Source organism: Oculina patagonica, chromosome 12 (genome assembly GCF_052425735.1).
Source record: "Oculina patagonica isolate OP01 chromosome 12, crgOcupat, whole genome shotgun sequence".
NCBI lineage: Eukaryota > Metazoa > Cnidaria > Anthozoa > Scleractinia > Oculinidae > Oculina > Oculina patagonica.
This window is the reverse complement of record NC_135769.1, coordinates 29318328-29427572: the sequence shown is the minus strand read 5'-3', so window position 1 is coordinate 29427572 and position 109245 is coordinate 29318328. Positions and strand designations below refer to the sequence as shown.

At 38.7% G+C, this 109245-nt stretch overlaps 9 protein-coding genes across 9 annotated transcripts; 2 read left to right on the top strand and 7 right to left on the bottom strand.

The window, feature by feature from the left end:
- Window positions 1-10831: 10831 nt before the first annotated feature.
- On the bottom strand, window positions 10832-61468 carry LOC144634050 (pyroglutamylated RF-amide peptide receptor-like). Its single transcript, XM_078492994.1, has 5 exons — window positions 61388-61468; window positions 14823-14966; window positions 13787-14060; window positions 12101-12358; window positions 10832-11252 (listed from the first exon to the last, which is right to left on the bottom strand). Exons 2-5 carry the CDS (start codon window positions 14933-14935, stop codon window positions 10896-10898), a joined length of 1002 nt encoding a protein of 333 aa, XP_078349120.1. The 5' UTR covers window positions 14936-14966; window positions 61388-61468; the 3' UTR covers window positions 10832-10895.
- LOC144632213 (pyroglutamylated RF-amide peptide receptor-like) lies at window positions 23158-25744 on the bottom strand. Its single transcript, XM_078490808.1, has 4 exons — window positions 25638-25744; window positions 24702-24969; window positions 24006-24266; window positions 23158-23511 (listed from the first exon to the last, which is right to left on the bottom strand). The coding sequence occupies exons 1-4, from the start codon at window positions 25742-25744 to the stop codon at window positions 23158-23160; spliced, it is 990 nt and encodes a 329-aa protein (XP_078346934.1).
- On the top strand, window positions 27631-28963 carry LOC144633091 (uncharacterized). The gene is made up of 2 exons (XM_078491873.1): window positions 27631-27819; window positions 27914-28963. Exons 1-2 carry the CDS (start codon window positions 27812-27814, stop codon window positions 28674-28676), a joined length of 771 nt encoding a protein of 256 aa, XP_078347999.1. The 5' UTR covers window positions 27631-27811; the 3' UTR covers window positions 28677-28963.
- Window positions 30171-31475, bottom strand: LOC144633599 (uncharacterized). Its single transcript, XM_078492443.1, has one exon. The coding sequence runs from the start codon at window positions 31396-31398 to the stop codon at window positions 30331-30333; it is 1068 nt and encodes a 355-aa protein (XP_078348569.1). The 5' UTR covers window positions 31399-31475; the 3' UTR covers window positions 30171-30330.
- LOC144633141 (uncharacterized) lies at window positions 37031-41482 on the bottom strand. The gene is made up of 3 exons (XM_078491941.1): window positions 41186-41482; window positions 39009-40998; window positions 37031-38722 (listed from the first exon to the last, which is right to left on the bottom strand). Exons 1-3 carry the CDS (start codon window positions 41415-41417, stop codon window positions 38290-38292), a joined length of 2655 nt encoding a protein of 884 aa, XP_078348067.1. The 5' UTR covers window positions 41418-41482; the 3' UTR covers window positions 37031-38289.
- LOC144632212 (pyroglutamylated RF-amide peptide receptor-like) lies at window positions 49397-52324 on the bottom strand. Its single transcript, XM_078490806.1, has 4 exons — window positions 52218-52324; window positions 51314-51581; window positions 50619-50879; window positions 49397-49750 (listed from the first exon to the last, which is right to left on the bottom strand). The coding sequence occupies exons 1-4, from the start codon at window positions 52322-52324 to the stop codon at window positions 49397-49399; spliced, it is 990 nt and encodes a 329-aa protein (XP_078346932.1).
- Window positions 55725-65705, bottom strand: LOC144632211 (pyroglutamylated RF-amide peptide receptor-like). The gene is made up of 5 exons (XM_078490805.1): window positions 65658-65705; window positions 59959-60096; window positions 57043-57316; window positions 56464-56724; window positions 55725-56042 (listed from the first exon to the last, which is right to left on the bottom strand). Exons 2-5 carry the CDS (start codon window positions 60069-60071, stop codon window positions 55725-55727), a joined length of 966 nt encoding a protein of 321 aa, XP_078346931.1. The 5' UTR covers window positions 60072-60096; window positions 65658-65705.
- On the bottom strand, window positions 65668-70300 carry LOC144632207 (pyroglutamylated RF-amide peptide receptor-like). Its single transcript, XM_078490802.1, has 4 exons — window positions 70188-70300; window positions 69388-69661; window positions 68583-68840; window positions 65668-66015 (listed from the first exon to the last, which is right to left on the bottom strand). The coding sequence occupies exons 1-4, from the start codon at window positions 70298-70300 to the stop codon at window positions 65695-65697; spliced, it is 966 nt and encodes a 321-aa protein (XP_078346928.1). The 3' UTR covers window positions 65668-65694.
- A 14752-nt stretch (window positions 70301-85052) lies between these two features.
- On the top strand, window positions 85053-86177 carry LOC144632205 (pyroglutamylated RF-amide peptide receptor-like). Its single transcript, XM_078490800.1, has 2 exons — window positions 85053-85249; window positions 85857-86177. The coding sequence occupies exons 1-2, from the start codon at window positions 85112-85114 to the stop codon at window positions 86175-86177; spliced, it is 459 nt and encodes a 152-aa protein (XP_078346926.1). The 5' UTR covers window positions 85053-85111.
- Window positions 86178-109245: the final 23068 nt, after the last annotated feature.

Here is a 109245-nt window from a genome sequence, read left to right as displayed (position 1 = left end):
ATCTAGGTCACGGGCGCCTCTGTTGTAATAATGAGCTTGCTGTTGCTGGCGCAGGCGAAGCTTGGTACGGGTTGTATCTTCATCAGCTACAGACGGCTTTAGTAGACCAGCAGACATGGGTAGAAGACTTCTTGTCCTTCTATTTAGAAGACGCTGAGCCGGGCTGATCTGAATTTGCGTAGGCGGTGTATTCCTGTGGTCAAGTAGAGCAAGAAACGCATCAGAACCAGCCTTCTTACATTTCACGAGGATCTTCTTTGCCTCCTTCACGGCACTTTCTGCTTTGCCATTGGACTGACTGTGACGCGGACTACTAGTGCGATGATCAAAATCCCATTCTTTTGAGAATTTCAAGAAATCGCGAGACGTAAACTGCGGTCCGTTGTCGGTGACCAGCTGTTCGGGTATACCGTGCCTTGCAAAACCACCAAGAGTTAGTTGGTGGCTATGTTCAAGCACGCAATCGGCGATGATGGTCTCAAGGTGATCAAAACCTTCAGTTATTCCGAAGCGGAGAATGCGAACGACTGGCGTGTGGTTATGGGCAAGATGGAAAAGCATTGCATCGGCGAAGTGAACGAGATTTATGAGAGATATTGTTTCAACAAGAGGGACAAGCTTCCGACGGAAACGGTCGATAATTTCGTCGCTGAGTTGAAAACCTTGGCGAAGACCTGCAACTTTTGTGATTGTTTACGCGATAGTCTCATACGCGATCGTATCGTACTGGGAATCAAGTGCGAGCAAACCACCAAAAAGCTTCTAAGGATGAGAGACCTCACCTTAAATAAATGCATTGATGTTTGTCGCAGTGAAGAGGTTACTGCAATGCAGATGAAGTCGCTCGCCGAGCCCGTTGACAGCGTTAATCAGGTCAAGTCGAAGAAAACAAAATCGGATAAATCTTCTGATGCAAAGTCAAACATGGAATCGAAGAAGATCTCCTGTAAGTTTTGTGGATATGAGCATATATTGGCGAAGAAGAAATGCCCAGCGTGGGGGAAGACGTGTAAAAAGTGCAAAGAAAAGAATCATTTTGCCAAGAAATGTACCAAGAGAGTGCCTGTTTACAATATTGAAAGCGAAGAAGAGCTTGAAGAGATCAGTGTCGTGAGAATACAAGCTGTGAAAGAGAGGGCTGTATTTGCTGAGATGTTGGTTAAACAGCGACCATTACGATTTCAAATAGATTGTGGTGCAAGCGCGAACATTTTACCTCTCAGATATGCCGAAGGCGAGGAACTCGCTCCGTGTTCGCAAACTTTGGTTATGCGGAATGATACCAAAGTGAAGCCCGTTGGCACCTGTGCTTTGTTGGTCGTGAATCCTAAGAACAATGACAAGTTCAAGGTCAGATTTGTGGTCGTTAAAGAAAATCTGACGCCTTTGCTTGGTTTAAACACGACGGAAAAGATGAAGCTGTTAACTATTCATAAAGAGAATTTCGTAAATGTTGTGGAGAATGTGAGCGGTGGCCTAGTAGATAAGTACCCGGATGTTTTTGATAAGGGTCTTGGAACGCTACCTGGTAAAGTGCACCTCCAGATTGACCCTGACTCTAAGCCTGTGATACTGCCAGCGAGGAAAGTTCCTGTGTCTATTCGTGATAAGTTCAAAGAGGAACTGCAAAGGCTGGAAAGTCTGAAAGTCATTGCTCCTGTTGATGTACCGACCCAGTGGGTTAGTCAGATTGTTGTTGCTGTTAAGAAGTCTGGTGAGCTGCGTGTTTGCATCGATCCGAAACCTCTCAATGCTGCTTTAAAGAGGGAACATTATCAAATTCCTGTTATTGATGATTTGTTGCCTGACCTCACAGATGCACGTGTGTTTACCAAGGCCGATTTAGCATCAGCCTTTTGGCACTTAGAGCTAGATCATGAATCTAGCATGCTCACAACCTTCTCTACACCGTATGGGCGATATCGTTGGCTTCGTTTACCCTTTGGTCTCAGCGTCTCAAGTGAAATATTTCAGAAGCGTCTCCACCAGTCTCTTCGGAGGCGTGGGTTCGTATCCCACCGCTGCCACCATGTAATAACAGCACTAAAACTCGAGGTCAACTCAAAGAAAGTACCTTTTAATCTAGAGATCCTAACCGAGTTCGTACAAGAATTCAACTGACGCTATCACAAGTTTCTTAGAATAGTAATTAACCTAGAATTTACATATATTACTTGAGAGCGTGAACTCGCAGGAATTTCACACATTATGACAGTTCCAACCCGGTTATTTGTGGTTCGATTTGCCGGTAATTCATTCACTATCGACGCTTTCGAGCTCCCGCTATTTCGAACTTTTTGTTCACCTGACGGTTCGAAATATAAACGCGTGTTGTTACAGCTGTAGAGCTGAGTAGCCCGCACGCTGGCTTCGGCTGTGTACAACACTCGAGAGTGCGGCCTGCTTGAGTAATTTATTTTCGAAGAATCATTCAAGCGACAAGCTCGTTATTTTTCTCGACTCGAGACTCGAATCTTGAAATTTTCGACTCGAGACTCGAGAGACAAAACTAGAATTTTTCGAGGTTCGAGGATCGCAATCAACGTTTGCAAGCGTTGTTTGTTGACTCGTTGCACGTGCTCACGCTTTGAGTTGTCATCATCACCCAATCATCGTTCACTTGCGTCATCATTTACCAATCACCGTACAGGGAATTTTATCACACCTCCCGATACCCACTTGCGTGCATTCAACTTCGTCGGCATTCTGCACAACTCCCGATACTATTTGCGCGCCCACTTTGGTCAAATCGAGAATTTTCCTGTATATGCTATATATATACTATATATATACGCGCGGATTACAATGATGCCTCCTCGGGTTTTTGGCCTCTGGGCCAAAACCCTGCGGGGGCAATTATTTATTTTTTAAGGGAGGGGGGGGGAGAGAGGGGGAGAGGGGAGGGGGGCTCGGTGGTTACGTGGTTCGGGATAATTTATCGCAAGGATAACTAGTGACAATTGACTGTTGCTGTTTTTCTTTTCTTGTTCTCTCCCTCGCCTTCGTGGAGGATTTGTTCTACACCTCCAACTTACCTCGAACAGTTTGATGAAGAAGTCAAATCAGAGATTTATGATATCTTCACATCTTGAAAAGACGTTTTTTTTTTTCGAATTTGGTCTTGCTACACCACAACTGTTACTGCGTCCAACTATTTACTTTTTAGCTTTATTAACCGGGCGGCGTGGCCCGTAATGTCGATGATTTACTCTGAACTCCTCGCCTCCAACAACATCATGAAAAGGCTGGGAAAGGACGGTGAGGAGTGGTCTTACCCAAGATAATGTAAAAAGATTGAGGGGAGGGATCGAATATGCAAGGGGAGGGATCGCTAGATTAAAGGCTTAGGGAAAGGAGGGTGATGAACACATTCACTTGTTGAATAACACAAGAAAATGTCTCAGTTATGAAATCATCATCATCATCATCATCGTGCCAGTAAGCGCATAAGGCCGTCACGTCGTCTAACCAACCGGCTCTCTGTTCTGTGCCACCGCCTTTGGCCACATCCCAACTCTTCCACCCTGCCTTGTTTCGCTCTTTCTCAACTGTCCTTCTCCAAGTAGTTTTTGGTCCTCGATCCTCTCCCCCTTCGACCTTCTGGCGTCCACCCTAATACTGTTAAACAGCCGTTCACACCCTGTCGCCTGAGAATGTGCCCTAACCAGTTCCACCTTCTTCGTCGTACCTCGCAGATTATGTCATTAATCTCTGCGATCTCAACCACTCTCTTATTTGTCATTCTTTGCTGCCATCAAATCCTCAGTATTCATCTCAGGTATTGACATTTGAAACTGTTCAGTTTTCGTTCATGAAGTAAGGGCTGTAAAATTGCGCTGGACTACTTGCACTATAAAGGACCACAAAGTGTAGCCACGAGCGTTCAATTTTTTCGTGTTTGCGTTTTTGTGTTGTAATTAGTTTTTAATTCTCGTCAGCATTTTGTTCGGTTTTTTGGCTTCTTTGTTTAGCGTAGCTCATTATTATGTATTTCTCTGCATGTTAGTTTCTCGGCGTAGTATTATGTAATCGTTTATTGTTAATTTTCGTAACTTCATTAGCGCTATTGTTTGTGTCAAATCAGTATAAAATCTGGTATGCTTTGGTTGTAAATTAGTTTTCGTTTATCCGGAGTTGCCGTACAGATCTTGTAAGTAATCGTTTTTCCTTTTATTTTCTCGATTCTTGTTCAATTGTTGTAGTCCGTTTTATAGTTAAGTTATAAGTTCTAGTTTATTTATTCTACGTTTTCTTTGTTTTACATGTATCCAAGTGAATCGAAAGTTTTACGCAAAGTGCAATTAAAGGCGAATTCAAAACCGTACAAGGAGTATTTGGTACACAAAGAGTACAGAGAAAATCTTTGATCCTACGATGCCAGGATCATGTCATCGTCGGTAGTATCAGTCGTTGTAATTTACATAGTGAATTCACAAAAAAAGATAAGCATAAGTACAGGTGAGTGGACCACTTAGCACTTCTAATAAGTTAAGAATTCAAATAACTGCTAGAAACTGAGCAATGCGTTCTATGATGGGAAAATGTGGTCGATTTGTCAAATAGCAGATATCGATGGAACAGAATTCAATATTCGAACCTTAAAACATCTGACTCAACAGCTCTTCTAATCTGTACTTCACTACCAGGGAAATCCATGGTCGTAGAAGACACACAGCCACCAAATAAGAAGAGAAAAATTCAGACTTGAAGTGCAAGAAGACTAACAGTGCTTTTTTGATGTGCATATAGAAAAAATATGCTAACTAAAAACTTTGTTGGCCCTTAAGCTCAATAAACAAGGCACCTGTAGAAACCTCTAGTACGTCAGTAATAATTGCTAATTAATGTGGCAAGGAAGTGGACTAGTTTCTAACGACAGAAACATCATCGAATGCCATAAAAAACTACATGTGACCTATTGCATTCGAAGACAAAATCATTTCTCAGTAACACTATATAGCTACTTGTAAAAACACCTGTGTTAGGTGACCCTTCATCAAAATAAATGTAAACACAATAGAATTAAGTCTTCACATTAAACTTTTATAGCCATATCATTTTAACAAACTGCAGCGCAAGGGATTCAGTTGCCAAAATGTACATGCAGTGGTTTATTGGGTAAGATATGTACAGCAATGTGCTGGAATGGAAAGGCGTAGTTTAATTTCTGGCGAGGAAGGTTGATTCTCGGATGGTCCAAGGCTGCTCACTCTTACTCCTTCTGTGAGTTGGCGACCTCTGACCCCATGACTGGGAAAAACCCTAAACTCTCGCACGTACAGTGCCTTTCTCTACTGAAGAGTAGAAATGAGTCCAGGTAAATTGTTATGGAAAACTGATAAAACACAACATCCATGTGCACTCTCTCTAACCCTTCCACTTGCTAAATCAGTGTACCTTAAAAGGGGTGGAAAGGTGCCAGTGAGGGGAGAAGTGAAGATCGGAAGATGCAAAGTTAAAAGGAGCCCTTTGTTACTCCGAAAAGAGAGGGGGATGACATTTTTCTGTCCTTTATTTGTTTTATTCATAAGAGGGAGGGATTCAACAAACGTGTCAAAGACAGTTCTCTACTGGTTTACAGTCACGTCTCTTCATTTGTATGTTGTTATACTTTTCTTTCGGTTAGTAACATTGATTTTAAAATGATGTTATATTGAACAACGAAAATCGCACATTTCTGTGGGGGTTAAGCCTTTCAGCCGTTTTATTCAAAACATTCAGATGGAGAGAAATTTGTGTGCTGCAGGCGCCTGCAGCCGGTGCACTCGAACACATTTTCTTTGTAAGTTTGTGAATGCTAAACAAACTGGTCAACGATACTTTTTTGTCCTGTACAGTTGTCTTCTTGAAGGTTCCGTTAAACCAAATATGCCCGGTCGCCAGCCCGATTCAACTCTCGCCCCGCATGACACTGTAATTAACATAAATATTAACATCAGTTTTTGCTTGCAAATTAATCAAGCACTCTACCAAGCACTACTGTGACTTACTGTACTATTTTCAAAGTTGAAATCCACTAATTTCTGGTTCCAACTAAATTCCGACGAGTGAGTACTTCCATTATAATATATTACTGCTGTCTCGAAACAGTAAAACGAATTATATTCTAATTCGCTCCCCGCTCAACCGAATATAAAACTTTTACATGTAATAGGTAACCACTTTAGGGGTGTGTCAACACAAGTCGTGTACGATTAGTAGATATTCAGCAAAAAAATACCCCGTAGGTGTCTTCCCCTATCTTCCTGCATACTAATAAGTGTCTTCCTGCATACTAATAAGTGTCTTCCTGCATACTAATAAGTGTCTTCCTGCATTCTAATAAGTATCTTCCTGCATACTAATAAGTGTCTTCCTGCATACTGATAAGTGTCTTCCTCCATACTAATGAGTGCCTTCCTCCATACTAATGAAGTGTCTAGTCGCTTCTCTTTATATGATAATAAACTGTCTTCCGAGGTTTCTCTTACAATGGACTTGCTCTGACATGTTCCTTTGTTTACGTTCAATCTTCATTCCTGATTGGACGTTCACAGGTGTATTGTTCATTGGAATATAAACGCGCAAATTTGGTTAGCATTCACTCTACTTTTAATATCAAGCAAGAAAAATTTACGACAGTGCAAAGTATCTGCGTACTTTTACTTCAGTGTCAAGATGAGTTACTCAAAGTGTGGACTCTGCCTTAAAAACCTTGAAGTGATCAACCCGACCACGGGAATACGTTACATTCGATGTGTGGACTGGAAGCAATGTTCCTTCTTTTGCCGCGAGGATAGCGTACACGAATATCAACAGTGTCTTAGGGACTATGTTATATCTAACTACAAAGTATGTGAAGGTGGACAATCGCTTTACTGCAAGCATATGGATGTTGCAACATTGAAAGTCTCAAGATCTCAAAAGAATCTGCTCCGACCCTATTTTACCGGCAGAAGAAGTAAGGAAATGTGTAGATATTTCCAATGGGGCGACGAGATGCCTTTTATTGACGAGAGTCAAAGACTATCTCCATTGTACTGTCCTGAGGAAAAAAAGGTATCAGAAGAGAGCATAGCATCTTATACTCCCAGGCCCAAGCTGCAAAGACAGTTTGCAAGATTAGAGAGCCCAAAGTGGGTAAAAGAATGTCTACATTAGAACACAAATTCCAGTGAACACTTGTCACTATATTGACTGTATCAGTAAGCATTCAGTTGTGTAACATTATTTTTGTATTGTTCGCATATCAAAACCCTTCTCAAGAAACTAGCACTGTAGAAAATGAACACAATCAGTTGCACATACGATGTATTTTATTTTTGAGTTCGAATAAACAGTTGTTTCGTAAACCTTTATATTTTCACGTCTCTGTTTTTATCTTAATTTAAAGTAGAGAACGCTTATGAGCATTGAAGCGAATTACGGTATAAGTTTGGTGGAATTTGCATGAGAAAATTGCATCTATAAGCGTTTATATAGACAAGTTACGCACCGCGATACACAAGAAGGAATAACAAGCTTTTCTCTTTTAAAATACGTTTATTGATAATATAAACATTGAGGTGTTTCTAGAAAAGATGAACCGGCACAGTTCCCTTAGTCTTCGGGAACAATTTGTTTGACAAACAACCGATTGAGTAAAAATTTTCGCTTATCGATAGCGAGTTCTGTTGATTCCAGCCAATCATATCCCTCTGTATCTTTCAATTTATTTTTGGTCTCCATCACTTTACGGAAGGTGGAATCTTTCTTCATAGCATGCATTCACTGTAAATACTCCAAAAGGACTTTTCTCAGCTCCTTCCTGTATACTGGTAGCAGAGCATTTTCAGCTTTAACATGGGCCACTTCAGGCGAATCTCCATGTTGTTCATACTCGTTTATCAGAGCTTCGAGCTGGGCTTCGTGACGACTAGTAACTTCATCTTGAATGCGCGACCAGGGATCTATATGCTCCTCTTCTTCTTGGGAAGAGTCTATTTCTTCGCTCGATTGAGAATCTTGAGATGACTGTTCGCTTTCCTGTGAGCTCTCATCATCGCTATCATCTCCACTATCATCGGGCAATATGGTATTTCCATCACCCTCTTGAAAGAATTGATTATAATTGCTGTACATTGTGATCTGAACTGTGTTAACTCTGAGAATAGACTAAGCTACAAGCAGCGGCACGTTTCTTTTATAGCTATTGGTGAAGGCGGGGTTACCCAGTAAATTAGTATATATTTATTTCCATCCTCCTCCCCCTCTACTAAAATGTTGTATTATTTGTTTCTCTTGTACCCTTCCTGTACCCCCTTTGTACCCCTCTGTACCCCTATTGTACCCCCCTCTGTACCCCTATTGTACCCCCTCTGTACCCCTCCTGTACCCCCTCTGTACCCCTATTGTACCCTCTCTGTACCCCACCTGTACCCCCTCTGTACCCTTCTTGTACCCTCTCTGTACCCCTCCTGTACCCTTATTGTACCCTCTTTGTATCCCTCTCATGCACCTTTTTTTGCTCCAGAAAAAAAAAAAACATAAATTACATGAATCTGACGAAATTCATTCATTTGACACTAGCGGTCATGCCGAGAAGGTTTCCGCGGATCTGTCCGTTGTGCGAAAAGCCCGGTGTAATCAATTTGAGTTCTCATCTTGAAATTGTACATGATATAACCGGGCTCAGAAGGACACAATTCTTAAAAGTGGCCAGAGTTTCCTGGGAACCAAAGAGAGAGTATACTCCTACAAGCGTCTTACCTCGTTGTTCTTCTAGTTCCCAGAGAGAAATAACTGAACCAAGAAAAAGAACAATTCCAGTAAAGCAAACCACAGTCCCCGTACCTGCTGCCAAGAGGCAGAAGTTGACTACTAATGTTACCTTGACAACAGAAGCTTATCCAGATTTTAGGTTTCGTCAGAAGTTTTCGCTTCTTGTGGTTGGCCCAAGCCAGAGCGGAAAGACATTTTTCGTAGAACTGATGCTAACAAGTGATCGTATTCTCTACGAACTCAAGAAACCGAGGCGTATTTCCTGGTATTATAGTCAATGGCAAGATAGTTACGAAGCCCTGAAGACGAGACTCGTAAAAGAGATTCAGTTTTTCCGCGGGCTTCCAATGTTTCAAGACGACCTTCGAGAAATTGACCCAAAATATAACAACATTCTGATTTTTGACGATCTCATGTCAGAAGCAATCCAGAGTCCCATCGTTTCCCGCCTATTTACTCAAGGCCGTCATAGAAATGCCAGCGTCATACTCCTGCTCCAAAACATGTTCCCCAAAGGAAAATCCAACACCGATATCAGTCGGAACGCTCAATACATGGCTCTCTTTCGCAGCCCCAGTGATCGAAAACAAATCGGTATTATTGCCGAACGACTGCTTGACAAGAATCGCCAACGATTCATGGCAGCGTTTTATCAAGAGACGGAAAGGCCGTACGGATATTTGTTTGTGGATAACCAGTCAGCCACGCCAGGAAATAAACAGGTCTTGAGCGATATCTTTGGTTCGTGTCGCGTTTATCCGAGTATTAACAAATCCTCAAAACCAGAGGAAAGCATGCAAACCAGTCTTCCAACAAATCTTGAGGAAACTGCTGCATCTGCTGCTACTAAGTATTCTCGTCGAGAGCACAAATATTTTGATCTGACGTGGTCTGATGCAAGCTGGCCTGCTGTGCGAAATTTTATGCAAGGTGCGCCTTATATCAAAACTCTTCCAGAAGGGTTTGGTGGTGCCGAAATGTACACGAGTGCTCGAAATCAGTACAATCCTTATATTCCTACAGTCTCATTTGCACTTGAAAATTACTGGCCTGTCAAAATAAGGCATTATTCAAATGGCAAGACCAAGTGGATCTATATACACGAAGACGAACCAAGTGTCAAGAAATTTGTTGAAGAAACACGAGCCAGTGAAAAGAGCTAGAGATAGCGAAACCTAGGCTGTGAACATTATGATAAAGTTATTAAATTGTTAAAAAAAGGTTTATTATACACCTGTTTGTTAATTCTGTTTGTTTTATTAAATTGAGTTCAATCGGACTAAAGCATTGTTCTTGTCTGCGGTAAAAGAAATATTGCATAATTATCATTTGCATAGTGAAGCTTTATGAAGAGTAAAGAACGCTATATCGTGCGGCGAAATATAAAGATCACTTACCACGAAGACATAAAATTGGTTTACGAATCAACGGTTTATTAACAGTTAAAAGTTGTACATTGAATCAAATCGTTTTCACAAAACCGGTTCATAACCGGTCTCGTAACTGCTCGATAACTCCATATTGCCTTTGTGGTATGGCCGATTTATGGAATTTTGTATGGGAATAACTAATTTTAATAGTTTACACGCGGCTGTTCCTATAAAGAAGCCACTCGTTTTCGCTAAAATCCTTATGTTTATATCCGTGGTCAATCAAGCGCGTTCGCCGGCTTTGCATAACAATACTTTTGTTTTATTTTTGCTCGATCGTGAATAATTATTCGATCTATTTGAGCTTCAAACCCTAAAGAGTGAAAGGAAATAATTCGTCAGTGGAAGTACAGGCGTTCAAAAGAGCTTGAAGCTCAACCTCATCGGTACTGAAAGCCATGGTAATAAAAGTCAAAAAAGTTTTCTCAAAAGAACCAAACTTAAACAACTTTTTCCAGCAAAGTGTCTTGCAACAGGAACAGCGCTCATTAGTTTTTCGCGCCTTTATATTTCAATGAACAATACACCCGTGAACGTCCAATCAGGAATGAAGATTGAACGCAAACAAAGGAACATGTCTGAGCCAGCCCATTGTAAGAGAAACCTGGACAGTTTATTATCATATGAAAAGAAGCGACTAGACACTTGTATTGTGGCATTGTACATAATGCCACATAACACCCCCGAGACGGGGTTACTTAACCCATGATAAATCATATGAAACGATCACTCTGTGGAGCATGGTCCTGCTGCGTGGGTCGGCTGGGTGGTGCTGTCAGCTGGCTCTATGTCCTGAGCATCTGGCGTAGGATGAACCCTGAGCGCTGAGGAAACAGTAAAGCACAACATTCCTTTCATCTTCTCCCTGAATTGCTGGTTCAACAGAGCGTACACAAACGGGTTGATTGCGGAATTGAACAGGACCATTATGTTGACGATGGCCAGTGGTACTGGACCAATGTTTTGGAAATCGGCAACGTACTTTAAGATGTAGACAAGTGTGTTGGCACCCCAACAGATTCCAAATATGGCAGTGACAATTACGACCATAATCGTGACTCTTTTCCGCACTCTTACTACACCCTGTGTATGGAAAGATACGAAGTCCAATTATGATTACAAAGTTGGTATTACCAATGCCAATTCATAGTTAAATATTCGAAGGAGTTTTGCGTTTTTTAGATTGATTGGGAATGGATCCGGCTGTTTGTGAAAACGTTAAGGCATACAAAACAAAACTCAACAAACATATCAATATAAAACAGTAACCAATCTGTATAGTAGACAAATGAACAAACACACTCAAGAGACACTTAAACGGCATTAAAACTGCACATTTAAGTGTACAGCGCAGGAATCCAACAATGGAAAGAAAATATTTGTTCTTTTGTCCGATAGAAGCTCTTTAAACATATTCCATCTGATATTCCAGGACAGGCCTGAAGGGCCTTTTTTCGGTTGGGCAAAATATTATTGGAATGTTGTAGCAAATATTATCGAATTAACTGACATAACATGCAACTTTTCCTATTTTTATTTTCAGCAGAGCTATAAACCACAGGGTTTTCTCTCAGTTAAAAAGACCGTATGAGGAAAAGATACCAGGGGAGGCGAGGGGGCTAAGACTGCCCCAAAAATATTCGGCAGGTTTTCATATTTGAAGCAACTTTTTTGTTTTCGGAGCAATTTTTCGACCGAAGATTTCCGAACGATTTCAGAACGCTTTCGATTGTTTTGAAGCTTTTCCGATGATAAACGAAGTTTTCCAAAGACTTCCAAGGAAGTGTCGAAGATGTTTGAAATCACTCAAGAGACGGAATATCTTGAGAAACCAATTTTACGCTGCACTCGCGATATTGTTGGCAGCAAAACGTGCTCCGCCGTCTACGGAGACAGAAAAACTCTGTGTTGATTCTTTATGTAAGACTCACTTTTTGTTGGTTTGTGAGTTGATTGTCGTCATTACGTTTAAACCACAAAGTGTACACGGTTCTGGAGTACAAGCCAACCATCAGCAACAAGGAGAAATAAACCACGACCAGCCAAGCTACACTATAAGCCTTACCCATCCAGTCGTCAGGATAGATAAGCATGCAGAAGTTACCACTTTTTGTCTTCAATATGTCCCTGGCGAAGAACTCCGGCAAAGTGAACATTAGGGCGAAGATCCAACTGCCGGGAATAATCACCTGAAGTAAATAGAGGATATTACACGGCGGTGCGATGATATGAATTTTACCTTCGAATATTTTACATAAATGGCTTATTTTAAGTCGCTTGACGTTTTGAAGTAAAATTGTCCCAAATTTTATTATATGGCCAAAAACGGCTGGACTACATGAAATTTGGAGCAAAATGTGCGAACTAAAAATTTAAGAACCTATTTACGTGTAAATCTTTCAATGTTGTGTAACTTGAAAAAACAGTGCCTCCCATTGCTGCCTATTTCGCAACATTGTAACGGGGGAGAGGGCGTCTTTATTTCATAGCATTCGTAAGGAATTGTCACGTTATATATTAAAGGTGTCCTAGCCACCTTCTCTGGGATTGTAGAATCCATCTCGGCACTAAGATATAAGAAAAGTTGTCATAGCAGTTTGCAGTTTCATATGTGAAATTAGTATAATTTCCAGAGGTGAATTCAATTCTGATTGGTCGAGAAGCTCGGACTATGTCGCAATATTCACCGCGCTAGGCGGTGAATATAACATCTCAAGGTTTGGCTACTAAGCCATGCCACGTTTGCCATCCAAGCCGGTGAGCATGGCGGCATTTGCTGAATGAAAATTTCTCTCATTTGAAAGAAATCGCTCCAAGTCCTGGATATTTGAAACATTCTGAATTTTGCAAAGACTACCAAGGCTTTTGGACGGAAAATATTTTCAAGAGATGGTTTTCAAGGCATTAGAATTGATCGTAAACATGGTGGTTTTGGAGATCGCAGTCGGCCATGTACTCAGTCAAATCGACTGGCAAAACATAATTTAGTTCTCTTCTCGCCGCGCCGGAAATAGTAATTTCGAGAGGATTAACACAAATTGCTCAGAAGTCACCAACGATTAAACAAAGGTACCAGGTATCTATCGTTTTCGTAGTGTTTGTTTTGTTCCGTTTTATTGCTAAAACTCGAGTGTAAATTACGATTTTAATCGATGAATTAAACTGGTTTACACGTATGTAAAGGCTGGTTCTTATATGATCGCCCCGATCGTCTCTGTCGCTTCTGTCGTTTGCAAAGTCTGAGGTGATTGGAGCAAGCATACTTTTTGAAGCGACAGAAGCGATAAAGACGATCGGGACGATCATATGAGAACCAGGCTTAAGGGAGCACTTGTGTTTGTTGTTTCGTGTTTTCTATTGTTTTTTTGCAGTTTTTGATATTCACCTCTGAAAATTATACTAAAACAATTATTCGCCTCAGGCTCAGCGATAATTGTTGAATAATCCCCTCGACTTCGTCTCGGGGATTATTCAACAATAATCACTTCGCCTTCGGCGAATAATTGTTACTTATAAATTTCCGCTAAAATTTAGCGCCAAAAGGGAAAATGAGTTATTTGTATCACATGGTAACCAATAATAAACTTCACTAAACATTTCATTTATCAATCACACACCTTCAGTTTGCGCTTGGTAAGTTTCCATTTGTTACTGTGAGGATACACAACTGCATAATATCGTTCAATGGCGATTGCAACTAGTGTGATAAATGAGGAAACTGATCCCACCCACGCGAAAATTCCCCCTGTTAACAATTTGCATAAAATTGTACCAGTCGGTCCATCCGGATGATGGGTTAGAGTGAGCTTGAAGTAAATTCCTGGAACGATGAATGCCGCGTACGTGATATCCGCCACAGCCACGTTCACAAGAAGATAATTGATGGGTGTCCTGTGGTATTGAAAACCATTTAAAAATAAGATAAAATGATAGACACCAAAGGCATAGTACTGCAAGTAATTATGGAATTTAGATTATTTACAAAAGGACTAGACTTGCTCCAAGTCGACCTCTCATAAGTCTCTTAAGCGAGCGTTAATGAGGTAGGCAGTCTCTAAAGCGAGGGGAAAAGCGAGCGAAGTGAGCTTCAACGAGGTCGCACAGCGACCGAGCGAGTGACGGAGTATGGTCCAACCAACCAGAAAAAAGAAATTAAAAAGACTTTGGGAAAGTCTACAAGTGAACGATTTCTGATAATTATGAGGGCACATGACATGTTTTCGGTATCGTCAGTGGTGTTATCCGTCGGGGTAATTTTCTGCATCGAGTAAACTGATCAACTGCTTTAACCATAGTTAGTAGCTCTGCTTTAACTTTTTGATAATTTCTGTTTCGTTTAGTTTTAAATTTACAAAATGCGAAAGATCTTTGGCGTAACAAAGAATGATATGTTTACCAATCTAGCTTATTTGAACGCGGCGTGTTTTTTTCAATGAGAAAAGAAGCTACTCGCTGGCTATATCTACATCTACATTTAATTATATAATTTAGTCGGTAGATTTGTGGGACATCACACCAACTTTTCGAAAAAAAGACTTCAAATGTGAAGTTGAATAGGAATGGTTTACATGTAATATTTGTAAGCTTAATCTTAAAACGTCTTCAAATTAACATCTAGAAATACTTTTGTTCATTATTTCTTCCCCTGCATACCTCATATCTCGATTTCTCTTTATGATCGAACACACAACAGAGTTTCCCACGATATCTACAATGACGAGTATAGAGAGCACAGTTGTAATGGCAACACCAGCTGATTCGGACATGATCGAAGAGCGTCGATGTTAGTTCCGTGGCCTGAATAAAAGCAATATGATGTCTTGAAAAATTCAACCAACTGAAGTGAACTTTCTTAGATGTTAATGGTTTTTGTTTACTTGTTATAGGTAAAGCTTTTCTTACCAATTAAACAAGAATGTCACTTCTTTCAATTTTTGTATAAAAGAGGAACAGGTGTTTCGGTCAAATAATCTACAATATTGGGAAAAAATACAATTGCCATGTTGGCCAGAAATTCGGGGTTTATAAGAAAGCAAAAACATACCCACCCTATAATAATTTCTTTTCTTTCATCTGGTGTATACGTAGTATGGCGATTCCCAAGGCTTTAATAATAACAATAATAATAACATCTTTTATTTAGAAACGCATCGATTCTTCTTAAACAATACGAACTTGAAAAAATAAAATTAATAAGGACTTGTGTAAAGCAGATGCCAGCTGCAACGCCAAAGTTGAGGTAAAAACAAGCAATAAACTTTCTTATGCAAATTTCACTCGCACGTTCATTTACTGCCAGACATTTTTTAAGCGAAAAGACAAGGTGCTATCTTTAACGCGAGTAGATTCCATAAATATTTTTACCTCAAAAACACCGAGCCTCTCTATGGGTACCCACGGTCTTCGTTTTCTTCGCAATTCTTTTTGTAAATCTTCCTTTTATCTTTGTTCGTTTTTTCGTGAAATGTGGCCAAATGCCAAAATTCAGAAATAACAGATATGACATGTTTTCTGTAGTGTTAAAGGACTTTACAAGTTTTGACAGTTTTATATCTGAGTGTTCAATTTGACCACATGAATTTTGGTCAATTTCAGATCTTCGCTTCAATCTTGAGATCTTCGTTTTTTCCGCGGTGATCTTCGCGTCTTCGATTTCTTCAGAACTACCCATAGAGAGGCTCACATTTTTGGTAAAAACTAGATTTTGAAAATACGTTCAAATCTCAAAAGATTTTATTCCGACTATAAAACGAATGCCATTTTCCTTAACTTCGAACATTTTTCATTCAGGACGCAAAAACTGGAAGAAATCGGTAAAATCTTTCCTGCCAAAAAGCGCGATTCAAAAATGCAACCATCACGTAAACAAAGCTTATTGAAAGCTTATTGAATAAAGATTCTAAGTGTGGATTTTGTTTGCATCATATAGACCATAATAAGAAACGTCAGCATTTTGTTTGCAATTATGATGTTGCGCAACTTTAGGTTTATTTGAGAACACATTTACACGAGAGCCAATACTTTTATGTGGAATTTGATCTACATGTATTGGTCTAAAAAACGGTGTCTCAGATTTTTCATTTCTTGCTCCATTAATTTTTTATGAATTTTTAAACTTTAAAATGTGTTTTTAGGGCTTCTTTAAGATTAAAAATTCATAAAAAAATTAATGGAGCAAGAAAAGAAAAAACCTGAGATACCGTTTTTTAGACCAATACATGTAGATCAAATTCCACATAAAAGTATTGGCTCTCGTGTAAATGTGTTCTCAAATAAACCTAAAGTTGCGCAACATCATAATTGCAAACAAAATGCTGACGTTTCTTATTATGGTCTATATGATGCAAACAAAATCCACACTTAGAATCTTTATTCAATAAGCTTTCAGAAAATATATACTTTATTGGGTTTACCATTGATGGTTTGCACACAATTTGACTTGGAACGAAAAACGCCAATTTTCCTTCCGTGATACCTTAACAAATTCAAATTTCATCCGGAAGAGTGTTGAGCCTCTCTATGGGTAGTTCTGAAGAAATCGAAGACGCGAAGATCACCGCGGAAAAAACGAAGATCTCAAGATTGAAGCGAAGATCTGAAATTGACCAAAATTCATGTGGTCAAATTGAACACTCAGATATAAAACTGTCAAAACTTGTAAAGTCCTTTAACACTACAGAAAACATGTCATATCTGTTATTTCTGAATTTTGGCATTTGGCCACATTTCACGAAAAAACGAACAAAGATAAAAGGAAGATTTACAAAAAGAATTGCGAAGAAAACGAAGACCGTGGGTACCCATAGAGAGGCTCAAATGTCTATAAATTGAAAGTCCGACGACAGATTTCCTCTAAACTTTAGCAAATAAGCCTCAGAGCTCTCAAGTTTTGTATCAGGAAGTTTCAAGACAATCCTGGCCATGCAACTCGCTGCACAAAATGCTGGTCAAATTTTTTCTGAAAACGCTTCGCTAATGCATTCATGTCAACTGACGCACAAATAGCTCTGAGCTTAACTGTGCAGCCGGACTACCTGTCATTTGCAAGGATAACGATCCCCAAAACCTTTTTAAAAAGAAAGTGAGGAATCAAAAACCTAAAGCAAACATAAGCATCGCAACAAGAAGCACAATTTTATGACGCTTTCAAGGTAAAATCAGATAATTTATATTCAGCTCCCCTATCTTGTATTCGTTCCTTTATTTTCGAAAAAAATCTTAGCATGGCAAAAAAGGACATCTACGAAAAACCCTTACCAGTTTTCATCACAGTGGGTTCCTATTTTGGGGAGAAATAAGGCTGCCAAGTTCAGTACTTCTAACCATCCGCTTTTCGACTGCATCGAGAACCTTTGTGCGCAATAATATATTCATGACAGCTGACTTTGTTTTCGAATTCCTCACGGGCAGTTTGCCACTTGGGCATAGCGAGTGTTCAAATATGAAAATGGTTTTCTTATTAAAATGGTGTTTTAATGTTTCCCGAGACTTGTTATCCCCAAGTGGCAATCTGGCCGTAGGGAATGCAAAAACAAAGTCAGCTATCTTGAATATATTATCAGACACGGAGTTTTCATTGCAGTCGAAAAGCGAATGGTGGGAAGTACTCAACTTGGCGGTTTTATTTCTCCTTAGAATGGAACCTACTGTGACGAAAACTGGTAAGGGGTTTTCTTTGATGTTCATTTTTTTTTTATGCTAAGTTTTTTTTCGAAAATAAAAGACCGAATACGTGATAGGTGAGATGAATATAAAGTATTTAATTTTACCTTGCACGCGTCATAAAATTGTGCTACTTGTTTCGCTGTCTGTATTGCTGTAGGTTTCCGATTACTCACTTTCTTTTTGATTAGGATTTGGGCATCATTTTCCTTGCAGATGACCGATAGTTTGGCTTCACTGTTCCGCTATTTGTGCGTCAGTTGACATGAATGCATTTGCGTAGCATTTTTAGATATAATTTTACCAGTATTTTGTGCAGAGAATTGTATGGTCAGGATTGACATGAAACTTCCAGATAAAAGACTTGAGAGCTCCGAGGCCTAGTTGCTAAAGTTTAGAAGAAATCTGTCGTCGGGTTTTAAATTTATGGACATTTTTGGTAAAAACTAGATTTTGAAAATATGTTCAAATCTCAAAAGTTTTTATTCCGACTGAAAATCGAATGCCATTTTCCGTAAATTGGAACATTTTTCATTCAGGACGCAAAAATTCGAAGAAATCGGTGAAATCTTTCCTGCCAAAAAGCGCGATTCAAAACTGCAACAATCACTTAAACAAATAGGTTCGGGCCACCTTAAAATGGCAACCAACTATAAAATAAAATGGCATTTTTAGGGCTTCTTTAGGATTAAAAATTTATAACAAATTAATGGAGCAAGAAAAGAAAAATCTGAGACACAGTTTTTTAGACCAACATACGTAGAACAAATTCCACATAAAAGTTTTGGCTCTCATGTAAACGTGTTCTCAAATAAACCTAACGCTACGAAACATTATAATTGCAAACAAAATGCTGACGTTGCTTTTAATGGTCTATATGATGAAACAATATCCAAAATTACAATCTTTATTCAATTAGCTTTTAGAAAATATATACTTTATTGGGGTTATTACTTGGAACGAAAACGCCAATTTTCCTTCCGTGATACCTTAATTAAGACCCTGAGTGTGGGTCCGGTCTGGGAGTCTAACCCGAGACCTTCCGCACGATTGTCTGGCGCTCTACCAACTGAGCTAACCGGTGGTTTTGTTTGCATCTGTTGATAGGCGTCTGTTGGTACACAAACTTCGAACAGACGCCTATCAACAGGTGCATGTCAACAACTAACGGCACCTTACAGCCAATAACATCACGGCAACACTGATCAATCATCTTTAACGGACCACATCATCGACTGACAACAACATTTCACTTGACCCTGAAGATGGCTTCCGCTTTGTTTGTTAAAACGTCATCGCTAGTTTTTTTTTCACCCAGAAAAAGTACATGTAAATATCACAGACATGATGTTTTTCTTTTCCTGATGCACAACGCAGCGTTTTTAAGCACCGTAAACATAAAGTGGTAGGTGTAATTGCTATTTGAATTTTATACTTTTATTCAGAACCGTGAAATGGGTAATAAAATAAATTATTTGAATACAATATCAACCAACATTTAAAATAATTTCCGATGATCCAATCAAGCCAATTCGTGAAATCTTTTAATTAGAATCGAAAACTGACTAAGAACAAAGTAAACACTGAAGAATTATTACTTTAATCACTTACACTGGTGGTTTGTTGACCAGATATGAGAACAGCAAGCAGGCAAAGTCACAATGATGATAACAAAAAACAAAAAAACTGAAAAAAACAACAACAAAAAACTGAAGGACAAAAAGCTGATCGTTACCTTGAGAAACTGATGGTAAAATAATAATTCCAAGAACGGAACTTTAGGAAGTACACCAGTTGTCTGTTGATGATTGCATGTTTTCATTTGTTATGTAGCTGTTCCTTTTTTTTTAGGCGAAAGCGCGCGCGTTCATTGGATTAGTAATGGGCACATGACATCTAACAATAAAACTGTGTACGAGTGGACAACAATGCGAAAACTGACGTTGTTGGGTTAGGGATGGACAAGAAAAATTAAGGGGACAAAGACGGATACTTCTTTGGGAGAAATGTCAAGGTCGCTAAAGTTATTTTTAGCCGGCCCCCGAGGAACGGAAGTCTATTTACCGAGATGTCCGCATAACGCCAACCTCGATCTGATGTTTGAAGAACCATTCAAAATTTTGCTTGTAATGGCGGTCGAAGTGGGGTAAAAATAACCGGAAAAAGGGGGATTTTCGGTGCAGGATTTTTTAAAGTCCTAATTGTCTGTAGGATTTAATTTTCTCCGTTGCACGAAAATTTTTTTTAGGCACAACCGCTTGCAGGATTATTTTTAGACAAGGTTCCATTGCAGGATTTTTTTTTTGGGGGAGGGGGGAAGTTGCCCCTCCCCTCCGGTTATTTCTAATGGTCCGTCCCTTACAGTACACTGCTACCCGCAAATTGTTGCTGCTTTTGATCGTGAACAGAGCATGACTGGAGGTGGCATGATGACGTATAAGGTTCTCAGCGAAAAGAAAAAGCAATTTCAATAAATTCTTTCGTTTCGCTTATATATTTTTGGCAGCCGGACGTTGTTAATAAAACATTTGTTTTCCACTGATTCCCCGAAACCAGACATTACCTTTCTAGTATTCAATTAATATGTCAAAGGAATAGACTAACGAACAATTATAACCAAATTTAGAAATGGTAAAGCATACAACTATTGAGTTAAAGTACATGACCCAGTGGCTACCTCGCGACTGTCGTCGCTACGACGACAGTCGACTATGTGTGACCAGTGAAACAATATATAGGGTAAATTACTGTGAAGTATATTGACTACGAGAAAGAGGAATCGTTCAAATCAAGATGCTTTATTAAGGTCGCGCAGGACCCTTGCAATCATTAGTATGTATTTATTTAAAGAGTATGCACGAACTGCAGGACGACTGAAGCCGACAACAAACGAAATATTCATGAGAATGTTTGTTTTTAAACTCTTTTGTACAAGTAATTACTAGTAATTGTTCTCAGCTTTGTGCCACGTGCGCTGGAACATAGGGAATTATCATAATTAGATTCACAGCTTTGAAAATATCACACGTTGTTGTAAACATTGACTCGGAAGGTCTTCGGAAGCGGAAAATCCTGCAATGTTGTGTCCAAGTTTTCTCCGCCTATATAGAATTTCAAGAAGTGATTAGCGAGGAACATAAACTTGGTGTACTCTATTGTGCTCTGGCTAGAGCGAATTTTTAAATTTCCTTCTCAAAATGAAGATAGCATTTTAATTTGGTGCGCTGTGCTAGCTGAAAACTTGAACACAAAATCGCATTATCTTCAGTTAAACTTTTAAGGGCTTGTAACATCACAGACAACGGTCATCTCTCAGTAATTCCATCATCCCTGAGTATCCTTATTAAATTTTAGAGGAATCGATATTCAAAATGTAGTGAATTAAAGCTTTACAAGATAGCACTCCAACAGGAAATTTGGCTAATGAATATATTAATGAGCAAGGGTCCTGCGCGACCTTAAGAGGAAACCAATCACATGCCGAACGCAATTTGGACATTTTTGACAGGTATTAGAAATTTGACATCTTCATATTTGAAACGGTTGTGTTTGTCGGGCTTCCCCGACAGTAAGATGCGATAGGAAAAATGCGGGACGCACAAAACTTATATTTGGTGATCAAAATTTTTAAAAGTATCGTTCTTCTCTTTTCCTCTATTTGCCATTTTGCCTAATTGTTTCGTCTATTTGTTTTGAGTCCCCCGTTGATCTTTACACATTCAGGTGACTTATAACACGTTTCTTTTCTGTGGCCTACGCATACAGTTGCATTGTCAAATCATCTCTCTTCAAGCTTAAATTGGCTTGAAAAGAGGGTAATATGGCTTGAGACTAAGAGCTGCTGTACGCAGCAGCACGACAAGGCAAACACGATTTTGGGCCTTCTTTTGTCTTTCAGTCGTGTGGAAACAAGGGTATCTTCAGCATCACTGAATTTTTAAAAAACTTTTCAAACTCAAAGCAATGTAACAGTAGCAGAAAGCGTAGAAGATAAACTGCATAAAAAGGTCTTATGGGAGGAAAACAAACACGTGCAATGCAGACTTGTAGATTAGCTCTATATCATTTCAAAAATGCTGTGCTGTGGATGATGCAATGCCCAAAATGTACAAGCAATGGTTTTGTGGGTGAGACATGTACCATAATGTCCTGGACTGAAAGGCGTGGTTCAAGTTCAGTCCACTTAGACTGTCCGAAGTCACTCGCTCTCACTCACTTTGAAAATGAGTGACCTTGAATCATCTGCATGAGGATTTCCGTAAAAGCCTTCCCCCAATTCTCTAACACGGTTGCCCTCTTTTTTAATTTCTCTTCCAAGATGGTCAATCACGACAATTTTCGAACAAGGTTTTTAAGGTACTCATCGACCACATTTACTTATTATTGTTGCTATTTTGTGAAAATGTGTTACAAACAGCACAAAAAGTTAAAAAGTCCATTTTATGTTTCAAATGTTTGGAAGGGCTACAGCTTCCCCTGGAGCCTTCGCCGCCTGTGCGGTAAGCGTCGATCGATGATAACATGCAATGGCAAGAGAATAATACAAACAGATGCTAAGCAGACAATTACAGATAGAGGATTATAAATGATGGCGAGAAGATATGAATTTCGAGTGGCAAAACAATATTCTACAAGCGAGCGAAGCGAACGAGTGAGATGTCGTTTCTGGTACGAGAACATAAAATTCATTTCCTTAAGCAAACGTGTAATGTTCTTTTCAATTATTATGAAGACGCAATTTAGTGTCGAAAACACAAACTTTAAATATGTTAACTCTTGCACTTTGGCACTTTGGTCTACTTTGCAAGAAACGCCTTGGATTGTTTTGAGTATGTGAAGTTTCGTTTTTCATGTTTCTACTTTTGAATCCCAGTAACTCGAACTCTGAAGGGAAGTGAAAAATAGTTCGAAAAAGCGGGGTTTTCGAGTTAACCGAGTAAAAATGACTGAAAAGTGGGTCCAAGGGAAATAGAAGTTAGCTCGAGTTAGCGGGGTTGTTCGAGTTATCCGAGTGCGAGTTACCGGGGTTGTACTGTATTCCCCTGCTACGTAGTGAACGATTTTGTTTTGACTTTAGTGAACTTAACTTCCCTATCACACGCCATTTGGCAACGTTGGGTTGCCGTGCAATTGAGAGAAATGACGACAACGATATCTTCAGTGGCGAGAATATGAAAAATACGCCATTACGGTCCAGGATTTAATTTCGTATCAATTCTAACAGTAGTCTATTATGCAGTAAAACACTCTCGTGTCTGTATAATAATAGTAAGTTCTATATTATTGTAGACATTGATTTATTAACACTATTATTGAAATGAGCAATTCACTCTGTGGAGCTCGGTCCTGCTGCTTGGGTTGGGTGGGTGGTGTTGTCAGCAAGCTCTATGTCCTGAGTTTGCGGCATAGGTTGAACTCTGTGTGCTAAGGAATCAATGCAGCATATCATTTCCTTCATCTTCTCTCTGATTTGCTGGTTTAACAAAGCGTACAAAAACGGGTTGACGGCAGCATTGAACAAAACCATTGTGTCAACAATAGCGATTACGACTGGACTTATGTTAAGGGAAGGAAATTGCCTTAGGACGTATTCAACTGACTCTGCTCCCCAACAGATTCCAAATATGGCAGTAACAGCTAAGACCATCAATGTGACACGCTTTCGCACCCTCATGACACCCTGTGTATAGAAATTATAGATGCAAAGTCCGATTTATAAATCGTCTTACGGTTCATATTGTGTATATGCAGCTGTGAAAATTTACAAATTTATTGTTCTTACCACGGGTAAATATTACGATTATCCCCGTGAGGCTGTATTTGAACTGAACTTTAAAACTGTCTACGAAGTTATATGTGTTGCATGGTAACTAACAACCCTTTAAAAGTCAGTTTTTTGAAATTATCTTCCAAAGTAATGACATGACCAATCATTTTTAATTGCGTTTTTCAAAACTTCACTTTCTTAGTGAAGTGGAGAAAATTTAATATTATGGAGCTTAAGTCAGATTACAAAACTTCTACAATGTAGATTTTTTGTGCGATTTTGCGCACCATTTTCTATTGAGTTGTGATAAATTTGCACGTCTGCAACCTTCCACATGGCTATAAAAAACCACGTGACGGGAAGAGACAGAGAAATTATTGGTCGATCTCCTTTGGCTACACACTTACCCTTTGTCGTGAGCTGAGTTGATTTTCATCATTACCTTTGAACCACAAAGTGTACACTACTCTGGAATACAACACAGCCATCAGTGACAAGGGAAGAATTGTCTGTAAAACTAATAGTACCCAACTATCAGCTTTTCCCATCCACTCCTCTGGCCAGGTTTTCACGCATAAGTTGAGGTTTTTCTTCTTCTCAATGTCGGTGAAAAGGAATTCAGGGATATTGAGTATTACGGCAAAGAGCCAACTACCAGGAATAATCACCTGAATGAAATTGTAAATTGTAAAGCTCGTCAATGATGTTGATGCATGAGAATTCGGTTCCGAAAAAGATCAATTTCGGTTTTCCGACAATTTCAGTTCTTCAACAATTAATGTAGGAGCCGAGGTACTGACTAGTATTCAACATGAACTATAATAACCAAATATATCCATGATAGTCAGATTAATTCTGCAGTTGTTTTAGATGCCGATAACTTACATACGGATTTATATATTAAATGAGAACAAAATTGGCCCAGGAAATGTATACAAGGTCCTCAACGAACGAATTGCAACGAAACTCGGTTTTCACGACAAGAAAATATACCAGTGACGTCAGCATGCACCAATGGGCAACGACTTTTAATGACGTTTTTGATTAGTACGGAATTCAATAAACGTTCTATTTACCAATAACTTAATGTGTCAGCAACATACCTTCAGTTTACGCTTAGTAAGTTTCCATTTGTTACCATGAGGATACATTACTGCATAATATCGTTCAATGGCGATTACAACCAAAGTGATAATCGAGCAATGTCCTCCAACCCAAGCGACGTTTCCATCTATCACGAATTTGCATAAAATTGTACCGGCCACACCGTCAGGTTGGGTAAGAATGAACTTGAAAGATTTTGGGATGATAAACATCGCGAAGATGATATCCGCTGCAGCCAGGCTCACGAGTAAATAATTGATGGGAGTCCTGTCGAATTGAAAAGCGTTTGATAAATACAGATAAAATATCAGAAAAAGAAAGGCTCACGGTTATGTTACGTATTTGCACTGCATGTGGAAGAAAAGTCGTTATATGATATAACCCTGAGAATTAAAATGGAAAAGCTGACAATTTATGATACTCAAGCGTAGGTATGAAAAGTTTGAGTTTGGGCCTAGTGGCCTAGTGGCCCATCAGACCGGAGCTTATCCCGCTTTTCGAAGCGTTAAGTGACAATACAAGCAGTATTTCTCCACCCCATGGATGGGATGCTAGTCCATCGCAGGGCTATCCCCAGCATTAAATAATTCGCCACAACCCTTTTGTACACCTGGGTAGAGAGCTGCCTTAGAAAGCAACGCAATTGCCCAGGGTTTGGCCTGAGCCCGGAACACTCGTTCAGGAGTGCAGTCCGCTAATCATAAGGCCACTACGCCTTCCACTATTTCAGGAGAATTGCTATTTATTTCAATTGAGAAGCAGGTTATTGTTAAGGAAAAATAGCAGCAAGAAGCTTCAATAACGTTACATAAGGTTAAACTAAGGGGACTTGAATAAAAGCTTTCCGAAGTTTTTTAACAACAATGTTCCAGTGCAAACGTAGAGCTACCTCTGGAGATACCATAAAATTGTTACTTAATTCGGTTTTGGTATACCTCATATCTCGATTTCTCTTTATTATCAAACAAATTAGAGTGTTCCCCACGATAACTACAGTGGCTAGTATTGAGAGCATCGTTGTTACGGCAACGCCAGCTGACATGATTGAAGAACGTCAATAATGACCTGTATCAAAGCAACATAAGGAGGCGTAATGTTTTAATAGCTCATTATCGCCAACTACTAGTGCAAAAGGGATGAGAGGTAAGGGATACGAGACAATCGGTATGTCGATAGTTGATATCTCTTCTACGATTCACTGGTATGCATAAAAGATAAAGAACGCAATTTTATGGGTCCTTAAGTACATAATATAAATGTATCTTAAGTTTTGTCAGTTTAATAATTTTTTAATTTCAGTTTATTTTTATATAATTTTAGATTTGCATCTGAATATTGTCATTGTTCCTGTGGTGATCCGAGGTGTTCCTGGCATGTTTTGGGTGTGTTCTTTGTTTTCTAGACCCCCAGACAGAGACGTGTTCAAGACAGGCACGGGTTTAACAGACACGGGTTTTAAGGAGGCACACAACGGTCTCCAGCACTTTCCAGCTCTAAAACTTTGATGGGTCGGTACTACAAATCTTTATCAGTTCCTTCTACAATATTAATATCAAACAAATTTCCAATCATTCGTAAACAAGTTGTGATCATTTTCGTGACGTCACTGGTTACCATAGCGGCAGTATAGCCTGTTAAAAACAGCCTTAATTTTCCCTTTAAGCACTTATAACTCAAAAACGTGTCCGATTATTGAGTAATGATTAGCATGTTAAGATACAACTTTTTTGTAAAATTAAAAAAAATTTCTCCAGAGCGGCTTCAGAGCCACCTTAAGGTGGCTCTGAAACCGCTCCAGACAAAATAGTAATCTCTAATAGAAGGTGGGCTAAACAACATCAAAAGGAAGCCTGGCACATTTTAACTCGTGCAAATACGAAAATTTGCTCGATTCAGAAGCTCGTATTTACGGTAGCATTATTATAAATAACTGGCACGCGATGCATGCAGAAGCGATGGCGTTTCACGAGGGGTCTTACATAATTTTGAGGAAAACTTAAAGTAAATAATAGTAGCTGACACCTTGTGTGTCGAAAAGACTGTTATCCAACTGCATCTTACATTTTTTTTAGCATAAGAAGCAATGTTAGTGATTGTATAAATAGTATAGTCCGAGGATCTGATGGAATTCAAATAAATGCAGTTGTTATGAATTCACAGACCAAGGATGCAAATAATACATTTTCTTCGTAGATTTGCTCAATTGAACAACAGTAATACTTTATTTTATATCTTTATTATTTATTTAGATTTCCCTATGTTGTCTCAACAAAGATTGCGTTATACTGCAGTGTGATATCACGGATAAACGACATACGATACGCGCGAGCAAGCTTTTAAGGTCAAACGGTCTCTTGCTCACAGCGGCCCTTTGTGTTTTAAGAATTAGAAATTTCTGTCTACTCAATCTAATAGATTCCATCATATATAATAAGTCTCTTTCGTTCATACATTGTAGTTTTCCATTCTAACTGCACAGAAGTATTTTGCTTTTGTGTTTTACGCGGCGATTTCTTGTTAAGTTAAACTTGATTTCTGTTCGATCGGGCCAAACAGACAAAACGAACCGATCGTGCGATGGCATAAAAGCGATGTCACGCCGTCGCTTAAAAAGGAAACTGTTTGTTCGAAACAATAGGGATTAATTCTACATGTACTTGTGAACAGACCAGACTTTCTCTAATTATCACTCGTGGAAATTAATAAAACGTCCGATTTGTTTACTCGTGCAATTAATTCTTAGTTTTTAAAGGAGAAGTTGACTCCAGAATGGCCATTTATTTTCTTTACGCCAATAAAAAGTTTATACAAAAATATGTTATTCACCAAAATTTCAGCTTCCAACGAGCGCTAAAACCCTACGAAATCTTTCTCTAAAGTAGCCCAAAATTCGTCAACTGAACGCCGCCATCTTGGAGCTAGTAGAGACCTTACGATATGGAGACGAGAACGCCGACGTCAACTTTGATCAGGGGAAATCCCGCACTACGCACGCGCACTACTGTAAACCTCGTTTTGGTGACGTTCTGCCTCCTCGGCCCGAACTTCAAAATTAAACGTTTGACGTCCTGCAAGAACGTGAAGGGTCTGAAGTCTTTTTGCGAGCAAAATGTCCCGGTAAATTCATTTCTTGTCCAAGTTTTGAACTTACATGATTATTTTAAGCTAGAATATCATTTTTACCAGGTTTGTATTTGCTTAAATTTAACAGGCAGTCAATGAAGTGGACGTTTGACCATAATGTTATGTTCGTTCGCGAAATACTACACACGGAGCCATGGCTTTGCAAGTATGGTTCAACAGAGAGAGGAGAAGCGTGGTCAAAGATTGCTAACAGTTTGAATGCCATGAAAGAACCAAGCTTCAAAGTCAATCAGAGATCAGTTAGAGATCGGTACACACACATGGAAAGACACCACAAGTCTAAAGTTGCACAAGAGGAGAGAGCAAGTGGAATCACTCCAGAAGAAACTGAAGTTGATCGAGCGATGGCAGAAATAATCCAGCTTTTCGAAGAATATGACCGGGAAAACGAGAAATTGTCTGAGGAAAAGAAGAAGAAAGCCGAAGAAGATGTGGCTAAAGCGGAAGAAATGAGAAGGGAATCACTGGAGACTTTCAAGGAGACGAAAAAGAGGAAGGAGAGTGAACAGAGTGAAATCCCGCCTAAAAAGAGACGAGCAAGTGGCTCGGACACAATGAGCTACTTGAAAGAGATGGGTGAAGCGGAAGGTAAAAGGCGAGAAGAAGAGATGGATATGAGGCGACAGGAAATGGAGGAACAGAGTGAGTTACAAAGAGAAGAAATGAAGTTGAGGAAGCAAGAGATGGAAGACAAACGAAATCAAAATGAAGCCATGCAGCAGTCTATGATGATGCAGCAACAACAGCTACAGTTGTTGATTCAACAACAGCAACAGCAGCAGCATGTTATGATGGCATTTCTGGAAAAAGCTTTTAATGCCAAGAAGTAATGCTTCGTGAGTATATTGTACATGTTCAAAGTTATAAAACGTGTTTGTTTGTTGGCCACAATACTTTATGTTTCACATTTGGCCCCAGTAGTTTAAGAAATTTTTAACATTGGCTATAATACTGTAGTGTGATGTTTTTAACGGCCACCTCAGATTCATATGTTTACAAGAAAATTGTTCCTTCTATACTGGCCACAATAGTTAATGTTTATATTGGCCACATCAATTTATATGAATTTTTTTTTTTGTATTGATCACAGCATTTTTCAATCTTATGTATATTAATGTTTCCATTAAATGTTAGAGAATGAACATTCAACTGTGTTTTGTTTTATTAAATGTTTCCATTAAATGTTAAAGAATGAACATTAAACTGTGTTTTTCTGTTGAGGGGTATGGAATTAGAAGGGTGGGTGTGAAGGGAAAGTTCAGTTTTTCAGATGAAAAATCTTAATTGTAAACTAGAAACTGTTAACTCTTATTCTGTTAAAAATTGAAAGTTGTCTGTTCTCTGGAATTTTTTACAAAAGCCACAAGTGCCTCATTTCTGTATACAAAACCGAAGACCAAATCTCCTGGCTCTGTCTTTTCTATCAATCCTTCATTCAGGAGTCAAATGATGTTTCAAAGGATGCTGTTTCTCCCAAGGCTATAATGCCTGTATGTTCTGCTAGCAAGTTTTGTCATATTGAGGCAACAAATGAATTACAGAGAAAAGCTGTTAGAACTATTCACATTCAGTGATCCCAGATAGGGATGAAGCATCCCTGGACAACAAAGGGGAATCAGAAGGGAAAATATGATGAACGGCAGAAGCTTATTCATGAAACAACTAAAAATGAATTTTTATTATCCAAAGTTAACCATATTAATTCAAAGTCAAGCATTGTTTAAATTATAATGTCCAACAGCCTGTCTGAACTACAAGCAACTGGTACCTGTTTGTTTACTATGCTCATAAAGACTTACCAAAAAAGCACTAATTCTCAAAACAGTGCAAAATAAGAACTTATTATTAATAAATTTACCTGCTCTTTAGTTTATTATAATATAATACTTTTCCGAGACATAGCATTAAAACTTGTGAGGAGCACCCCACACCTTCATTGCTATCCCTACTAACCTGAAAACTAGCATCATGTGTGAGTAATCGCACTAAGCAAATTGTTCTCATGCAAGTGGAACAAAAAGGACTGGGCCATGTAGCAGCTTTCATAAAGTCCCAGTGATTGTCTTGCTACCCTACCATTAATTGTTAAAAAAATTCTAATGTTGCGTAAACTTCGTCTTTGAAATTAAGAGGACAAATTGTTGATGCTAGGGGATAAAACATTTTTTTTTTGGGGGGGAGGGGCACTAGGTGGTAGGGCTATAACCAAAAAACATCCTGCACAATAAAAGCAGGGAAAATATTCATGCACAGCAAGGGAAAAGCAATCTAAGCTTAAAAACCTTTCCAAACCCCTAAAAATAATTGATATACATAATAAAATGGTGAATTCCTTATGATCGTTTTAAGGTCTTTACGTAACGTTCTTCATATCACTGAAAGTACTGGACCAGATGATGGATGATGAGTGCAAGACCGAGTTCAGGTTTTACATAAACGATATCTATGAACTGTGCGAAATTTTGAACCTGCCTAAAAGAATTGTCACTGAAAGTACTCCTCGACAGTTGGGGGGGAAATCTCAAAAAACTGTGAAGTAGTGGAACCATACAAACATGCCCGGGCATTGTGCATTAGAGCACATGCAATATACATTTTGCCAACGGCACTTAAACATACCTTTAAATTTTTCTTAAAGTCCAAGAATTTAAAATAGTTTACGACATCGCCAAAAATCCATTCTACTGAAACTCTCACTTCACTCATTGACTTGTTCCAAGCCTTTTGAAGGTCTGTTAACCGAGCGCCGCGAAATGGACCCTGAAGTTGCGGTCGGAGGGGGTACGCTGGGTCACCATAAACACATAAGATGTCTCCGCGAGGGTTGAATGAAAGACGTTGAAGCTGATTCAAAACTCGTGATTGTGCCAACATTGAGCTGTCGTGCCTTTTTCCTTCCACGGGACCATGAAGATTAGCAATAAGGCCGTTTGGTGTCGCGATAGATTGAAATTTAATTGAATGCACCTTCTTATGACCGTTGTACAGTACACGTTGGTTTCTGCCTGGGCGAGAGACAGGTCTTACAGTTCCGTCAATAAAACCCCAACAGTTTTGGAGAGCTGCTCCCTTCTCGTTGATTACTTCTGTGAAAGTTTGCAAATGTGGACGACTTAACCATGGCTGATCCAAATCAGTTAGCAAATGTCTCCAACTAGTGTAAATGGAATGTATCACTGCGTTTGAAATCATGCAAAGTTGTGGCTCGGGTCTTGCGAATCTTGGTATCAAATCTACATACCTGCACGGATAAGCAAACCGCTTTAGAAAAATGCAAAAGGCCTCTGTTCTATCCACGTTGACGCCGTTGTAGCAAACAATTCTGTCAGGCAGGTTCAAAATTTCGCACAGTTCGTAGATATCGTTTCTGTAAAACCTGAACTCGGTCTTGCACTCATCATCCGTCATCTGGTCCAGATCGAATGGTTCGTATCTCCAGTACGGAATATCGGGATTTTTGGGAGTATTAATGTCATATAGCAACATACATTGCTTAACATCAATTAAATTCACAGCATAGGCTATCAGAATGGTGTCTCTAACTTTTGGCATTTTTTGGCAACAGCTCAACAAACCTGGAAAGTATAAAGACACAAAGACTCACAAAGGCCGGCGAAGTTTCACGACTTTTTAATTTCGTAATGTAAACTTTTGGCGGGAACGCCGACGGCTACCGACAGTCTCGACCCAGTCCCTTTACGTCGACGTCGACGTCCCCGTTGTCGTATCGTAAGGTCCCTAGTAATGTATGCGTGACGTCAAAGAGCTCAGCCTGAAGTTTGAATACTCAAAACTCCTTGTTTTGTTTTGTTTGTCAAAATGCCTGTTTGTGCAGCTCCATGTTTCTCAAACAGAGCTCCAAGAGATACAAAAAACCATCACCACCGTCTTTCAATATCTAAAAGAAAAAATGCTCACGAATGGATTATAAGAGTCTTATAAGAATGGGCAGAAACGAAAAATTCCTGGCAAAGCGGACATAAATATTTGTGTGTTCCGAAAACTATACGGAAGACTGCTTCGAAGAAGATCACAGATACAGTCTCCTGAGTAAAAATACCCACAAAAAAAGAAAAAGGCAGACGCAATACCAACCAATGTTACGATTATGCTATTTCACTTTTTTACTCTATCATCAGGGAAGATTTTTAATCAACCATGCAGAGAAACTCTCTGTTGTTGTTGTTGACTTCGTCGTATTTTCTCGATTAAACGCGGGTCCCCGATTAAACGCCGGGTCAAAACTGCTAACTTTTAAATAAACCCTGGGGGCGTTTGATCGAGGTCCTGGCGATTATTTGTGGTCAAGCAAACAAGTAAATATATTCTTTTCAGTAGCACTGCTACTACAAACTGGTACGGTCTACTACTTTGGTAATTTTTTTATAATGTTCAAGGAAACGTCCGGCGTAAAATAACTAGGATGGATGCTGTAAACAAAACGAAACAGCAATGTTCGCGTTCATGTCGTCATGACTGACGCAAACAGTGAAGGAGGACGTTTATTACCGCGAAGGACATTGGCGACATTGCCGTTTATGGACTTATTGGTTGTTTATGTTCTGTTTGTCACAAATTTTGAATGCAACATGCACGTACTGCAACATTGGTAACATGATCATCCTCGGAGACCCAGAGACAGATTGTCGAGCAGGACGACGAGAAAAATCTTGCAGAAAATTGCACTTCGATAATGAACTCGATTGGACCCCGATTTAACGCCGGAACACACAAATATTTGTGTCCGCTTTTGAGCAATTGTTCTTTAAATATTGAAAGACGGTGACAACGGAAATACAGTTGAATCCCGATAACTCGAACCTTCAAGGGAAGTCGAAAAAGGTTCGAGATATCGGGAGTTCGAGTTATCGAGGGTAGAATTAGTAAAAAAAATGACCTGAAGGGAAAACGAAAATGGTTCGAGTTAGCGGGAGGTTCGAGTTACTGAGGGTTCGAGTTATCGGGATTTAACTGTACGTCTTTTGGTATTTCTTGGAGCTCTGTTTAAGCAAAATGGAGCTGCACAAACAGACATTTTGACAAACAAAAGCCACTACAAAGAAACAAGGAGTTTGAAGTAATTAAAATTTTCCCGCTCAAGTTCAGGCTGAGCTCTTTGACGTCACGCATACATTAACAGCTCCAAGATGGCGGCGTTCAGTTGTCGAGTTTTGGGCTACTTCAGAAAAGGATTTCGTAGGGTTTAAGCGCTCGTTAGAAGCTGAAATTTTGGTGAATAACATATCTTTGCATAAACTTTTTATTGGCGTAAAAAAAATTAATGGCCATTCTGGAGTGAACTTCTCCTTTAATGGAACGGCGCGATTTCCTACATTAAGTGAACAAATTTCCTGTCTTGGGGCGTAAACCTTGCAACGGCAAAAAATATCACCTCTAAGACGCATCAGGACGTCAAGGCCATCACATCATAGCAAAAGAAGCTTATTTATAATGATAGTCAGTCATTGAAACCGACGTGTGACACGCAAATTTTGAGGGAGTTTAGTTGCGCTGATAATTGTTTTTTTTTTTCAATTCAAGTTATACATACTGTGTGAAAATTTGTTCAAGTCTGAAATATAGCAATTTCGCGAAAAAAAATTCCCACGAAATTGCCATATTTCAGACTTGAACAAATTTTCACACAGTATGTATAACTGGAATTCGAGAAGTTTTAAAGTGGGAACAATTACAGTGCGACGCGCCTTACCGTGGCCACCCAACAAACTTTTTTACAAGTGTCATCTTGTAATATTTTACGTTTTCACTAGATTTTGTTGATAAATATGATATAACAAGTATCTATTTGATCGTATTCCACTTTGCAATGAGTCGTGTTCGTCAAACAAATAATGATATTACGAGAGCACACTTGTAAAAAAGTTTGTTGGGTGGCCACGGTAAGGCGCGTTGCACTGTAAGGCAGTCCGAGTTAACAAAGTACTTGGATGTTTTAATATTCAAGTACTTTAATGAAATGTTTATTATATCATGAGCGTGGGACATACACAAAACCTGACTCCCCGATGGGAATCGATTCAAACCCATTGTGTCCCAGATACCGGTTGGGCGCTCTAACCTACTTAATGGCCCAGCTAAAGATTCTTCCAAATAACTCATTAATGCGCTTTAATTTTTTTTAAGGAATCGTGGCGATGAAAAGTAAATATTGTTGGAATTAAATGCACTATTCAGAACTCCTTGTCCAATTTCAATTTTTAATCAGTGTTCTCATCCCGTCTCGAAATATAACAGTTTTACTGAAGACAACTTCAACCAAGCCGTTAAATATCTGGTAATAAAAACCCAACTCTGTCAAACCCATTAGAACAGAAAAAATCAGCGGAGAAATCCATCTGTCAAACCCATTAGAATAGAAAAAGTCAGCGAAGAAATCAAACGAGGACAATGAAACTATACTTACCATAAAAAGCTGAAGGAGAAGTTGAAATAATTATTGAAGCTATCCCGGAAAACGCATTATTGATTGTGTGTTCTCAATAAGAACGAAACTTATAAAATAAAAATACGAGTATGATATGGATCAAAACGTAAGCTGTTTCCTTTGCTGACCTAAAATTCGCACAGCCGTTTTAATCTGCTAACACAGCCTTGTGGCTTTAGTCTTAGTCTTTTGCATACATTTTGTGAAACTTCTACAGTTTTATTGTTTTCGATCAATATTATCTGCGTCCAGCTCATATCTCTCTTTTGATCAGCTCATTACAGTTGTTTTTCATTTATTAATTTTTTAAGGGCTGGCAAAACGAGACAACATGTTTCCAGAAACACTCACATCTCACAGCGCACGTAAGTTTCTCCAGTGTTTCCAATTTTTGCCATACGTGAAGCATTGTTTACACCGTCAATTTTGTCTCCAAAAAGCAAAATTTGCTTCTGCTAAACGGCAGAAACGTTCCGTGTTTCCGAGTGGCATGGAAGCATGGCAAAACGAGGAAACATTAATAAAAACATGTTTCTGGAAACATGTTTCGTCGTCTTGCCAGGCCTTACATTATGTGAACCATCCACCGTTGTATTGTTTTCTATCCAGAAAATAGCGGTAAAGATGAAAATTTTCAAGAGAAACACGACTCTCAAATTTAAAATTTTCTGTTTAAGTTATTCATTACCTTTAATTATTACCATTATTATTGTAATTATCTTCACTATTTTTATTCTTCTGCACACCCTGTTTAAGTCACACTGATTAAGGCAGATAAATCTGCCGGATTGTGCTTGCAAAACTGAAGATCGTTGTGTTAGCTCGTGTTTTACTTGGAATTTATGTTTTCGATCTACATTGTCTGCGTCCAGGCTCAAGTGCCTGTTTTGATCAGTTCATTACCGCTGCTTTTTATTTATTCCTCGTTAATTAAGATAGTAAACCAGCTTTAGTCTCATTAAGAAATGCAATTTTAAATTGTCTGTATACATTAATTTTCTGGACGGTGGAGACAAGGAGGCGACTGAAACTTCAGGCTAAAGAGTAATAATTCATTTCAGACAAAAACTTCCCCCACAGGAAGATGCGATAAGAAAAATGCGGGACGCACAAAACTTATATTTGGCAGAGTTAATAGAGGGAGACTGGTTATGAAAATCGGCACACTTCAAAAGATTAAAACAATAGGGGCGCTCTGAGGTTGAAGGTACCAGTCACGTGATCGCGAAGGTGCACACATTCAAACCAATATGGCGGATGAATTGGAAGAACTCTTCCTATGGGAAGATGATTTGGACGTTATTCTAGACATTTTAGAAGGTGATGAAGCAGTGGAGCAGCAGTTTGTAGCAACAGCTAATAATGTAAGTTCTAACTGTGATAATTTACGATTCTAATTTCTTGCTACCGACCTAAACGTTCGCTTGTTACCGAGAACTTCGAGTTCGCAGCACTCGAGTCAAAAACACAAAGCAAACGGTAAAATTTAGCTTCAATTCGCATCTCTAATCCTTTACATATACCTCAGAAAACAGATCAGTGTTTCTTTAGATGCTAAGAACGTGTTTTTAACTGAATAGCTCTTGTAAGATGAAAAAACTACCTTGAATATCTTGTTGGAAACCGCCATGAATTCATAGTTTCAAATCGAATTTTAGCTGGTTTTAGTCATATGTTGTTGCGTGAATCATCATTTGTTTTTATTCTGTTGTAGGTCCAGCAACAAGAAATCATCTGCAAAGACTGTGGGAAAAAATATAAAACCAAAGGAGGTTATGAACGACACAGAATTTCGAAACACAGCAGTCTTCATGAAGGATCTAGTCAGCCTTTGAGTGCCAGCATTCTTGCTGAAGTAGTGGCTTCTGCGATCAGGAAAATAAATGCAGCTGAAGTGTTTACAAAGAGCTTGAGGAGTGAACTAAGGAACTATTCCTTTCAACAGCCAGAGGAAGGAAGTCTTGAATTCGCTACCATAAAATCGATCTATGATGGGTTCTTAAAGAAGGGAGATCTGGAGAAATTTTATCAGAAATATTATTCTACAGTTCCTGTGAAGTCAACACAGTGTTTCAGCGGATTATCAAGGAATGCTGCCACACTGTTGTCAACAAAAGTTGCAGATTGTCTAATTGCACACAGTAAACAAAACAAAAACTCTGGTGACAATAGCCCCACCACTACAGTACTATCTGAGAGGGAAAAGGCTGGCTTACAATACCTAGGAGGTTATGTCTTCCATAATTTGTACAAAAAACATGCAAGAATCCACACAGTGGAGAGCCAGCAAGCTATGGCAATACTTAAAGCTGGCAAACTTGATGGTAACAATGACTCAAGACAAAAGCTGATTTCAAGTTTGAACCGTGGCGGGCTATGGTCACTTACAGAACCAGCACAGAAAATATTTTTGAGCGCAGAACATTACTTCCGCCAGCTTTCTCCAAAAGTGGCTTCTCAAGGAATTGACATAGTCACAATAACTCTTAAGGCTACTAGTGACAATGATGTTCTTTCTCACTATGGATTGATTGTAACTGATGCAGAAATCAAGCCCGCTGGTCATGTGATCAAGGATGTATTGTATGGCATTATGACTCTATATGTACGGGTTCGATCATTCTCCTTTGCAAAGGATGTGATTGAAAATTACAAGATCAGAATTAAGCAAACAAAGAGGAAGTCTCTTCGCAAGGACATTAGTCCGAGTTGCCAAGAAAATAAACAAGGGAGGCAAAATTAACACTCTCCATTTATATTTATTTTGCTTTCGTGAACAGCACACAGCAATTAAGTCATTTACGACATTTTTTTCAACTTGGTTTCAAATGTTTAGTTCCAAACAATGTGCTACATTGACAATACTCAAGGCATACACTGTATGTAGAACTTGCAAAGAAGATCATAGCTTGTTTGATTGGAATACGAAGAATTATTTATGGAAAACTACTAGTGAATAACCCACAACATTTATGCAAAGGTTTTTTACCTGTTATAAAGTTCTGCCACACTTAGCAATAAAAAATGATAAAGCCAACACTGTTCAGAATAGAAATACTGTACTTGATTTAATGCCTGTACTTAAATTTCCTGTCTCTGTAAAAAACGTATGAACCATAATATATTTCTAAAACATGATATAGTCACTGATTGATTGTAAAAAAGTAATGCTTAACAGTTGATACAGGCATCTGTGGTCTGCTTGGCAATAGTATTTTTAATTTAGACTGCAAAACAAACTTCCTCTTACTCATTAGAATCTTCATTTTAGCCTGGTTTTCACTAGCGAAGCAAGCACAAGCGCAAGGATCCCAGCTCATATTTCACTGTGAAAACAGCTTCGATGCAAGCAAAAACCACAACCGCCTTGAAATTTGCGTCTATGCTTGTGCTTGCGTCGCTGGTGGAAACCAGGCTTTAGAGAAAGAAAGTTAAGATCTATGCCAATCAGGAATCTTTTGTTTATCCTCATACCATTGATTTAATTACAAGATGAGGCTCCTTGTTATGTGATTCTACTGTTAATCTTCTATAGCCAAAATCAGACACATGGAATATTTTTGTAATTTTATGGCATTCTACACTGTACTAAACAAATTTTCAAGTTTTGAGACAAACTATTCCCTATGCTGTATGCCATCTTATGTATACAGAAGCCAGGCTGCAACCTTATTGGCTCTGACAAAATAAGCATTGCAAAAAAAAAAAAAAATTACAATACCCCCCCCCCCCTACAGAGGTTTTTCAGATTTAGTCACTCAACCTTAATCTTAAGCCAACCCTGACAATCCTAGAATTCCAGTGAAATTTCTGACAAGCAATACAAAATTCTTTCCTGCCTAAAGACAGTAGCATAGGCTTTATCCATCTTATAATTCCATCCATGTACAGTTCAAAAGGACCTGCCCTGAAATTCCAGATGTCCTCAACAGGGTGGTTTATTTTTTGGTGATTGCTTAATTTAGCTAAGTGACTAATAAGGCTAGTGTCCAGAATTTTTACAGTTTGAGTTTCTTTCGGCATGGCAATTTCTCATCGGTCACCTGTTCCCAAGCTCTCTTCCTGTCTTTCCTTCCTTTGGTGTTGCCGCTTTGACAGGAAATGGATCTCTCTATCCTGATAGTGTTACTATTATAGCCGAACTGGCGAATGTCCGGATTGTCACTCCTCCTTCCCAGTTGGCGCTGCTTACCAAAGTACTCTTCCACTGGGTCCTGACAGAAACGCTCTGTCAGGACAAACTCCATTCCCTCCTCCAGTAGGAACTTCACTACCTCAGTGACTGAATGGACGGTGATCTTGAATCCCTCGTAGGTCTGCCAGGATAGGAACATCTTAGCCCTTGCATTTTGGGTGAAGTTGCCTGGTCTGTTCTCTGTACTGTCTTTCCACTGTTGCAAGTATTGAAGGAATTCCTCCAAGAACTTAAACCTGTAACAAAATTTTGATACTTGTTATGCTAAATTTGTGGATATGTCAGAATATAAAATGAGTATTCAGTCTATTATTTAAATTGAAAGGAAATTCCATTAACATACTTAAAACAATATATCACAAATTAATTAGTTGGAATAATTTGAGTGATAAGCTATTAATTATTTTATTTATTTGTCATAGATTATTGTCATTATTAATAAAAAAATTCCATCCCTTTGTGCACTGATTCCGTCAGCCACATTTTATTACTTCTAAACCTTTCGAGAAATAGAAAGCATACACCTCTTCATCTGAAGAGGTGTATGGAGCTAGGAATGGCTTGCGCTTCACCACATGCTCAGACGTACTTCGGACGTTGAGGCAATCAAAAAAGCCATCTACCATCTCACAGAGTTTGGCTGTGGCAGAAGCCTCTGGTGGACCAAATTCCTTAAGTACATTTGCCACAGATGCACTCAACACCTGGGCCGCAAGATTCACCCGCATCACTGAATATGCATTCAGGTTGATGTGTTCATATGTCAGTCTGGGTAGCAATTTAAGCCCATTGTCTACATCCTCGTAATACAGTGCAGTGATGTGTTGCCACAACACATATTTACCATCGTTCCACATGTATCTTGTACACTTTCCTGAGCCTGAGCTTTTCAGACAGTTTCTAGTGGTCTTAATAAGGTGTGGTGCATCTGACAAAAAGTAGATGTATCGATGAGGTGCGTACAAATTGACTGTCCGATAGCATACATCACTGTCAGCATCCCCATCAAGATCGCTGTGCAAACGGTAGAAGCGCCTGTTTGGAGAAGCACCATCTGAAGTTGTGGCGATGACCCACAGATTGCATGTTGTTTCTAGAACACAAACAGCCTCCCAGAAAATGGGCATCAATTGAGCAGCAGTTATTCCTGTAGTTGCGAAGTGTGTTAAACCAAACTTGAGTTCCGTGCAGACGCCACGGACAAGAAATGCTAAAGCATGTGATGCAGCAGCATCAACTTTCTCTAGTACTCCGAAGTTCAGGTCAGGGTCCCCGAGGTCTGTAAATCCGATCAGTTCTCCTGTTGTTTTGTCCAGGACAAGATTAGCCATAACTTTCATTTCATCAAACAAAAGAACAACGTATCGCTGGACATCAAAGTAATGCTCAGTCTCTGCTTTGAGAACGTCCAGCACTTCCTTTTGGAAACCCCTCTTAGGCTTTATGGCATTACGGTAGTCCTTCAGTCGCCTTTGGCTTGGAAGAACCAACACTCCACTATTCCTGAGTTCCTCATAGCACGACGGTGACTTTGATGCAAGGGATAAACAAAATCTTATTATCATCGGGTGATAGCGCACTCCTGTTTTGGATCTTGAAAACAGTCTCTTTTGTTCCTGCCAGAAGAGGTTCATGAAAGGGGTTACTTTAGTACCAGCTGAATCAAGAATCTGGGTAAAATCATCATTTAGTTCTTGATCAATTTCCACACTTGACTTCAGTAACTCGGCACGCATTTCGTTAAGCTGTTGTTCCAGCTGTGCACACTTCAATCGCTGTCCTTGTAAAGTAAGCTTTATTCGTTCTGGATCAGTTTTGGACACAGGAGCATTAACATGGGCTGGCTTCATTGTTCTACTCTCCTTTGCTTTCCTTGCTTTTTCTGTGTACACATTAAACTCCTGACATGCAGGGCAAACTCCATCAGCTTCATTAAAAAGCAAACACTCCTTCACTCTCCAAAAGCCCTTGTGTGGAAATGGCTGCTGCTCTTCTTCTTCTTCCTCCAAACAGTCATGATTGACAGGGACTACATGATGGTATAACTTGCTCGTCAGTTCCACAGGATTGACTCCAGGGCAAAGCTTAAAGTTTCCCAGATCCTTTATCAAATTTGATAGAGTCACATTGGACATTGTGCGGCGATATTTCAGATATAGGGGATGATCATCAACCAGATATGATCCAAACACTTTTACAGTAAAACCAAGGCTGTCGTCTACCATAATTTCGACCTCAGGAAGCAAATATGGCTCCACCATTTTCTTAGAAAGAACTCTGTCCTCTAACAGCTTGACACACCAATCACCAATAGATTTCAAAGTCTTCGTACGATCGCAGAACTCAACGAAGGACTTATAACAACCACCATGCGATTCTGGCTCCACATCCTTCACAACCACTCGAGCAGGACGCGGTTCTTGAGGCTTGCTTTCGTGACTTCTACGAGGCATGTTGACCGTCGGCAAAGCTCCGAATCGTAGCTTCTTCCTCGTCACTTTTGCAGAGAGAACTACAAAGACAGATAAAAATGTAATAATTACTAAATAGGCAAGAAATACAAACGCTACAGCTCGCATCCAGAATTTTAAAACAATAAACACAACTACACGATTTGTGCGTGGTTTCTTGTTGCGAGTGTGCGAAAACAAATACTGCATCTAAAGCAAAAGTTTGCGAAAAAATACATCAATACTTACATATTTCAATATCCTCAGGTTTGAAGTGTTTCTCACAAGTGTGAACTTTGTCGTTTTCGATCTGCTCTCGAAAATCCCGGTCGATTTGGCGAGCTTTCGTTAGTTCTCCAAGCCATTCGTTTCGCCATTTTTGATGAGCGTCGTCTTTCGCGACAGGCAGCTTGAAAATGCCTAATCCCTTCGTTCGTCTGCACGATCCACAGCCAAAAACGGAGCAGTTAACCCCGGGCATCCCTTATAGACCCTATTCACGTAATATTTCTGATAGATTATTCTTAGATCACCGGTAAAGCAAGAATAAAGTCGCACAATCACGATGGAAAACTACTCGCTGCACGCCATCTTGAAATTCTGTGCACCTTCGCGATCACGTGACATGCCATAAATCAAAACAAAGAGTTCGTCTTTTGATGTGTGCCGATTTTCTTAACCAGTCTCCCTCTATTAACTCTGTATTTTGTGATCAAAATCTTTACAAATATCGTTCTTCTCTTTTCCTCTATTTGCCATTTTGCCTAAAATAAAGAAAAAACAAAAAGAATCGTTTCGTCTATTTGTTTTGAGTCCCCCCGTTGATCTTTGCACATTTACATTCATGTGACTCATAACACGTTTCTTTTCTGTGGCCTACGCATACAGTTGCATTGTCAGATCATCTCTTCAAGCTTAAATTGGTGTGAAAAGAGGGTAATATGTCTTGAGACTAAGAGCTGCTGCACGCAGCAGCACGACAAGGCAAACACGATTTTGGGCCTTCTTTTGTCCTTCAGATGTGTGGAAACAAGGGTATTTTCAACATCACTGAATTTTGGAAAAAATTTTCAAACACAAAGCCTCTAACAGTAGCAGAAAACGTAGAAGAAAAACTGCATAAAAAGGTCTCATGGGAGGGAAAACAAACACGTGCAATACAGACTTGTAGATTAGCTCTATATCATTTCACCAATGCTGTGCTGTGGACGATGCAATGCCCAAAATGTACAAGCAATGGTTTTGTGGGTGAGACATGCACAATAATGTCCTGGAATGAAAGGCGTGGTTCAAGTTCAGTCCACTTAGACTGTCCGAGGTCACTCGCTGTCACTCCCTTTGAGAATGAGTGACCTTGAATCATCTGCATGAGGATTCCGTAAAGGCCTTCCCCCAATTCTCTAACACGGTTTCCCTCTCTATTAAATCTCTCTTCCAAGATGGTCAATCACGTCAATTTTCGAACAAGGTTTTTAAGGTACTCATCGACCCCATTTACTTATTATTGTTGCTATTTTGTGAAAATGTGTTGCAAACAGCACAAATAGTTTAAAAGTCCATTTTATGTTTTGTTTGGAAGGGCTACAGCTTCCCCTGGAGCCTCCGCCTTTGCGGTAAGCATCAATTGACGATAACATGTAATGACAGGAGAATAATACAAACAGATGCTAAGCAGACAAGTACAGATAGAGGATAATAAATGATGGCGGGAAGATATTATTTTCGTTTTTAAATAGTTGTAGTCGGGCACATCTCTTGGGAAATATCCCTTTTGAGCGGTGCGCATTTGTTGCCCAGTAATTTATGTTTTTAAGCAAACATGAATCTTAAATGTATTTCTCTGAACATCAGAGGTATAAATAGGTCGATCAAACGAAGAAATTTATTTCGTTTGGCTCTATAACGGTAAATATGACGTAATTTTCTTACAAGAAACCTATAGCGACGACAAAATTGAAAACATATGGCGCGCGGAATGGGGTGGTGACGTTTTCTACTCCCATGGTTCAAAACACAGCAGAGGCGTGATGTTGTTAATCAAACCGACTTTCAAAATTGAAAACCCTGACATTATCCGAGACAAAAAAGGGAGGTTTCTTCTCGTTCGGGCTTCGCTACAAGATGAAGGATTTTGTTTTGTCAACATTTACGCTCCAAATGATCCAAGTCTCCAAAAAACTTTTTTCAATGAATTGCCTAACAAATTGCGACCCTACTCTAACGACAATATCATCCTTGGTGGCGATTTCAACTGCCCGCATAAGCTATAGGATAAGTGGAGTTTTTTCTAAATTAAAAGCCAATATCCTACCACTAAAGTCTTTTCTTTACTACTCTGTTTACTACTTTGGTTGTTGGATCGCAACACATGGGTAACCAGGCTTTTATTCAACCGAGAAGACCTGGATGCTAAACTAATTTGCATTTGGTGTTACGGCGAATAATAAAAACACTGGGTAGGAAAAACTTTTACTGTTGCTAGGAGATTTTGGTTTTTGGCCAATCACTAAACCGAACAAACAATGGGTATTGTTTTTTAATTTCGTGTTGAGCTCGTAAGATCAACGAGCACTCTCAATCCCCTAGTGAGGTATGAAAAAGGCGACAAACTTGAGCCTTTCCCCACATGGACGAAGAAAGGTTTGGCAACCGGAAATGAATTTTGGTTTATTTTGGAGGTGTTCGCAACTCAACGGTGGAAAAAAAATGTAAATTTCGGATAGTTTTGTGGTCGTTGTCGTTATTTTTGAAGGCTTTTGCTATGGAGTAAGCTGGAGTTGTCTTAAATTGCCTAAACAAGCAACGAGTGACTTTTTACCGGTGCAGCATGAACGGGAAAACACAGGCGTTGAACTCTATGCGTGTGTTTGTGTGGTCACAACTTACAAATATGAATATTCAAATTTATTCACTAATTGTTGTTGTGAATATTTAAGCTTCGAAAAATCGGCTTTTACGACTGAGTTTTTGAAATAAAATAAATAAGAAAAATTTCCGCAAAGGGTGAGTTAGTTTTTATGCAGGTTTTTTGACGAATTTAAGCTTGTAAGAGCGCTTCTTTGTTTAACGTTTTCGACTCGTAAATATAATACAATTATTTACACGCGGCGTGCAATTTATTATCGTCGGAGAATCCACTACTGTTTCTGGAATGTAGCCGGTAAAACTTTATTTTCTCCACTCACTACTTCTCTTAACATTAGAACGTCAGATTATGAAAGTAAAATAAAGAAAAGTAGTAAGAGCGGGCGAGCCCGTATTATTTCAATTTGTTTCAAAGGTGATGTTAATAGTTCTTAACTCCAATTCATAGTCGCAAAATTCAACCATTTAATTAAACAAGACTCCAACGACTTCGGATAAATCCATGTTCACCTCATCCCACTCCCTGTGTGAATGACTGGTTTCCTTTGTATATCCCCCAGGTGGGCCACCTTTACATTCCTTATAAGGAAAATGGCCACCTTTGGATCTTACGAGCTTCACACGAAAGAAGGGATTATCTTCCTACCCATAGTATTATACACATAGTCCCAAATGCAAATTAGCTTAGCTGTCCACATGTAGGTACACCTACCCCCAAAGGTATGAAATGGTGCTTTTTTTCGGGGAGTGGCTAGGGGCACTCCAAATGCAAATTAGTTTAGCATCCAGGTCTTCTCGGTTGAATAAAAGCCTGGTTACCCATAAATTGTGATCGAACAACGAAAGAAGTAAACAGAGTAGTAAAGAAAAGACTTTAGTGGTAAGATATTAGCTTTTAACTTAAAAAACTCCACTTATCCTATAGCTCATGCTGCCCGCTTGAAAGTGTTGATCAGACGGGAGGAAAAGATACAAACAACCGAAGAAGCGTTATTGACAGCATAAACGACCTTCGCAACACTTTGGGTCTCGTTGACATTTGGCGATTTCATCATCCCTCCTCCCAACGTTTCACGTGGAGCAACAGTTCTGGCAAAATACAATGCCGCCTAGATTACTGGCTTGTGTCTAAACACCTAGTGCCGCGCACATGCAAAACGGAGGTTAAAGCATATCATGATTCCGATCATTCCCCAATCTATGTCGAAATTCAGTACGAAAATCCACAGAAAAACTTGGTCCAGGATTTTGGAAATTCAACAATTCCCTCCTTGAAAATGAAGAATTTGTCTTAAACCTGAAATTCTTTCTAATTCACGCAAAAGAAAAGCATAGTTACACTGATGACAAAAGACTTTATTGGGAAATGATTAAAATGGAAATCAGGGATTTCTGTATACGATTTGCAAAACGCCTTAGCAAAAACAGAAAGACCAAAGAAATGGACCTACTTCGAAAATTAAACGAACTGAATGTTCTTCTCGGTAAAAACCCCAACGATATGAATTTAACAACTGAAGCGAGAAGCGTTAAATTGGAACTGAAAAACTTATCTGAACGCAAAACAAAAGGTGCTATAATTAGGAGCAGAGTAAGGTGGTACGAGCACGGTGAAAGGAATAACAAGTACTTCGTCAATTTGGAAAAGCGCTCTCACAATAGGAAACACATTGCTAAATTGAAAAAAGATGAAAATGAGTACCTAGTGGAACCAAACAAAATTCTATTGGAGATGGAACATTTTTTCAAAACGCTGTACACTTCACAATTGCCTGAAGTTAGCACATTTAATGAACCTAGCAAACGCTTCCTAAACCCTGAAATGGTACCCAAACTAAATGCCAAACAGCAAAACATCTGCGAAGGTCTTATTACTGCCGATGAATGTCTGTCTATTCTCAAAACTTTTGCAAAAAAATAAAACCCCCGGTTCCGACGGCCTCACAGCAGAATTTTATTTATGTTTCTGGAATGATGTTGTGGGCCCTTTAATTGACTGCTATAATGATGCCTACCAAAAAGGCGAAATGTCAATCTCACAAAGAAGAGGCGTGATCTCGCTTATACCAAAGAAAAACAAAGATAATTTTCTTCTGAAAAACTGGCGACCAATTTCTTTGTTAAATACAGATTACAAAATTGCAACCAACTGCATTGCAAATCGACTAGAGAAAGTTCTTCCGACTTTAATAAATAGCGATCAAACTGGATACGTAAAAAATCGCTTTATTGGAGAAAATATCCGCTTAATCTCCGATGTTATCGATGTGTACGTGAAACGAAATTTGCCCGGCATGCTTCTATTTATAGATTTCGAAAAAGCTTTTGATTCCCTCGAATGGAAGTTCTTATTCGAGGCTATTGACGCTATGAACTTTGGCCAATGTTCCAGAACTGGATTCACGTCTTTTATTCTAACATCTCCAGCTGCGTACTTAATAATGGTTTTGCATCGAATTTCTTTTCTCTTCATAGAGGAGTCAGGCAAGGGTGTCCCTTATCAGGGCTGCTATTTGTCTTGGCTGTTGAAACGCTGGCCCAATCCATCAGGCAGAATAATAACATATGTGGCCTGAAACTTAATGACACTGAAATAAAACTAACTCTGTATGCTGATGACATCACAGCCTTCATACTTAACGACTCTTCTGCGGACCACTTATTTAACCTCCTAAGTGAATTTGGAGGGTGTTCAGGTCTTAAAATAAACATTTCTAAAACAGAAGGAATGTGGCTTGGCAGCCTTAAACAAAACAAGGGCAAGCGACCCCCCTTTAATATCTCGTGGCCAGAGAAATACGTAATTGCTCTCGGTGTTGCTTTCGCTTATGACCCGGCTGTTAGCTGCAGAATCAATTTCGAAGAAAAAATTGTATCACTGAAAAAAGACTTTAAACCGGTGGTCAGCGAGAAATCTAACTCTTTTAGGAAGGATATGCATTGTCAAGACTCTCGCCATCTCCAAACTAGTCTACAACACATCTGTTCTCTCAGTTTCATCCAACATATGTAAACAAGTCAACGATATTTGCTTCAGGTTCGTATGGAAAATGAAGCCGGATAAAATTAAACGGCACACTCTTATTGGTCCTCTTGATAAAGGTGGTCTTAACATGGTTGACTTTGTTATGATGGGCAAATCTCTTAAGGCTGCGTGGGCAAAGCGATTATGTGAAGCTGGAGATAATAAATGGCTAGCTATCTCTTTGAGATATGAAGCTAAGTGCATGACCACTATAAACACATATTTATTTATTTATTTATTTTATTTAAATGGTGCGCTGCCTTCTCCTTGGCCACAACCCACCTCGGTGGCACATTCCTTTTTGAATGTAACTTTGATATACATGACTTAAATCTGCCTTAAGAATTACCCTCCTTCTACAAAGAAATACTTTCGGCCTGGCAGGAGATACACTCTACAGACCCCTCATCTGCTGATGAATACGGGAATGAAATCATTTTGAACAACCGATTTATTAGAATAGATGGAAAACCGATCTTTTTTCTGACATGGTATCAAAAGGGTGTGATTAAAATACGCGACCTTCTGGAAGATGGTAGGTTCTTCTCCAGAGCCGAATTTCAAAAGAAATATGGTCTAAAAGTGAATTTTTTAAAATATTTCGGCCTCCTCTCTGCAATCCCTAGTGGGTGGAAAAACTCCCTTTTAAATACTCAGCAAATACCCTCCAATAAGGCTGTCAGAGATAACCTAACACCCTCTAATGTCCCTGCCAAAATCGCTCGCGAACTTTTTGTTTTGAAAGCTCTTAAAACCCCAAATATAGAACTAGAACTAGTCGGAAAAAACTTATCCCCGAAAACTATCTACCAATTGCCTTTTAAAGTCACAGTAGAAAACAAACTAAGATGTTTCCAATATAAAATCATTCATGGCATCCTTCCCACAAACAAACGTCTTTTTAAAATGGGACTGAAAACGTCACCTCGCTGCGAGGGCTGCAATTTTCCCGACGAAACTTTAGCTCATCTTTTGTATGAATGCCCCATTACGCAAAATTTTTGGCGTGAAATTTATTTGGTAGAACAAGAAACGATCGGAGAATTGTTCTTTAAACGTGATAGATATTCTGTATGGCTATAAACCAGACTGTACTAAGTTTTACGCCTTAAACCATGTTCTAATCATCGGAAAATATCACATCTTCCAAGCTTGGTTGGATAACAGCCTCCCAAGCTTTAAAATTTTTTATCTCGTTCTCAAAAACAAAATCCTATGTGAAAGCAGAATCGCTTTTAAAAACAACACCTTGTCGAAATTTAGATCAAAATGGACAACATTATGCGCTCTACCGCCTCAAAATGTTTCCACCTAGAATGTGCCACCCGCCTTTTTTCCTACTTTCTTCCTTTTTCCCCCTTGTTTCCGCTAAAAATTGTATTCAAAACATTCTGTTGTAAACAAACTTTGTACTTGTACTTATATGTAGTGCGATTGTGTAATTTTTCTTTGTATTATCAATATTGTATTTTTTTTTGTTCGTTTTCTTTTTTAATAATTAATATTGTAAAGTTTAATTCTCTTCAAAAAAAAAAAAAGAGAAGATATGAATTTTAAGTGGCAAAACTATATCTACATCTACATTTTATTAAGTCGGTAAAAAGTCCTTTCGGATATCACACCAACGTCTAAAAATAAGTAAAATACAATATGTACATATATTAAAACTGAAAAATTCTAAATGTAAAAAATAAAAAATTCTAAAAATTCTAAAAAAATTATATGGGTAAACAACTAAATAAATAAAAATGAATGAGCAAACACGCCGCACATACTTTCTAATCGCTACCTAGGCAATCGCGCAGTCCAGACTGGAAACACGTAAGAGAGTCAGACTCAACAATCGCCGCAGGGAGTGCGTTCCACTCTCTTATGGTCCTCGGAAAATACGAGTAAAAATACGCGTTTTTCGTCGCTCTATATTGTGTATATTTGAAATTTTGGCTGCCGCGAGTTCTGGATTCGTTATGTCTACTAAGATAGGAGTCAACATTTATATCTACAAGGTCGTGACTCATTTTGTATAGTAATCTACAAGCGAGCGAAGCGAACGAGTGAGATGTCGTTTCTAACACGAGAACATAAAATTCATTTCTTTAAGAAAACGTGTAATGTTCTTTTCAATTATTATGAAGACACAATTTAGTGTCGAAAACGCAAACTTTAGATATGTTAACTCTTGCACTTTGGCCGCAGGAATTTCTTAAATATCTCTCGTTTGGTCTACTTTGCAAGAAACGCCTTAGATTGTTTTGAGTATGCGAAGTTTCGTTTTGCATGTTTCTATTTCCCTGCTACGTAGTGAACGATTTTGTTTTGACTTTAGTGAACTTAACTTCCCTATCACACGCCATTTGGCAACGTTGGGTTGCCGTGCAATGGCGCGAAATGACGACAACGATATCTTCAGTGGCGAGAATATGAAAAATACGCCATTACGGTCCAGGATGTAATTTCGTATAAATTCTAACAGTAGTCTATTATTCAGTAAAACACTCTTGACTTTATAATAATAGTAAGTTATATATTATAGACATTGATTTATTAACACTATTATTGAAATGAGCACTTCACTCTGTGGAGCTCGGTCCTGCTGCTTGGGTTGGGTGGGTGGTGTTGTCAGCAAGCTCTATGTCCTGAGTTTGCGACATAGGTTGAACTGTGTGTGCTAAGGAATCAATGCAGCATATCATTTCCTTCATCTTCTCCCGGAATTGCTGGTTCAACAAAGCGTACAAAAACGGGTTGACAGCAGCATTAAACAAAACCATTGTGTCAACAATAGCGATTACGACTGGACTTATGTTAAGGGAAGGATATTGCCTTAGGACGTATTCAACTGACTCTGCTCCCCAACATATTCCAAATATGGCAGTGACTGCTAGGACCATTAAGGTAACACGCTTTCGCACCCTCATGATACCCTGTGTATAGAGAGATGCAAAGTCTGATTAATAAATCGTATTTCGGTTCATATTGTGTATATGCAGCTGTGAAAATTTACAAATTTATTGTTCTTACCACGGGTAAATATTACGATTATCCCAATGAGGCTCTATTTGAACTGAACTTTAAAACTGTTTATAAAATTTTAAGTGTTGATGGTAACTAAAGCACTTTAAAAGTCAATTTTTTTGAAATTATCTTCCAAACTAATGAAATGACCAATCATTTTTAATTGCGTTTTTTAAAACTTGCAATATTCTTCACTTTCTCAGTGAAGTGGAGAAACTTTTATATTATGGAGTTTAAGGTAATTCACGTTAAATAGAACTGCTCATAGATTTCCAACTAAACTTTACCTTAAGGGAACTTAAATTTTGAAATAAAAAAGGGAATCACCATATTCGTTTAGGAGCAGGAAGACCTTGTATAATACCACATAATTTCTTTAATATATATATTTTGTAGAAATAATTTGATCGCTTTTCTCAAACTAAGAGAAAAAATGATAGCTCACCGTACTCGTTTATGAGAAAACGATGATTTATCTCTCTTGCGAGCCAAGCCGCATAGAAAAAAGCGGCCATTTTGTTAATATGCGCGCGCTAATTACGTGTAAAATTCTGCGCAGTAAGGATGCGCAATGCAATAATAGGAAATAACCCTAAGTCAGATTACAAAACTTCTACAATGTAGATTTTTCGCGCGATTTTACGCATCATTTTCTTTTGAGTTGTTACTAGTTTGCACGTCTGCAAACTTTCTCATAGGCATTAAAAAAAAACCAGATGCACGTGACGAGAAGGGACAGAAATTATTGGAAATGATTTCCTCCGGCTACACACTTACCCTCTGTCGTGAGTTGAGTTGATTTTCATCATTACCTTTGAACCACAAAGTGTACACGACTCTGGAGTACAACACAGCCATCAGTGACAAGGGAAGAATTGTCTGTAAAACTAATAGTACCCAACTATCAGCTTTGCCCATCCACTCCTCTAGCCAGGTTTTCACGCATAAGTTGAGGTTTTTCTTCTTCTCAATGTCCGTGAAAAGGAATTCAGGGATATTGAGTATTACGGCAAAGAGCCAACAACCGGGAATAATCACCTGAATGAAATTGTAAATTTGTAAAGCTCGTCAATGATATTGATTCATGAGAATTCGGTTCCAAAAAAGACCAATTTTGGTTGTCCGACAATTTCAGTTTTTCAACAATTAATGTAGGAGCGGAGGTACTGACTAGTATTCGACATGTACTATATAAACCAAATATATCCATGATTGTCAGATTAATTCTGCAGTTGTTTTAGATGCCTATAACTTACATACGAATTTATAAATGCGAACAAACTTGGCCAAGGTAATGTATACAAGGTCCTCAACGAACGAATTGCTACGAAACCCGGTTTTCACGACAAGAAAATATACTAGTGACGTCAGCATGCACCAATGGGAAGCGACTTTCTATGATGTTTTTGATTAGTACGGAATTCAATAAACGTTCTATTTACCAATAACTTTAAATTGTGCCAGCAACATACCTTCAGTTTACGCTTGGTAAGTTTCCATTTGTTACCAAAAGGATACATTACTGCATAATATCGTTCAATGGCGATAACAACCAAAGTGATAATCGAGGAATGTCCTCCAACCCAAGCGACGTTTCCATCTGTCACGAATTTGCATAAAATTGTACCGGTCACGCCGTCAGGCTGGGTAAGAATGAACTTGAAAGATTTTGGGATGATAAACATCTTGAAAATGATATCCGCCGCAGCCAGGCTCACGAGTAGATAATTGATGGGAGTCCTGTGGAATTGAAAAGCGTTTGATAAATACAGATAAAATATCAGAAAAAGGAAGGCTCACGGTTATGTTATGTATGTGCACTGCATGTGAAAGAAACGTCGTTATATGATATATCCCTGAGAATTAAAATGGAAAAGCTGACAATTTATGATACTCAAGCGGTAGGTATGAAAAGTTTGAGTTCCCGGAGCTTATCCTGCTTTTCGAAGCGTTAAGTGTTAATACAAGCAGTTTTTCTCCTCCCCATGGATGTGATGCTAGTCCATCGCAGGGCTATCCCCAGCATTAAATAATTCGCCACAACCCATTTGTTCACCTGGGCAGAGAGCTGCCTTAGAAAGCGACGCAATTGCCCAGGGTTTGGCTTGAGCCCGGAACATTCGTTCAGGAGTCCAGTCCGCTAATCATAAGGCCACTACGCCTTCCACTATTTCAGGAGAATTGCTATTAATTTCAATTGAGAAGCAGGTTATTGATAAGGAAAAATAGCAGCAAGAAGCTTCAATAACGTTACATAAGGTCAAACTAAGGGGACTTGAATAAAAGCTTTTCCGAAGTTACAACAAAGATCCAGTGCAAACGTTATTAACCTCTGGAGATACCATAAAATTGTTACTTCATTCGGTTTTGGTATACCTCATATCTCGATTTCTCTTTATTATCAAACATATTAGAGTGTTTCCCACGATAACTACAGTGGCTAGCATTGAGAGCATCGTTGTTACGGCAACGCCAGCTGACATGATTGAAGAACGTCAATATTGACCTGTATCAAAGCAACATAAGGAGGCGTAATGTTTTAATAGCTCACTATTTCCAACTACTAGTGCAAAAGGGATGAGAAGTAACGGATACGAGACGATAGTTATGTCGATAGTTGCATGATATCTTTTCCACGATTCACTGGTGTGCATAAAAGACAAAGAACGCAATTTTATGGATTCTTAATATAAATGTATCTTAATTTTTGTTAATTTAATAATTTTTAAATTTCAATTTATTTTTACATAGTATTTTAAGATTTGCATGTGGATATTGTCATTGTTCCGGTGTTGATCTGAGGTGCTCCTGGTATGTTTTGGGTGTGTTCTTTGTTTTCTAGACCCCCAGACAGACACGTTTTCTAGACAGGCACGGGTTCCAAGAGCGCGAGTTTCAGAAAGACGTTTTTTTAACAGACACGGGTTTTTAGGAGGCACACAACGGTCTCCAGCACTTTCCAGCTCTAAAACTTTGATGGGTCGGTACTACAAATCTTTATCAGTTGCTGCTACAATATTAATATCAAACAAGTTTCCAATCATTCCTGAAAAAGTTGTGATCATTTTCATGACGTCACTTGCTATCATAGCGACAGTATAGCCTGTTAAAAACAGCCTTAATTTTCCCTTTAAGCACTTATAACTCAAAAACGTGCCCGATTATTGAGTAATGATTAACATGTTAAGATACGGCTTTTCCGGAGCGGCTCCAGACAAAATCATAATCTCTAATAGAAGGTGGGCAAAACAACGTCAAAAGGACGCCTGGCACATTTTAACTCGTGCAAATACGAAAATTTGCTCGATTCAGAAGCTCGTATTTACGGTAGCATTATTATAAAAAAGGAAACCGTTTTTTCGAAACAATAGGGAGTAATTGTAATTGAAAGACCAGACTTTTTCTAATTACGTCCGATTTGTTTACTCGTACAATTAATTCTTAGTTTTTTATCGAACGGCGCGATTTCCTATATAAAGTGAACAAATTTCCTGTCTTGGGGCGTAAACAACAACAAAAAAAAACACCTCTAAGACGCATCAGGACGTCAAGGCCATCACATCATAGCAAAGGAAGCTTACTCATAACGATAGTCAATCACTGAAAGCGATTACTGTGTGAGACGAAAATTTCTAGGGTGTTAAATTGCGCTGATATATTTTTTGGCGTTTCGTGGGAACAAATTTTTCGCGAATCTGCCATATTTCAGACTTGAACAAATTTCCACACAGTATATATAATTGGAATTCGAGAAATTTAAAAGTGGGAACAACAAAGGTAGACCGTGTTAACAAAGTAGTTGGATGTTAACGATGAAATATTTATTATATCACAAGCGTGGGACAAAGAAAAAAACTGAGTCCTCGACTGGAATCAATACGAACCCATGGTCTCCCAGATACCGGTTGGGCGCTCGAATCTACTAAATGGCCCAGCTAAAGATTCTTCCAAATAACTTATTAATGCGCTTAATTTTTAAGGAATCGTGACGATGAAAAGTAGATATTGTTGGAATTAAATGCTCTATTCAGAACTTGTCCAATTTTATTTTTAAGTCACAGTTTCCATCCCGTCTCGAAAAATAACAGTTTTACTGAAGACAACTTCGACCAAGCTTAAAAATATCTGGTAATAAAACGCCAACTCCGTCAAATCCATTAGAATAGAAAAAGTCAGCGAAGAAATCAAACGAGAACAATGAAACGATACTTACCTTAAAAAGCTGAAGGAGAAGTTGAAATAATTATTGTAGCTATCCAGAAAGACGCATTCTTGATTGTTTGTTCTCAATAAGAACGAAACGCAAGGTGCTTCCTTTGCCGACCTTAAGTTCGCACAACCGTCTAAATGTGTTAACACAGCCTTGTGGCTTTAATTGTAGTCTTTTGCATACATTTTTTTAATTTTTTACTGTTTTATTGTTTCCAATCAATATTATCTGCGTTCAGCTCATATCTCTCTTTTGATCAGCTCATTAGAGTTGTTTTTCATTTATTAATTTTTAAGGCCTGAAAACGAGAAAAAATGTTTCCAGAAACACTCACATCTCACAGCGCACGCAAGTTTCTCCAAAGTTTCCAACTTTTGCCATTACAGCGTCAATTTTTGTTTTCAAAAAGCAACGTTTGCTTCTGCTACACGGCAGAAACGTTCCGTGTTTCCGCGCGGCATGAACCAAGGCAAAAAGAGAAAAAAAAAATAAAAAAATGTTTCTGGAAACATGTTTCCTCGTTTTACCAGACCTTACATTATGTGAAACCTCCACTGTTGTATTGTTTTCGATCTAGAAAATAGCGGTGAAGATTAAACGTTTCAAGAAAAACACGACACTCAAATTTAAAACTTTCTGTTTAAGTTATTCATTACCTTTAATATTGTTTTAATTGTTACCATTATTATTGTAATTTTCTTCACTATATATTTATATTCTTCTGCACACCTTGATTCTGAATCACACTGAAGATGGCAGACACATCTGGCGGAACGTGAAGAGTGGAGCGTTTTACTTAGAAACACCACAACACCCTCTTATGGGTCCAACGGACTGTGGGCGCCAAAGGTACCACATCCAGCAGTAAGAATAGGTTGGACTTCGTCCAACGGAATGCACGGTCCCACTAAGCAGCGGTCGACACTATTCAAGTAATGGCGGTTCGGTTCGATCGATCGCAAATGAATGCTTATATTTGGTTTGCAAATGAGGTTTTAACAACGGAAATAAACACAAGAATGCAATTTAAAGAGGTTATACGTTTTTATTGATATTTCTACTACAATTCCTCTGCTCCCTGTGATTGTTTTAATATTTTTAACGTTACTTCTGTAAAGCGCTTTTGAACTTTTAGGATATTGGCACTATACAAATATTTTATTATTAATTATTATTATTATTTTAACGAGTTTTGCACTCATCCGTGAACTGTAAGTAAATAAAATACCATATCTTATCTTGTCTTATCTTATCTATCTCTCTCGAATAAAATTTCTTATTACCTTTTTTTATGGGGCGTAGGGGGTCGGGAGAGAAGTCAGGAGCGGAAATTAATGTTTTGGACAAACCATTTATCGAAAGGTAAACGAAACACAAGTAGCAGTTACCGTTTCTCTGTTTTGTATTCCTCGCCTTCGGAGGCATTGTTCCGCACCTTTAGCTTGCCTCCATTACAAATGATATTTTCTTCAGTAAACGTCGTAACAATTTATAATGACAAAAGTACGATACAAGCAGATGCCAAGAACACAACAGTAAGTATGAGATCAAACAAAATAGCGTTTGCTTGGGAGTCAATTGAGCATCCTACCAAGCGCTACTTTTCTTCATTGTATCATTTTTAAAGTAAAAATCCAATAATTTCTGTAGCCTCCGCGGGGGAGAGAGTGTCACTAGATGGTGAGCTCAGCAAGCCTTAAGTCCTGCGGTCCCTGCGTAGGACGAATCCTGGTTACATAGCAATCAGTACAGTATATCACTCTTCTCATCTTCTCTCTGAATTGCTGGCTCAACAACGCGTATACAAACGGGTTGAAGGCAGAATTAAACAAGACCATTGTGTCAACTGTGGGGCTTACGACCGGACTGATGCTGACGAAAGGTAAGTACCTCAAGACGTATTCAATTGTGTTGGCGCCCCAGCAGATTCCAAATATGGCAGTGACAATAACGGCCATCAAGGTAACTCGCTTCCGCACCCTCATGACACCCTGTTTAGAGAGAGATGCCAATTCCTTTAATTCTTCTTCTCATTAAGCAAGCTTGCTTAGGGCGTTACCAAGGGCCAAGAGTGTTATAAAGAATTTTTTTGCTAACTGAAAACTATATTACGGATAAAAGTAGGAAAGGAGAGGATAAAAATAAAACGGGTCTCTCAATGTTTCGGTCGGAAAAGGAATTCCCTGACGTTTTCCTTAATCCCTGGAGGGTTTTCTTATGCGAGTTGAGTTTATCATCATCATTATCATTACTTTTGTAAGGCAGGGTTCGCGCAGTCTGATTTGATGGGTTCGATTATCGGGGAAAAATAATAGCTTTGTAATAAAAGAAATTATTTATTTTAATAAAAGAATAAAAATAGTAGTATCGGGTTTGTAAAACTTTTTAAAATCGGTAACACACTTAGCTTACTCTTTGTTGGTGGTCGAGACGGCTTTCACCAGTACCTTTGCACCATAAAGTGTGTACGACTTTGGAATATAACGCAATCATCAGTGCCAAGGGAAGAATGAGCCCCAACGCTAACCATACCCAGCTATTAGCTTTACCAATCCAATCTTCAGGCCAGATAGTCACACAGAAGATGCTGCTCTGCTCTTTCTTAATGCCCACGAAAAGGAAAAACGGAGTGTTGAGTACCAAGGCGAAGAGCCAGCTACTAAAAATAACCACCTAAAATTGTAAATATTTGCAAAACCTCATGTTTAGTTATTTTTTTAGCTTAAAGTCACTTTTGCCCGACATTTGGAAGAGAGGACATAAGAACAGTTTGGGACTTAATCAAAGTTTACGTTACTAGATTAATCGTCACACAAATTATTGATTATAATATTTATATCACTATCATGCTATCTGCCAATAGACAAAAATGTGACAACCAAACAGATTCTTAGATACGACAGAACACAGTCGATTGTACTATTAAAATACGATATAAACACGGAAAATATTTTCTACTTGTTAAACAATTTAAATTTGTAGGTGACCCACCTTGAGTTTACACTGAGTAAGTTTTGCTTTATAGCCGTGAGGATAAATTACTGCATGATATCGTTCAATGGCGATTGCAGCCAAAGTGACGAACGTGGAAGCTCCTGCAACCCACGCGACGTTACCATATGTTAACAATTTACACAGAACTGTACCAGTCATCCCGTCAGGGTGGTTAGCGGTGGTTAACTTGATAACAAGTCTTGGGGCGATAAACGTCGCGTACATAATATCCGCTACAGCCAAGTTCACAAGTAGATAATTTATGGGCGTCCTGTGGTATTTCAAAGCTTATGATTAATACAGATAAAATGACATAAGCAGGAAGGCACACCGTAATGTTAGGCATGCGCATGTGCAGGAATCATTGATATTAGATATATCACTTGAAAAAGGCCATTTTCGTTTTACCCTTTGCCTCTGTTTCAAAACGAGTCCTCGTGCGAAACCATTCAAATGAAAATGAGTTTGATTTGCATGAAAATGGACCTGTATGTGAAACTCATTTTCATATTCATGAATGGTTTCGCAAGTAGACTCATTTTAAAACAGAAGGAAATGGTAAGTCGGAAATGGCCTATTAGTTTTTCAACGCGGCTACTTATGATAATCCAGCGAAATTGCGAAATGCAAAATGCGAAATGGAAAAGGGAAATAACTGCGAATTTCTTAAAGAAAAGTCGAAATGCACTCTAACGTCACGTTAGTCACTGCAAGAAGTCGACTGGAAAGTGAGAATTGCTGTAAACACTAATGCGATAAAAACAAAAACAATAAAAGACCCTATCCCAGGCGGTCTCCGTTCGCGTGTGGTTTATGAGTTTGCATGTGCGGGCTGTAATGCCTGTTATGTCGGCGAAACCACCCGACATTTTGCCACACGCGTGCGTGAGCACTTAGCCAGTGATAAGGCCTCACACATTTTCAAACACCTTCAGAATTCTGAACGTTGTCGCTCCTTGTGTTCAATAGATTGCTTTCATATTTTAGATCACGCCTCTACCAGCTTTCAACTTAAGATAAAGGAGGCTATCCATATTCAAAAGGAACTACCTTGCCTCAATCAGCAATTGCACCATGTAAATCTAAAATTATCCTTCTAATTCACACATTTTCACGTTCTGTTTTTACTACTTGTCTTAATTAGCATTTTTTATCTACTTATTATTCAACTCTCTGTGCTTTGTAAACCATTCAACTGAAGATGACAGATGCTCTGTCGAAACATGTCTTTAAAACTTAAAAAAATGCCGTTTTTCTTAAAATCAAAAAACAACAAAATATTTGAATCAGAACTGCGATATTTTTAACACTTACATGACGAACTTCATAAACGGGTGAGTTATGAAGTAACCCTCCCCAGACAAGCCTAAAAGCGGAGTTACTTGGTTATTTACTTTGTCCTTTATTAAATCTGAATTTTCGGGATGATTCCATAGACAGGTAAAAGGACTTGAATCCGCGATCCAGTAGAAAATCAATACCTGGTCAGCGGTCAACTTTATAAAAGACGTGACCTGGATGAGCTCTTCACCTGTAAGAGCCCGATATATGGTCAGGTGATGAAGGTCAGCGGATACCTTGGTTTGACATACATACATACATACATACATACATACATACATACATACATACATACATACATACATACATACATACATACATACATACATACATACATACATACATACATACATACATACATACATACATACATACATACATACATACATACATACATACATACATACATACATACATACATACATACATCTAACTTGTTTCGCTGCCCGCCGCTGGTGGGGCGTTCCCCCCCCCCCCCCCGTCCCCGGCGACCGGACCGGGGCCGAGCAGGTGCCTAGTCCAGCCCGGTGCGCCGCGCCCCTGCCCCGCGTCACACTCCACCTGCTTGCTTCGCCTCCACTTCCCACCCCCTAGAGCCATTCCCCGACCCTGGGCTCCCTGGGCTGCTGCCCTACCACTCTCTCCTGCACCCCCCGGCCCCCTCAATTTTTCTCCCCTCTTGGCCGACTCGTCGGCCTTCGCCGGTCCCCTCAATCTGTGTGCATACATCATACATACATACATACATACATACATACATACATACATACATACATACATACATACATACATACATACATACATACATACATACATACATAAATACATACATACATACATAATAATACAACAATTTATTTGAAAACAAAGGTCTATAAAGATGGCAGCCTAGGGCTGATGTGGACCTATAAAACTTAATTACAGTCAAAAAATAGAAAATAACTTATACAGTTATTTAATAACTTATACTGTTAGTCGACAATAACATGGATGTTCAATATCAAAGATATTAGTGCATGCCTTGGACGACCAATTTCTGGAGTACGCGCTCACGAACCATGCCGCTAGCCATGATGACCATAAGAAATTAGAAATACACGGTTCTCCCATTTCTATGCATGCGTGATTCTCCTATTTCTATGGTTATGGGGCTCCGCTCTGCGGTCCTTGTGGCCGTTGCAGCTCCGCTAAAAGACGTTCATGAAATTATCCCGTTTTAATCCTGAACACTCTCCAATTGCTCAAAATGCCATCTTATGGCGGCTAGGAGAGTATACAACCGCTAGTATACCGTAAATATTGTTAACATGAAATTGCCAAGGACAAAAACTGAAAAAAATCTACAAATCTGGCAACTATATACCCCCGTAATAAGATGTTTTTAATGCATTCCAGGCGAAGAGCCATTTTGTGGTTGTACTGAGATAAAGTCATTATTGCTAGTGTTTCCTTTCTTATGCCTCCCTACAATAAACCTTCTGTTATTTCTTTTCAGCAGAACTCTACTCGTTTAAAATAAATCAGTCGTTTTTCTCGGTTTCCTTTGATTATTTTAATTTACTCACAACATACCTCATATCTCGATTTCTCTTTATGATCAAGCAAACAAGTGAGTTCCCCACGATATCTACAATGACGAGTATGGAGAGTACCGTTGTTATGGCAACACCAGCCAACTCGGACATGATGGTAGTTAGTTAGTTCCGTGACCTAGATAAAAACAAAACAACGATTCGTGAAGCTTTGAAAATCGATAATCACCAAGCACTTTTAAAACCACCAAATCACTTTTAAATTGACTTGTTCACAGAAGAACAGGCTTTTTACAGTTACATGATATTTCTCTAAATAGCGAGCAACTTCGTTCCCGGGGCTTTTCCCTCGGTATTTTGGAAGAAAACAGTTGTGGTTTACACGAGCAACGCAAGCACAAGTGCAAGCACAGACACAAGCATACATCTCTTATATTCCCCTTAAAACGGCCTTGACGCAGGCATTAGTATAAGCGCAAGAACAAGCACAAGTATCAAAATTTTTCCTTTTCTTGTGCTTGCGTTCGCGTTATGCCGTGTAAAACGAAACATCGTATAAGTTCACAAGGAAATTTACCACGTCTGGCCGTGTCTACCCGATTTAAACCCTCCATCCAAATTCCCCCGCGACAGCATTTCAGCTTTGTAACTAGTAAACATCGTGTTCTTCTGCCGACGTTCGTTTTCAGTTGGTACAAACTACTTACGCTTGCGCTTGTTTTTCCGCTTGTGCTTGCGTCGCAAGTTAAACCCAGGCTTTAACACACAAAAAAATGCAGATCTAACCAAGAGTCTTTTTCTTCTGGCATACTGTGGAGTATATCTATTCTCAAGGCTTTTTTTATAAAATTTATGCAATCTTTTTAAGCAAAACCAACTTGAATGAAATAATTAACAACTACTTAGGAAAAGCAGATGCCACACGAAAGCTAGTTATCTTTTTCAAATTAGATCATCAGATTGATAACATGTTGGATGATATTGTCTTCAATAGTTTATTATTTTTCACATGCAGAGGAAAAATCTATCGACAATGCGGTGATAATTAGTTATGAGAACAGGTCTGAATAAAGCATTAAATTCAAACAGTAATAAGCATGTTATAATTAAAGATGCATGAAAAATATGACACTGAGTTAATTGAGTTAATCAGAAACAAGAATAAATAAGTGTTTTTAGTATTTCCTCTTTACAGACCTTTCGCTGCATTTTGATGTTCATGCATTTTTAAAAAGTAAAATTTGCTAAGCAGAAGAGTGTTTTCTTATTTAAGTGGAATCTAACAACGCTGCTTTTTTTGCTTGGAAAATTAAGTGAATTTATAAAAGATGAGATTAAAATTTGCATGTGGAAATATATTGTTTGGTTTTACATTATACGTCAAATCAGTTAGAATCGAAAATGTCTAGGAACAAAGTAACAAACAAACAAACACAATAGCACTGAAGAGCGAAAAAAACGATCGTTACCTTTAGAAGGAGATAGAAAAATCTGAACTAACTGGTGTATTCAACCAACCTATATACATTCATCGACCAATGAGTTGAATTGATTTCCAAGAGCGAACGTTTTCCAAAATGTAGCAGCTGGTGAAAGAGTATTGAATATTTATATTTTTATATAGCTCTTCTGCTCACTGGAAAGTTCGTGGTCACGTGACATCCAACAATGCGATTGTTTTGTGCGTCAAATGATAGAAAAATTCCGTTTCTTATTAGCCAGCTGTTGCACGTAAACAGAGCGTGACTTTGTGTGGTATTATGTTGCGATAAGATTATTCTCTGCGCGCCGGTTTTTCAAACGTTTGTTTTGTCATTGCCCAAGAGAGTGAATGTCTTCTCGTTTTGCGAACTCTTCTCACAAACAAATGTCTAACCCTAGTTAAAATAAAAATTCCACAAAATTACGCAGTTGACCAAGTGTAGGACTTCTGAAGTTCAAAGCGTCGTAGTGTTAGAAATTTAAATACAAAAGAACCCCAATAACTGGAACTCTGAAGGGAAACGAAAACAGTTCGAGTTAGTGGGGTTTCGAGTTGTTGGGGTCGATTGAATGTTCAATTTGCCAAGTTAATAATTGATAGTTTACTTCACACGATCACACATTCTTATAATTAGGGTGGAAAATGGCTGTCAAATACGTGATCTGTTTGTTGCTCTATGGGCAACCATGGCGAGTTGTAAGAACCAGAATTCGAGTTATCGGGGTAAATTTGACCCAAATTTTGATCAGAAGAAACGAAATTTAGTTCGAGTTAGCGGGGTTTTCGAGTTATCCGAGTTCGAGTAAACCGAGTACAATGACTGAAAAGTGGGGTCAAATCAAGGGAAATGGAGGTTAGTTCGAGTTAGCGGAGTGTTCCAGTTATCCGAGTTCGAGTTACTGGGCTTCTACTTAAATAAATTTGTGTTATTTTTGTATGAAATTTTACTTAAGTCCACTTATTGCCGCGAGCATGTCGTTTTCCTGATTGGGACATCAGTTTTCTAGTTAACCCTTGTTAGTACTTTCGCAAGTTTTCGATGGTGTTTGAAGAATCAGACGTTTTGGCAAGAGGTAATGCGTATTCGCAGTCAAAGCAGTGAAATCAACTGCGAGCACTTAACTTATCAGTATCATGTAGTATGCTAAGTCGTATTCTGTCTTTTGCCATTTTTGTTTTGCTTTGTTTTTTCTTTTCTGGCAAATCTGAAAGCCTGCTTTGGCACAGCTTTTCAAGAGTGTTGTATTGGTATAATCAGCAGGATTGTGAAAGCGGTGCAGCCAGTTTTGGAAATGAACTGCCCACGAGATTTGTTCGCGTGGAGTCTGAAATTATATCTCCTTTTTGATTAGAAAAAAAAACCTGTACAGGAGGCACAATTAACTCTCCATGTGAGAACTAGAAGGATGAAAATTAACTGATTCGGAAAGTAAAATTGTTTCCTAAAGTAAAAATCATCGAGAGGCACAATTAACTCTTCTTGTGAGAAGGATGAAACTATATATGTATTTAGTTCGAAAGGCAGAATAATTCATTTCCCTGTGACAAACATGAAACTCCCACTGGTGGCAAAAATAATTCCTTTCGTAGTGAGACCAGAAAGCAAAAAAAAAAAAAAAGCAAATCGGTGGAACTTGTCAGTGTTACAGCTAGAAGGCAACTAAAAAAGGTAAAAGCATCATCAGCATCGGCTTTTGAAAATACACAGGCATGTGAAGAATATTAAATGGTGGGGTCTCATGAATCGAAACCTAACGTTTGCTTATTGTAGACCTGTTATTTCAAAGAAAACATAAATCAAAGGACAGCTAAGTAAACAATCGCCACGGCTTTAATTTGCATAACGTCTATTAAAACTGAACAAATAACTAACTGCAGACGAATTAGGTCACGCATCTTTTATCACTTTTTAGCGTGTTTGTGTGCGAGTGTGCCATTCAAAACGTGGCCGTAAAAACGATCTAGACGATCACACGAGGGATGTGTAATCGGTAATCGGAGATCATACGAGACAAGGAAAAATTCTTTGACATCGGTGGGATTCGAACCCACGACCTCCTAGCCTGCGTGGCCGGCGTTCAAAGGGGAAGGAGAAGGGGAATTCGAGCGCGAGGTGCGAGGAGAGAGCGCGAAGCGCGATCGGAGAAGGGGGAAGGGGAACGCCTGCCCTGACGCTATTGTTTTTGTCGTTTTTTACGTCCAGATTCTGGACGCAAAAATCGTGATTGGTCAGAATTTAAAGAGTGTGAAAATTGATTGTTCTGATCAGTCAGATGTATGTCATTCAATCGATTAATTTGATGGCTGTGGTCTGTTCTCAACTTTCATTCAATGCAGCCGGAGGAATCCAATGGCGAATGTTATGAGCGATTTCTCTACGAAGCGGTTGATTCTTTGAAAGAAATCGGCCGTTGTAGGATTTAGTATCAAACTACTGAATTTGCGAAAAAATTATAACAAGTTATAGCAGCCGGTAACCGCTACACGCTGTGAATTATAAAGTTGTTTGGGTCACGGCCGGTTGCAATCCGACGCCATAAACTCCAACACCGGAAACGCTGCTTGATTGAAATAAATGTTCTCTCAGTCTCAGAACGGCAACTTTCGTAACAAATCCGCAGTTGAAGGGTGCAAGGAAGATATATCTTACCTGATCTACCATGAAAAGATTTTGTTTTGCCATATTTCTGACAAGAAGACGAGAAGAAAAGAATTAGATAGGCTATTCAAATGGTGAAGGGTTTTATTCCCCGCGAAAATCGGCACCAATCAGATTGGATAATTTTGACAGCCAGACGTAAAACAGAGGGCAAGCAGATGACACGTACTTTAGGGGCGGTATGAAAAAAACAGTAGCGTCAGGGCAGGCGTTCCCCTTCCCCCCTTCCCCGATCGCGCTTCGCGCTCTCTCCTCGCACCTTGCACTTCGCGCTTGAACTCCCCTTCCGGCCTTCCCCTTTGAACGCCGGCCACGCAGGCTAACGACCTCCGGATTAATATTACGTCACCATTACTCTACCGACTGAGCTACGAGGGCAGAAGGGAACAGTTTGTGGTGGACTGGTTTAAATGTTATCTTTACTGTTTAACAAACATCACCAGTGCATGGTAAGAAAACTTGTCAAAAATACTTTCTTGACTTGTACAGAGGAGAAAAGCGCATTTGTCAAATAAAAGTTTGCGAAAAAAAAATGCTTGATATGGATGTGATCGTGTAGCCTGAACGGAACTTGAACGAGCTTTGGCTTGAGTATAATTAGGATGGATAATAATAAACAGAAATTGAGAAAGAAGTATATTATTTTTTTAGTATATTTATTCTACTACTAACAAGCAATAAATATTCTGAATAATGCTAATTCAAATGCTTAGTTAAGTGTTGCCTTCTTATTGGGATTTGTGATTGGCAGGCTGAAAGGTTTAGCCTTTTTATATAGGATCGCACCGTGTTTAAGACGACTTTTAGACGACTTGTTCATCTAGACGGCCAAGTTGTCCTCGAAAAATCGTCTTCCTAGACGGACAAATCGACGGAAAAATTCAGACGACTTGTGCGTCCAAAATCGTGTCCGTCCCGTATTTTCACACTAAGATCGGGGGTGGAAGGGGGTAATGAACAATGAATAACGGGCTAAAACAGAAAATGAATAAGGAATATTTAAGGCATTTGCTTGTATGCTTGTCACTACATATTGGCCGTTTTTACACCAGACAAACAAGCGACGGACAAATTGTCTGAGAAGGACAAATGCTAGGAAAACGGCCAATATGTAGTGACAAGCATTCAAGCAATTGCTTCGAATACAATGGCCGTTTTCACACTAGAGACGGACAAATTGTCTGAGACGGACAAATCGTCTTAGTGTGAAAACGGGACGGACACGATTTTGGACGTACGAGTCGTCTAAATTTGTCCGTCGATTTGGCCGTCTAAGGACGACTTGGTCGTCTAGACGGACAAGCCGTCCAAAAACCGTCTTAAGTTCACACGAGACAAACAAATCGTCAGCCGACTTGTCCGTCTTCTAGTGTGAAAACGTCTAATTGTAAGTATGATATTATAATTGCCAATTGCCATAAATATATTTTACACCAAAGTGTTTACTTGGGAGTCAATCAAGCACTCTACCAAGTGCTACTGTTCCTTACTGCACTATTAAGAAAGTGAAAATCCACTCATGTATAGATAAACTGACAGGCACCAAGTCGACGTTTTAAACTAAATTCTATCGAGTGAGTATTACTATTCAGAATACCTCAACTGACTCGAAACACGAGAATGAAATGAACTCGTCACTCTGTAGTGCGCTCGGCAAGCTCTATGTCCAGCGGTTCCGGCGTAGAATGAACCGCAGGTGCAGAGGAACCATTGCAGCACAACATTCCTTTCATCTTTTCCCTGAATTGCTGGTTCAACAGAGCGTATACAAAGGGGTTGACAGCAGAGTTGAACAAGATCATCACGTCAGCAATGGCAAGAAGGGTGGCGCCAACGTCTTCGGATATAAAGTACAATAAGAAGTACACAAGTTCGCCCGTGCCCCAGCAGATTCCAAATATGGCAGTGACAGTAACGACCATCAAGGTGACACGCTTTCGCACCCTCACCACACCCTGATATTGTTATTGAGATAATATTGTTAGGAATGAATAACGTTTATTCGTTTGTCTCACGATAGAATCGCTTGGAGATGTTGATCGCAACGTTTTAACTGCAATACTGCTAGTCTTCATCAGGCGACGAGGTCGATTGTTTACGCGTCACTATTTATGCACGTTGTTTCGCTGCTATTGGTGCATTTCGACTGTCATTATTACTCCGACTAACAGATGATGTTCCCTGAGAGGTCCGCTTTGTAGTTGAACGGCTGTTGTGACGGTTTTCTGATCGTAGGTATCCATGCTTAGGAATTTCAATTCTGCTGTCTCTATTGATGTTATTAGTCTTATTTTGATAGCCTCTTTGACCCTGCGTGTGTATCGATAAGGGTCATGATCGGAACATCATCTGTTTGTCAGAATAATAATGAGGATCGAAATGCACCAATAGCAGCGAAACCAACGTGTATAAATAGCGACGCGTAAACAATTGATCTCATCGCCTGATGAAAACTAGCAGTATTGCAGTCGAAACGTCGCGATGAACATCTCAAAGAGATTTTATCGTGAGACAAACCAATAAACTACCCCTATCTTACACCATGATGAACAATATTCACGTCAATGATAATATTGTCATTGCGATAACCATATCTGAATCTAAAAACCTATTTTTTAAGTCAGTTGTCGGATAGAAGCTGCTTCAAACCATTATTGTTATGTTTACTGCGTGAATAAACAGTAAGACCCTTTAAAACGAATAAAAATGATAATATTGTTTTAGCTACAAATTGCCATAATTTTAATAATCGCCGCATTGAAGCGGAAAAATGAAATGAAAACTGACCACAGAATTCCGTAATAAGGACTGGCTTAATTTTGTTGAAGGCGATTTTGTGGTTATTTTTTCGAAGTGGCTTATTTTCAGATGGAATTTGTGTCTCAAAAATACAGTAGAATCCCGGTAACTCGAACTCTAAAGGGAAACGAAAAACAGTTCGAGTTAGCGGGGTTTCGAGTTATCGGGGTCGATTGAATATTTAATTTGCCAAGTTTATAATTGATAGTTTGCTGATTTTTCATCACTTCAGTATACAGTACAGTGCAAATTAAACTTATCTCGTCAGAAACTCTAACACGATCGTAATTTCTTATGATAAGAGTGGAAAAGCCTGTCAAATACGTTATCTGTTCAATGCTCTAATCAATGGGCAACCGTGGCGAGTTACAAGAACCGGAATTCGAGTTATCGGGGTAAATTTGACCCAAATTTTGATCAAGGAAAACGAAATTTAGTTCAAGTTAGCGGGGTTTTCGAGTTGTACGAGTTCGAGTTACCTGGGTTCTACTGTAGGTTGATCTTATATACTTACAAAGATTTTGTGCATGAAGTGCATAGCCGTCAAATTAACATGGAAATTTCCTTAGCATAACAGAACTATTAAAAGGGAGAGATGCAACACTAAGATACCGTATTTACTCGAATAAGCGCCGCGGCGCTTTTAAAATTTTTCGCGCATCAAGTGCGGCGCTTATTTGAGGGCGGTGCTTATTTAACTGAAAATAGCGTCTTTTGATTGACAATCAGTTCGTCTCTTTCTGAAGAGAGAAGTGGCGCTAGCTGTCCTGGCAACATTTACGCGGCCTTCACATCATTTACAGAACTACGCGTTGAAAGAATGTTGGATAGAAAAACTAATGGGCGAGCGGTAAAACAATCACTTTGAACTGCAAAACATCGGTTATGATGGAAACAAATGTCCAAGTTTGTTTTTGAGTTGCTTTGTAGGGCTGTTTTTAGTTAAACGGAATTACTCGAATAAGCGCCGCATCGAGACTGCGGCGCTTATTCGCGGGCGGTGCTTATTTAACTGAAAATAGCGTCTTTTGATTGACAATCAGTTCGTCTCTTTCTGAAGAGAGAAGTGGCGCTAGCTGTCCTGGCAACATTTACGCGGCCTTCATATCATTTACAGAACTACGCGTTGAAAGAATGTTGGATAGAAAAACTAATGGGCGAGCGGTAAAACAATCACTTTGAACTGCAAAACATCGGTTATGATGGAAACAAATGTCCAAGTTTGTTTTTGAGTTGCTTTGTAGGGCTGTTTTTAGTTAAACGGAATTACTCGAATAAGCGCCGCATCGAGACTGCGGCGCTTATTCGCGGGCGGTGCTTATTTAACTGAAAATAGCGTCTTTTGATTGACAATCAGTTCGTCTCTTTCTGAAGAGAGAAGTGGCGCTAGCTGTCCTGGCAACATTTACGCGGCCTTCACATCATTTACAGAACTACGCGTTGAAAGAATGTTGGATAGAAAAACTAATGGGCGAGCGGTAAAACAATCACTTTGAACTGCAAAACATCGGTTATGATAGAAACAAATGTCCAAGTTTGTTTTTGAGTTGCTTTGTAGGGCTGTTTTTAGTTAAACGGAATTACTCGAATAAGCGCCGCATCGAGACTGCGGCGCTTATTCGGGGGCGGCCCTTATTAACTTTTTTATCCCAAATGCGGCGCTTATTCGAGGGCGGCGCTTATTCGGGGGCGGCGCTTATTCGAGTAAATACGGTACACTTACTTTTTGTTGCTGGGTTACTTGGCCGTTGTCATTGCGTTTGAACCACAAAGCGCACACAACTCTGGAATACAACCCAATCATCAGTATCAATGGAAGGAATGTTCCGACAAGCCACGTTACCATATAAGCCTTCCCCATCCAACCTTCTGGCCAGAGTTCCACGCAGGAGTTGCCGCTCTTCGTCTTCACAACTTCATCTACAAGCAATATCGGCAGATCGAATATTAAGGCGAAGCCCCAAGTAGCAGGAATAATCACCTAAAATTGTAAAGTATGAATCTTGTTATATTGATAAACCTACCGTTTGGTAATTGCATGTATAGGTTTAAGTTATTGAATGGGGTTAAAAAATAGTGTTAGAAATGAGCCGACTCCTAGTTGAATAAACTCTTGTTCAGGTTGATAGTGTCTAAAGGTTCCTTAAATCACAATCACGCATGGTTGATAGGCTATTGACTTTAATAACGTACATGTAATCGACAAGGGAAATGTTCGCGTTAGGGACGGGTCATAAAGTACAGGGGGGCGGGGGGCTGGCGGAGGGCTATGAATTTTTTTCTTTTTAAGTACTGATTTTCTGTGGCCCACCCCCGAATTATTTGACAAAATTAGGGCGGCCCACCCCTGGAGTGGCACAGGAATTAAATTATGATGAAACTGAGTGTGTACATTGTCTGGTGTTAATTTGGTGAGCATAGAATAAGTGGTCTGAAAATAAGAGAGGGCTCTCCTGGTTCCAAGTCCAAAAAAAGCCCTGTCTGAATTAAGGGTTAAACAGCAATTAAACCTTGTCACCCAAACGCACCTTCAATTTGCGATTTAGGAAGTTCCATTTGTTGCCATGAGGATTGATCACTGCATTATATCGTTCAATGGTGATAAAAACCAGATTAACAATTGAGAAAGCCGATCCAGTCCACGCGATGAATCCACCTGTCACGAGTTTGCATAAGATCGTACCAATCACCCCGTCTGGATGGTGAGCGAAACGGAGTTGATAGTAAATTCTGGGGATGATAAACACCGCGTAAATGATATCCGCTATAGCCAGGTTCATAAGGAGATAATTAATGGTAGTCCTACGGAATTGAAAAGCGTTTGATATCTATATTTAGAACGGAAATGACAGATATAGGAAGACGCACTGCTTTGTAAGGTGTACGCATATGCAAAAATAAAAATAAAACAGGATCCATACTAGAATGATCGATAGCAATATAAATTTGCAACTCGGCTATTTAAAATAATCTAGCAAGTTTACTACTAATTTGAATGACGACGATAATTATAATTAACTGGCATAAACTATAAATGCTGCCAACAACACTTTACCAAATATTGAGTGAGTACAATTTGGAAATTTTGACATATTGCAAGCGATAGTTAGATTTTCGTTTTCTTTTTAGTGTTCACAAACTAATATTTAACGCTGGATTCCCTTCTAAAAAGTTCACTTCCCTTCTGTTATTTCCCGTTTTCGAGGCTATTCACTAAAGTTACGTACCGACTATTTGTTTTCTGCCTTATTGAAGTCGTTTTTTCAAAGGAAAAAGATAAGAATCACAGCTTGTAACCCAACTGTTTGTTATTTTAGTCTTGTCATACCTCATATCTCGATTTCTCTTTATGATCAAACAAACGAGAGTGTTCCCCACGATATCTATACAGGCGAGTATGGAGAGTACCGTTGTTATGGCAACATTAGCTGATCCGGACATGATCGAAGAATGTCAATGTTAATTTCGTGACCTGGACACAAACAATATGCGCGAAATCTGAATTAATAATTGATAAATGCTAATGGAAAGTGGAAAAGAGATAACGGGTAAACGCAAATTCTTTAACTCCTCCTCCTCCTCCTCCTTATCTACCACCACCATGACCACCACCACCGCCATCGCCACAATTCTGTTGTTTTCCACCACCACAATTCTATTTTTGCACCATAATTTTTGCACCATAATTCTATCCTTAAACTCCTCATCCAGCACCATAAGCAATGCCACTACCATCATTCCCACCACCACCACCACAATTCTATTTTTGCCTCCTCCTCCTCGTCCCTCGCGTCCTCCTCCTCCAACTCCTCTTCCTCCTCCTCCTCCTCCTCCTCCTCCTCCTCCTCCTCCTCCTCCTCCTCCCCCCCCCCTCCTCCTCCTCCTCCTCCTCCTCCTCCTCCTCCTCCTCGTCCCTCGCGTCCTCTTCCTCCTCCTTTTCCTCTTCCTCCTCCTCCTCCTCCTTCTCCTCCTCCTCCTCCACACCACCTTCTCCACAACCACATTCATGTCGATATAAGGTCGATGTGAGGTCGATGTAGCATCGATATGGGGTCGATGTGTGGCCGATGTGAGACCGAATTTTTCATCCCGAGAAAAATATCATGGATCAAGATTTTCAATATTTGATAATCAAAAGCCAATTCCGTCAAATCTTTTAGAAAAGAGAAAATGTTAGCGAACAAATCAAACACGAACAGAAAAGCGATCCTCACCTTTAAAAGTTGAAGGAGAAGTTTAAATGATTTTTGCGGGTCCCTTGGAAATGCATCGTTGAGGTGGTGTTTTCAGTAAGAACGGAACTTAAAAAAAGCACAACAGTTTGCAGATGATTTCTTATTTATAAAGTGATTTTAACATTACAAAAAGTCAGTTTCGCCCACATGTTTATTTAGAAGAAAGCCAATCATTTCCTTCACGTAGTATGGAAATTTTCAAAATGTAATGAAACTTTGACTTTGTCATACCAAATTTAAATAATTAATCAATGAAAAAGTCGCAACCATATAAAACGGTCTTTATTATGATGTACACCTGCTTTTCTCTTTGAACACTTGGTTTCCTTTTGAAGTTTGGTTTTTGCTCGCATTCTAATGACAGGGCATGTAGTAGGGGTAAACGAATATATATAAATATATACACTGTTTTTCTATTAGAATATACTTTCTAAGAATATCGAGGCTGAAATTCGCAAAATTTTAAGAATATTTTAAGAAAAAACCCAAGGCTGAGATTTTGAAAAGAATATATTTTGTGTGTTGAAAATTTGTAAATACAATACAATCTAACAATTATTCAAAATAATATTTTCAGCCTTAATTCGACATAAAAAAATAACAATATTCAGCCTAGGCCGGGAAAACAATATCCTTATAAAAAAAGAGTGTATAACCAAACGGTGAGCACGAACATATAAAATTCGCACAGCTTTTTTTTTCTGTGAAAAATGCCCTGTTGTTTTATTTGTAGTTCTTTCTGCATACATGCATGCTTTAGAACGGCAATTTTAATTACCGTTCAAATGTCACTCTTATGTTTGTCACACAATCCAAATCTTTCGATATTAGACTGGTAGAGACACCGGGGTGACGGACTTTTTAGGTGAAGTTTTCCTAATAACATCACTTAACCACCATCACCGGTTTTAAGTGATCTTGGACAGTTGCCGAGCAGATAAACGTGTAACAAGAGCTAACGAAAGGAACTAATTACATTTTCAAAACGTAAACCACGTTACATTTTGCACGAGCTGTTTTGTCAATTGACTCTCTTCCGATTAAAAATTGTTCTTCTTATATTTTAGACAAATAATTTATTGCAAGGACAAACGAGTTGCAAGTGGCTGTTACTGTATTTCCTTTCTTGTTCTCTCCCTCGCCTTCGTGGTTGCGTTGTTCTGCACCTTCAGTTTGTCTCGAATAGAAACTAAGCTTTCTTTGACGATGAAGTCTAAAAAGATCCTGACAAGACAGTTTTTAAGCGACTCTGGTCTTGCTTCGGCCCTGCACTTACTGGGCGGCCTGTGACAGAGCCCATTTTGCCGATGATTCACCTTGAACTTCTCACGGCCAACAACACCACCAAAGCGTTGAGAAAGGAGGCTAAGGAGTGGCCTTACCCATGAGAGTGCGAGACGAGGTTGGGGGGGGGGGGTAAGCTTACGTATCAAATATGCGAGGGGGAAGGGACGGTAGGTGAAAGGCTTAGAGGAAGATATAATAAAATAAACGCATTCATTTGTTGAATAATGTCATTAATGAATGTCAGTTATGAAATAAGGACAGTAAAATTGCCCTGGATTACGCGCACTATAAATAAGGACCCCCAGGAGTACAGAGAAAATGTTTGATCCTATGATGTCAGTAACATGTTATCGTCGCTCTAACCAACTGAAGCCAGATGGGAGCAGGTCGTTGTAATGTACACAGCGAATTTGCGGCAAAGGAGATATGTATGGGTAATACAATAAACGTAAGTGGATCACTTAGCACTTCTAATGAGTTAAGTATTCAAATAAGTGCTAGAATCTAAGCAATCCGCCAGATGATGGAAAAATGTGGTCGATTTGCTAAACAGCCGATTCGAACCTCAAAACATCTGCCTCAATATTTCCTCCAATCTCTACTTCATTACCTGAAAAATCCTTGCCAAGGATCGTGGTGTCCGATAATGGAAAATGCCGACACAAGAGGTTGTTGTCCTTTGAGCTCAGTATACAAGGCATATTGTACCTGTAGAACACATAACTAATCTATATCAGCATAAACTTGCTCAAAGATTTGCAGATTTTTTTAGACGCGAGCAAAGCGTATAGGGTATAGGTCTTGCGTATAGGTCTTGTGTTAAATAAACTGAATGTTGACCGTGCTAAAGGGAGACAAGTAACAGTTTGAAATAGCAGGGGGCCAAGTTGGAATAGCCAATTGTTACTCATTGAAGAAAATCTTTAAAAGGTAAATGATTGGATGGCCATAGCCTTCTTGGTTTAGTTTAAATTGGATTAGTTTTATTAAGTTGGCCATAGCCTAACACACTAACCGCTAAAATCCAACAGTTGGGCAAAAAGGATGGTGAGACCACCACTAGTGCTAGTATGTCATTTTGGGGTTTCAAGGTGTCTTTTATTTAAAACCAGGGTTCATTCTTCTTCATTAGAATCACCCCCAGAGTGTAACATGCTTCACAGAATCTGGGTGACTGTGAAAAAAGACATTCACCATTTCAGCTGTCATTACCTATTCCCATAAATCATGACGGAGTAATAACAAAATCTGGTCCTTTACAACATAAAATAAACCATTTGTTGGTGCACAAGCTATAGAAGGATAGTGTAAAAAATGTACTGAAGACACTCCTGTCATGTATCTGATCAAATGTCATGATCACACCGAAATTGTAAAATTGCGACATAACTACGAAATACACTAAAATTGCTAATAGTTGATTTAATTAGTACTGAAGCAGCTAAAAAATTGGCAAGAAAGGGTTTAAAAACGCGAATGAAGAGTAAAAGAAATGGTGTGTAGGTGATTTTCTTGGGAAATTCAAACAAAGTAAGAACACGAAGCTAAGTGGAACGTAACTCCCTGAGGTACGCGGTGTTGTGTTACAGTAGCAGGTGGTTTAGAATTAAGTGCTCCAAAGACATTGTATGGAAATAAAAATAACTGACGCTTAACAAAATAAAATTTATCTTATGTTCAATAAAATAAAGAAAATATACTTACTTTGCTTGGTTTTTGTTGTCCTTTTGGGTCATTTCGTCGTTTTAGGGGTTTTTTGTCGATCCCACGTTCTACAATGTTCATTATCGCGATCGTTTATTGCGTGCTTCGCAGCATGAACGAGCTTAAGGAATGTTTTACCATTTTACGGGCTTAAACAGACCGTATTTTGGCTTGTGACGTTTTCAGTTGGCGAACACGCTGACATGTATGTTTACACGTACGCACCATGAACGACATGAACCAAAAATAAAGGTACGTCAACACTCTTAATAGTAAAGTATAAATATATCTTTTTTCAACCTGACTTGGTATCGTAAATTTTCGATCGTGCCTTAGGGGAAATTCCACTAACAAGAGAATAAAGAATAAATTACTATGCTTTTGAAAACGAAACCATAGACGTTCTTTGAAATAGCTGCTTTTTTAATTACTTCGTCTGCCACGACGGGTCCTCTTAGGTGGCAACATTTCAGTTTCTTGATTCACATTTCCCATTTTAGAAGTTCCGAAATTGTGATTTGACGTAAATTTATTTATTACACTGTACAAGGATTTCATTTCTTTTCATATTTGTATCTGAGCTTCATTGAAGTTATTTTTGACGTTACTTAGGGGGGCGGGGTAGCATGTAAAATGACTTCCATTCTACAACTTCCGTCCACACATTTTTTGTCCACGCGCTGGACAACTTCCGCTTCCGTTCACATCTGCTACACTGCAATACTCATTCTCTGAGAAAATAGAATAAATAAAAAACTTTGTCGTCGCTCTGACATATGACAAAATTATAACAAACAGAAACATTTGTTACAGATCGACTAAATTTCAAGTGGGTTTAAGTTGCGTTCGTCTTTCTACCGAAAGTTTCTATGGAGTATGTGCATGCCTCTTTACAACTTCGGTAATGGTTCGGTAATGGGTCTTTGTCTGGAACGCTTGCCTTGTTTGAAACGTGTGTCTTGAAAACGTGCGTCTTCATGAAAGGTAAATCTATGTTAAACGCGTTTACCCGTTATAATTTTTTCACTTTCCATTAGCATTTAGTAGAATGTAATATTATTGATTTTAGTGGTATATTATCTTCGAAAAGCCCCCATGGGCAAAGATAATAATGTATGTATGTATGTATGCATGCATGCATGCATGCATGCATGCATGCATGCATGCATGCATGTATGTATGTATGTATGTATGTATGTATGTATGTATGTATGTATGTATGTATGTATGTATGTATGTATGTATGTATGTATGTATGTATGTATGTATGTATGTATGTATGTAAAAGTAACATCTCAAGAGTTAGTTTATATGGTCATTTATTCGCTACTCTGAGTTTCATGCCTCATGTGAGGCAATCATCAGGCGACTGCCAGAAAAAAACGGTTACATTCAAAGATATTTGAAAATTCAGAACAAAACAATACATTGCGTGTCACATGTCACGTCACGCGAGAACTTTATCACACACTAGTTAAAAAACGTTTTTCAGCAAGAATTTCCTAGCATGTCTGCAACACGATACAAGCTCATTTCTGCTGTTCAGAGTTGACATTTCCGGTTTACATAAAATGAAAAATTTCTCCCACAAACACAAATTACATCTCTTGGTCATATTCGAATAAGATCTAGCCTGTTTAACTTTGCGCCACTTGATGTCATACTTATGTCATACTCAAACTCAGAGTAGCGAATAAATGACCATACAAACTAACTCTTGAGATTTTACTGTTATTCACCGCTCTAGTTCAGCTATTGAGCACTTTGTAGCAGATGAGAATTTCACTCCATTTTTGAGTCTAATGCTTGCGTGCGCTTTGCGCATGCGCATTAGACTCTTTGTTATATGAAAAAAGCTGTTAGCAATCCCAAGGGAATGGTTCGGGATCGATAATCGTTCGCTGTAATGTAGAAAACAATGATCAGCTGCAAGAACGGACTCCGTACGGACACGCACGATTAGTTTCAATTAAAAACAGCCAATCAGCGACACGTGTTCCCACGCATAATTAAAAGTTCTTTCTCAAGTCACGATTATTCAACACTTGAACAGGACGAAATAATTTTCCAGTTAAGACATTTGTAAGCTTTTTGTGAAAATAAATCTTCGTTTTCAGTTCAGTTAAGCACTTGTGTTTTCGTCTTGCTTAAAAAGCAAGACGTCTTTGAGAAAAAATATTTCGACGGCGACTCGCGTTTATTTACACAATGCGACCAAATATTTATTTTGTTTTAAAAAATAGAAAACTTTACCTCGGTTTTTGTATTTAAGTCATTCGAATTTTGACCAATTTTTTCTTTACAGTGCAAACAAAAACCTTCAAAAATAAAAGATGTACATGGATAAATGTAAATCAAGTTACGCGACTAAATCAAAATGCGTTTGTTTGGCCGCTTTGCAGTATTACACTGTCCCGGCCTTTGCCATACACTGAAATCGAATTTCATGCTTTTACGACTCTCAGAGATCTTAAGTTCTTCTTACAGCTAGAAAAATCATAAAATGGTTACATTGATATGGAAGTGATGATTCGCGAAATTTGTACATCATGATAAACAGTCTTCGCTCCTGTGTATGGTAGCTCGATAATAATTGCCTAGTTTCCAGCGTTCAAAAGGTCATCATTATATTGACGTGAGCATTTACACCCGTTTTTAGGAAAATCTGTCACTAAGTGCTTACAGTACAATGGAGTAACAGTCACTATTTCAAGTGCTTTTATTGCAAAATCTGTTTCAAGAGTCATCATCAAAATGGTGAAAAATCTGAAAGAAAACGATGTGAAGTTCTTCAACCCTTGTTGTAATGAACATGCTTTTTGTAAATCGTCACGCAATCTTGTCCAAATGTTTAATCGTTTCTGCTTTTACGGACAATACGGAAGAAGTAACATCAACTCCTGTTCATACTTTAAATTTTGTGAAGCATATAACATTTATGACTGTTTCGTTTTCATCCATAATCATCCACGATGCCCCTAGCTTGCTATAAGCATTTTAAATTAAACTCCCGAACACAAACCTCTAACCAATTTTAACCGGCTTACGAAAACCGCGCAATATGTATCACTATGCCATACGGCATTAGACTCATGTCACCCTTGGTGACCTATTTTTTGGTTATGTATGTATGTATGTATGTATGTATGTATGTATGTATGTATGTATGTATGTATGTATGTATGTATGTATGTATGTATGTATGTATGTATGTATGTATGTATGTATGTATGTATGTATGTATGTATGTATGTATGTATGTATGTATGTATGTATGTATGTATGTTAGTATGTATGTATGTATGTTTGTATGTATGTATGTACGTATGTATTTATCAACTTTTAATTAAGACTTCGCGCATATTGATTGTGTCCAGGTCACGAATTTTGAACGTTCTTCGATCATGTCCAGATCAGCTGGTGTTGCATGACACTTTGGGCAAATCGATATCTTCTTTGCAAGCCGCGATGCTTTCCATAAAATCGACTTTCATAGAGTCCTATCAGTTATCTGGATAACATTTATTTTCTTATTTAATAAGTTTCTATGAATAAATTAATTGGCAGTTTCAGCCTCGTTCTCATGTAAGACCGTTTTTGACCTGTACCCACTGACAAAAAACACAGCTATAACTCAAAACGTATACCACAATTTAAAACCACAAACTACCTAGCGTGAAAGAGGAGGTTTTAATCTATTGAAATCCGCTGTCAAACTTCTTCAGTAATCTTGAAGTGCAAATCATCATTTCTCTGCTCCTAGCTCCCGGACTATTGATAAGCCGGTAAAACAAATGTCACGCTGGCCCGATTTATTGACTTTACTAGAACCGGAACTACGCTTTTGTTGACGTCCGCATATCTAAATATTACTTTTCTGTCTTTGACATATCCCGGCCAACGCTCTCTAAGTCCCTCTCTGTCACCTCATCCTCCCTTGGTATAGCTGACCATTGTATTGATATGGTTTATTGTAAAGGGGGTGAGGGGGTGGTTAAGAGTTATTATGATAATTTAGCCTGAAACGTCAGTTGCCCTCTTGTCTCCACCTGTCCAATGTTCCAGGGCTTAAATTTATGGACGAGCAGAAGCTTGACATTGACGACAATTTTAATTAAAAAAAAAACTGCAGTTCTAAACGTAAATAAACTGATCAAAAAGAGAGACAAGTTTTTGGACGCAAACAATATAGTTAAAAACAATTAAACGGTGGACGTTTTGCATGATGTATGCAAAAGATCTAGACTACAATTAAAACCTCAAGGGAATCTTCACAGATAAAAACGGCTGCGCGAATTTTAGGCCAGCTAAAGTAACAGCTTATGTTTTGATCATACTCTTAGTATTTTGTTTTGTTGACATTTACCTACCTCTTCATGTCGCTCTGTACTTAGAATGCGGACAAAAAGCAAGCTTCTAAAAAAACAAGTGTTTGAAGGAAAAGGAAAACTAGGCCAGTTTTCAATATGGTTGCGACCTTTTCAGTAATTAGTCATTCAAATATCGTATAACAAATTTAAGTTGTCAAAACATGTTAAAATTTTAATACTACGAGAAGCAAATGATTGGCGTTCTCCTAAAGAAACATGTGCGAAGAAGTTATACTTTGTTATGTTAAAATCAACGTGTATCTTCTCTAAACTGTTTTTCTTCGATTCGTAACGTTCCGTTTTCATTGAAAACATCTCAGTGATGCATCTTACCGGATAGCTACGGTAATCATTTAAACTTTTCCTTAAGCTTTTTAAGGTAAGGATCATTTTTTTCTTTTTTGGTTTGTTGGCAGACATTGGCCGCGGCCGCACTTAGAGAGTTGACTGGGTTAATTTTTTAGAAACCCGGTTAAAAATTTCCACAAAACTTAACTCGGTTAAAGTATTGTTACCCAAACTAACTCGGTTAAATATTTTTAGCGGCCGCATTACGATCAGACCAGACTGAAGTGATGTCATGATTAAGCTATTTGATAAACAAGCAAAAACCGGTTGGCTTTCATGATAATTCTATTACTTGCTCATTTCCTCTCCTGCTAAAAGATTTATTTCAATGCATTCTCGGCTCACACCGTTCTATTTCTTCCGAATGCGTTCTACGCAAATGTCAAGCGCAGTTGTTTCGAATATGTTGATCTTCAGCAGTCTTTCTAATTTTCATCGTCATATCGAAATCGCCTTCAAGACCTTCAAGTGCACGTTTTTCCAAGGAATTGGCGAAGAGACGGAAGAGATCATCAGAAACCATGAGATAGAATTAAGCCACGAATTGTGTCCGAAAGCCATGTTTGCGTGTGATGGAAACTGAGAATATCTTCTCTTACATGGACATGATTGACACATTTGGCAAATAAAACAATAGTTGAATCTGATAAGAAACCACTAACCTGGGTAAAACGACCCAGAAAGGTAGTTTAGAATTAACCTAACCCAGTTAAAAAATCCATTGTTCTTTGATTAATTTCCATCGGAACCGCTAGCCTTGTTAAGAGTCTGTTAACTCTCCAAATACGCGGCCGCACTAGACATTTTTTAACCCGGTTATAACTCGGTTAACTCGCCATTTTCTATTCTTATAAATTTACGGACTCGGCTTTTGATTATCAGATATTGAACATCTTGGTCGATGTTGCCCTTAGTAAACTGTTATTTTCCCGAGACTGGATAAGAACACGGTGATAATAAATTAAATTTAGAACAGATCTGAATAGGGCATTCAATTCCAGTAATGTATACCTTTCTCGTTATCATTAAGATGCTTTAAAAATAAAGCGCTGTATTCATGAGTAATGCATTATAAACAACACACATTTAGTGCATGTTATCGTATTTTCAGCATACGGTCTAATTTCTTAATTTTTATCAAAAAAATGTGCCTACATCTTTAGACATTCAAGGAAAATCCATGAAAAGCAGCATCAGACATTTCACCTCTGTAAATGTTTGTCCTTCTTAAAAAAAAAGACGTAACGAAAGAACAAAGAAACAGTTTCACACGATTGGGCCATAACCCGGCGACGTGGAAATTTTAGTTAACTTGGTGTTTGCTGCAACGATTGCAATAGTCAATAAAACTTGAGAAACAGAAACACACAAAACGGGTCGAAATCTACCAATCACAACCAACATATATGATCTTTTGAACCAGTTGAAATGGGATTCTATTTTCTTGATAGGTCCGTTGAAATGATTAAATGGAAATGATCAAATGGTGTTATTGAAAGTAAGCAGTAAATTCTGATTCTTTATCCTTGAACTTTACACGATGTTTAGAAAATTAATGGGTGTTTTTTATTCACATTCTGAAACAACAATTTGTGTTGCTTTCTTCGACAACTGGTGGTCATTGTTTAACTCGCCGCTCTGACATAAAACAAAATTATAACAAAAACTAACATTTGCTTACTTTAAGTTATCTTAGATTGAGTAAATTTCAAGAGGGTTTAATTTGCGTTCCTTTTCTTAACTGAGAGTCTCTCTAGAATGTGAATGCCTCTTTAGAACGCGCGTCTATCGGTAATAAAGAGGTTAAGCATGACGTCTACGGCAAACGGCAAAAGGCAAAAATGAAACTTCTGCCGTCTCTCTTCCGTTGTGTGTACAGCAGAGTGAAATTATTTGTATTTGCAATGAATTGTAGGAGACGTTATTCCATTTTTGTGTGCTTAATTTACGGATCAGAAGAAAATAACTCAAAGTCAGAAGTTGTCTTTGCCGTTTGCCGTCTGGCGTTACCGTCATGCTTAACCTCTCTATTGGATCTTTGTCCGGAACGCATGCCTGTCTGAGACGTGTGTATTTGAATTGTGCGTCTCTTTGAAAACATTTTTTTCCGTCTTGTACGCATTTAGCCGTTATCTGTTTTTATCTTGTCATTAGCATTTATCAATTGTTACAATCACGCGCATTTTGTTTTTTTCTCCAGGTCACGAAACTAACATTGACGGTCTTCGATCATGTCTGAATCAGCTGGTGTTGCCATAACGACGGTACTTTCCATACTCGCCGTTGTAGATATCGTGGGGAACTCACTTGTTTGTGCGATCATAAAGAGAAATCGAGATATGAGGTATGTCGAGGCTAAAATAGTTAACAGTGGGTTTTTAAGCTAGACGCCGATAATGATTCCTACCTTTTTTGCAAAGACAAAAATTGCACTCGCTCAATATTTGTTAAGTGTTGCTCGCAGCATTTATAGTTTATGGCAGGTTATTATTCAACACATACGCGCGCTGCCCAAATTTTTATGGTCAAAATGTGAACGTTATCTGTCATCCGTACATAACAGATATCCTGCGATATACGTAGGTTGCGAAGATTCGTCCGAAAACTTGTAAATCGCTGCATAATTACAGTTTTCTGTCTGCAAAATGTGTTTCGTTGACCATTTGTTAAACAATAAAACAATAATCCTGCTCAATCTTGCGGAATATCGTCTGATTTTAGCCAACTCGGCCTACGGCCTCGTCGGATAAGTATCAGGCGATTTTACGCGCGATTTCGCAGGATAATTGTTAATTATTACAATTATCATCATCATCATCCAATTAATCCAATTTAGTTGTATCCCGCTAGATTATTTTAGATAGCCGAGTTGTAAATTTAAATTGCTATCGATCATTCCAATATGGATCCGGAAGACTTTTTGCATATGACCGTGCGTCTTCCTTTATCTGCCATAGATATCATAGATATCAATTGCTTTTCAATTCCGTAGGACTCCTATTAATTATCTCCTTATGAACCTGGCTTTAGCGGATATCATTTACGCGGTGTTTATCATCCCCAGAGTTTACTACCAACTCCCTTTCGCTCACCATCCAGACGGGGTGATTGGTACGATCTTATGCAAACTCGTGACAGGTGGATTCATCTCGTTTGCTGGATCAGGTTTCTCAGTTGTTACTCTGGTTTTAATTACCATTGAACGATATAATGCAGTGATCAATCCTCATGGCAGCAAATTTAACTTCATAAATCGAAAACTAAAGGTGAGTTTGGATGACAAGGTTGAATTGCTGTCTAACCTTATTCAGACCGGGCTTTTTTGTACTTGGAACCAGGAAAGTCCTCTGTAATTTTCAGACTACTTATGCTATGCTCACCAAATTAACACCAGGCAATGTACACACTCAGGGTGCGTTTCTTTGGGAAAAATCCAAATCCGGATTCTTGATCCAAAAACGGATTTTGCGTTTCTTTACCTATATCCGAAAATGGATTAATCTTGGATCAATGATCTGAAGAATCCACACTTCGAGTGGATACTCAGATCATATCTGAATCCGGATTTTTAGGATTCATGATCCGTGCGTTTCTTTGGGAAAGGATTCGAAAAAAGTACCTTGGCCCAGCGGTCTTTGCTGTGAAAATACAGGTTCGCTCTTTGTAAACACTGCCATACGGTAAGTTTTAGGCGGTTATTTCGATCAAAATACAAAAATATTTCACGATAAAAGGAAACGGTAGCTTCAGATAGGTATGTAGTATCATTTTAAACGGGATACAGGTTTTCTAGAACAGCCACTGTGTGCCTACGGAAGCTGTATCCTTTTGAAATTGTCACGAGTTAAATTTGTACTGATAATTTCGCAATCATTCTTCGCTTTCAGATGCTTTCTCGCCACATTGTGCTTAACGCTAAAGAAGACCTACTTCGACGGGTGGTTTTTGTAAAAGATTTTGTATGCTTAAATTATTTTAGCTAGGATACATTCGACGAAAAGTAAATTTGTGCTGATATTTTATGTTCTGTGCGAAATGTGTTTACGGGGTTGTCATGGCAAAAAATCCGTTTTCGGATTCTTCGTTTCTTTGGGAGTAAAGTATCCGTGTGATCTGAGATCAATGATCCAACTTTGGATTTTCCCAAAGAAACGCACCCTCAGTATCATTATAATTCAATTCCTGTGCCATTTCAGGGGTGGGCCGCCCGCCCCAATTTTTTCAAATAATTCGGGGGTGGGCCACGGAAAATCAGAACTTAAAAAAAGTCCCCCCCCCCCCCCCCTCGGATTTATGACTCGTCCCTAACGCGGACATTTCCCTTGTCGATTACATGTACGTTATTAAAGTCAATAGCCTAGCAACCATGCGTGATTGTGATTTAAACACAATCGACCTGAACAAGAGTTAATTCAACTAAGGTCGGCTCATTTCTAACACTATTTAACCCCATTCAATAACTTAAACCTATAACGATTGCCACATATGGTAGGTTTATCAATATAACAAGATTCATACTTTACAATTTTAGGTGATTATTCCTGCTACTTGGGGCTTCGCCTTAATAATCGATCTGCCGATATTGCTTGTAGACAGGAGCCCATGAACTGGAGCCTTCATCTCCCATACTAACCCTTGGAGTCAACCCTTTCCCGTATTAATTTATTTTTAGAACTAATCTCCCGGGGTCTCTCGCGGGAGATTTCGCGCCTCTGTCAATCATTTGTTGCATTCCGCTGTGGCTACGCAAGCTGTGATATCTAAAACAATGGCGAAATATTAAAGAACGGAAGACTGCAGAATGATGTTCCTTTTCGTCGTCTGAATTCAGTATTTCTTCAAAGGATGACATCAAGTAATGCTATGACTAAAAAAAACTGCGGAATTTTGTACAGGTCTGTCAAAAAAAGTAAGAGCAATTATTCGAATCGAAAGGCGCCGAGACCGATCTCGCAACTGCGAAATTACGAATATATTTTGAAAAGATGATGGGTAGGCGTAACAGATCGGTCAATATTATTTGCCGTGTAATTCTTCTGATAAGAAGGCAGCTTGATAAAAGCTTGATCGATTCTAATTCTAATCGTTGTTGCGAACAATAAATTTTACTGGGTTGTAAACATTCACACCAAACGAACGTAACAATGGTATAAATTTATAAACAAGGTACGCACTTTGGCCTGTACCAACACATTGCAAATCAAATTCTACAAGGCATTCAAAACTCTGAGTGACAATAATTCAGACAAGCGCTAGCTTGTGAACGCTTAGGGTTGACAGGTTTGGTCCTTCGTGGCGAAGGCACTAGACAAACATTAGAATCTAAACAGCCGTTCCGGCTAAACGACCCGTTCGGCTTTAGATAGTACAAGAGTTCTCTTTGGAAACATACAAAGCGAAAGAAATGAAATGTACGGGGATTGAAATAAGCGGATCGCACGGTCTCTAACCGAAGAAAGACGTAACATTCAGGCCGTTGGCCTGTACGCGTATAATTTTAAAATTGTAAGATGCGCAATATCTCACCTCTGCAACAGCGACTCAACGATCTCTGCCATAATTCCAGTTGCTGGACTTTAGAAGACACAAACACATATCATTTTCCTGAGGTTTTATTCGAAGCATGATGATCTTATATTAGCTGGATCTTGGAGCATACGGATAGTCAAGATTTGCATCGAAGCATCACGTTTATAGTGTTTGTCGCCGTATCAAAGAACACGCGTTCGCTACAGCTCGGCCATATTAAATTATTTCTGCTTTCGTTCGGGAATAGATCTTACAAATCCAGCGTCAAATCTCACAGTACTGTCTACGTCTAACACTGCATGTAATAAGTCCGTGCAAACCAGAAATCGGAACGATTCAAACAAGCAACTGAAGCAAAAACACATTTCCGATCAACCCCCGATCAACGCCATGACTAAACTGACTTCAGTTTCAAGGACAAAAAAGTGGTTTATTAATTAACTTTTAACCGTTATTCATTCACGAGTAAACCAGGCTCTCTCGGCTGTAAAATCAGGAAAGTAGATAAAATTATAAAGGAAAACGGACAGGAAATGTACGTACGACATTGACCGCCATTTTTTTTTTTTACATCGTCGCCCTAGCTGCGCTGCATGTGGTCTGACCGCAGGAGCAATGATTTCGCGGGAAATGTGTTTCTAAAAATAAAAATATACGGGAAAGGGTTGACTCAAGGGTACAGTACGTATGGAGGCTCCAGTTGATGGGCTCCTGTTGTAGATGAGGTTGTGAAGACGAAGAGCGGCAACACCTGCGTGGAACTCTGGCCAGAAGGTTGGATGGCGAAGGCTTATATCTTAGCGTGGCTTGTCGGAACATTCCTTCTATTGAAACTGATGATTGGGCTGTATTCCAGAGTCGTGTACGCTTTGTGGTTCAAACGCAATGGCAACGGCCTAGTAACCCAGCAACATAAAGTAAGTATATCTAAGTGTTGGCTTCCTGCTGTTTACCTTGTGGTGCTTATGCTTAGGAAAGTTTCATGTTTATTTGGCGGCTATGCACTTCATGCACAAAATCTTTGTAACTATATGTATATACGATCAGCCTACTTTTGAGACACACATTTCCGTCTGAAAATAAGCCACTTTGAAAAACAACACCACAAAATCGCTTTCAACAAAATTAAGGTATCACGGAAGGAAAATTGGCGTTTTGGTTCCAAGTCAAATTGTATGCAAACCATCAATGGTAACCCCAATAAAGTATATATTTTCTGAAAGCTTATTGAATAAAGATTCAATTGTGGATTTTTTTGCATCATATAGACCATAATATGCAACGTCAGCATTTTGTTTGCAATGATGATGTTGCGCAACGTTAGGTTTATTTGAGAACACATTTACGTGAGAACCTAAACTTTTATGTGGAATTTGATCTACATATATTGGTCTAAAAAACGTTGTCTCAGATTTTTCTTTTCTTGCTCCATTACTTTTTTATGAATTTTTAATCTTAAAGAAGCCTTAAAAACGCCATTTTAACGTTCATTCCTAACAATGTTTATTTCAATAACAATGTCAGCGTGTGATGAGGATGCGAAAGCGTGTCACCTTGATGGTCGTCGCTGTCACTGCCATATTTGGAATCTGCTGCGGCACGGGCAATCTTGTCTACGTCTCATCGTACTTTATACCCGAAGACGTTGGCGCCACCCTTCTTGCCATTGCTGACGTGATGATCTTGTTCAACTCTGCTGTCAACCCGTTTGTATACGCCCTGTTGAACCAACAATTCAGGGAAAAGATGAAAGGAATGTTGTGCTGCACTGGTTCCTCTGCACCTGTGGCTCATTCTACGCCGGAACCGCTGGACATAGAGCTTCCCGAGCACACCACAGAGTGACGTGTTCATTTAAAAAAAAAAAAAAAAACGACTTTATTTTACGAGGGTAGCACGTAACAGTCTTGAGACTGACAAACCTGTGGCCCTTGGATTCCCGATCGAATTGGAATTTAGAAGTGTTGATTTTTGTGGAGGGAGGAAAACCGGCGAACCCAATTGGCAAATACAATATCATACTCACTATTGACCGTTTTCACACTAGAAGACGGACAAATCATCTAGACGGACAAGTCATCTGACGATTTTTTCGTCTTGTGTGAATTTAAGGCGGTTTTTGGACGGCTCTTCCGTCTAGACGACCAAGTCGCCCTCGAAAAATCGTCTTCTTGGACGGCAAAATCGACAGACAAATTCCGACGAGTTGTACGTTCAAAATCGTGTCCGTCCCGTTTTCACACTAAGACGATTTGTCCGTCTAAACGATTTGTCCGTCTCTAGTGTGAAAACGGACTTTGTGTGCTTAGCATTGGCTAAACGTGTCTATTGTATGTTTGTCACTACATGTTAGCCGTTTTCACCCCAGAGACGGACAAATCATCTGAGACGGACAAGTCGTCTTAGTGTGAATACGGGACGGACACGATTTTGGACGCACAAGTCGTCTGAGGTGAGTGCTCTCACCGCTGCGCCATCCCTGCTTTTTTTTTCGAGTCAGTTAATATATATATATTCTGAATAGTAACACGCACTCGATAGAATTTAGTTTAAAACGTCGACTTGGTGCCTGTCAGTTTATCTAGACATTAGTGATTTTCACTTTTTAAATAGTAGAGTAAGGAAAAGTAGCGCTTGGTAGAGTGCTTGATTGACTACCAAGCAAACACTTTGGTGTTAAAAACATTTATGGCAATTGCAGCAATTATAATATCATAATGAAGATGAATTTTTCAACAATGACACGAGCATGGGACAAAGAAAAATTCTGAGTCCCCGACGGGAATCGAACCCATGGCCTCCCAGATACCGGTTGGGCGCTCTAACCAACTGAGCTAGGAGAGACTCGTGGTGAGCTGGGCCATTTACTGGGTTGATATGTGACACGCGTCCTGCATACAGCTAGGATCAGCAATGTCGATATCATCAAGTGTGTTGTAAATAATAAAGATGGTAAATTTTAAGCTCGGTGATAAATAATGAAGATGAATTTTTCAACAAGAACTTACTATTGGTCGCTTTCACACTAGAAGACAGGCAAATCATCTAGACGGACAAGTCGTCTGACGATTTGTTCGTGTAATGTGAATTTAAGACGGTTTTAGGACCAATGTGTGGCTTCAATAGCTCAGTTGGTAGAGCATCGCACCAGTATCGCGGAGGTCACGGGTTCGAATCCCGTTGAAGACCTGAATTTTTTTCAGGCTTCTTTATTCTAATTGCTTAATTATATATAAATTGGAAATTCACTGCGACGATCATTTATCACTTTCATATAAATATTATGATCAATATTTTAGGCGACGATTAATCTCGTAACATAAAATTTGATGACGCCCCAAGCTGCTCTTATGACCACTCTTCCAAATGCCGGCAAAAAGATGAGGTTTTGCAATTATTTGCTATTTTAGGTGGTTATTTTTAGTAGCTGGCTCTTCGCCTTGGTACTTAACACTCCGTTTTTCCTTTTCGTGGACATTAAGAAAGAGCAAAACAGGATCTTCTGTGTGACTGTCTGGCCTAAGATGGATGGGTAAGGCTAATAGCTGGATATGGTTAGCATTGGGGCTCATTCTTCCCTTGGCACTGATGATTGCGTTATATTCCAAGGTCGTGTACACCTTATGGTTCAAAGGTACTGATGATAGCCATCTTAGCCACCAACAAATAGTAAGTGTGTTACCGATTTTAAAAAGTGATTCAAACCCAACATTACTATTTTTATTAATATTCAAAGTTACTTTTGTTACACAAATAAGGTTGTCTTGGGGGGGGGGGGGGAGAGAGATAACCAAAACCATCAAATCAGACTGGTCCATTACCGATCCAATATTTTCTCAGTGTTGGACAAGGTATTGTCCCGAATGCTCCCGCTCGAAACCTGCCTTACAAAATAGATATTGATGATGATGATGATGATGATGATGATGATGATGATGATGATGTACTCAACTCGCGTAAGTAAACCCTCCCGGTATTCAGGAAAACGTCATGTTTTTTTTTTTTTTTTTTGGGGGGGGGGAGGGGGGGGGCGAAACAACGGGAGGGTCCTCATATAGAGACCCGGCCTTTTTATCCTCTCCTTTCCCACTTTTATCCGTAATATCGTTTTCAGTTAACAATAAATTTCTCTATAACACACTTAGCCCTCAGTAACGACCTAAGCAAGCTTGCTTAATGAGAAGAAGAATTATAGGAATTGGCATCTCTCTCAACAGGGTGTCATGAGGGTGCGGAAGCGAGTTACCTTGATGGCCGTTACTGTCACTGCCATATTTGGAATCTGTTGGGGCGCCAATACAATTGAATACGTCTTAAGGTACTTATCTTCCGTCAGCATCTGTCCGGAAGTCACTCCCAGTGTTGACACAATGACCAGGGTTCATCCTTCGTAGGAATCGAAGGCCACAGAGCTCGCTGATCTTACCATCTAGAAGGGACACATCAACAGATCGAGTGATGAATTCACTTCATTCTATATTCTTATATAGATTATTAACGTTTATTAGTCGTTTCCATTTGATGATTTTTCGGCCAACTTTACAATTGACATTTCCGTTTAAGAATGTATTGGAGAAACAATTACAAGTGTATATCTTCTTGCATAAATGCTTTTAGCATCAAACATACGGCCAGTGCTTGTCAATTTTAAAGGGTTCAGTTGAAAACATATAATTGTATTGTATTTACACATTATTTTTCAACACACAAAAGTATGATCTTTTCAAAATCTCAGCCTCGGGTTTATTCTTAAAATTTCGCAAATTTCAGCCCGATATTTTTATAAAATATATTCTTATATAAAAGAGTATACATGTATGGTGATCCTATTTTACTATTGTGTATTACTATATGCAGAATATGTTAACTGTCTTGAAACACATCGCAAGAATATTTCAGCCTAATTGACAGAAAAATAAGAATATTCAGCCTGGAAAAACAATTAATATCTCTATAAAATTATAAGACTGTACACTATCTTTGCTTTCTGATTGGTAATTTTTAAGGAGGTCCGGGATAGTTAGGATATGTCACTATGAAAATTGAGTCTAAAGCGTTGAGTGAGTCGCCTCCTTGTCTCCGCCAGTCCAATATCCTAAGGTACGGATTAATAGACGCCGCGCAGAAGTTTAATGTATACAGACAATTAAAATTGCAATTCTTAATCAGACTAAATCTGGTTTACTATCCTAATTAACGAGTAATAAATAAAAAGCGTTTGTAATGAACTGGTCAAAAGAGGCACATGAGCCTGGACGCAGACAATATCGATCGACAACATAAATTCCAAATATAACACGAGCTAGCACGACACTCTTCAGTTTTACAAACGTGTTCCGGCATATTTATCTGCCATTTTCAGTGTGATTTGAACAAGGTGTGCGGTAGAATATAAATAGAGAAACAAATTACAATAATAATAGTAATAATTAGAACAATATTAAAGATAATGAATAACTCAAACAGAAAGTTTTAATTTTGAGCGTCGTATTTTTCGTGTTTTTCTTGAGAACTTTTATCTTCACCGCTATTTTCTAGATCAAAAACAACACAACAGTGGACGGTTTTACATAATGTAAGGCCTGGAAAAACGAGGAAACATGTTTCCAGAAATTAAATGTTTTTATTATTAATTGTTTCCTCGTTTTACCATGGTTTCAAGAAGCGAGGAAACACGCAACGTTTCTGCCGTGTAGCGGAAGCAAATTTTGCTTTTTGGAAACTAAAATTAACGGTGTAAACAGTTCTTCCCGCATGTCAAAACTTGGAAACATTGGAGAAACTTGCGTGCACTGTGAGATGTGAGTGTTTCTGGAAACGTTTTCTCGTTTTGCCAGCCCTTAGAAAATTAATAAATGAAAAACAACTGTAATGAGCTGATCAAAAGAGAGAAATGAGCCTGGGTGCAGATAATATTGATTGAAAACAATAATACAGTAGAAGTTTCACAAAATGTATGCAAAATACTACAATTAAAGCCACAAGGCTGTGTTAACAGATTAAGACGGCTGTGCGAACTTTAGGTCAGCAAAGGAAACAGCTTACGTTTTGATCATACTCGTATTTTTATTTTATAAGTTTCGTTCTTATTGAGAACACACTTTCAATGGCGCGTTTTTCGGGATAGCTACAATCATTATTTCAACTTCTCCGTCAGCTTTTTAAGGTAAGTATAGTTCCATTGCTCTCTTTTGATTTCTTCGCTGACATTTTCTATTCTAATGGTTTGACGGAGTTGGGTTTTTGTAACCTGATCATAACAGCTTGGTTGAAGTTGTCTTCAGTAAAACTGTTATTTTTCGAGACGGGATAACAACACTGTGATTAAAAATTAATAATGGACAAGTTCTAAATGGAGCATTTAATTCCAACAATATTTACTTTTGATCGTCACGATTCCTTAAAAATAAAGCGTATTAATGAGTTATTTGGAAGAATCTTTAGCTGGACCATTAAGTAGGATTGGGCGCCCAACTGGTATCTGGGAGACCATGGGTTCGAATTGATTCCCGTCGGGGACTAAGATTTTTTCTTTGTCCCACGATCGTGATATAATACACATTTCATCGTTAACATCCAAGTATTTTGTAAACTCGGTCTGCCGTTTATTGTTCCCACTTTTTAAACTTCTCGAATTCCAATTATACATTCTGTGTGAAAAGTCTGAAATATGGTAAATTCGCGAATTTGTTCCCACGAAACGCCAAAAAAATTAATACAGGTAATCATACGGTTTCGAGTTCAGTTTGGAATTAATTTACACGAGTGAGTTTTTCAGCAATTTCAGCTTTTTGAAAAACTCACAAGTGCAAATTAATTCCACATTGAACAAGAAAAACCGTATGATTACTTATTCAAAATATAAACATTAAAAACATATGAGCCCGCGATACAGTGGTAAAAAGTAACTTGGTCAGCGGTCATCTAAAAAAAACATGATCTCGATGAGGTGTATGTGATACTGGTCAGCGGATACCTTGTTTTGATAGCTGTCAATTGACCACGTTAACGTTAGAAAATTTCATGTTGTCTTTCAGCTAATCATAATCCAGAATGTCGATGTGTAATAAGCACTGGTGTTACACTTTTGGCACTGGTGTTACAACTGAACTGCACTGAACTGAATCTTAGCCAATCAGAATTGAGTAATTTTTTCATGTATAGTATTATCAGCGTAATTAAACACCCCAGAAATTTTCGTGTCACACGGCAATCGCTTTCAATGATTGACTATCATTATGAGTAATCTTCTTTTGCTATAATGTGAAAGCCTTGACGCCCTGATGCGTCTTAGTGGTGATATTTTTTGCTGTTGCAATGTTTACGCCCCAAGACAGGAAATTTGTTGACTTTATATAGGAAATCGTGCTGTTGGCAAAAAATAAGGAATTTATTGTACGAGTAAACAAATCAGACGTTTTAGTAACTTCCACGAAAAAAAAGTCTGGTCTGTTCACAAGTACATGTAGAATTATTCCCTATTGTTTCGAAAAACGGTTTCCTTATCGTCTTAGACGAAACCGGTTAAAAAAATCGCATATGCAAATTAGTGTGTAGAAAGTAAATGTAAATTAGATTTTTCCAAATCAAGATGATGTTTAGTAATACTATCTTTGGTTTGATATTAATATTGTATCAGCACTGATAAAAAATTGTAGTACCGACCAATCAACGTTTTAGAGCTGGAAAGTGCTGGAGACCGTTTTGAGCCTCCTTAAAACCCGTGTCTGTTAAAAAAGCGTTATTCTGAAACTCGTGCTCTTTGGAACCCGTGCCTGTCTAGAACACGTGTCTGTCTGGGTGTCTAGAAAACAAAGAACACACCCAAAACATACCAGGAACACCTCGGATCACCACAGGAACAATGACAATATTCAGATGCAAATCTAAAATTATAGAAAAATAAATTAAATTTCAAAAATTATTGAATTAACAAAACATTAAGATACATTGATATTATATACTTAAGAACCCATAAAATTGTGCTCTTTATCTTTTATGCACACCAGTGAATCGTGGAAGAGATATCAACTATCGACATAACGATCGTATCGTATCCCTTACCTCTCATCCCTTTTGCACAAGTAGCTGACGATAATGAGCTATTAAAACATGACGCCTCCTTATGTTGCTTTGATACAGGTCATTATTGACGTTCTTCAGTCATGTCAGGTGGCGTTGCCGTAACAACGATGCTCTCAATACTAGCCACTGTAGTTATCGTGGGAAACACTCTAATATGTTTGATAATAAAGAGAAATCGAGATATGAGGTATACCAAGACCCAATTAAGTAACAATTTTATGGTATCTCCCGAGGTTAATAACGTTTGCACTGGATCTTTGTTGTAAAAAAAAAAAGTTGTGGAAAAGCTTTTATTTAAGACCCCTTAGTTCAACCATATGTTCTTATATGCTTATAATATGCTTCTCAATCCAAATTAATAGCAATTCTCCTGGAATGGTTGGAGGCGCAGTCCCCTCAGGATTAGTGCGCTGGACTCCCGATCGAGCGTTCCAGGCTCAAACTAAGCCCTGGGCCATTTCGTTGTGTTCTGAGGCAACACACTACTCAGGTGTAAAAATGGGTTGCGGCGAATTATTTTATATGCTGGGGGTAACCCTGCGATGGACTAGCATTGAACAAGCTAACAACTACCACCCCACGATTAAATTTACGGCTGAAATTTCTGAAACAGAAACAACCTTTCTTGACACAAGCGTTTATAAAGGCGAAAGATTCAGAAACAATTCAGTTCTTGATGTGCGTACGCACTTCAAACCTACTGAAACATTCCAATATACGCACTATTCTTCGTGCCACCCACCAGGAGTTAAAAAAGGCTTCATCAAAGGGGAAGCTCTAAGGCTTCTCAGAACAAACTCTTCTAAAAAAATATTTGAAGAGAACATTCAAAACTTCAAATCACGCCTGCGTGAGAGAGGTTACCCAGAGAACCTTGTCCAAAGGACCCTCTCAGAAGTGCCATTTAAAAACAGGAAGCTAGCACTCCTGCAACAAGCACAAGAAAACAAAAGAATCTTGCCTTTCGTTACACAATATTATCCAGCAGTGCCTAACTTAAAACAAATCCTCATGAAAAACTGGCATTTAATAGAGCAACAACCCTTGCTCAGAGAAATCTACAAATATCCGCCTCTAATATCTTACAAAAGAGGACGGTCGCTCAAAGATATACTCATGAGGGCAAAACTCTGAAAAAACGGCTAATACCACGCGGCACACACTGGGAAGTCGCGCAGGCCTGTCACTCATATTACAAACAGTTAGATTATTTTATGACATTACCTAATTAATTAGGTAATGTCATAAAATAATCTAACTTAAGAATTATCCAATACATTTCACAAAGGCCTATTGGCTATAACGGAATTTCACTTTTACAAAATTAATCACTTACAAAGCAGTGCAGGCAGACAACAGTTATACAAAAGGCTAGTCCGATCTCTGTTACACTTGAACGCTAATTACAGTTATGATCTTCAACAAAATAACAGGTGACTGCTACGGTTAATGAACTGGAACATTAACCTGCTATTTCAAAACCAAAGCAAATAACTTGTATATTGGATATGAATTTTCTATGTTTTTATCAGCGAATGCGAATAATAAACTTAAACTAAATCAACGTAATTTCTCTCCTCACAGCGGGACGGTCAGTTAATTTATTTTTACAGTGAGACAGAGAAACGAGTCAAATAATTTTCCTCGTTCAATCGAGCTTCAATCGATGAATCATGAAGGGTCAATCATTAGGATTTTCAAACTGATCAATCAAAACTTCCCTGTGAGTTTTTTTAACAGATTATTTCTTTTTATCTTAAAATTGTATTTTTCGTCAAATTAGAACTGTAATTGCAATATTCTTTAACAAAGAAGTTTTCTTGCTTTTGTAATTAAAATGTCAACTCGTCGAGTAGCAGTTGTGGTTTCAATCCGAGCGAGGGCCGTGCGAGCAAATATAATTTTCTTTCCATAATCTTGTTGATGAACGATTACTTGTGCGACTCGAAAGGTGTGCCTCAAAGATTTTTACGAGTGTAGACATCATGTACTTTACTCCCCCATGTTTAGAAATGGTAAAATATTGCGTCTTCGTATATTATTTGAAAATACCTGGCAAGCAAAAGTTTTACTGAGGAATTTAATTAAATAACCACGCGACTGAGACTCGATGGAGGAAACACTCGTTGAAACTTCACTACAAAACGCAACCCAGCAAATATACAATTTCTTGCATAACTTTTTTTAATTTCAGTAATGGACTTGGTTCTATACTGAGAGGTTGCTTTTTTCCCTTTAAATGAAGCCACAGATACGTCTTCTTCGGTGAGGGTAATTTTCTATATCTCCATCACTAATTTCTTGGGCAAGCGGGCTTGACGACGATTCAAAATTTCCCGCGAACTTAACTACAACTACCAGAAGTCTTTGCGCATTTACGTCATAATGCAAATGGTCTATTGGCGTGTGTTAGAGAAGTTAAGTTCACTAATATTGTTAAAATAAATCACTCACTAAGAAGCAGAGAAATACAAACATGAAGAAGGACACTTTACAAGACTCAAAACAGTTCAAGTAGTTTCTTGCAAAGTAGACCAACGGAGAAATTTTTAAGAAAATATATCTCACTCGCCCGCTTCGCTCACTCGAGAGATGCTGTTTTTGCCACTCGAACAAAAAAAATCACATCTCATGTCGCCACCTTGTAGTATCCTCTATTTACACTAAACATCCGTTTATATTGTATGAATAGGTATATCAAACTCCGGCTTGTTTCCGAAAGTTGTGCAGAAACAAACTAATTTAACAAGATAGATTACAATAAAAATATTATGAACAACGCTAAAAAAAGGTTATAAAATTTTAAAAAGGAACTGAACGTTCTCGACTTGTTGTCATCATCAGGACAACAAGTCGAAAACGTTCAGTTCCTTTTTAAACTTTTATAAACTTTTTTAGCGTTGTTCATAATATTTTTACCTTTGTAGCGAACATTATGACATAGATTATCACCGAAAGCCAGGAGGCCACTCGGCTAACCAAACCGAGGTTGGAATATGTTGGGGAGCGGAGTCAGTTGAATACCTCCTAAGGCAATTTCCTTCCCTGAACATAACTCCAGTCGTAATCGCTATTGTTGACACAATGGTTTTGTTCAATGCTGCTGTCAACCCGTTTTTGTACGCTTTGTTGAACCAGCAATTCAGGGATAAGATGAAGGAAATGATATGCTGCATTCGTTCCTAAGCACACACAGTTCAACCTATGCCGCAAACTCAGGACATAGAGCTTGCTGACAACACCACCCACCCAACCTAAGCAGCAGAACCAAGCTCCACAGAGTGAAGTGCTTACTTCAATAATAGTGTTAATAAATCAATGTCTATAATAATATAGAGCTTACTGTTATTATACAGACACGAGAGTGTTTTACTGAATAATAGACTACTGTTAGAATTGATACGAAATTACATCCTGGACCGTAATGGCGTATTTTTCATATTCTCTCCACTGAAGATATCGTTGTCGTCATTTCGCGCCATTGCACGGCAACCCAACGTTGCCAAATGGCGTGTGATTGGAAAGTTAAGTTCACTAAAGTCGAAACAAAATCGATCACTACGTAGCAGGGAAATAGAAACATGAAAAACGAAACTTCACATACTCAAAACAATCCAAGGCGTTTCTTACAAAGTAGACCAAACAAGAGATTGAAAATGGAAGAGTAACCAGGATTCATAATTAAGTAAAATGTTTTTGAAACGTTCTCTGGTTAAAAATTTGTTAAAATATAAGCTTTCGGCTGCCAAACTGCAGCCTTTAACGAATGATAAAAAAATGACGCGAATGAATATATATATATAGGGTAAAAATGTGTAAAAAACTTACAGAATAAAAATGCGTAAAAAGGTGACAAGAAAAATAGTGAGAATTTGATAATAAAAGAGAACTATTTTAAAAGAATAGAATATTGTGGAGGTAATGACCTAGCACTGTTGTCCGCTTCAGTTGTCATGGCAGTGTGCCATGACTCAAGAGTTTTTCGCACGCGATAGTCTCCTTTGTCGATGACTCTTGCATTTTTGAAATTAATTTGATGGTCATTCGTCCACGCATGGTTTGCAATGTTCGATCCTTTGTTACAATGTTTGACGTTTCTGATGTGTTCTTTTCTTCGAGTCTGTAGACATCTGCCGGTTTCTCCAATGTAACTCCAATTACAGTCGTTGCAAGGGATCTTGTAGACCACGTTTGTTTGGAGGTGGCTGGGAGGTCTGAATTTTGGTGAAGGGAACTCTTGGTGAAGGGTTCTGTGGGGTCTGGTGACGACACGAATTCCATTGTTTTGAAGCAATCTTTTAAGCGGTTCGGTGAGGCCATTGATATAGAGCAGACAAGCCAAGTCAAATGATTCTGATGGCTCGACCCACTTAAAAAAAAAAACCAACAAGTTCCTCCGGAGAGGGAATTGTTTCTGTAGTGCGTTTTTTCTTTAGGATGTTAGAGATAATTGATTGGGGGTAGCCATTCGCTTTTAAGGCATCAGAGATATGTTTGACTTCATTCGATTTTGCGTCTGCGGTGCTTGGGAGGTTACACGCGCGGTTCAGAAGAGTGGAAGCTGTGCTGATTTTGTGTTTCTTCTTATGATGCGAGTTAAAGTCTAAATACTTGTCTGTGTGTATAGGTTTTCTGTATACTTCGATGGTAATTTTGCCATTTTTTCTGTTGACGAGGGTGTCCAGAAAGGCGATTTGGCCATTGCTTTCAGTTTTGATGGTAAAGGAGATCTTGGGGTCGATGGAATTCAAAGTGTCGTGGAAGGCTGAAATGGCGTCTCTCTTGATGATGACAAAGCTGTCGTCCACATATCTTTTCCAAATTTTTCAGCCAATGACAACTGAAGCGGACAACAATGCTAGGTCATTACCTCCACAATATTCTATTCTTTTAAAATAGTTCTCTTTTATTATCAAATTCTCACTATTTTTCTTGTCACCTTTTTACGCATTTTTATTCTGTAATTTTTTTCACACATTTTTACCCTATATATTTATTCATTCGCGCCATTTTTTTTTTTTATCATTCGTTAAAGGCTGCAGTTTGGCAGCCGAAAGCTTATATTTTAACAAAGAGAACCAGAGAACGTTCCAAAAACATTTTACTCAAACAAGAGATATTTAACAAATTCCTGCGGCCAAAGTGCAAGAGTAAACATATTTAAAGGTTTTGTTTTCGACGCTAAATTGTGTCTTCATAATAACTGAAAAGAACACTACGCGTTTGCTTAAAGATATGAATTTTATGTTCTCGTGCCAGATACGAATTGAAGAACACAAGGGATCGGCTATTGGTAATCGCCGCATTGAAAGCGGAAAAAGAAAAATAATCCCCCCCCCCTCCCCAACTTTTGTAATAAGGTCTGGCTTAATTTCGTTGAAAGCGATTTTGTGGTGTTCTTTTTCGGAGTGGTTTATTTACAGAAGGAGTTTGAGTCTCAAAAACAGGTTAATATTATAACTTACAAAGATTTTGTGTAGGAAGTACACAGCTGTCAAATAAACATGAAACTTTCCCGAGCATACCAAAACTATAACAAGGTATACAATAGAGAGCCAACACTAAGATACACTTACTTTTTGTTGCTGGGTTACTTGGCCACCGTTGTCATAACGTTTGAACCACAAAGCGTGCACTACTCTGGAATAAAGCCCAATTATAAGTTTCAAGGGCAGGAACACTCCGACACTCCACGCCCCACTATAGGCTTTCCTCATCCAACCTTCCGGCCAGAGTTGCACGCAGGAGTTGCCGCTCTTCGTCTTCACAACCTTATCTACAAGCAATACCGGCAGATTGAATATTAAGGCAAAGACCCAAGTACTCAAGTTTGGGCCGGGGAAGCCTGATTGTCAGAGGGTCCAAGGTCGCTAGCTCTCACTATCAGTGCCTTTCTCAAACCAAGAATATAAATGGTCCTGGTAAATTGTTATGGAAAGCTGACAATAATCAGTCTATTTATAGTCATTAAAATGGTAAGAAGGGTACCAGGAAGGGGCAGATGAAAGCACCGGGAGAGACAAAGTTAACGTGGGCCCTACGGGGAAAGGGGGGGGGGAATTTTAGTTCATTTACCCCATATATTATATAGGCATAGGGCGGGGGCACCCCTAGATTTTAAAAAGGTTATGTTCTTTGCTGGAATACAGTCAGATCTCGACAGTTACAAAGTTTTAAACGTGCCATATGTTCAGTTGCAGTCTGTCAAAAAATATACTTCTTTTCTGTCGTTAAACACTGATTTTATAATAAGGAACGATTTTGTCCTCACTAAAAAAATCATCGCGCACCAGTGTATGGTGCGCGATGACCTGTACTAGAGATTATGACGTGATCCTAAAGCGTGAACGTAACCAACGAGCTCTGGCTTAAGAATAGTGAGAACTCATAATAATAAACAGAAATTAAGAGAGAATCAAATTAATTTTTATTATCTTTAATTTATTATCTAGAAGCAAAAATTGTTTTTTTATTAAGTAGTCGGGTGTCCAAAGATACAGTACTAGCAATATATGCTTAACAACCAATAGTAAGTATAATATTATAATTGCTAATTGTCATATATACTTTTCGTAACAGTTTTTGCTTGGGAGTCTATAAAGCACTCTTTCAAGCACTACTGTTCCTTACTGCACTATTTAGAAAGTTAACATCAACTAATGTCTAGATAAACTGACAGGCAGCAAGTCGAAGTTTGAAACTAAGTTCTATCGAGTGAGTGTTACTATTCAGAATATATTAACTGACTCGAAACACTGGAATGAAATGAACACGTCACTCCGCGTAGCTTGGTCCTGCTGTTTGGGTCTGCTGGACGGTGATTTCGGCAAGCTTTATGTCCGGCGTGTCTGGCATAGATTGAACGACTGATGATGATAGTAGTAAAGGGGGTTACCCTACGGAGCACTTAATATTCAAAATGGCGGCCGATCTCAACGAATATAAAATAATAGTAAAAAAAAGAGCTTCAAATTTAAAAAGGAAACGCGTTATAGGGAAATTTAGGGGGATATGTAAGGATAGAAAAAAAAAAAAATACGGAGGCGAACAGGTGTAACAGGTTTGCGTTGGAACTCTCAAGTCCTCTCAACTAGTATAAAATAATTTTGAAAATAGTGTCCGATCTCACGTCATATAAAATATTATTAAAAAAGGGCTGGGAATGTAAAGCGAAACGCCATACAGAAAAGCAAGGTTGTCTAAGGTTAAAAACGACAGTGGTAAACAAGGAAACCAGGTTTTCAATTCAAAACAGAAACGTTATAAGAACGTCATTAGAGCCGCCATCTTGGATTTCTACAACCTCGTTCCCAGGGCCTCTCTTCCTTTCTTCGGAGGAAAATAGCGGAAATTGACACAAATCAAGCCAGAACGCTTAAAGAAAGTAAAATAAAAACAAAATGTATCATTGTTGCTTTAAAGAACTGGAAAAATAATGAAATATGTCAAAAAAGAGAAAAGATGAATAAAAAAGCTGACAGCAAACAAGTAAATTTTCACAGCATTTATTTAACAGATAGGATGGTTTCTTGTTTACACATGACATCATTAGCAAAAAAAGCATTATTACATGCAAGGTCTAAAAAGTAGAATCGACTGGCTTTTAACTCATAAATACAAGTATCTTGAGGTAACAATGCCGGTTTCTCTCTGATTGCCTCATCTTGGTCTCTCGTGAGCCATCTCTATCAATGTAGCCAATGAAATTCTTGAGAATATGGTTGCCAGGGTGGTGTTCTTGGCAAGACTGCCTAAGCTTTTCTTCTTTGTGATCTTTTCTTTCTTTCTCTTGAGTGTTGATTGAGCCTTTTTAGCATTTAACTTGGTGTTTCTTCTAGTAGTTGTATCAGTCTGAACCGTTTTTTCAATAAGTACAGGGTTTTTGCTTGGTATGCTTTCAATCACGTGTTCTCTGTTGTCGTCACCTTTTCCCAAGTTGGGAATATCGGGTGAGGATGCCGTTGAAGATACGCTTTCTGCCTTTACTCTTTCCATCGCTGAGATGCAAGTAATGCGATATGTCAATTTTCGGTAGATTTTATATCCACTTTATGGTTAATTTCCCTTACAAATGAGCATGAGTAACTCGGTAAAAATAACTTTGCTCAAAATGAGTCACTCACATCTATAAGTGAGAGCGCAACAAACCAACGTTCTCATTTTTAGACGGACGATTGACGAGTGAGCTTAGCGTATGGGTTATTTTTGTCAATTTTGTCACAAATCATTTAGCCGAAGTTACAACAGAAATCGCCACGAGAAGAAAGGTTGCTTGAAACGCTTTGAGGAAAACACTAATCAGAATTCAATGGCTAAAGATTCGCCAGACGTTTTTGATAATGTGGAGACAGAGGAAGAAGAATATGACCACAACGAAGACGAACAAGAAGAGGATGATGAAGATGTGAAAGAGGATGATGGTGATGATGATGAATCCAGCATTGAAAGTGACGAAGAAAATGACGAAAGACCTTGGAAAAAGCTGCGTCTAGAAGTTATAGATGATCTGAGTTCAAATTATGATGAACAAGTAGAACGATACCAGGAAGAGGGGTCGTCTAAAAACGTGGCCGAGGCAAAGGCCTCTAATTTTCTATTACCTTCATATAGAAAAAAGTTACGAGGCTTGTATTTGCATTATCTAAAGTGGATTCGTCATCTCAAATCTGATCATATACACAAAGAGGTCATGGCAACGCTACGTCGCTACATGGACGACGATGACATGGATTTTGAGGAAGCCGCGGAAGCAGCTGTGAATAAACGGAAGTTTTTATTGAACAGAGTTTTTGAGCCAATAGAAGTACCGGACGAATCGCCCGACGAAGAGGCTGACGACGTCAGGAGACATCCACTAGCAAAATGATAGAAAAAAGAAACAAAAACCACTCCTGAAAGTTGACATGGGAAACACTGATATTTGCGAAAAGCACGCAAAATGAATTACGCAGGCTATAAGACAATGACGCTAGCTAAAGTGAAACACGTTAATGTATTGTTGTGCAAAATAAATAAAGCAATATTAATATGATATTGTCGTTTGCGTGTCTACCATCAGTTTCTTGGCATTTACGCTTGCCGTTTGCACAAAGTTAACTACTCCAAGTTACCCTTGAACTTATTTAGAGTCACCCTGAGCTACTCCAAGGAACTTGCGTCCTAACGCCCCTGTACCTAGTTTGCGAGTAACCAAGAGGGACAGATTAGTGCCAATCATTCGCATTGCTACTTACTGGTCAGCGGATACTGCCAATCTACTTGGATCCAATACTCCTGTTGCAGAAGTTTATATCGCGGACATTTTGCAGCCACTTTTTTAGCAACACTCAACTTGCTCACGAGTTTCTCCGAGTTAGTCCCAACTTGCTCATGAGTTACTCTCAGCTATTTCCAACTTACTCATGGCCTACTCTGAGCTATTCCCAACTTGCTCATAAGTTACTCTGAATTACTCCTAGCCAACTTGCTCATGTGTTACTCATTTTGAATTGCTCATTTGCTCATTTTGCTCATTTGCTCATGATTTGTGACAAAATTGACAAAAATAACCCATACGCTAAGCTCACTCGTCAATCGTCCGTCTAAAAATGAGAACGTTGGTTTGTTGCGCTCTCACTTTTAGATGTGAGTGACTCATTTTGAGCAAAGTTATTTTTACCGAGTTACTCATGCTCATTTGTAAGGGAAATTAACCATAAAGTGGATATAAAATCTACCGAAAATTGACATATCGCATTACTTGCATCTCAGCGATGGAAAGAGTAAAGGCAGAAAGCGTATCTTCAGCGGCATCCTCACCCGATATTCCCAACTTGGGAAAAGGTGACGACAACAGAGAACACGTGATTGAAAGCATACCAAGCAAAAACCCTGTACTTATTGAAAAAAACGGTTCAGACTGATACAACTACTAGAAGAAACACCAAGTTAAATGCTAAAAAGGCTCAATCAACACTCAAGAGAAAGAAAGAAAAGATCACAAAGAAGAAAAGCTTAGGCAGTCTTGCCAAGAACACCACCCTGGCAACCATATTCTCAAGAATTTCATTGGCTACATTGATAGAGATGGCTCACGAGAGACCAAGATGAGGCAATCAGAGAGAAACCGGCATTGTTACCTCAAGATACTTGTATTTATGAGTTAAAAGCCAATCGATTCTACTTTTTAGACCTTGCATGTAATAATGCTTTTTTTGCTAATGATGTCATGTGTAAACAAGCAACCATCCTATCTGTTAAATAAATGCTGTGAAAATTTACTTGTTTGCTGTCAGCTTTTTTATTCATCCTTTCTCTTTTTTGACATATTTCATTATTTTTCCAGTTCTTTAAAACAAAAATGATACATTTTGTTTTTATTTTACTTTCTTTAAGCGTTCTGGCTTGATTTGTGTCAATTTCCGCTATTTTCCTCCGAAGAAAGGAAGAGAGGCCCTGGGAACGAGGTTGTAGAAATCCAAGATGGCGGCTCTAATGACGTTCTTATAACGTTTCTGTTTTGAATTGAAAACCTGGTTTCCTTGTTTACCACTGTCGTTTTTAACCTTAGACAACCTTGCTTTTCTGTATGGCGTTTCGCTTTACATTCCCAGCCCTTTTTTAATAATATTTAATATGACGTGAGATCGGACACTATTTTCAAAATTATTTTATACTAGTTGAGAGGACTTGAGAGTTCCAACGCAAACCTGTTACACCTGTTCGCCTCCGTCTTTTTTTTTTTTTTTCTATCCTTACATATCCCCCTACATTTCCCTATAACGCGTTTCCTTTTTAAATTTGAAGCTCTTTTTTTTACTATTATTTTATATTCGTTGAGATCGGCCGCCATTTTGAATATTAAGTGCTCCGTAGGGTAACCCCCTTTACTACTGTTGATGTTGAGGAACCAGTACAGCACAGCATACCTTTCATCTTGTCCCTAAATTGCTGGTTCAACAGGGCGTATACAAAGGGGTTGACAGTAGAATTGAACAGGATCATTATGTCAGCAACGACAAGTAGAACGGCGCCAATGTCGTTGGATATGTAGTAAGATAGTAGGTAGACAAGTTGTCCAGTGCCCCAGCAGATGCCAAATATGGCAGTAACAGCGACGACCATCAAGGTTACACGCTTTCGCACCATCATCACACCCTGACAATGTTATTGAGATAATATTGTAATTGCGATAACAATGGCTGCGGTCACATCTACGACGAAACTAAAGTTTAACTTTAGTTTGTTTCAAGTTACGTGACGTCATATCTAACCGGAGTAAGTGCTTTCGGTCGCCTATTCGGTCACACCAATGCAGTTAACTACAGTTAGTTCTGATAAGACTTTGCAGAATTTGGAATTAAAATAAGTTCATGACAGCCCTTGTTGTTGAACGTTAAATGTGAAAAAATGTTGACCGGCAAAAGCTGTGTCTACTTGTTCCCCTATTTTTTTTCTTTTTTTGTACGGCAACTCGCCGTCGTAGACAAAAAAAAATGAAATAAGGTAAAACTTTAAACAGATACTGGACGTACGCTTAAGAATTCCAGCTTTATTTTTGCTTAAACATGAGTTATATGTAATTTCTTGGCATGTTGTTTTCCTTTTTTGCCCCTGCTTCACGCTCTATTCTGTTCATTCTCGTACGTGCAAAAGAAGTGTCACATTCTGATTGTTTGTTCGTTTGTAAACTAAAGACTAACCCATGAACCCTGCGTGGGTATAATTAACCCCGTTTACACAGGACATTTTTGTCACGCAACTCAATGCAATTTTCGTCGCGCCGAAGTTGCATAAAGTTTCTAACAGGTTCGAAACTCCTGCGATATCGCGGCGACTTCATGCAATTTCGCCGTGATATCGCGGCGAAGTTGCAAAATCATGGCATTTTTAATGGAGATTTTATAGCCGCGATATTGTGCAACTTCGGCGCGACAAAAACTGCATTGAGTTGCGCGACAAAGATCGCCTGTGTAAACAGGCTTCAACTCTAGTTAGTCTGTATTGTTTTGGATCAACGAGGCGTTTATTTTCTAACTATAGTTAGAGTGAACTGAGAAGCGGTCACAATACCGAAATAGCTAATTATAATTAACCCGTCTTAACTATAGTTAGTAACCTAGATGTGACCGCACCAATATATATTTTATCTAATAGCTATTTTTTAAGTCAATGGTCGGATAGCAGCTGCTTCAAAGAACCTTTACAACGATTACAAACGATATTCCCCAATATTGTTTCTTAGATATTGATTTTGTTATAAGACTTAAGGCCATTAAGGACTTAAACTTGTGAATCAAGGATGCGTTGCGTTTAATTTTCAGTGTAACCTGTGTGATGTAGGGTTACACGTGCCGACATCTTCACCAACGAATTGAAGAACACAAGGGATCGGCTATTGGTAATCGCCCCATTAGCGGAAAAAAAAAAGAAAAGAACCCTCCCCCCCCCCCCCCCAAATTCTGAAATAAGGTCTGGCTTAATTGTGTTGAAAGCGATTTTGTGGTGTACTTTTTCGGAGTGGCTTATTTACAGACGGAGTTTGAGTCTCAAAAACAGGTTAATATTATATACTTACAACGATTTTGTGTAGGAAGTGCACAGCTATCAAATTAACATGAAACGTTCCCGAGCATACCATAACTATAACAAGGTAACCAATTGGGAGCCAACACTAGGCTACACTTACTTTTTGTTGCTGGGTTACTTGGCCACCGTTGTCATTACGTTTGAACCACAAAGCGTACACGACTCTGGAATAAAGCCCAATTATCAGTATCAAGGGCAGGAATACTCCGACACTCCACGCCCCACTATAGGCCTTCCCCACCCAACCTTCTGGCCAGAGTTCCACACAGGAGTTACCGCTCTTCGTCTTCACAACGTCATTTACAAGCAATACCGGCAGATCGAATATTAAGGCAAAGACCCAGGAAGCAGGAATAATCACCTAAAATTGTAAAGTATGAATCTCGTTATATTAATTACTATTTGGCTTTAAACAAAGGCGATCGTTATGCCGTCGAAAAGAATGCTAGTAATGAGCCAATTCCCAGTTGAATTTAGTCTTGTTCAGTTCAATAAATAAAGTAATGTCTAAGTTTCCTTACATCACAATCACGCATGGTTGAAAGTCTATCGACTTTAATAACGTACATGTAATCGACAAGGGAAATTTTCGAGTTAGGAGAACACATTTATTGTTTGTAAAAGATTGCAGACATAATTTGAAACTTTTAGCTAGAGAATGCGTTTAAATTTATAATGTCTTACCACGGTTACTCGTCTGTTTAAGAAAATCGAAAAAGGTTTTGCCAGAATTTGTTTACTTAACGGAAAAAATCTGTCTTCGGGGCACTTTGCTTAGTGCGACCCTGGTTTTCCAGTTAAAGTGTGCGAGAGAAATTCTATGAGTTTAAGTTTTCGACTCGTGTACAGGATGCAAATATTTATACAAGGCGTGCAACTTCAACATCGACGAATCGGGTACCACCTCTGGAATGTAGCCGAAAAACATATTTCCTCAACTCGCTTTCATCGGAGATCTCGCTCCTCGAAAGAACAGTCTTCAAATTATTGCCTGGCCTAATTTAAATGCAATCTGTTTGCGTCGTTGGTCTTTTAAACTAGCTGGAATATCAAATTAGGCCGTAAATTTGTCGATTTACGTTGATCTGTACCACCATTTTTTTCTGAAATTGTTAAAAATTACTGCCTATGTCTCCCCAGAGAGCAAAAAGTGTTACACTACAAAGAACTACATAAGTGGTCTGAAAGTTACAGAGGGCTTTCTTGGTTCCAGAAGGTACAAAAAAGCCCGGTCTGAACAGGGTGAACCAAAAATTAAACCTTTTCATTTAAACTCACCTTCAGTTTACGATTTGTAAACTTCAATTTGTTGCCATGGGGGATAGATCACTGCATGATATCGTTCAATGGTAATTAAAACCAGAGTAACAATTGAGAAAGCCGACCCAGTCCACGCGATGAATCCACCTGTCACGAGTTTGCATAGGATCGTACCAATCACCCCGCCTGGATGGTGAGCAAAACGGAGTTGGTAGTAAACTCTGGGGATGATAAACACCGCGTAAATGATATCCGCTATAGCCAGGTTCATAAGGAGATAATTAATGGGATTTCTACGGAAATAAAAAGCATTTGATATCTATATTAAGAACGAAAAAAAAAAACCGGTTTTGTTAGGTGCATGCATATGCAAAAAAGCTTCCGGTCCATATTAGAAGGATCGATAGCAATTTAAATTTGCAACTCGGCTATTTAAAATTATCTAGCGGGTTACAACTAAATTGATGATGATAATGATGATGATGATGATGATGATGATGATAATGATGATGATGATGATGATGATAATTGTAATAGCCCACCATAAACTATAAATGCTGCGAGCAACACTTGCCAAATATTGAGCAAGCGCAATTTGTCCTTGCAAGAAAAAAGGAAGGAATCATTATTGGCGTCTAGCTTAAAACCCCATTGTTAATTATTTTAGTCTGAACATACCTCATATCTCGATTTCTCTTTATGATCAAACAAACGAGAGTGTTCCCCACGATATCTACAATGGCGAGTATGGTCAGTACAGTTGTTATGGCAACACCAGCTGATCCGGACATGATCGAAGAACGTTTAAAATTCGTGACCTGGACACAAACAATATGCGTGAAGTCTCAATTTCTAGTTGATAAATGCTAATGGAAAGTGGAAAAGTGATAACGGCTAAACGCATTAACATAGAATTACCTTTTAGGAAGACGCACGTTTCAAAGACACACGTTTCAAACAAGGCAAGCGTTCCAGACAAAGACCCATTACCGAACCATTCTGAAGTTGTAAAGAGGCATGCACATATTCCAGAGAAACTCCTGGTAAAAAGACAAACGCAACCTTAACCCACTTGAAATTTAATCGATCTGTAACAAATGTTTCTTTTTCATATAATTTTGTCATATGTCAGAGCGGCGACAAAGTTTTTTATTTATTCTTTTTGGCTTCATTTTCTAAATGCTGTCAGCCGATATACAAGAAAACAGATAAAAACTGTTGTTACAGGATGTGAATGGAAATTTAAGAAATCTATCGAAATCTTAAATCTTACGTCTAATAAACTCCGTGTCAAGAACAAACCGCATTGGTTTTTCAGAGAAAGGTGGTAGACAGAAGGCGATGCCGACCGCCTTTTCTTGTTCACATCAAATGTATACAACCAGAAAGGAACTTGATTTGTGAACGATTTACGTTTGGTAATCGATTGCTTTTTATTCGACAAAAAAAAAAAAAACATTTTCTTCCACCATTCATGTCGAAAAAGGTCGATGTGGGGTCGATGTGGGGCAGACGGATGTCGGGTCGATGTTGGGTCGATGCAGGGCCGATGTAGGGCCGATGTGGGGTCGATGTAGGGCCGATGTAGGGCCGATGTGGGGTCGATGTAGGGCCGATGTAGGGCCGATGTGGGGTCGATGTGGGGTCGATGTTGGACAAAATACTAAACGAAACCTCTTGCAAACTGACTTTACTCGCACCTTTTTATGCTCTTACCTGAATGTTTAAAGATTTAGGCGGTTATTATTAGCACAGGTAGTTTCCACAAGAGACTACAAAAACACTCTTCTAGAAAACAAATTTATGCAGCTCTAGATTCGTAAGCAGGGTATACTAAATAACACGCAATGGATGTCTTTTGTTGTTTTGGATGCATAAATCATGCAGTGTTTCATTTTAAACGTATCGTAACCATCAAAAGATGAATACTCTCTGAATTTTATGCTGTATTTAAAACTGTTATAATTTTAATTTCTCATCCCGTGAAAAATAACAGTTTACTGAGGACAATATCGATCAAGATGTTCAATATTTGATAATCAAAAGCCTATTCCGTCAAATCTTTTAGAAAAGAAAATGTTAGCAAACCAAGCAAACAAGAAAAAAGATGCTATCCTCACCTTTAAAAGGCTCCCTGGAAAAAGCATCTTTAAGATGTTTTCAGAAAGAACGAAACTTAAGAAAGCACAACAGTTTACAGATGATTTCTTATTTAGAAGTTGATTTTAACATAACAAAGAGTCACTTTCTCCACACATGTTTCGTTAGAAGAAGAAAGCCATTCATTTGTTTTATGTAGTATGGAAATTTTGAAAATGTAATGAAAATTTGACTTTGTCATACCAAATTTAAATAATTAATCACTGAAAAGTCGCAACCATAATATTAAAAACGATCTTTTTTATGACCTACACCTGCTTTTTCCCTTTAAGCACTTGGTTTCCTTTTGAAAATTGGTTTTTGCCCGTATTCTAATGACAGGGCATGAAGTGGCGGTAAACAAATATAAATATATATAAAAATAAATATGAGCATGATCTAATCAAATGCGCGCGGCCTTTTTCTATCTGTGAACGCTGCCTTGTTGTTTCATTTGTTGTTATATTTGCATACATAAAGTGAAACGTCTACTATTTCATTGTTTTTCAACTCTGTTAATTGTTTCAAAGCTCTCGTTTCTCCTTTGATCAGTCGATTAAAGTTTTTTTTCGTCTATATTCTCGTCAATTGCTAAAAAAACAGCTTTAGATTGCTTTAGAACTGCAATTTTAATTACCGTTCAAATGTCAATCTTATACTCGTCCCTTGATCCAATCTTGCGATATTAGATTGGTAGAGACAATGGGGTGACTGACGTTTCAGGTGAGATTTTCATAATATCCTAACCACAAACACCAGTTGCAAGTGATCGTAGACAGATACCGAGCAGAAAAACGCGTACCTACAATGGGCGTCAAAAGTCCTTGAGACAGTTGGATGAAATTGATACTAATTTAAAATT

Bases quoted from the DNA above. Each gene is read 5' to 3' on its own strand.
- LOC144632207 (XM_078490802.1), bottom strand. From the start codon at position 70,300: ATGTCCGGATCAGCTAATGTTGCCATAACAACGGTACTCTCCATACTC. The intron at 69,662-70,187 runs GTATGACAAGAC...TCAATTCCGTAG, and splicing joins AAGAGAAATCGAGATATGAG to GACTACCATTAATTATCTCC. The intron at 68,841-69,387 runs GTGCGTTTGGGT...TTACAATTTTAG, and splicing joins TCCTAAATCGCAAATTGAAG to GTGATTATTCCTGCTACTTG.
- LOC144632205 (XM_078490800.1), top strand. From the start codon at position 85,112: ATGGCGAAGGCTTATATCTTAGCGTGGCTTGTCGGAACATTCCTTCTA. The intron at 85,250-85,856 runs GTAAGTATATCT...TAACAATGTCAG, and splicing joins TAGTAACCCAGCAACATAAA to CGTGTGATGAGGATGCGAAA.
- LOC144633599 (XM_078492443.1), bottom strand. From the start codon at position 31,398: ATGCCAAAAGTTAGAGACACCATTCTGATAGCCTATGCTGTGAATTTA.
- LOC144634050 (XM_078492994.1), bottom strand. From the start codon at position 14,935: ATGTCCGAATCAGCTGGTGTTGCCATTACAACTGTGCTCTCTATACTC. The intron at 14,061-14,822 runs GTATGCAGGGGA...TCAATACCACAG, and splicing joins AAGAGAAATCGAGATATGAG to GACACCCATCAATTATCTTC. The intron at 11,253-12,100 runs GTGAGTCTTACA...TTCCATACACAG, and splicing joins AACTCACAAACCAACAAAAA to GGTGTAGTAAGAGTGCGGAA.
- LOC144632213 (XM_078490808.1), bottom strand. From the start codon at position 25,744: ATGTCAGCTGGCGTTGCCGTAACAACGATGCTCTCAATACTAGCCACT. The intron at 24,970-25,637 runs GTATACCAAAAC...TCAATTCGACAG, and splicing joins AAGAGAAATCGAGATATGAG to GACTCCCATCAATTATTTAC. The intron at 23,512-24,005 runs GTAAGTGTGTAG...TTCTATACACAG, and splicing joins AACTCAGCTCACGACAAAGG to GGTGTCATGAGGGTGCGAAA.
- LOC144632211 (XM_078490805.1), bottom strand. From the start codon at position 60,071: ATGTCCGAGTTGGCTGGTGTTGCCATAACAACGGTACTCTCCATACTC. The intron at 57,317-59,958 runs GTATGTTGTGAG...GAAATACCACAG, and splicing joins AAGAGAAATCGAGATATGAG to GACGCCCATAAATTATCTAC. The intron at 56,043-56,463 runs GTAAGCTAAGTG...CTCTCTAAACAG, and splicing joins GTCTCGACCACCAACAAAGA to GGTGTCATGAGGGTGCGGAA.
- LOC144633141 (XM_078491941.1), bottom strand. From the start codon at position 41,417: ATGCCCGGGGTTAACTGCTCCGTTTTTGGCTGTGGATCGTGCAGACGA. The intron at 40,999-41,185 runs GTAAGTATTGAT...CTGTCTTTGTAG, and splicing joins ACCTGAGGATATTGAAATAT to TTCTCTCTGCAAAAGTGACG. The intron at 38,723-39,008 runs GTATGCTTTCTA...ATTTTGTTACAG, and splicing joins ACCTCTTCAGATGAAGAGGT to GTTTAAGTTCTTGGAGGAAT.
- LOC144632212 (XM_078490806.1), bottom strand. From the start codon at position 52,324: ATGTCAGCTGGCGTTGCCGTAACAACGATGCTCTCAATGCTAGCCACT. The intron at 51,582-52,217 runs GTATACCAAAAC...TCAATTCCACAG, and splicing joins AAGAGAAATCGAGATATGAG to GACTCCCATCAATTATCTAC. The intron at 49,751-50,618 runs GTAAGTGTGTAG...CTCTATACACAG, and splicing joins AACTCAACTCACGACAGAGG to GGTATCATGAGGGTGCGAAA.